The 112,294-nt window shown below is 43.1% G+C and overlaps 5 protein-coding genes and 1 long non-coding RNA gene across 10 annotated transcripts in view; 4 read left to right on the top strand and 2 right to left on the bottom strand.

Annotated features, from left to right (window-relative positions):
- Positions 1-5,939: 5,939 nt before the first annotated feature.
- Positions 5,940-32,506, top strand: LOC110501620 (probable G-protein coupled receptor 156). The gene is made up of 9 exons (XM_021579313.2): positions 5,940-6,286; positions 12,886-13,038; positions 26,478-26,605; positions 28,298-28,433; positions 28,517-28,627; positions 28,726-28,947; positions 29,080-29,316; positions 29,752-29,910; positions 30,231-32,506. Exons 2-9 carry the CDS (start codon positions 12,922-12,924, stop codon positions 31,647-31,649), a joined length of 2,529 nt encoding a protein of 842 aa, XP_021434988.2. The 5' UTR covers positions 5,940-6,286; positions 12,886-12,921; the 3' UTR covers positions 31,650-32,506.
- LOC118943581 lies at positions 14,539-20,801 on the bottom strand. Its single transcript, XR_005038801.1, has 2 exons — positions 20,438-20,801; positions 14,539-15,398 (listed from the first exon to the last, which is right to left on the bottom strand). It is a non-coding gene; the product is annotated as an uncharacterized LOC118943581 (long non-coding RNA).
- On the top strand, positions 21,304-26,230 carry LOC110501621 (zinc finger protein RFP). The gene is made up of 3 exons (XM_021579315.2): positions 21,304-21,466; positions 21,724-23,921; positions 24,404-26,230. Exon 3 carries the CDS (start codon positions 24,412-24,414, stop codon positions 26,080-26,082), a length of 1,671 nt encoding a protein of 556 aa, XP_021434990.1. The 5' UTR covers positions 21,304-21,466; positions 21,724-23,921; positions 24,404-24,411; the 3' UTR covers positions 26,083-26,230.
- Positions 32,507-34,801: 2,295 nt separating the features above from the next.
- Positions 34,802-77,604, top strand: gsk3ba (glycogen synthase kinase 3 beta, genome duplicate a). 4 transcript variants are annotated; one of them, XM_036958976.1, is made up of 11 exons: positions 34,802-35,723; positions 55,472-55,665; positions 62,051-62,146; positions 68,973-69,083; positions 69,220-69,350; positions 69,515-69,621; positions 69,734-69,831; positions 70,042-70,149; positions 73,940-74,126; positions 74,411-74,515; positions 74,643-77,604. In XM_036958976.1, exons 1-11 carry the CDS (start codon positions 35,636-35,638, stop codon positions 74,711-74,713), a joined length of 1,296 nt encoding a protein of 431 aa, XP_036814871.1. In that variant the 5' UTR covers positions 34,802-35,635; the 3' UTR covers positions 74,714-77,604. The 4 variants fall into 4 exon arrangements, with proteins under 4 accessions (XP_036814871.1, XP_036814872.1, XP_021434986.1 ...); XM_036958977.1 differs by having other exon boundaries at positions 34,805-35,723; positions 70,042-70,137; XM_021579311.2 differs by having other exon boundaries at positions 34,806-35,723; positions 62,051-62,134.
- Positions 77,605-88,422: 10,818 nt separating this feature from the next.
- cfap91 (cilia and flagella associated protein 91) lies at positions 88,423-97,049 on the bottom strand. The gene is made up of 17 exons (XM_036958975.1): positions 96,820-97,049; positions 96,632-96,708; positions 96,107-96,264; positions 94,699-94,782; positions 94,244-94,300; positions 93,962-94,146; positions 93,611-93,788; positions 93,309-93,466; positions 91,883-92,065; positions 91,533-91,666; positions 91,333-91,446; positions 91,139-91,210; positions 90,873-91,019; positions 90,562-90,783; positions 90,323-90,471; positions 88,994-89,085; positions 88,423-88,786 (listed from the first exon to the last, which is right to left on the bottom strand). The coding sequence occupies exons 1-17, from the start codon at positions 96,905-96,907 to the stop codon at positions 88,542-88,544; spliced, it is 2,343 nt and encodes a 780-aa protein (XP_036814870.1). The 5' UTR covers positions 96,908-97,049; the 3' UTR covers positions 88,423-88,541.
- Positions 97,050-110,512: 13,463 nt separating this feature from the next.
- LOC110501616 (cell surface glycoprotein CD200 receptor 1-A) overlaps positions 110,513-112,294 on the top strand; it is a 9,949-nt gene continuing 8,167 nt past the window's right edge. For both annotated transcript variants that reach the window (XM_021579309.2, XM_021579308.2), the window contains exon 1: positions 110,513-110,674. In XM_021579309.2, coding sequence (XP_021434984.2) covers positions 110,605-110,674 — 70 coding nt within the window. In that variant the 5' untranslated portion in view covers positions 110,513-110,604. The remainder of the gene's footprint in view (positions 110,675-112,294) is intronic.

The following is a 112,294-nucleotide window of genomic DNA, read 5'->3' as shown; positions in this document are numbered from 1 at the left end:
ACAGTTATCTGTTTTTTTCATGATGTATTTCGTAAAGTTTCATATCTCCAACCTTATCCTGAGGAATATGCGTCCCTCTCATCCTCGCCCTCCCCCTACCCACTCCCATCTCCCCTCTCCTCTCCTCTCCTTCCCTCCCTCCTACCCACTCCCATCCACCCTCTCCTCCTTAACTCAAGCTGTTCCAAATGCTCCGCTGTTATTTCTCGATCAAATATTTAAGCTCCTGGTAACCCAAGTTTGCGCCATCCACCTGTTTTTATGGCCAACCCACTTTGAACCTGATCTTGGGGGAATCCGTAAGTGATCTCCACACAGTGACTGAAACCGAGACAACAATTCCATGGCTTTAGAGCTTCAGTAGGGACTAACGTTGTGACAGTTGATCTGAGCGTTGAGGTCAAGACGTTCTGTTTGTGCTAGGATTCGTCTACCGCATGTCCACATTTCATCATTTTGTGTCCAAATGAGGAATTGTCCACCCTTAGAAATATGTTGGATAACTTGGCAATGCATTACAGTAATGCAGTGAGTTGTTGAGATCATGTTGCAGATTGTGTGTTAAGTGCATCATAACCTGCAACCATATGACCATCCATCACTAGCGGTGTTACTCTGAGACAGTACTGGTCCACTGGCATTAAAGGGGTCTAAACAGTCTATGGAAACGGAGCCGATGGAGGAACGTCGCTCTCTCTACTTAGTTATACGTACTTTTGTGCGGCTGAGATTTTGAAACGCGACGCATAGGGACCTTAGTCAGCTCCGTTTGTGTAGACTGTGTAGACCCCTTAAGAGTGCCATGTCATATGATCGATGGCTAGGTCAGCATGTACAGTATAAAGACATTTCCCTGAAAACAGAGGTGGCAGTAAGTAGTCATTGATGTCAGGGAACAGCGCCACCTGCTGTCCCTTCAGTGGAGAGACACAGGATGATAGGAACACAGGATGTTCTGACCAGATGTCACCGGTACCACCTCCTCTTAGAGCTGGCAGGGGCAGACATTGTGATTTGTAGGCCCCATGCAGAGGTTTTTATAGTAGTAAAGATGCAATTTAACTGTACAAATGTATTCCCTTCTAATGTGCCATGACAACAACCAGTCATTATGTTTTCAAACAAATCACTTGAAAAAGTAGGTTACCTTTGCACGCACGTTCATCCAAAATAATTCCAGAATACGAAAAGTACACTGTGCACCCGTCAACTTTCCTTCAATTCACAAGTGGCTGAAACTGTCTCACCAGAGAAAGCATTCAAGCTAGCAATATAGCTCCCCTCTATCTTACTATACGTAGCCCATGTATCTGATGCTGTCTGGCCAAAATCTTTGGTCTGATGAGGCCAAATGTGAGATTTTGGGTTCCAACCGCCGTGTCTTTGTGAGACACAGAGTAGGTGAACTGATGATCTCCTCATGTGTGGTTCCCACTGTGAAGCATGGAGGAGGTATGATGGTGTGGAGATGCTTTGCTAGTGACACTGTCAGTGATTTATTTAGAATTCAAGGCACCATTAACCAGCATGGCTACCACAGCATTCTACAGCAAAACACCATCCCACCTGGTTAGTGGGACTATCATTTGTTTTTCAACAGGACAATGACCCAGAGCACACCTCCAGGAATGAGACTGATGGTGCTGCTTCAGATGACCTGGCTTCCACAATCACCTGACCTCAACCCAATTGAATTGGTTTGAGATGATTTGGTCTGCAGAGTGAAGGAAAAGCAGCCAACAAGTGCTCAGCATATGTGGGAACTCCTTCAAGACTGTTGGAAAAGCATTCCTCATGAAGCTGGTTGAGAGAATGCCAAGAGGGTGCAAAGCTGTCATCAAGGCAAAGGGTGCCTACTTTCAAGAATCAAAAATATAAAATATAGTTAGATTTGTTTAACACTTTTTTGGTTACTACATGATATACTACATATACTACATGTGTTATTTCATAGTTTTGATAGTTCTACAATGTAGAAAATAGTAAAAAATAAGAAAACCCTGGAAGTAGTAGTAGGTGTGTCAACTTTTGACTGGTACTGTATATAAAATAAAACATTTAATTTGGTCTTACTTCTATTACCCCATAAAAACTGATTGAATAACAGATTCATACATGGAAAAACTCAAATGTAATCAAATTGAAGTATGTTTTGAAGTGTCTGTCCTATATCTGAGAGATATAAGAAAGCTCAGAAAAAAAGTATCATGTTTTCTTTCAGTGGAATTAATTACCTGTATACCTTTTTTCGGACTGGTACCTTCAGACGAGTCCCGTGACACTCGTAGAGCAATTTCCTCTTCTGCCTAATGCTAAGTCCACCAGTGAGAGCCGGGTTCACACACACACGCACACACATACTTTCAGTTTGAATAGGCCCGATGCTCCCTCTGATAGCTGGGATCAGCCCTAGGCTAGCAATAGTTTCCAGACCTCCTGATAACGACCACAACAGCCACTGGGAAAACAATCTATGCAATGACTCAATGTGGAAAATGGATTGGATTTACAAAAAGTCCTCAATTTAAGGGCATTTAGTATTTTTTTCACCCAACTTTTGAGAGAGAGAGCGAGAGTTCCTCTGTCCAGTGTCTGTGTTATTTTGCCCAGCTTAATCTTTTCTTTTTATTGGCCAGTCTGAGATATGTTATTTCTTTGCAACTGCCTAGAAGGCCAGCATTCCAGTCGCCTCTTCACTGTTGACGTTGAGACTGGTGTTTTGCGCGTACTATTTAATGAAGCTGCCAGTTGAGGACTTGTGAGGCGTCTGTTTCTCAAACTAGACACTGACCTCTTGCTCAGTTGTGCACCAGGGCCTCCCACTCTTCTTTCTATTCTGGTTAAAGCCAGTTTGTGCTGTTCTGTGAAGGGAGTAGTACACAGCGTTGTATGAGATCTTCAGTTTCTTGGCAATTTCTTGCATAGAATAGCCTTCATTTCTCAGAACAAGAAGAGACTGACGAGTTTCAGAAGAAAGTTATTTGTTTCTGGGCATTTTGAGCCTGTAATCGAACCCACAAACATTAACAATGTCTACACTTTATTCCTAATCAATTTGATGTTATTTTAATGGACAAAAAAAATGTTTCTAAGTGACCCCAAACTTTGGAACGGTAGTGTAAATGTCAACCCTGTGACACTCATCTTTTCACATTGGACCCAATGCATTTGTGACGCTCATCTTTTCCCATTGAATGCAATGTATTGACATAAACATCAACCTTGTGACACTCATCTTTCCCATTGTCTGCAATGTATTGAAAAAAATGTAAACCGTGCGACACTCATTTTTTCCCAATTGACTGCAATGTACTGAGAAACAACTTCAACTCTGAAAATCTCATATTTTCCCATTGATTGCAATGTATTGAGAAAAACGTCAACTCTGTGACACTCATCTTTCCCATTGACTGCAATATACTGAAGGAAAGGTCATTATTCTGACACTCATTTTTTCACATTGACTGCAATGTGTTGAGAAAAACATCAAGCCTGTGACACTCATCTTTTCCCATTGACTGGAATGTATCGGCTACTGTGACATTTGACCTTTTTTTGCAAAAATGTGCCTGCATGATGTTTTCAGGCTGATAATGGGCTGGCCACAAGTGTTGAAATGGGTGGAGATCTGGTGACTGAGAGGCCATGGCGTATATGGTTTACATTGTTTTCATGCTCATGAAACCATTCAGTGACCACTTGTGGCCTGTGGATGGGGGCATTTTCATTTTATGGGGGCATAGCCATGGTAGCCAAAATAGTGCTAATAGGGTTATGTGATAAATTAACTCATGAACCACACCTGTGTGGAAGTACCTGCTTTCAATATACTTTGTATCCCTCATTTACTCAAGTGTTTCCATTATTTAGGCAGTTACATGTACTTGTACACCTTATATGAAAAGTCACTCTCTCAACTCTGAATCTCCCCCTAAACATAGCTGTCACTAACTTACCTGTGACACTCCCTTGTCTGGAATGAACTCGCGTGCAGGCTCACACCGTAAATCCCCGTGACGTCATAATAACACCTTTACGCCTCGCGAGGCTGATGGAACAAGCACTGAAATATTTACATGGGGTCCGGCTGCAGAGCGAGCTGGAGAGGAGAGAAACGTTTTACTGGAGCTTTGTTCTCTATTTTTTAAATATGTTATAGTCATTTGCAAATGTGTCATCCCTTTACAGTAGGTCTAGGCCTACAAGCAAAATCGCCATCCCCCTCTTCATATATTTCAAGCTCCCGCGTAATGGAGTGATATTGTTGAAAACACTTCTGTTTCTTTCCACTGTACTATGGGGTATACCAATATTATTTATTTTCACAGTAAGAGGACGCGCCCGAGCCTCTCTCCTGTGCAACCCTGTCCCACGCGCCACCCAGTCCCCTGTGACTGTTCAATGTCACCTGCAGCCCAAAGCGCAACAATGGTGAGCTCATATGTTTAGGACAAATAGCGTGAGGCGCAGTGGTTATACCATGGAACTCCCAATCAGATGGCAGAGAAAATCATGTAATGTCATTTGACACATGAAAGCAAACTGTAAAGGCAACACAGCAATAATCATACATTTTCTTAAATAACCATTCATAACCACCCACTTTGATAATGTCAATAGGAGACTTTGGCAATTTCTAATCTGTTAATTGGTGTATTGACTGGGAATTTGTCTTCAAATATTGATATTTGTGTTGACAACCAAACACAATTCAATATCACTAAATATCATTACTTTTGAAATCAACCAGAGCTTGAAAACCTAGGCCTATTTTATGATTTCTTTTTTGTTTAAATTCTGTGTTGAATTGAAACAATAGCTGATGACTTTGCAAATGCTATATTTACATTTTAGTCATTTAGCAGACACTCTTATCCAGAGCAACTAGGCTTAAGAGCCTTACTGAAGGGCACGTATTCAACATATGTTATCCAAGGTTTGTCTATTTAGACATTTGGTTACCATGATGACATAATCCTGTGGTTGAAATTTCAAATCAAAATACCTTGACAAATTACGCTAAAACAACATTGATTCAACCAGTTGTGCCCACTGGGATGTTCTCTCTCTGCAAAACAATGTGCGCCCGGAAGTACAGGAAGGCCAGGAAAATTGTTAAAGACTCCAGCCACCCAAGCCATAGACTGTTTTCTCTGCTTCCGCAAGGCAAGCGGTACTGGAGCAAGTCTGACATCAACAGGCTCCTGAACAGCTTCTATCCCCAATCCTGAACAGCTTCTATCCCCTAGCCATAAGATTGCTAAATAGCTAATAAAATGGCTACACGGACTATCTGCATTGACCCTTCTGTTTGAATTTTTACACTGTCTCTATGAACACTTACACACTCACTCTATTCACACTCCCCTTACAGAAAAAACACATAATTTCACATGTGTAGTTTCATGTTATCACATGTTGCTTTACATGTTGTCACATGTTATCACATTAACCTCAAATAAGATCACATGTGATCACATGACAACATGTGTTTTTGGAACACTACATGTGATCACGTTAAATTCATGTGGTTTTTTCATAAGGGTCTACACACTCACTCAAACTTACACACACGCACGCACACAAACACACACAATGATTTTATAAACTGCTGCTGCTCCTTTTAACCTGATGCCAAGTCACTTTAGCCCTATACATATTTAATCCTATCATTCCAGTATCCCAGCATATTGTAAATGTGGTATTGGCACTGACCCTGTATATACTGTACTTTACTTACTGTACTTTTTCTTGTTCTTATTTCTATTTCTCGTGTATTTTTGTTCTTCCTTACTTTTTACATTTTTTTTTATAGTGGTACTGATATTGATTACTGCATTGTTAGGAAAGAGCAAGCAAGAAAGGCATTTCACTGTATTTGTGCACGTGACAACAAAAGCCTGAAACTTCCGCAGCGCGCTACCCGCTAATTAATTATAGCGAAACACACACACACACACACACACACATTTCCCTCAATCTCCCACTCTATCTACCCTGCTCATGAAAACTTGTTGCAGACTATACTTTTTCTCCCTGACACCAGGCAACATTTTGGGATAGGCATACTTTGGAGAGTTCTCAGTTGTCATAAAAAGGATTATTTTTCTTCTGGTTGGATTTTTGGAAGGGTTTTACTATAGGTCCCAGTCGTGGAGTTAACTTTCCGGGACAGTTTGTTTCACTTCGTGAGACTCCAGCGATGGTGCGAGGACAGCGGCTAGGCGGAGGGACTCTCCACGCACCCCTCTGACATCCCTCACCGGTTATTTAGGGACTCCGTCAGGTTGGTCTGCTGCTGTGTTTCGTCGCTTCTCAGATACCTCTGTTCATATGATTGATGCGGTATTATCGTGAGGAGGAATCATAGCCCTTTAACGCCGAAATTAGCTGCTATTCTGAGGATGCTATTTATGAGGATCGTGCTATTGCTATTTCAAATTACCGACACAGATGTGTTAATACAATAACGATTGATTAAGATGTGCGTTAAAATGACATATTTTGAAAATTAAAAGTGATTTTAAATGTTTTTTATGATAACCTATGATAAACCAGTGCATGTGAAATAAAATGGACACTGCCATTCATTGAGTTAGCAGGCCTTTGAGAGTGAAAGTTAGGACTTGAACCCTGTAGGTTAAGTTCAATTTGATCTTTTGATTCATTGTTTTTAGTTGAGCTTTAAATATGTTTTGGCAAGAAAGACAAAGCAGTCAGTTTGAAAACATGCTGATGTTCAAGCAGTTTAAACTACAACATATTTAGGCTTTTATTTAAAGTATAATAGGGGAGACAAGGGATGAATGTAACACAAGACAGCTGTAACACTTTCAATATCTCCAAGCAGAAACAAGCTCGAGTGAGGTAACTCACTCTGCACATGCATGTCAAGAAGGAAAGTTATAAACCAATGTAGGAAAATAACAATTGGCAAAAATCTCATAGAAGAGAAAGTTATAGGGATAGTTCTTAAGAGCCTCATATGGAGTGTGAACCATGTGGCTAGTATACTATGTCTAGCCACTGGCTTGAGGCAAGGGCAAGCTATGCCAATAACTGCATTCTTACACTTGATTTGAGCATCTTAGAATAAATTGCTAAACGGATTACAGTGTGAGGTGGAATGTTTCAATATTGCTCCTGCAGAACACTGGTCGTGCTTTGTCCAGCCTTGCTGACCGCTTGCAGTTCACCCGCTGCTCCCCACGCCACCCCTCTAATCTTAAAAGGGAAAGAGGGGATTGGGCCAGGCAAACTGACAGGGACAATGAATGGATTAAAAACAATTGAATGTGGTACTGGGTGGACAACAGGAGGGTAAAAGCCACAGGGTTACACCTATCCATGACAATCCTACTGGTAATTGGTCCCTGACTGATCTTGATACCACATAATCTCTCAGGTGAACAACGGAGTAGATAGTGAGGCCTAGTGAGGCCACAAGTGAAAGTTGTCAGAAAATAGGCTAACTATAAGCTTTTACAGTACAGTTGTCTTCTCCGCCTAAGGGCACAGGTAGCTCAGGAATTACTTGTGGTTAAGGCCACATGAGTTTAGAGGACACATGTAGAGACAAACACACATTATAACCATCATGCACTGTCAAAATATGTCCGTCAACATGCTGCCGGGGCCGGGAACACGCCTCATGCTCGGTGCTCACGCTGACCCCTGTGGCTAAGTGTTGACTGACCTTTGTTGGCACACGTTTCAATGTGGTTGAAACCGGTGGAAAAAACCGTTTGAAAAAACTGCGTAGAAGCCTTTCTAGTCCGGTTGTGCCTGCAGGAATCCATAAAGCTGTGATCTAAACTGGGACAATTACGAAACGATACGAGGAAGGAAACAGACATTTCCCAGACCCGCAGAAAAGAAACGGAAGAAGTCATTGTTCATTTTGACAAGACAATTACAACTTGTGTCATCCTAACAGGCCTACGTACGACTTAATTAAATAGCTATTACTGAAGATTTTCTCCAGAAAATATACATATGCTCTTTGATATAAGGTATGGGTGTTTGTAGGCCTGCAGGCTTCAGTAGCATTATAGTAACTTGTGTCTTAAACTGGTAGCTTCTCAGAGTTGTTGACTAGCGAGGAAGCATCTAAATGCTGATCATCCTTGTTCTACTCAATAACTTATTTAACCACTGAGATTGAAAAACAAAGACCTAGGATTAAGACCAATCAAAGGCACACCGTAGTGAAAGTGCTCTGTCATCAGCCTGCGACTACTGATACTGTGAGATGGTTACAGCCCTGGGCATATCTTAGTCAACCCACAGACAGTGACATGGTGTGACACACACACACACACACACACACACACACACACACACACACACACACACACACACACACACACACACACACACACAGTACTACTGAGCACACATAAACACATTCATTTAGACCCAGGTAAAGAAGGGCAGACAGACAGACAAGCGAACGGACAAACAGACTGAAACACACACACACACATGCACACGCACACACACACACACACACACACACACACACAGTACTACTGAGCACACATAAACACATTCATTTAGACCCAGGTAAAGAAGGGCAGACAGACAGACAAGCGAACGGACAAACAGACTGAAACACACACATGCACACGCACACACACACACACACACACACACACGCGCACACGCACACACACACACACACACACACACGTAAGCTCTCTATACACAAAATATGACAGACAGATGGATGTACATATACATGTAGCTCATGAGTCAGTGTGGTTGTTAAAATGGTAACGTAGAAGACAGATCGAAACATTGTATGATGTCATGGTCGATTGTACATAATTATATCAGCGACATGTCTGTGCAACTCATTGCCTAACGACTCAAACAGAACTCAAACAGAACGACTCGTTCGCTACATACTTCAGTCTGAGACTGCCATCATTGAAGTCATTTGTGGTGATGTCAAAATGAGGGGTGTTGTACAAAACAAAGTCATCAGCGATTGGATCATCTCTAACCAATCAGAGTATCAAAGCCAATGACACATTTTCAAAAAACACCGCTTTACCCACATGTGTTCTGGCTCGGCCTAGCCCACAGGTTTATGGGACCATCATGGATTTTCATTCTAGTAATCGTCAGGGAGGTACTCAGATCCAGACTCATTGTGGAGAAGAAACTAACGGACGTGTGTGTCTGTTGCGTAGCGTTTGGCCGGAGCAAGGAGTTTGGGTAGCCAGGCAATGCAACCCAGATGCAACATCTTAAAAATGCACAATATAAACCTATAGTGCTTCTAGGTGCTGTACATTGTGATTTATGAATGTATTTGTTGTTTATTTGTCAGGGACTAGACAGCACACCTATATGCAGAACCACTGACTTACCCTGTAATTACCTGTCAAGGTCATTAACATTTGTGGTTTCCAGGCAGGTCACAAAAGCTCTGATCAACTCAACATTCTATGCAATACCTATAATCTCACTCAGATTGTCAACAGTGTAACTATGTTGAATATAAAATATCCTCTGAAATCCTCTTTGATTGATTTGATCTTAACCAATACTCCTCATCATTTCAATGCTTCTGGTATTTTTGCAAATGACATAAGGGATCACTGTGCTATTGTCTGTGTGAGAGATGGTAAAAATCCTAAGAAATCTCACCGTGTCATTACGAAAAGAAACTGGAAGCGGTTTGATATTCAAGGTTTTTTACATGATGTATCTAGCATTGAATGGAATAGACTGGAATTAATCCCTGATGTTGAACTAGCCTTTTCTTACTTCCACAACGCATTCCAGGATGTATGCAATAGGCATGCCCCTTTTAAAAAAAATCAGGATTAAGGGCAGAGAGAGCCCTTGGTTTACTAAGGAACTTACAAAAATCATAAGGGAACGAAATGCTATGTGGGCTAAAGCAAGAGGGACTGGTTTGGCAGATGACTGGATGGCTGTTAAAACGTCTTCGAAATATGGGTGTGGCTATGATCCGGAAATTGAAAGCAGACCACTGCTTGAAATCTGCTTCACCTAATTTAAATAATCCACCCAAAATCTGGCAAGTAGTGAAAGGTTTGGAGTGCAAAAAAGATACACAGCTTCCCAAACAATTGTTGGTAGACACACAGATTGTAACTGAGAGAACCTTCATTCTGAAAGCCTTGAATCAGCATTTTTTTTTAGATGCAGGCAGTTTATTTGAAAAGGTCAAAGGTATAATTGACCCCCCATGAATTTACCTGACACCCATGTGCACTCCTTCACCAGGTTCTCCTTTTCATCCTTCTCTGTTTCAGAAGTGTGTAAAGCCCTGAAAGAAATTGATAGGAAAAAATCCTCTGGCCCTGATGAACTAGACCTCGCTTCCTACACCTAGCTGCAGACATTATTGCTCCCCCTTAACATGTATTTTTAACCTCATGCTTGATGTTAAGGAAATTCCCAAGTTATGGAAATCTGCTTTTGTACTGCCTCTCCTGAAAGGTGGAGATCCTTCGCTACTTGACAACTATTGGCCCATATCAAAATTATCTGTACTGTCTAAGGTACTGCAGTCCTTTAGTTAGTAGGCTGCTAAAGGCCTACTTCCAAAAAACAACATCTTAAATGGAATGCAATCAGGTTTTAGGTCTGTCCACAGTACTGTTTCAGCAACATTGAAGGTTTTAAATGACATCCACTGTGCTCTTGATAAGAAGTTACATTTTGTGTCTGTCTTTATTGATTTGTCGAAGGCTTTTGGCACTGTGGACCATGCTGTGTTAGTGCAAAGGTTAAAATGTTGTGGAATTACTGGTAGATTCTAGATTGGTTTATAAATTACCTATCAAATCGTTTACAATGTGTAATGGTGGATGGTTGTAAATCTGAGTCTATAGAGGTGTGCTCAGGTGTTCCGCAAGGTTCTATTTTGGGCCCACTGTTGTTCATTTTGTATATCAACAACATTGGGGATCTTATTGAAACAGTAGATGTTCATTTTTATGCAGATGATACTGTTCTTTATTCATGTGGTAGTAGTTTATCTTTAGCTTTTTCAAATGCCAGGCATGTTACTAATCATGTCATTGCTACATTGGCTGGACATATTATAGAGCAAGTTAAAGTGTACAAATATTTGGGTGTGTGGGTTGATGGTAAGCTGAGCTTCACTGTGCATGTAGAGAACTTGATAAGGAAGCTCAAGCTGAGAATAGGTTTTAATTACCGCGTAAGGCTTGTTTTTCTTTGGAGGCCGGGAAGGAGCTGGTACGATGTACATTACTGGTGCTTTTAGATTGTAGTGATGTTATATATATGCAGGCCTCAACCACTACCCTGAGAGCACTTGATTCAGTGTATCATGCAGCCCATTACAAATCAAAGTCATCTAACACATCATTGTGATCTCTACAGCGCTGTTGGCTGGTCGTCATTGACCTTGCGTAGGCTTAAACACTGGTATACACTGATTTATAAGGCCATATTGGGGAACATTCTTTTTTAGTCAGGTCGGTAAATAAATATAAGTTACGGTCCCATTCTCATTTGCTTCTAACAGTACCAGGAATGAGAACAGGTCATGGTAGAAATAGTTTTAGTTACTTAGCTCCTTGGTCCTGGAATTCTCTCCTGAACATTTTAAAATTTGATGATCTAGTTTCGTTGGTGGAGTTTAAACACTTGATCGATGTATATATCATAGAAGATTGTTATTGTCTTTAGGACAGCTGTTTTTAGTCAATACTTTAGTGTTTTTTACGTAAAATGTTTTTGTTGTACTGTATGTGTGTTTATAGTTTTGTTTAATGTTGTGTTAGTGTATGTAAGTTGTTTTGTCTGAAACGTTGTTCCCCCTGCTGCTATTGTACCAGGTCTCTCTTGGAAAAGAGATGTTATCTCAATGAGAAAAACCTGTATGAAAAAATTCAAATAAAAACAAAGAACATTATGATATTACCGTGAAACTAGTACACAATAAATACACTCAATATACTCCCTAACTTTAATAATAACCCTAACTGTAAACCTAACCTCTTACCCTAACCCTAATTATAACCCTAAACTTAAAATATTCTTTGTCCTCATGGAGATGCCAGAAATGTCCACATGAGGGAGACTGTTTCTTGTTTTACTACCTTTGTGGGGACTTGGGGGATTTTAGGTTCCCACAAGCATAGAAAAACCAACCAACCCCCCCCCCCCCCCCCCCCCCCCCACACACACACACTAAATCTAGATGATTTGGTCTAAAGTGTGGTCATGTATTGTGTTGTTCAGCTCTGTGATGTCTTGTGGAGACTGAGGACAAGCAGAAGCTTGCAAGCTTCCTCTCAAATTGGCCAGATCCTGCACACTTTTGGGTTTGGTCAGACCTCGCTGTAGCCTTCTAAGCATTGTCTTTCCCTGTAGCTTTCTTGCAGTTTCTGTGGGAATTGTTTGTCCAATCTGCCCTTATTAACCTTAGTCTGAGACTGAAATAGTTGTGTCATTTTTCTGTCACACTGATATATGAATCTTATGTTTTTATATTTTCCCCACTCCAAGTTCACTGTCTGTTTTTCATGAGCAGTGTCACAGGCCCCTGTTAAAATCACTTCTGTTCACTGGGAATATTCATAATGGCGCCACCCTGTGGTGAGTGCTGAGCAGTGATCCTGTGCTCTGTGGAGTGAATAGGAGAGACTTGGGTATAGTTGTTCTATCTAGACTTCTACGTTCCTGTATATTGAAACAATGTGGTGTTGGTGGGAGAATGGGAATGGAGAAAGAGAGTTTGTGTGTAATAATACACATGTAAGCGTGGTATTAAAGATATGTCTGTATTTCTCCCCTCAGTGTATGTATAAGTATCTGTAGGTAGTATTGTAGTGTGCTGAGAGTTCATGACAACTGTATCTTATTCTTCAGGATGTGTGTGTGAGGGCTGACGGTGTGGGTCCAGCCATGGAGCCAGAGTTGAACTGCAGCTCTCACTGTGACTACGGACTCTGCCTCATCCACCCTGGAGTCAATACACAGGAGGACCTGGAGATACTGCAGAGACTATGTACCCTCAGCACGGTAAAGTAAACATGCACACATGCACACACATGCACGCAGGTTCCGGGTTCCGGGTCAGGTTTTGCATCGTCCCGCAACGAGCCATTGTTTACAGACAGATGGCTCGTTGCAGAAGCTTCCGTAGCCTGGCATCCTTTATCAACTTGGGGGGACCGAGTAGCACAACGGTCTAAAGCCGTGACCGGGAGTCCGATAGGGCGGCGCACAATTGGCCCAGTGTCGTCCCGGTTACGAGAGGGTTTGGCCGGGGTAGGTCTTCATTGTAAATAATAATTTCTTCTTAACTGACTTGCCTATTAAATAAATGTTAAAAAAAAAAAAAAAAACTAAACTATTTGGTTTCAACAAAATAACATTTTGCTGCCACCAGAGGCATATCCCTTACCTCTAGGAACAATACTTACTATTCATCGGGTTGAACGTGTCCTTAAAACACGTTCTTATCCCGGACCTGCTATTTTCTACCTGCGGGCTGCAATTGTAGTCCATTCTAGTCCACGCAGTTACGCTAGAGTAAGCTACCACGTAATCTCTCGTATCAATCAGTAACTTTCCACACACCTAGTTCCTCTTTACCCTTCCTTGACCCCGAACATACACATTCCTTGTACATGTAAAGTAATCAATAACAGCCCCTCCTTTTTGAATAGTAGCTCCATACTGTTCAAAAGGATATAAACTTTGAAATGACTTATAAATGAACAGAAGAGAAAACAACATGATTAATATTCTCAATGGATTTGTATGTTTACACCTCCAAGACTTCTGACTATGTAATATTCTTCCATGGCTTAAGGCCCTGGTCTCAAACTTATAATCACACTATACACACTCTTACCCCCCACCCCCCTATCTGCCATTACACTTCCTGTTGTACAACTGATAATGAATTTCGGCTGGAGCTTGTGCCTTTCTCTCCCTTCGGGTTCCTAAGAGAGTGGAAGCAAAAGTCTTGAAATGAACAAGACAACACAAAATATGACAAGTATTAGTAATGCGTTAAGATATGCATAATAATTTATGGCAATAACCAAAGTTTGATAACATGACGATGTCCACTCTCCCTTAGCCTGACTCTAGACCTTTGGGATACTATTCTGCTTGGGTCCACAAAAATGAAGGCTCTATACTCCTCCTCATGCTTATAGGCAGACTTCCACCGTCAGGCTGCAGGTTTACAGGAGGTGTTCCCACGCCATGTCATCCTCACTTCGCCCTCTATTTGCGTGCTATGTGCAGTCGACTAATATAATACTAATACAAACTCTTCCCCCTCCTGAGTCTAGTATGTACAATGAATCTCTGTGGCTAGGCAGGTGGTGTTATCGTCCCATCCCGAGTCCTGAACTCCTCACACATCTCCCGGTCTTCTTATCAGTAGGGAGTATACATTCTTGCACCTAGCCTCAGTCCATTGTAAATTTTCCGGACATACACAAAGAGTTATTTGAGAATAAGCAACCCATTCATACTTAAGTGAATATCATGATGCAAAACATAGAGAGAATACAATAATTTAAAACAGGGAAGCTATAAGACCTGTTAAAAGGCAATAGTTCACAATCTATAGTATTAGCTCTATCATATGACTCCTATCTCACCCGTATGGAAACATTCTGTCTCAGAGACAGGCCCCCTTTGTACTTTGCCTCTGGCCACAAATACATTTGCACATAGATCAATCCATCTAACCCATAACACGTTGATCACTACTGCTAGGCCACTTATATAGTTATAAACATACTAAAACGTGCTCAAGTCAATTAGTCAGTTTCCAACAGTCCCTCATCTGGAACAGTGATCACTCCCCTCCATCCCGGCTCTCATTCGTCCGGCGTCTCTTCATTTTCTTCATTGGATAGCTTTACAGTTCATCCTCCCAATGGCACACATGTAACTCATGCCTGTCAAAGTGGATGGCCCTTGATAATGTCCCCGATTTCAATATCTGGGGAATAATCTGATTTTCCCAAGCAGACAAAGCACACAAATGTCTCACCACCAACCTTTACGGTCCATTCTGTATTGTCCATTTCTGTCTTGTCCATTTTCCAACCAGTACACCAGCAACATGAGATAAGTTTGGACATGATCTCTCTCCATGCTCACTCCACATGGACGGTCTCAGGACTCATGCTGCGCTCCTGAGAGAAAAGGCATTGATAGCTTCGACTGGATGCTGTACACCGTTTGCTGGCTCGGACTCATGTCTCAGGTAGAGGTGGTGGAGGACAGGGTCATAGTGAACATCATTGTCTCAATTTCTTCTGCCGGTTAGAGGGGGTAAGGCTCACACTGTTCTCGGTCGAATAATCCCTTCCATGCATCTAGATACGGTCTGGGGTCGCTATTGCCATAACCTTGAGAGAGGACAGACCAAAACAACAGTTTAGGGTATTTCTCATTCAGGAAATCCAGACAAACTATTCACTGCATGACTAATTATTACATTCCAAATATCCTTAATACAAATGTCTAAGACAAATGTCAATGAGAATAACAACACACTGTTGTTAACAACACACTGGCTTATACTCCCCTATCATCTTGGCGATCTCACCGCAGAGTTACAGGGTCAGAGAGTTAGAGGGGTAACCTTTAGAGAGAATTCCTGACCATACAGCAGACTCAATCGGTTGAGATTTGTGTTGAAACAAAGACAAAAACAAAACAAACAAAACAACAGCAATACACTTCTTCATATTTACCAGCATTTACATATTATACACTGCTCAAAAAAATAAAGGGAACACTAAAATAACACATCCTAGATCTGAATGAATGAAATATTCTTATTAAATACTTTTTTCTTTACATAGTTGAATGTGCTGACAACAAAATCACACAAAAATTATCAATGGAAATCAAATGTATCAATCCCATGGAGGTCTGGATTTGGAGTCACACTCAAAATTAAAGTGGAAAACCACACTACAGGCTGATCCAACTTTGATGTAATGTCCTTAAAACAAGTCAAAATGAGGCTCAGTAGGGTGTGTGGCCTCCACGTGCCTGTATGACCTCCCTACAACGCCTGGGCATGCTCCTGATGAGGTGGCGGATGGTCTCCTGAGGGATCTCCTCCCAGACCTGGACTGAAGCATCCGCCAACTCCTGGACAGTCTGTGGTGCAACGTGGCGTTGGTGGATGGAGCGAGACATGATGTCCCAGATGTGCTCAATTGGATTCAGGTCTGGGGAACGGGCAGGCCAGTCCATAGCATCAATGCCTTCCTCTTGCAGGAACTGCTGACACACTCCAGCCACATGAGGTGTAACATTGTCTTGCATTAGGAGGAACCCAGGGCCAACCGCACCAGCATATGGTCTCACAAGGGGTCTGAGGATCTCATCTCGGTATCTAATGGCAGTCAGGCTACCTCTGGCGAGCACATGGAGGGCTGTGCGGCCCCCCAATGCAATGCCACCTCACACCATGACTGACCCACCGCCAAACCGGGCATGCTGGAGGATGTTGCAGGCAGCAGAACGTTCTCCACGGCGTCTCCAGACTCTGTCACGTCTGTCACATGTGCTCAGTGTGAACCTGCTTTCATCTGTGAAGAGCACAGGGCGCCAGTGGCGAATTTGACAATCTTGGTGTTCTCTGGCAAATGGCAAGCGTCCTGCACGGTGTTGAGCTGTAAGCACAACCCCCACCTGTGGACGTCGGGCCCTCATACCACCTTCATGGAGTCTGTTTCTGACCATTTGAGCAGACACATGCACATTTGTGGCCTGCTGGAGGTCATTTTGCAGGGCTCTGGCAGGGCTCCTCCTGCTCCTCCTTGCACAAAGGCGGAGGTAGCGGTCCTGTTGTTGGGTTGTTGCCCTCCTACGGCCTCCTCCACGTCTCCTGATGTACTGGCCTGTCTCCTGGTAGCGCCTCCATGCTCTGGACACTACGCTGACAGACACAGCAAACCTTCTTGCCACAGCTCACATTGATGTGCCATCCTGGATGAGCTGCACTACCTGAGCCACTTGTGTGGGTGGTAGTCTCCGTCTCATTCTACCACTAGAGTGAAAAAGTGACCAAAACATCAGCCAGGAAGCATAGGAACTGAGAAGTGGTCTGTGGTCACCACCTGCAGAACCACTCCTTTATTGGGGGTGTCTTGCTAATTGCCTATAATTTCCACCTGTTGTCTATTCCATTTGCACAACAGCATGTGAAATGTATTGTCAATCAGTGTTGCTTCCTAAGTGGACAGTTTGATTTCACAGAAGTGTGATTGACTTGGAGTTACATTGTGTTGTTTAAGTGTTCCCTTTATTTTTTTGAGCAGTGTACTTAAATCTCAGGGTGATCACGCCTCACCAGAAAGTCAGAACAGAGGTCATTAAGTGAGTCTGTTCTTTCCCTGTATTTCAGACTAATTATATAATATATATAAAGTTCAAACATTCTGTGTACCGGGTTTGCATTGGGTTTTTCAGTAGGTTTCTAATGTACTCGCCAGCGAGTCTGTCACGACTTCCGCCGAAGTTGGCTCTCCTGCCTGTTCGGGCGGTGCTCGGCGGTCGTCGTCACCGTCCTACTAGCCACTACCGATCCCTTTTTCGTTTGTCTGTTGGTTTTGTCTTATTAGGTTCACCTGTGTGTATTTTAGTTTAATTAGCTTCCCAATATGTAGTAGTTTGTCCCGCCCTTGTTTTGTGCAGGATTGTTTTTTGTTACTCTGTTGGATGTGGTTTTCATGTGTGTATTCTCCGGACTGTTTGGTCCTGTGTTTGGGCTGGTCTGTTCTATGTTGGCGTGACCGTTTTGTTGGCAGGAGAATAAATCACGATATACTGAACCCTGCTTACTGCGCCTGATTCCAACCCACCACTCCTAGTATCCCGTGACAGAGTCTAACAATTAACTTCAGTACATGACTGGTCTCTCTTTTACCCCATGATTTTGCGTAACCACCTCACTGCAATGCCCTTCTTGCTCATGAACTAACATTTAAAAGGTAATTTTAGATTTGGTAACCCCAATGCTGGCGCTTGACACAATTGCTTTTTTTAAACTCTACAATTACAATTGTTTCCAATATTAACTACACTCTAATTTCTCGTGAGGACCCCTCCTCCCCTTTGTCAATTCTGTAAAGCTATTTCAGAATAAAATGGAATGAAGTGTATCACGAAATTAAAACCCCAATGTTTTTCTGAGCTTGCGAGGACTGTTTGGCCGTGCCAATTGTAATTTGTTATCTAGTCCATTGCCCTTGCATTTTTCAAAGATTATCCAAACCCAAAATCGGTTCTACCCCAGCTACCATAAAGACTGAGCCCGCTTTCAGGAGTGCTTGCTGTTGCTCACTAGTCAGTGAATAAAATGTCTGCGCAGTCTTACTTACCCTGCAATAGCCGTTTTGATGGTGGGTTTCAACCCTGCCAGCAAAGCGGAGGTACATATTCCCGCATCTTGATTTAAATGATCTGCTAGTGCCAGATTACTGCCCAATACATCTTCCATCCTATCAATGTACTCATGTACCCAGTCCTTTTTATGCTGAGTACATCTGCTAGTTTTGGTTCTATCGGTTTCGCTTTTCTGTTGATAGAACGCTAACATCAAAACGCCAGTTTATTGAGATTTTTATTTTGTATTTTATGTCATTATGCCAACTCACAATAGCATCTCAGAAATTCTTTATTAGATTTAAATTTTCCGTCAACGGGGAAGCTGACCAATTTGATCAATTTTTCAAAAAATGCCCCATATTCAAGCCGAATTGGTAGATTGCTCATGCGTCTCTTTCAGCTCTTCTATGGCTTTGTTAAACTTTTTTTCCTCTAGCCCCCCCTTTAAAGGGAGGATAGGGGCCGTCGGTCGCCATTTCAATAATTATTCTGACGCTGTTATGCGGAGTGGAACAGGGAAACCCAAGAGCAGACTCAGATGAGGAGACTAGGATCAAGTAACTAAGATATTTATTGAAACACAGGGGGAAGATGGAGTGCAGGCCAGGGGAAGCTCGGGCGGGTTGCAGGAAACCAGGTGCGGAGGCTGAGGCTGGAGCGAGAGGTGTTGGGACAGGGTAAGCAGGTCCTGAGGGGAATCCAAGGGAGCAGTAGAGTGGGTAATCCAGGGCAGAGTAGCAGGATGAGGAGACATGAGACTGGAGACAGGAACCTGAGTCAGAGCGAGCAGAACTGTAGCAGAGCGGAAAACCGTGTCAGGCAAGGAAAACAGGCACAACAGGATCTAAATAGTGACAAACGGCTACAAACGTAGACTGACTGAGCAGAGATTACGATCTGGCAGTGGAAGTGGCAGGATTGAGTATTTGTAGAGGTCTTGATTATGAAACAGGTTGCAGCTGGTGGGGATCTGCTCTGACTCCAGCACAACTGTCTCCGCCCACACAATCACACACACAGAGAGAGAAGGAGAGGGAGAGGGAGAGGGAGAGAGCACTGGGGGAGTGGCGGCAGGTCAAGGAGACACAGGATGAGCAGTAGAGGGCGTGGCAGGAGCAGATGTAACAGACGCTTCTCCCGACGGTGTCTAGGGTGTTTAGATTTCCTCACCCACGGCTCTAATCCACAACAATTTAAACTATTTTTCCAGGTAGTGATACCCACTTCCCGGAGAATACTTACAGTGTAGGTGCTTAATAATTTGGACACCGAACCTGATACCTTGTTTGAAAAACGATACTGAAGCATTTGACAATTTACTACTGGAGAATACAGGTGACCTAATGCCTTATACCAGTGTCACGCCTCAAATATCACTGTTGTTGACAACACACGTTACCAAATTTACTCAGTTGTCCTCCTATTTCAACATAATCTGTCACGGTTCCCCGCCCCAGTAAGACATTAAACCAACACCCCTCCTTATTGTTACTGCTAATACACACAAATCACTTTAAAACAACGTTCTAACATCCTTTTGCTTTTCTAACCATGTATGAGGCTACAGACAACCTTCTATCACCATCCACATTCCCACTCACTGACAATGTTTCATCTTGAAGCACAGATATCCTCGGATACCTCCTATTCTCCACCGAATGCACTTCCTGCCTTTGTTCTTCTACATGGACTACTTTTCTACAATCTATCGTAATAGTACACAAGCATGCCAATTTCTCCATACACTATGCAGGTAATAACGAATGATTAAACAGACATGTCATAGGTATGGCCACTTCCCCCAACCCTCCTAAGGGACTTCCACCCCCTAGTCTAATCTTCTGGTGGACAGAGTGCCTAGTCGAATCTTCTGGTGGCTAAACCCCCCATAGGGGCCCCAACCCTTAGGTCTATCAGTAGTAGATACAGTGGGTCTACTGAATAAACTCAGGCTTTCCAGATCTGTATCCTTTCATTTGTATTCAAATCTCGTCTCCTCAAGATGTCAGAATGAGTAGTAACAGGTAGGAACTTTGCCTACCTTGTTTTTATGTGCTGGCTCCTGTTCTACTGATTTGAACTCTCCAATTCAGCTATAAATATTGGTTAATCCTGTCAACATTGGCAACTGTTAGGTTCTGTAGAAAACTCACGGGCGACTAGAAAAAGCTCAAACCAAGTTTATTCAACCACTGAGTCATAAAGCTGCAAAGACAACATACAAGTCCCACAAGCACATCTTCATTTCTTCCAAATAGGCGGAGTCATCCCATATCATCTCCTATCTAAGATAGACACTCCTTCTCTGTATTTAGGCAGAAACAGAGGAGCTTCCTCTTACTGGTATTGTCATGGCCATGCCTAAGACTAAGGCCCTCATGGGCGTGAAAATGTGCATGTGTGTGAGATAGGACTATAATCAGATAGTCTTTGGGGTGGACACCTGTGGCCCCCCTCCCAGCAGTGTCTTCTCTCTTCATCTGTTGACCTTAACTTGAGTTGAGTTCCATATCCTTCATGGTCCTGTTTCCTCTGCCTGATCAATAACTGAAAGTAGACTGTTGCCCTTTGCCTCCCTCCTTAGGAACATTCATATTCAGCAGTAACATATACGAACAGAATATGAACTTTATGCACTTCCCCTTTTCTCACTCAGTAACTTTCCACGTCACTCAGTAACTTTCCACATACCTAGTTCCTGTTTACCCTTCCTTGACCCCTAACCTACACATTCCTTACACGTGTAAAGTAATCAATAAGTTCTAGTATGGTAACATGAATAAGTATATTTCAAGCTAGAATCCAACAGAATGTTCTTAATGTCTTGTACACTCGGTGTAGGAAGATCTGCTCCTTTAAGTGATGGAGAAGAAAGCTCAAAGTCTTTCAATATGGTGTTGGGAGGAGCCTGTTGATGAAATGAAACTAAACAGCAGAGCTGAATGTTGAGGACCTGAAGACACTTTCTCCTTATACATTTTTCTGAACACTTGCCAGTCCCCTGAACTCAGTCTTACTTTGGGATTCAAGAGGGGAAAAAAAGATAATTCAACAACACACATCATCTCAGGTAAGAAGAGATAGAGAACATCTTTGAATTTTTGTATTTTATTGTAGCTTCTCTTCTATGTAGTGTGTTTGACGTTTATTTTTGTTAAAGAGTAGTATGTTTAGAAACGATAGCATTCAAGAATTGAAAATAATTGAAAATACATAAGCATATATAAGCATAATAAATACATAAGCATAATTCTGGTGTGAATGCCAAGATAACACAGATTGTTGATTCATTCAGGAAAGTTGATTTCACTTTCTGTTTGTTCCCAGGCATGGCATCAGCTAACAATCCACAGTCTGAAATGCAGTTAATATGCAGTATCTGTGAGGAGGTGCTCAAGAAACCAGTCACAACCCCATGTGGGCACAACTTCTGCATGGATTGTATCAGAAAATACTGGAAAAACAATGTCCTGTGCCAGTGTCCACAGTGCAAGGAGAAATTCCCTAACATATCTGAGCTACAAGTCAATACTCAATTATCTAAAATGGTTGATGAGTTCTGGAATCCATTTGTGGTAAATAACACAAGCCCCCAGGACCAATGCCTGGACCATCCTAGAGAGGTGTCCCATGATATCTGTGTTGGGAGGGAGGTCAAGGCTGTGAATTCTTCTTTTGATGCCTCTTACTGTGAGACTCCCCTGGAGCCCAATCAGAGAGTCACAACCTTGAGGAGACAACAGCATGTAGAGAATCCTGAAGAACATATGTGTGAGAGGCATGGGAGATGTCTGGAGTTCAAGACCGACTACAATACCCACAACACTCTCCCTCTTAAAGTGGAAACCAGAAAGAATAATGTACAGTTAGGAAAGGCTGAAGTGCAGCAGATGATTCAGGGCAGACAGCAGAAGGTCATTGAGATCAGAAATAGTCTACAATCTAGCGGAATAAATGCAGAGCAAGAGGTAGAGAACAGTTGTCAGATCTTTAGAGCTTTAATGCGCTCCATTGAAAGAAGCCAGGCTGAACTCATTCAGGTGATTTCGGAAAAGCAAAAGGAAACTAAAAGGCTGGCTGAAGGGCTCATTAAAGAGCTGGAGCAGGAAATCACTGACCTAAAACTCCTCCAGAGCTCACCATCCCTGTGCACCTCTCCACCCACCAAGGACTGGTCTGAGATCAGGGTTCAGAGTATTGAGAATGTCGGCATGGTGAGGAAAGCTGTGAAGAGAGCTGGCTCTCAGTTTGAAGACACACTGAAGAGTGAATTGAAGAGGTTGTGTGAGGCTGAGCTCAAGGTTATTCAGCAGTGGTCAGTGGATGTAACTCTGGACCCTGATACAGCTCATCCCAATCTCACTCTCTCTGAAGATGTGAAACAACTTAGACATCCCGGTAGACGACAAAACTACCCTGGCAATCCAGAGAGATTCTTCTATATTGCCAGCATCCTGGGAAAGGAAGGCTACTCCTCAGGAAGATTCTACTACGAGGTGCAGGTGAAGGGAAATACTCTCTGGAGTGTAGGAGTGGCCAGAGAGTCCATTAAAAGAACGATTCATGTAGCAAAGCCTGAGAATGGACTCTGGACTATCCAGCAGGGGAAAGGGAACGTCTACAGGGCCTGCACCACTGACCCTACCCCCCTCTCCCTGAGTGAGAAGCCCCAGAAGGTGGGGATCTATGTGGACTATGAAGATGGTGAGGTCTCCTTTTACAATGCCCAGGCCAGGTCTCATATCTACTCATTTACCGATTGTTCCTTCACTGAGAAACTTTACCCGTACTTCAACCTTGGGGTTTGTGGCATTGACAAAATGTCAGCACCGTTGATCATCTCTCATGTGAGCCAATCAGATTAAGATTTAACTCGTATCGATTAAATTCTAAAGTAAACTGAACATTCCATGCATTGATTTATATTGAATATTTAGAGAGGTATATATTGTATCTTACCAGGAAATCTAGAATCACATTTGCTGGACTGTATTGTGATGTCCTTTACGATTGTATGATGACATACTGAAAATGCAGCTCATTACTAATCCTGCCCCAATATGTCTCTGTATCTAATTTATGTGGATACTTGTGGATACTTTATTTTTATTTTTATGTGGATACTCTGAAATGTGCATACTTTTTTCAATGGCTTTTGTTATTTGGGCAAGTCCTCAAATAATCTTCTGGGCTACAGCACAATAAAAGCTTTGTGAACTCCTACATAATATGAACAGGAAGTGTGAATGTATTAGATACATGTCAACCATAATACATGGTTCAGCTGAGAGAGTCCTGTCATGTGAAGGGTTAATTCAGCCATGTACTGTTCCTTTAAGAGCAGCTGCATTTCAGCTTAGCAGTAAGGGACCTGGACAAGCCATGGTAATGTCACCTTCTAAAATGAGACTCGACTAGAGAACTTTGTGCTTTAGCATGACAAAATCCCCTCACAAATCTCTCTACACAGCCTAATAGAGTACAAAAGAAATCGTCGTTGACTTGCTGTTCTTCTGAAGACAGAGGTGAGTGGAGGTTCTTTCATTTGTGCTGTGTTGTCTGTTGTGTTAGGTTGTTTATTCAAGTTGCAACACCTGTCCCTCCCAGCCCAGTTATAAATAGAATCAAGGGGAAGAATACAGTTCTATATATATTTTATTTTATTGTATTGTATTTACTGTGTTATACAGGAGGATTGATTTAGAGACAGATTGAATTTGACAGGTGAGGATGTCATCACTGTCAATTTTAATTTCTCTATCTGTTGGGCTGTACTAGACTTCTCATCATATGTTTATAAATGCATATTTCTGAATGAAATATAAAATCATATGATTGGTACCATTGGCTACATGTATTGAGAAAGCTATTTGGGTGTGCTGTAACTGCATAGAGCTCGGTGGTCTACTGTAAGCTAGAAAAAAACATTCCAGTAAAGAAATTCCAAGGTCGAGAGCCAACTGATTCCATGAAGTCCCATGTGGTTTATTTTTGGATCTCTTCCCAGACCCAGACATGGCTTCCGCCAGCAGCCTGCTGTCCGAGGATCAGTTCCTGTGCCCCATCTGTCTAGACGTGTTCACCAGCCCAATCACCACCCCGTGTGGACACAACTTCTGCAAGGACTGCATACATGGCTACTGGCATATCACCAGCCCGTGCCAGTGTCCCATGTGTAAGCAGAAATTCAGCAGAAGACCTGAGCTCAAAGTCAATACTTTCATAGCTGAGATGGCCGATCAGTTCAGAAGGTCAGTTGAAATTAGGGCTACTGCTACTAGTACACAGTACCAACCCCAAGCAGCCCAACCTGGAGAAGTGCCCTGTGACGTCTGCACTGGGAGGAAAGTCAAGGCCTTGAAGTCCTGCCTGGAGTGTCTGGCCTCTTACTGTGAGACTCACCTAGATCCTCACCATATACTGGCCACCTTCAAGAAACACAATCTGATTGAGCCTGTGATTAACATAGAGGACAGAGTGTGTAAGCGGCACCAGAAAATTCTGGAGCTGTTCTGTAGAAGTGACCAGACGTACATGTGTCAGGTTTGCACTGAGAAAAGACATAAGAAACACAATGTTGTCCCTTTGGAGGAAGAAAGCAGAGAGAGGAGGGCTCAGCTGGGGAATATGGAAGATGTAATGCAGCAGATGATTCAGGGTCGACTGCAGAAAGTGAAGGAGATCAAACACACAGTACAATCAGGCAAAATAAATGCAGAGAGAGAGATTAGGGAGAGCTTGCAGGTCTTCACTGCTCTGGTGCGCTCCATTCAGAGAAGCCAGGCTGAGCTCATTGAGGTGATTGAAGAGAAGCAGAAGGCAGCAGAGAGTCGGGCTGAAGGGCTCATTAAAGAGCTGGAGCAGGAAATCACAGAGCTAAAGAGGAGAAGCACTGGGGTGAAGCAGCTCTCACTCACTGAGGACCACCTCCACCTCATCCATAGCTTCCCATTCCTGTGCACCCCTCCACCCGCCAAGGACTGGTCTGACATCAGAGTTCAAAGTGTTGTGTACGTAGGAACAGTGAGGAGAGCTGTGAGGAGAGCTGGATCCCAGTTTGAGGAGACACTGAAGAATGAAGTGAAAAGATTATGTGAAACAGAACTTACAAGAACTCAGCAATGTGCCGTGGATGTGACGCTTGACCCTGATACAGCTCACCCTAAACTTATCCTCTCTGACAACGGTAAACAAGTGGCCCACGGCAATACAGCGCTGAACCTCCCTGACAACCCCGAGAGGTTTTACCCTGGTATCAGTGTCCTGGGGAGGGAGGGCTTCTCCTCAGGGAGGTTCTACTACGAGGTGCAGGTGAAGGGGAAGACAGAGTGGGACATAGGAGTGGGGAGAGAATCTGTCAACAAGAAAGGAGGGAATACCCTAAACCCTGAACATGGCTACTGGACAGTAGGCCTGAGGAACAGGACTGAATACTGGGCTCTGACGACCCCTCCTGTCCCCCTGCCACTGGTCGATAAGCCCCAGAGGGTGGGGGTGTACGTGGACTGGGAAGGGGGGCAGGTGTCCTTTTACGATGTGGATTCCAGATCTCATATCTACTCGTTCACCGGTTACATCTTCGCAGAGAGACTCTATGCATACTTCAACCCGCGAAAGAATAACGGTGGGGTCAACTCAGCGCCATTGGTGATCTCTCCTGTCAGTGACGTTACCTCCTCACCTTAACCGTTCACCTATCACCTCTTCTTAGAATAGGACACCGAGTTCTGTGCCAGTTTTATTTGTTAAAGAAGCTTGTGCCACAATATATTTTCTCTATCTCTTGTATTGTGTTGTTGATTTAATAAAGATATAATTCATATTAATAAAGGTTCATAAAAGTTGTCTGTTTCTGTGCCTTGGGCTTGCAAATTAGTATGCAATATATTTATGAGGCGATACAAAAAAAAAGTTTTGGGCATACTCCAATCATTCCAGAATGCAAATGATAGCAACTAAACCACATACAATACTCTTAACATGATCAACACATACACACAAACACAAAGTTACTGTATTTACTCAAGTGTTTCCCATTAGTGTCGATATTCTAATTGAAATGTGATTGACATCTACTGTAGATGGGAGTGGAGCTGCAGAGGCAGTCTCTCTCCCCGGTGCTCTGTGCAGTGGTCTGGACTATTCTCTCCTGTGGCATCCTGCTGGCATTCTGCTTCCTGCTCTTTACCCTGCGCTTCAAGAACAACAGGTATACACATAAACACACTAAAATGCCTTCAGAAAGTATTCAACTCCCTTGACTTTTTCCACATTTTGTTGCGTTACAAAGTGTGATTATAATGGATTTAATTGGATTTAACAACTAAAACTATATAAAAAAAAAGATATATACACACTTATTTTATATATACAGTGCCTTGCGAAAGTATTCGGCCCCCTTGAACATTGCGACCTTTTGCCACATTTCAGGCTTCAAACATAAAGATATAAAACTGTGTTTTTTTGTGAAGAATCAACAACAAGTGGGACACAATCATGAAGTGGAACGACATTTATTGGATATTTCAAACTTTTTTAACAAATCAAAAACTGAAAAATTGGGCGTGCAAAATTATTCAGCCCCTTTACTTTCAGTGCAGCAAACTCTCTCCAGAAGTTCAGTGAGGATCTCTGAATGATCCAATGTTGACCTAAATGACTAATGATGATAAATATGGAAGAGTGGCAAGAAGAAAGCCATTTCTTAAAGATATCCATAAAAAGTGCCGTTTAAAGTTTGCCACAAGCCACCTGGGAGACACACCAAACATGTGGAAGAAGGTGCTCTGGTCAGATGAAACCAAAATTGAACTTTTTGGCAACAATGCAAAACGTTATGTTTGGCGTAAAAGCAACACAGCTCATCACCCTGAACCCACCATCACCACTGTCAAACATGGTGGTGGCAGCATCATGGTTTGGGCCTGCTTTTCTTCAGCAGGGACAGGGAAGATGGTTAAAATTGATGGGAAGATGGATGGAGCCAAATACAGGACCATTCTGGAAGAAAACCTGATGGAGTCTGCAAAAGACCTGAGACTGGGACGGAGATTTGTCTTCCAACAAGACAATGATCCAAAACATAAAGCAAAATCTACAATGGAATGGTTCAAAAATAAACATATCCAGGTGTTAGAATGGCCAATTCAAAGTCCAGACCTGAATCCAATCGAGAATCTGTGGAAAGAACTGAAAACTGCTGTTCACAAATGCTCTCCATCCAACCTCACTGAGCTCGAGCTGTTTTGCAAGGAGGAATGGGAAAAAATGTCAGTCTCTCGATGTGCAAAACTGATAGAGACATACCCCAAGTGACTTACAGCTGTAATCGCAGCAAAAGGTGGCGCTACAAAGTATTAACTTAAGGGGGCTGAATAATTTTGCACGCCCAATTTTTCAGTTTTTGATTTGTTAAAAAAGTTTGAAATATCCAATAAATGTCGTTCCACTTCATGATTGTGTCCCACTTGTTGTTGATTCTTCACAAAAAAATACAGTTTTATATCTTTATGTTTGAAGCCTGAAATGTGGCAAAAGGTCGCAAAGTTCAAGGGGGCCGAATACTTTCGCAAGGCACTGTATATAGAAGTTTTTGCTCAAAACTTTGGGGGAAAATTAAATCACCTGAGGGCCGAATTTGGCTTTGGGCCGCCTATTGGGAACCCTGCTGTACAGGCTTCCTTCTTTTCACTCTGTCATTCAGCTTTGACACTTTGACATTATGGGATATTGTGTGAAGATTAGTGACCAAAATAAACCTGAATTTAATCAATTTTAAATGTGGAAAAAGTCAATACTTTGAATAGTTTCCGAAAGCACTATAAAAGCACATGTACATGCTCAAATCGATACACAGACGTGAACATTCTAACTTTTGTGTATGTTCCTCTCTCTGTCTCAGGATAGTGAAGATGTCTAGTCCTAACCTCAATGTGCTGACTCTGTGTGGGAGTGTCCTCACCTACAGCAGTGGATTCCTATTCGCTTTTGAGGAACGCACCCACCTACAAGGGGGAGGAGTGAGAGCTATACTACAGGTAAGAACCCACACACATTGGTCTAATGGTGCCGTGCCGTGTGATATTATGGGATGTCCTGATGTTATTGTGGTGTATCCTAGGCCAGGATCTGGATGTTTTGTATCGGCAGCACTCTGGTATTTGGGCCCATCCTGGGGAAAACTTGGCGGCTGTACAGAGTATTCACCCAACGCGTGCCTGACAAGAGAGTGGTAAGCAGGCTGCTGCTCTCACTGTCTCTCTGGTTGAAGTGAGTAGTAGAGTGGGTGTGTTGCACGGTGTATTACTGAACTCTGTGTGCATGTTTCAGATCATCAGAGACATCCAGTTGATGGGCTTGGTAGCTCTGTTGATTCTGCTGGACATGCTGGTTCTGACCGCCTGGAGTCTAACCGACCCGGTCAAATGTGCTCGGTCCATTGGGGCTATGGTCAAGGTGGTGGAGAGAGAATTGTCCTACTCTCTGTCTCAGCTGGACTCCTGTTCCTCTCTATATTCAGACCTGTGGGTTATCCTCCTCGCTATGATGAAGGTAGAGCATACAACTGGGAGAAAGGCTCAGATAAACATGAGAGCGCATTATAGCTGTTTTCTCTGAGTTTGTGTTGGTTTGTCATGGTAAACATGTCATGAACGTTATGTGGTTGTGTTGCGCTCTCTCCAGGGTGGCCTGCTCCTATATGGGACCTACCTGGCCGGTCTGACCAGCAACGTCAGCCTCCCTCCGGTCAACCAGTCCCCCACCATCATGACCGCGGTCAGCCTGGTCACCCTTTCCACGGTGGTTGCAGTCCCAGTGTCGCAGTTCCTGAAGGCCTGGCCTAACGTGGTCTATAGCGTGGTAGCTGGAGCCATCTTCATCTGTACCCTCGCCACCAACTGTATGCTGTTTGTACCTCAGGTGAGAGAGACAGTTGGCACACATCACAAAAAGACAGACAGAGCAGAAACCCCTGTCATTTATGACAGGCCCAATTCGAGTGACTACATGAGTGTTTCCCATACCTCACCGTAGTGTGCGTGTTAACAAGGCTGTGTGACTCATACAAACACACACATTCATCCATGAGTCAACACGCTACAGCCTCCGCCAACAAGTTAATGACTCCCCGTAAGTAACTGGTGGTGAGCTGATGCTATGATACAGGAATGCATCCTGGACGGAAAGAAAGGAAGTACTTGAACAATGAGCAACACACGCACCTGGAGATTCAAGGGTATGCTCAAAGACTGGCACATTTGTCTGACAGTTATCTGACTATCCATCACAATCCCCTTCTTCCTCTCTCCTCTCCCCTCTTTCCCCTTTCCACCCCTCTTGGTCCCCTCTTCCCAGTTAACCCAGTGGCGTCGGTTTGAGGAGGAGCAAAACAGCCTTAGCCAGATGGCAAAGTACTTCAGCAGCCCCAGTAAGAGTGTCCACTCTGTCTACAGCCAGGATGAAGTATACTATCTCCTGGGAGAGAACAACTCTATGAAGAGGCTCCTCAATGAGGTAGTCAGTGTGTAGGCTATGTATAACTTTAACCCTCACTCGCCCCCTAACGGTTATAAAAGGTAGTGAAATACTCTCCTTACTGACTAAAATGGTCCCTACATGGTCCTGTACTCAGAATAATCTCTGTGACCCCTCAACACTATAGTAAATACCTAAACGTGTTTACTTTGTATTCTGAATACCCTTCTACTCATCACCAACTTCACCTATTACCTTTAACCCGACACCAATCTTTAGGTTAGCCTTTAACCTGACTCTTGTTGTTGATGTTTTTTGTTTTGAAGGGGATTTAAAAGTTTGTTGTTGTCATTTGGCAGAAGAATGCTGTAATTGACAGTCTGCAGGAGCAGGTGAACAACGCCAAAGACAAGCTATTGCGCCTCATGTCCAATACCCACTCTCACGAGGATCAGGAAATGGACTCTTCCACCACCAACCTCCACTCCTCCTCCACCCAGACCACAGTGGTGCCGTCCGACTGCTTTCCAACTCCCCTGCCACCGAGAGACGTAGCAGAACCTACCCTCTCTTCTCCTCCTTTCTCTCTACCTCCTCTCTCTTCTCCTCCCCCTCCTGCCCTCTCTTTTCCCCCAGGGGATTGTGTGAGTGTTAAACCGTGCAGTGTAGAGTTTGGCCCATACATCCAGGGTTCAGAGATGGAGACAGAGGCAGGGGGTTGTAAGATTGAGGGGACTGTGTCCCAGCAGCAGTGTGGAGTGGAAAGGTCTCACCTCCCAGTCTCCCCTCAGCCCTCTGTTTCTTCCAAGACAGGAGTCAGAACACCAGGGGAGATGGGAGGGACACAAACCACACCCTCCTGTCAGTCAAACTATGTCACTTCCTCATCTACTCTCCCCCTGGTGGGTTCGGCCCCTGCTCAGTCGGAACCGTCAGGTTGCCATGGCGATACCACATCTCCGTGGATGGCAGGTGTCAGGCAGGCAGGGTTTGTGAGCAGTGAGCAGCTGCAGGAGATACTCCAGGAACTGAGCGTGGACACTGTTATGGAAACGGCCCTCCGCTCACCAAATCACAGCAGGGGGTTCAGGAGACCCTCTCAGCCCTCCTCGACCAATCCCTCTGTCCTCTCTCCTCTCTCCTTCTGCACTCCTCATTCCCCCAATCACCCTCTCCTCTTCCACTACCCCAGTATCTCCCCCTACGTAATGAGGAAACGCAGACCTCCGTTCCATTCCCCCAGAGGGGGGCCTCCGCCCTGTTACTACCCAGGCTCCAAGCCTCCTGGTTGGGGAAGGAGGAGGGACACGGGGCTCTCACAACCAGACAAGCACCCCTCAAAAACACAACCTCTGCTCAATCCTGTCGCCACAGAGACTAATCTTCTCCGCCCCGACGACAGTGATGGAGAAGAAGGCGTAGAGGCGTGGCATAGGATAAGAAACAGCTGCGGGAGGCGCGGCTCAAGGCGGGAGCACCGGCCACCACCCCTTCGAAAATGCCCTCCAGATGGTGATGGGGGAGGTGAGGGAGGGCCAGACAGAGACCATGGCAGGGACTCGTATGGTTACTGGGACTCAGACTCCAGCAGCTTGGCTGACTACTCCTACTACCATCGTCCCTACTGCGACGCCTGCCTGCAACACGGCTCATACCCCTCCAGCGACAGCTCCTCCTCAGACTCCTCGGACAGTGAGTATGGCGGCTTCACCAGCCTCTGCCGCTCCACACATCCGGTGGTCAACTTCAAGGAGGACCTCAAACCTACCTTCGTATGAGCCTGCCTGGAACCTAGACTGAACCGGTGCTGCGGAAGAATCATTCAAGTCAAACTGTGTTGTAATTTACTTTCAATGGCCAGTTCACGGCAGAACAATTGAGTTTACACACTGTTGTAACACTATTTAGAAGTGGTAAATTGAGCAGGAACTAATGCTAGAAAAGCTTGCCTGATTTTGAATTCAACAATTTATCTTCCTTATGTATGTGTGGAGTACGAGTACCCTAGCAACACATTACCTCACAGCAATCACATGAAAGGTTTTCTAATTGGTTGCAAGTGCTTTAGAAATGGGACCAAGATGGAGAAAGTCAATCAATGGGTTGAGTTTGCTGTATGATGATTGGGATCTGATTTTAATTTATTGACTTTGTCTTTAACTTATTGCACTGACTGCCATTGTCTCTAGGTCATGTTAAAGAAAATGTATATTTGTAGCTAAACAAGATACAATATTTAGATCATATAGATTGTTGCATGTTACAAAAAAAACCACTGGATTTTATTGATCTGTTACCACCTCTTTTAACCCCCCTACCTTGAATAGAGCCCACCAGGGATGTATGCAGTCACCGTAAAGAATACTATTATAACCATTTTGTCTGAGTTTTTATGATCTTTATGCTTTGGTTTACCTTTTTATACATCAAAACCCCTCAATAACATTGGTCATGTTATTGATTTGAGTGTTATGTGTGTGTGAGTGCGTGCGTGAGTGCGTACGTGTGTGTGGCATGCATGTGTGTGTGCACAATGTACTGTATTCATTGCATTTTATTTGGAGGCTCTGCCTCCAATTCTATCAATTGTAATTCTCTGTGAGCTGATTGATTATTAAATTACCTATTGACCTTTGCCTTCCGGTCTCCTCTGGTCCCAATTCACCCAGTCTGCCTGTAGATTACTTCTGTCTCCCTCTTCTGGCTCTCAATGCTTCTCATAAGAGGATGCAACTCTATTCATTTTCAGAATGAATGAGTTTACATAATTCGATTTTTTTCTCTGGTGTTAATGATACAGTATGTACCGAAGACACCGGGAGTCAGGAAGCAGGTGCAGTCGGTGAGTTTAATAGGAACGAACATAGAGTAAATACAAAAACAAGAGTAGCGTCTAAACATGAAAACAAACAATACTGCCTGATGGGTGATACAACGGGGGAGCGGGAGTAGACGTGACACAGTAACTGCATAGTATAAAAGCTGATTTGCTACTGTGTGCTGTACCTTATAGACTTTTGTAAGCGCTCTAAACTCATAAATCCAATGCTAAACAGTGAAAATGCCACCATAAAACCACCTGTTGGATTATTTGGCACTGAACTAGCTCATTAGAGCATTAAGAATTAATAAAAAACATTATTTATGTTGCATAATTCCCTTATAACACCAACCTGAGATAGACAAAAGAGCTAAACATTTTGAGTAGTGCTTTTTCTCTCCCATTCAATCATCTCTCTCCGTTCTTTCCTTAAGGCTCTTTCATTCCAGTTTGTCTTTAATACACTGATTTGTGTGTATGTGTGTGTGTGTGTATGTGTGTGTGTGTGTGTGTATGTGTGTGTGTGTGTATGTGTGTGTGTGTGTGTGTGCTCCCGCGCCCCGGGAAGTGTTTGCTTAAAGAGAAAGCAGCATCTCCCATTATTTCTGCACCACTGCCTCTGTTTCTGATGCTGGTCTTCTTTATCCTGCGTCATCACTGCTGAAAGATCACCCCGGGAAAAAAAATCTCCCTTTGATACAGCATCCTCAGATGAACATAAAATACATAAAAGAGTACAAATAAACAGCACATAAGCCCCTTTAACTTCTTAGACAGTAGATGACTTGGGTAGGGTTCTCCTGTGGAGCAACCATCAAGGATGACTCATTTCTATCCTTCAAGACAGTTTTATGTTCACGATCACATACTGTGTATAACAGTGTACCAATCACGGTGACCTGGGCTCTACAGCCTTAATGAGGATAAGCATAATGTGTGTGTGTGGCTTCACATACTGTAGGCCTACTAATGTAATGACATTGTAATGACATAATAATAGCCAATGATCCCTTACCCTCCGACTACACACACACACACACACACACACAAACAATGACAAACATTATGTGTGGAAATCAATACCCACAGCTGTAAAATCTGCACACCCAGTCAGAGAGAGATGCAGAGAGGGAGGGAGATACAGTGTGTGTGTGTGTGTGTGTGTGTGTGTGTGTGTGTGTGTGTGTGTGTGTGTGTGTGTGTGTTTCTGCAGGTGGCAGGTCTAATTGCTGTGTGTGAGTGTTGTCTTTAATTGGCATAATTACTGCTGTTTAATCTTTACTCTGGCTGGCATGCACACGCGCTCACGCACACACACACACACACATATTAGATTGCAATTTTCGCCTACCTCATGCCATTGGGTAGATTACAAGAGTTGACATAGCAACAGTGAGGGAGATATTTTACGTTGGCCCAACCCGTCACGTCATCGTGCAAAAACGGGGAGGAAGGAGCGCCCTTCTCAAATCCAACAGTAATCTGCACCTGCTCCGTCATTTTGTCAACAATGCAGCATGGTGCATCCTCCAGAAACATAAAACGTGTTTTCCATCAAATAATGTTAGCATTTTCTATCTAGTTTTCATTGGGAAGGAAGATAAAGCGCTTTTATCAAAAGCATGGGAAAACACAAAATCCTACTCATTACTTTGCTTGTGCTTCAGCACTTTTGTTTTGACCCGAATTCGCTGTTCGCTCACGCCCGGGAGGCAGCCCGGTTACAAATAAAATGCAATCAACTTTTAACGGTGCACATCTTCTCGGGCGTCTGGGTGAGATTAATCGAATCCCCGCATTGCAATTTTGCTACCGGTGCACTGTCGGTAGCAGCTGTTCAGCCATTGGTGCAAGTAGTGTGTCCCTGAGTTGGATTGGCTAAGACTGCTATCAATCCCTCTGATTACCCTGCCCATTTCCCCAGTGCCCATAACGCACGGACACGAGCCTCTGAACACCAGGGGCGGTGTCAGGGACATTATGCCATGTGTTTTACAAGAACAGCGTCCTTATTGGTCTACAGTACGGGCTATCTGCCCATCGCCAAGGGATACGCTTTGGATTGGCTGAATCGGCTACCCCAGATTCACCCTTGCGCGTGCACAACTCTCAGATTCTCTACAGTGGTTTATTTGCGTAACCCTGTCGCCACGCGCATCTACACATAAAACCAAGGCTCACAATTTACGCAAATAGCGTTACAAAGGTCCGTAGTGACAAAGACAGCGAGCTGAGGAGGAAGGAATAAAGAAGAATTTCAGGCTTGGACTGCCACTTCCCGAAGAACGAAACGCACAGAGTTTCCTCAAGACCCGATACTAGAAGACCCGTATTTGGACGTCGCGGTGTATGGAGTTGGGACACATTTGAAGGGCCGTAGAAATCGTTCACGTATTGATTGGGCAACTGGCAGATTTTTCCGTTTGAATCGTCCGTAGGGTAGGAGAGCGAGCAGCCATGGCGGTCGGGTCATTGAGTCTTCACATCGGAATATAAAGAGGAACTGCATGGCCCTGCATCTATAGGAATATACAGCAACCATTCCCCATGTCTGACCGTCTCACTTTTGTCATTTTGTGTTCAACTGTGACCACGTTAGAGAAATCAAACCAGCAGTGCAGTGGGTTTATTCGGAGGCCAGCTTCATGATTATTTTATTTGGAAGACGTGTCTCCAAGGCCTAGCAACTGAAGGAAAACGAGGGCTCAAAGGGAAATAGGATGCTTTGAATTACTGTTAGTGGACGAAAAAGGGTGACTGATAGACTAAATAACGTCTGTCAAGGCTCGTGGACAGAGGAGTTGATTTAAAAAATCATATTGTGAATAATCAAACATTCATATTAACGAACTGTTATTCTTTGGATGCAAAGGTTTAGAAAGATAAACCTACCAAGACATCTACACTCACGTAGTCTACAGTATTTGATTCGGGGATTGGATCATGTCTGGTCGGCCCAGAACCACCTCCTTCGCAGAGAGCTGCAAACCAGTGCCGCAGCCCTCGGCTTTTGGCTCTATGAAAGTCAGCAGTAAGTCTACCATTTTTAATCATCCAACTAACTTCCCAGCCTTTTGAATAAGACCAATTTTGAACTAACCTAGCAGTCTCATTGTTAAGCACATTGACTCGATGCTAGGTCTGAAAGGACAGGCAGGCTATTCCTTCTGTGTGTCCTTGCTGAGATTCTCAGGCATAGAGTGACACCCTGGTTTCTGTGGGGAGGGATCACTGTGATGTGGGGGAGAGGGGCAGGGCTGGCAGTCACCCAAACCAGCATTGTGGCAAGTGGGTCAATCTGATTTGCCTCATCATTTGCAGATTTTTCAAAGTGTCTAGTCCATCAGATCACCAGATTTATGCTAACCGATTACTGATCTCTCCAGATCGACCCAGCGCCAGGATAAAGTGACTGAGGGGGCAGTTGAAATTGCAAGGGCGTTTCTAGGATTTGAAGATATTTGGGGCTTAGCCCAAAGCCAGTAGGGGGGTCCGGGGGCAATCTCCCCCATCAAAAAATAAAAGGGAATTTCATCAGTAAAATGTATGAATGTGGTGCACTTTGAGATTAACATTGGGAAGAGAAATTACAACAACGAGAGAAGATATTTTTCAGGTAACTTGCACCTTCCCACCTGCCACAGCAGACACTGCCAGTACTCATTTATAATAGCTACTGTGGATCTCTCTTCTCTGGAACACAATACAGTGTATTGCCAAAAATCACTCAACTTCAAACAGACTCTGACCTGTCCCTCTGAGCCAAACTGATTAAATAATCCCACCATACCCAAACACCCTCTCTCACACACACGGTGCAGTAATTAGAATCCATAGAGCAGATTTAAGTAATGGTCTACTGTGTGCTCACCCCTCCTCTGTCTCTCTCATCACCTTCTCTGTGTTGTCTGTTGCTGTCTCTTGTCTACCCTCCTCTCTCGTCTTGACCTTGTAAAAGTAAATAATTGTTTTAATAGTAATTTCACAGGCCTTTTCACCTCAAATTCTTTGTAATCCATGTTTTATATTTTCACAGTCTGTATTTCACCTGTTATAAATTGTACAAATAAATACAACTAATTTAGAATATATAGAGCAGCTTGAAGTGATAGTCTGTGTTCCGTTCACTCTTCATCTGACCCCCCACTTTTTCTGTGTCTTGTCTGTTGCTGTTTCAGGTTCTTGTTTGCTACTGTCTCCTTTGTCTATCCTCTTGTTTGTTATGGCCTGTTCTGTTCTTCTGGAGTTCCTCCATCATCCTATTCATCTGTTGTGGTCTCTGTCTTGTCAGGTGTCTCTCCATCTACTCTTCTGTTGCTGTGTCTGTGTCTTGTATCTCTTTAGTTTTGCAATCCTAAACGTTCAAGGGGATACTGGGGTAGCTTAACTTGTTTTGGGCCTGTGTCTGGGTCACCTAAATCATCCTCTTCCCTACCATCCAGTTAACGGGATAATTCGGGCTGCCATCCCGTTAACGGGATAATTGTCATCAACAACCGCTGAAAGGCATAGCGCCACATTCAAATAACATTACTAAAAATATTTATATTCGTGAAATCACAAGTGCAATATAGCAAAACACAACTTAGCCTTTTGTTAATCTACCTGTCGTGTCAGATTTTGAAAATATGCTTTACAGCGAAAGCAATCCAAGCGTTTTGTAAGTTTATCGATCGCTTGACAAAACATTATGTACACCTAGCATCAAGTAGCTTGGTCACGAAAATCAGAAAAGCAATCAAATTAATCGTTTACCTTTGATCTTCGGATGTTTTCACTCATGAGACTCCCAGTTACACAATAAATATTCATTTTGTTCCATAAAGTTTATTTTTATATCCAAAATACCTCTGTTTGTTTGGCGTGTTATGTTCAGAAATCCACAGGAAAGAACGGTCACGACAACGCAGACAAATTCCAAATAGTATCCGTAATGTCCACAGAAACATGTCAAATGTTTTTTATTATCAATCCTCAGGTTGTTTTTAAAATATATACTCGATAATATATCAACCGCAACTGTCTTTTTCAGTAGGAGAGGGAAAGGCAATGGCTGCCCAAACTCTGTTACGCAAACAAAATGCTGCTGGCACCCGCCCATACAATGGCCCAATGTTATCTTTCTCACTCATTTTTCAAAATAAAAGCCTGAAACTATGTCTAAAGACTGACACCTTGAGGAAGCGATAGGAAAATGAATCTGGTTGATATCCCTTTAAATGGAGTAAAGGCAGGCTATGGAACATGGAGTTTTCAAAATAGAAGCCACTTCTAGGTTTGATTTTCCTCAGGGTTTTGCCTGCAATATCAGTTCTGTTATACTCACAGACAATATTTTGACAGTTTTGGAAACTTTAGAGTGTTTTCTATCCAATACTAATAATACTATGTATTTATTAGCAACTGAGACTGAGGAGCAGGCCGTTTTAGTTTGTACAACTTATTCATCCAAGCTACTCAATTCTGCCCCCCCCCCCCCCCCCCCCCCCAGCCATAAGAAGTTAACCTCTCTGATCTCCCAAACCCGGATCCGGTATCGTGACTACAGCCTCAAGCTCATTACCATAACGCAACGTTAACTATTCATGAAAATCGCAAATGAAATGAAATAAATATGCCATCTCTCAAGCTTAGCCTTTTGTAAACAACACTGTCATCTCAGATTTTCAAAATATGCTTCTCAACCATAGGAAAACAATAATTTGTGTAAAAGTAGCTAGCTAGCGTAGCATTTAGCGTTAGCATTAGCGTTAGCATCCAGCACGCAACATTTCAACAAAAACATAAAAGCCTTCAAATAAAATCATTTACCTTTGAAGAACTTCTGATGTTTTCAATGAGGATACTCTCAGTTAGATAGCAGATGCTCAGTTTTTCCAAAAAGATTCTTTGTGTATTAGAAATAGCTCCGTTTTATACATCACATTTGGCTACCAAAAAAACCCGAAAATTCAGTCCTCAAAACGCGAACTTTTTTCCAAATTAACTCCATAATATCGACTGAAAACATGGCAAACGTTGTTTAGAATCAATCCTCAAGGTGTTTTTCACATATCTCTTCAATGATATATCGTTCATGGAAGCATGGTTTCTCCCCTCAATCAAATGGAAAAGTACAAGCAGCTGGCAATTGCGCACCGAATTCCACGCAGGACACCAGGCGGACACTTGGAAAATGTAGTCTCTTATGGTCAATCTTCCAATGATATGCCTACAAATACGTCACAATGCTGCTAACACCTTGGGGGAACGACAGAAAGTGTAGGCTCATTCCTTGCGCAATCACAGCCATATAAGGAGACAATGGAAAACAGAGCTTCAGAAATTCTGCTCATTTCCTGGTTGACGGATCATCTTGGTTTCGCCTGTAGAATGAGTTCTGGGGCACTTACAGACAATATCTTTGCAGATTCTGAAACTTCAGAGTGTTTTCTTTCAAAAACTGTCAAGAATATGCATAGTCAAGCATCTTTTCGTGACAAAATATCGCGCTTAAAACGGGAACGTTTTTTATCCAAAAATGAAATAGCGCCCCTAGAGATCAAAGAGGTTAACCAGGTAGGCCAGTTGAGAACAAGTTCTCATTTACAACTGCGACCTGGCCAAGATGAAGCAAAGCAGTGCGACACAAACAACAACACATAGTTACACATGGAATAAACAAACGTACAGTCAATAACACAATATAAAAAGTCTATATACAGTGTGCGCAAATGCCGTGAGGAGGTAAGGCAATAAATAGGCTATAGTAGCGAAGTAATTACAATTTAGCAAATTAACACTGGAGTGATAGATGTGCAGATGATGATGTGCAAGTAGAAGTACTGGTGTGTAAAAGAGCAAAAAAGTACATTTAAAACAATATGGGGATGAGGTAAGTAGATTGGATAGGCTATTTACAGATGGGCTGTGTACAGCTGCAGCGATCGGTAAGCTGGTCAGATAGCTGATGCTTAAAGTTAGTGAGGGAGATATAAGGCTTCAGCGACTTTTGCAGTTTGTTTTTTGCAATCATTGGCAGCAGAGAACTGGAAGGAAAAGCGGCCAAAGTAGGTGTTGGGTTTGGGGATGACCAGTGAGATATACCTGCTGGAGTGTGTGTGACAGGTGGGTGTTGTTATGGTGACCAGTGAGCTGAGATAAGGCAGAGCTTCACCTACCAAAGACTTATAGATGACCTGGAGCCAGTGGGTCTGGCGACTAATATGTAGTGAGAGTCAGCCGACGAGAGCATACAGGTTGCAGTGGTGGGTGGTATATGGGGCTTTAGTGACAAAACAAATGGCACTGTGATCGACTGCATCCAGTTTGCTGAGTAGAGTGTTGGAGGCTATTTTGTAAATGACATTGCCGCAGTCGAGAATCGGTAGGATAGTAAGTTTTACGAGGGTATGTTTGGCAGCGTGAGTGAAGGAGGCTTTGTTGCAAAATAGGAAGCCGATTCTAGATTTAATTTTGGATTGGATAATGTTTAATTTGAGTCTGGAAGGAGAGTTTACAGTCTATCCAGACTAGAGGTCGACCGATTAATCGGAATGGCCGATTAATTAGGACCGGTTTCAAGTTTTCATAACAATCGGAAATCGGTATTTTTGGGCGCCGATTTGCCGATTTTAAAATAAAATATATATATATATTTTCCTTTATTTAATCTTTCTTTAACTTGGCAAGTCAGTTAAGAACACATTCTTATTTTTAATGACGGCCTAGAAACGGTGGGATAACTGCCTCGTCCATGGGCAGAACGACAGATTTTCACCTTGTCAGCTTACAGTTAACTAGTCCAACGCAATAACGACCTGCCTCTCTCTCGTTGCACTCCACAAGGAGACTGCCTGTTACGCAAATGCAGTAAGCCAAGGTAAGTTGCTAGCTAGCATTTAACTTATCTTATAAAAAACAATCAATCATAATCACTAGTTTACTACACATGGTTGATGATATTACTACATATTATCTAGTGTGTCCTGCGTTGCATATAATCTGACTGAGCATACAAGTATCTAAGTATCTGACTGAGCGGTGGTAGGCAGAAGCAGGCGCGTAAACATTCATTGAAACAGCACTCTTGTGCGTTTTGCCAGCAGCTCTTCGTTGTGCATCAAGCATTGCGCTGTTTATAACTTCAAGCCTATCAACTCCCGAGGTGGGGCTGGTGTAACCGAAGTGAAATGGCTGGCTAGGTAGCGCGCGCTACTCGCTCTGAGCCTTGGGGTGGTTGTTTCCCTTGCTATGCATGGGTAACGCTGCTTCAATGTGGTGGCTGTTGTCGTTGTGTTGCTGGTTCGAGCCCAGGGAGGAGCGAGGAGAGGGACGGAAGCTATACTGTTACACTGGCAATACTAAAGTGACCATAAGAATATCCAATAGTCAACGGTTAATTAAATACAAATGGTATAGAGGGAAATAGTCCTATAATTCCTATAATAACTACAACCTAAAACTTCCAATATTGAAAACTCATGTTAAAAGGAACCATCAGCTTTCTTATGTTCTCATGTTCTGAGCAAGGAACTGAAACGTTAGCTTTCTTACATAGCACATATTGCACTTTTACTTTCTTCTCCAACACTTTGTTTTTCATTATTTAAACCAAATTGAACATATTTTATTTTTTACTGAGGCTAAATTGATTTTATTGATGTATTATATTAAGTTAAAATAAGTGTTCATTCAGTATTGTTGTAATTGTCATTATTACAAATACATAAAAAAATAAAAATAATAATCGTCCGATTAATCGTTATTGGCTTTTTTGGTCCTCCAATAATCGGTATCGGCGTTGAAAAATCATATTAGGTCGACCTCTAATCCAGACACCTAGGTATTTGTAGTTGTCCATATATTCTATGTCAGAACCGTCCAGAGTTGTGATGCTAGTCCGGCGTGCGGGTGAGGGCAGCGATCGGTTGAAAAGCATGCATTTAGTTTTACTAGCGTTCAAGAACAGTTGGAGACCACGTAAGGAGTGTTGTATGGCATTGAAGCTCATTTGGAGGTTTAACACAGTGTCCAAAGAAGGGCCAGATGTATACAGAATGGTGTCGTCTGCGTAGAGGCGGCTCAGGGAATCAAACGCAGCAAGAGCGACATTGTTGATATAAAGGGAGAAAAGAGTCGGACCTGAGAATTGAACCCTGTGGCACCCCCATAGAGACTGCCAGAGGTCAGAGGCTGAGGTGCAAGGGCTATATCTGTTCTTAGTGCTACATTTTTTGAAAGAGGCATGCTTATTTAAGATGGTGAGGAAATTACTTTTAAAGAACGACAAGGCACCCTTTACTGACGGGATGTGGTCTATATCCTTCCAGGATACCCGGGCCAGGTCGATTAGAAAGGCCTGCTCGCATAAGTGTTTTAGGGAGCGTTAGACAATGATGAGGAATGTTTGTTTGACCGCGGACCCATAGCGGATGCAGGCAATGAGGCAGTGATCGCTGAGATCCTGATTGAAAACAGCAGAGGTATATTTGGAGGGCAAGTTGGTTAGGATAATATCTATGAGGGTGCCCATGTTTAAGGATTTAGGGTTGTACCTGGTGGGTTCCTTGATAATTTGTGTGAGATTGGGGGCATCTAGTTTAGATTGTTGGACTGCCGGGGTGTTAACCATATCCCAGTTTAGGTCACCTAACAGAACGAACTCTGAAGATAGATGGGGGGAAATCAATTCACATATGGTGTCCAGGGCACAGCTGGGAGCTGAGGGGGGGTCTATAACAGGTGCTAACAGTGAGAGACTTATTTCTGGAGAGATTCATTTTTTAAATTAGAAGCTCGAACTGTTTGGGCATAGAACTTTGCAGGCTATCTCTGCAGTATATTGCAACTCCTCCCCCTTTGGCAGTTCTATCTTGACGGAAAATGTATTTGGGGATGGAAATCTCAGAATTTTTGGTAGCCTTTCTAAACCAGGATTCAGACACGGCAAGGACTTCGGGGTTGGCGGAGTGTGGTAAAGCAGTGAGTAAAATAAACTTAGGGAGGAGGCTTCTGATGTTACATGCATGAAACCAAGGCTTTTACGGTTACAGAAGTCAACAAATGACAGCGCCTGGGGACATGCAGGGCCTGGGTTAACCTCCACTTCACCTGAGGAACAGAGGAGGAGTAGGATGAGGGTACGGCTAAAAGCTATCAAAACTGGTGATCTAAGGCATTGGGGACAGAGAATAAAAGGAGCAGATTTCTGGGCGTGGTAGGATAGATTCAAGGCATAATGTACAGACAGGGTAGGGTGCGGGTACAGTGGAGGTAAACGTAGGCATTGAGTGACGACGCACTAGTTATGCTGGGTGAGGTCACCGCATGTGTGGAAGGTGGGACAAAAGGGGTATCTGAGGCATGTTGAGTGGGACTAGGGGCTCCGCAGTGAACTAAAACAATAACTATCCTTAACAACAGTATACAAGGCATATTGACATTAGAGACATAAAGCAATCACAGGTGTTGATTGGGAGTGCTAGATAAGACAACGGGTAAGAGAACAACAGCTAATCAGCTAAGACAACAACAACAGGTAAAATGGCGATGAATGGGCAGAGAAGGTCAGTTAACTACACACAGGGCCTGCGTTCGAGGCTGGGGCTGACAGATAAACAAAATGGAGTACCGTGATTAATGAACAGTCCAGCGAACAGCAAGAGATGAAACAGGGAAGCCGCTAGCTGGTCGTTACTACGCTAGCAAGCGGGAGACACGGCGTTCAGAATTTGCTGTTCTAAGTGCTCCATTGGCCTGCCGTTCCATTGGCCTGCTGTGGCCTCCTCCTGGCTCATTTTAAAGGTAGCACGTTGGAGGTGCAACATGTCATTAGTTTGTCTTTAATGGGCAACTGCACTTCCTGATATGGCCTCATTTTAGATTTGGTTCATTACGAAATGCTAGCGGCCATGACTGACGTGAGTTGGTTTTGGAGTGTGGTTTGATGTGCGTGTCGCGTGTGTGTTCGCAGGTGGGAAGTGTTAGCCAAATGATTTTGCCAATTTCCTTCAGTCTGCTGGCGTGCAACCTGACATTGACTTTGGATAGCCTATCTCTGGGGCTAGTTAGGGACCGTCAATAAATTACACAATGTAAATGAGACAATATTTTCATGTTGCATGCTTTCAATATTCAAATAAAATTTTATTTGTCACATACACATGGTTAGCAGATGTTAATGCGAGTGTAGCGAAATGCTTGTGCTTCTAGTTCCGACAATGCAGTAATAACCAACAAGTAATCTAACTAACAATACCAAAACTACTGTCTTATACACAGTGTAAGGGGATAAAGAATATGTACATAAGGATATATGAATGAGTGATGGTACAGAGCAGCATAGGCAGGATACAGTAGATGGTATCGAGTACAGTATATACATGAGGTGAGTATGTAAACAAAGTGGCATAGTTAAAGTGGCTAGTGATACATGTATTACATAAGGATGCAGTCGATGATATAGAGTACAGTATATACGTATGCATATGAGATGAATAATGTAGGGTAAGTAACATTATATAAGGTAGCATTGTTTAAAGTGGCTAGTGATATATTTACATCATTTCCCATCAATTCCCATTATTAAAGTGGCTGGAGTTGAGTCAGTGTGTTGGCAGCAGCCACTCAATGTTAGTGGTGGCTGTTTAACAGTCTGATGGCCTTGAGATAGAAGCTGTTTTTCAGTCTCTCGGTCCCAGCTTTGATGCACCTGTACTGACCTCGCCTTGTGGATGATAGCGGGGTGAACAGGCAGTGGCTCGGGTGGTTGATGTCCTTGATGATCTTTATGGCCTTCCTGTAACATCGGGTGGTGTAGGTGTCCTGGAGGGCAGGTAGTTTGCCCCCGGTGATGTGTTGTGCAGACCTCACTACCCTCTGGAGAGCCTTACGGTTGAGGGCGGAGCAGTTGCCGTACCAGGCGGTGATACAGCCCGCCAGGATGCTCTCGATTGTGCATCTGTAGAAGTTTGTGAGTGCTTTTGGTGACAAACCAAATTTCTTCAGCCTCCTGAGGTTGAAGAGGCGCTGCTGCGCCTTCTTCACGATGCTGTCTGTGTGAGTGGACCAATTCAGTTTGTCTGTGATGTGTATGCCGAGGAACTTAAAACTTGCTACCCTCTCCACTACTGTTTCATCGATGTGGATAGGGGGGTGTTCCCTCTGCTGTTTCCTGAAGTCCACAATCATCTCCTTAGTTTTGTTGACGTTGAGTGTGAGGTTATTTTCCTGACACCACACTCCGAGGGCCCTCACCTCCCTGTAGGCCGTCTCGTCGTTGTTGGTAATCAAGCCTACCACTGTTGTGTCGTCCGCAAACTTGATGATTGAGTTGGAGGCGTGCGTGGCCACGTAGTCGTGGGTGAACAGGAAGTACAGGAGAGGGCTCAGAACGCACCCTTGTGGGGCCCCAGTGTTGAGGATCAGCGGGGTGGAGATGTTGTTGCCTACCCTCACCACCTGGGGGCGGCCCATCAGGAAGTCCAGTACCCAGTTGCACAGAACGGGGTCGAGACCCAGGGTCTCAAGCTTGATGACGAGCTTGGAGGGTACTATGGTGTTGAATGCCGAGCTGTAGTCGATGAACAGCATTCTCGCATAGGTATTCCTCTTGTCCAGATGGGTTAGGGCAGTGTGCAGTGTGGTTGAGATTGCATCGTCTGTGGACCTATTTGGGCGGTAAGCAAATTGGAGTGGGTCTAGGGTGTCGGGTGTGGAACAGGAACAATGGTGGCCCTCTTGAAGCATGTGGGAACAGCAGACTGGTATAGGGATTGATTGAATATGTCCGTAAACACACGGGCCAGCTGGTCTGCGCATGCTCTGAGGGCGCGGCTGGGGATGCCGTCTGGGCCTGCAGCCTTGCGAGGGTTAACACGTTTAAATGTCTTACTCACCTCGGCTGCAGTGAAGGAGAGTCCGCATGTTTTCGTTGCAGGCCGTGTCAGTGGCACTGTATTGTCCTCAAAGCGGGCAAAAAAGTTATTTATTCTGCCTGGGAGCAGGACATCCTGGTCCGTGACTGGGCTGGATTTCTTCTTGTAGTCCGTGATTGACTGTAGACCCTGCCACATGCCTCTTGTGTCTGAGCCGTTGAATTGAGATTCTACTTTGTCTCTGTACTGACGCTTAGCTTGTTTGATAGCCTTGCGGAGGGAATAGCTGCACTGTTTGTATTCGGTCATGTTACCAGTCACCTTGCCCTGATTAAAAGCAGTGGTTCGCGCTTTCAGTTTCACGCGAATGCTGCCATCAATCCACGGTTTCTGGTTAGGGAATGTTTTAATCGTTGCTATGGGAACGACATCTTCAACGCACGTTCTAATGAACTCGCACAACGAATCAGCTTATTCGTCAATATTGTTATCTGACGCAATACGAAACATGTCCCAGTCCACGTGGTGGAAGCAGTCTTGGAGTGTGGAGTCAGCTTGGTCGGACCAGCGTTGGACAGACCTCAGCGTGGGAGCCTCTTGTTTTAGTTTCTGTCTGTAGGCAGGGATCAACAAAATGGAGTCGTGGTCAGCTTTTCCGAAAGGAGGGCGGGGCAGGGCCTTATAAGCGTCGCGGAAGTTAGAGTAACAATGATCCAAGGTTTTTCCACCCCTGGTTGCGCAATCGATATGCTGATAAAATTTAGGGAGTCTTGTTTTCAGATTAGCTTTGTTAAAATCCCCAGCTACAATGAATGCAGCCTCCGGATAAATGGATTCCAGTTTGCAAAGAGTCAAATAAAGTTTGTTCAGAGCCATCGATGTGTCTGCTTGGGGGGGGATATATACGGCTGTGATTATAATCGAAGAGAATTCTCTTGGTTGATAATGCGGTCTACATTTGATTGTGAGAAATTCTAAATCAGGTGAACAGAAGGATTTGAGTTCCTGTATGTTTCTTTCATCACACCATGTCTCGTTAGCCATAAGGCATACGCCCCCGCCCCTCTTCTTACCAGAAAGATGTTTGTTTCTGTCGGCGCGATGCGTGGAGAAACCCGCTGGCTGCACCACCTCCGATAGCGTCTCTCCAGTGAGCCATGTTTCCGTGAAGCAAAGAACGTTACAGTCTCTGATGTCCCTCTGGAATGCTACCCTTGCTCGGATTTCATCAACCTTGTTGTCAAGAGACTGGACATTGGCGAGAAGAATGCTAGGGAGTGGTGCACGATGTGCCTGTCTCCGGAGTCTGACCAGAAGACCGCCTCGTTTCCCTCTTTTTCGGAGTCGTTTTTTTGGGTCGCTGCATGGGATCCATTCCGTTGTCCTGGGTGAAAGGCAGAACACAGGATCCGCGTCGCGAAAAACATATTCTTGGTCGTACTGATGGTGAGTTGACGCTGATCTTATATTCAGTAGTTCTTCTCGACTGTATGTAATGAAACTTAAGATGACCTGGGGTACTAATGTAAGAAATAACACGTAAAAAAACAAAACACTGCATAGTTTCCTAGGAACGCGAAGCGAGGCGGCCATCTCTGTCGGCGCCGGAAGTATCTACAATATTTGTATATTAATTTCTACAGATTATATTTGGTTTGGACCAGCTATAGTATTTTAACATTGTCCCATGTACATTGTGTAATTTACAGATGGTCCCTATCCACAGGGATATCCAAAGTCAACACAAATTTACGACACACATTACGATCAGGTCGTATGCAGCTGCGCTCCGAATTGATGGCTACTTGTGTTTTGTGGGCAGGATTGAAACAAACCCAGCCTTCATTTACGTTGTGATGCAGTCACCACCACCAGTCTTGGATGAGACTGACTTTATGACCAGAATTATTCTATTTACACTTTGTAGTCAATTTTGACAGTATAATAAATGTTTCTGACTCATATCAATGCCATGTAGTCTGTTTTTCTAAAGGAGTATTAGGTTTTTAGGGGCAAGACCAGGGCAACCCAACTGTAAAGAAAAATTCAAGTGTCCGTATAATAGCTCAAAACAACTCCAAACATGAGAGATAAGAAGCAACATAACCCTTAGGCTATATGAATATAAAGAGATATGAGAAATAAAATGTACCTGTATAATGGAAGTTATTAAACCTCTTCATTTAATCAGTTCTACCAGCTGTGAGATTTTTGGATTACGAAACATTTGAGGACAAGTAATTTCAGGGCCTATGTATTTTCAATGTTAGTTCACATACAATCTAACCACAAAGCGGGCCATATTTTCCCCCCATATTCCTGGCTGCCCTCCCCCTTCCCTTCTAAGTTCAAGTTTGTTTATTTGTCATATACATGTAGTAAACTGTTTTAATGAAACACATACTTGCAGGTTAAACTCTCGACAATTCAACAACAATAGAAAAAGTAAGTAGCTAAGTGAATAAAATGATAAAATAAGAGTGTGCAAAGCTGTCATCAAGGCCAAGGGTGGCTACTTGAAAGAATCTCAAATATAAAATAAATTTTGATTTGTTTAACACTTTTTTTGTTGGTTACTACATGTTTCCATATGTGTTATTTCCTAATTTTGATATCTTCTATTATTCTACAATGTAGAAAATAGTAAAAATAAAGAAAAACCCCTTGAATGAGTAGGTGTGTCCAAACTTTTGACTGGTACTATATATACACACACACACACACACACACAGTTCTGATTTCCAAATGTCAGCATTCAAAAGAAAAAGCCTCTCATTAAGCAAGACCTGTCTCAACCAATAAAGCACAGGTGGGCTCTACCATGCTCAGTTTTCTAACCACCCCCCTTACACGCACACACTACCCAAATTAATGGACGTGACAGCAAGGCAGAATGGCACATTCCAGACGAGCACTGGGTCATGATACATACAGTTGAAGTCGGAAGTTTACATACACTTAGGTTGAAGTCATTAAAACTCATTTTTCTACCACTCTACAAATTTCTTGTTAACAAACTATAGTTTTGGCAAGTCGGTTAGGACATCTACTTTGTGCATGACACAAGTGCATGACGCGTTCTGTCTTCTAGAGGTGAACGTACTTTGGTGCGAAAAGTGCAAATCAATCCCAGAACAACAGCAAAGGACTTTGTGAAGATGCTGGAGGAAACAGGTACAAAAGTATCTATATCCACAGTAAAATGAGTCCTATATCGACATAACCTGAAAGGCCGCTCAGCAAGGAAGAAGCCACTGCTCCAAAACCTCCATAAAAAAGCCAGACTACGGTTTGCAACTGCACATGGGGACAAAGATCGCACTTTTTGGAGAAATGTCCTCTGGTCTGATGAAACAAAAATAGAACTGTTTGGCCATAATAACCATCGTTATGTTTGGAGGAAAAAGAGGGAGGCTTGCAAGCCGAAGAACACCATCCCAACTGTGAAGCACGGGGGGTGGCAGCATCATGTTGTGGGGGTGCTTTGCTGCAGGAGGGACTGGTGCACTTCACAAAATAGATGGCATTATGAGGATGGAAAATGATGTGGATATTTTGAAGCAACATCCCAAGACATCAGTCAGGAAGTTAAAGCTTGGTTGCAAATGGGTCTTCCAAATGGACAGTGACCCCAAGCATACTTCCAAAGTTGTGGCAAAATGTCTTAAGGACACAAAGTCAAGGTATTGGAGTGGCCATCACAAAGCCTTGTGGGCAGAACTGAAAAAGCGTGTGTGGGCAAGGAGGCCTACAAACCTGACTCAGTTACACAAGCTCTGTCAGGAGGAATGGGCCAGAATTCACCCAACTTATTGTGGGAAGCTTGTGGAAGGCTACCCGAAACGTTTGACAGAAGTTAAACAATTTAAAGGCAATGCTACCAAATACTAATTGAGTGTATGTAAACTTCTGACCCACTTGGAATGTGATGAAAGAAATAAAAAACTGAAATAAATTATTCTCTCTACTATTATTCTGGCATTTCACATTCTTAAAATTAAGTGGTGATCCTAACTGACCTAACGATTAAATCAGGAGTTGTGAAAAACTGAGTTTAAATGTATTTGGCTAAGGTGTATGTAAACTTCCGACTTCAACTGTATTGACCAACATGGTATGTCCATTTTGGTGAATACAGTATATAGATTGGCGGAGAAAATAAAGGAATATCATAGCAGTTGCCCTGAGTCAGATGAACACTTTGCCCCTAAACACTGTCCACTAACCTTTTGGCGATGCGGAGGCACAAGCTTCCCCGCGTGGGCCTTTGTTGAAGCAGGTAAGGGAGCATTCTCTCCCCCGAACAATGCAGTGGACAGCAGTGACACAACTTCTGTGCTACATCCAGGAACATTTAGCTGTGCAGTCATTTTCTCTCCAAGTCCGGGGAAAGTGTCAGAGCACATCCTCCACAGGCTCCGGAGAGAGCTCGGTCATAATCAATTCAGTGTCAGTCAATGTAACTGTAGGAGGTTTGCACAGATGCGTACAGCCTTGAGCCTCCAGCCAACGAGCTACACTTCCACTACACTTCCTCCCCAGTTACACTAACACACAGGTGTTGGAGCATGCTAGATAGAGGCGACCACCTGTGCTAATTAGTTGTCTTCCATCGCAAACGATGTGTGTTACGAGCCTTGGGGCACTAAACAAAACTCCCACGGCCAGACGATACCTTCATGAATAGACACTAAAGGTAGTTTGCCTCTATGAATGGGCTCAGTTGGAGTAGGCCTATGTGTCACAATGTATAAGACTGAAGATGCTGCGATACATAGTTCAACCCCAGCCTTGCTCTACATACAGTACCATTAGGCCTGTCACCTTCTGCACTTCTGTCAGTCTGTGTGTGGGCTACTCAGAGAGAGGTGGGGGGTTCGTGCTGTTGCAGTGGTGACGGATCTCAGATACTGTTTCACGATGCAAGTTTCCCTTTCACTGGATGATTGGCCCTATTAGTGTATGGTTGAGTGTATGGTTGAGAGCGTGTGTGGGAGTTGGGATTAGAAAGCATTATTTAGCACTTACAGCGTTGCAGAATAATGCCTTTCCCTCCCCTCCCCCCATCTCTCTCCCCATCTCACGCTCCCTCTTTGTGCACCCACACCTGTGTTATAAATAGTGATGCGTGTTATTGGGGCGAGGCTGCAGGCTGAGACTCCTTTTAAGTCTCATCACAGAAAATCACCCACCAGACCATCAGGATTACACACAGCCAGACACCAGGCCTCTCTCGCTTCCCCCCCCGCCCCAAGCACGTGTGCCAGTGTGTGTGACTAACTTGGCCGATGTTCTGAAGCAGCTGTAGCCAGAGTGTATGGTCCTTGAGTGAACGTTGCCCCCCCCCCCCCCCCCCCAGCAGCTGGCCAAGAAAAATGAGCAGCTTGTTTAGCATTTCAAAGCTCTTTCTTTTTCTCTTTCTCATTCTCTCTTACTCTATTTCCTTCAGTCTCAATGAAGACCTGAACAAAATGAACAAATTGAACATGATGTTCGATTTAAATTGCCGGTTAACATGCAAAAAAGGACAGAGCGTGTTAAACCAACTGAAGAACAAACAGAAAGAAACCAACAGACTGAGCATCAGAGAGAACTGAGAAGAAAGAGTGAAAGGGAGAGAGGGATGTTAAATATTAGGTCTGAGTTATTACTCTAATGTAATAGTTATTACCTACACACTGACAACCCTTCTCCTCCTCCCATTAAGGCCTGTGGTAGGTGATGACTGAATAACATGGTGATATCTAGGGTTGGGCTGATTAATTAAAATGATTAAATCGAATATTGTGATATTTCACATTGATGAAATTTCGTGACGTTCAATATGATATATCGTGAAGACTATTTGAACTTTTACAAATCAAAACGACTCAGTTTTATCAGTTTGGCTGTATCAATATGTTGAAAATTAAGTCAAAATGTATTTACTAAACCATATTTTTTTCACCATACTAGGATTATTTAATGAGAATGTGACTATAATATCGTAAATAAGCACAAAAGTTGCACAGGCTGGATTTATCTAGTCAATAACAGCGCAAAATGATTATTTGGGATATCGCGATATTTGGAGTAGCATATCGTAGAAGAGACCCAAGTATTGCCCAACCCTAGTGATACCCAGATGTCAGATGTCTCTGCCTTAGGCCGCACCCGTTAGATAGTACTGCTCCACAGGTCTTCTTTAGGGGAGAGAGAGATTTGGATCTCTGCCTCTAAGTACCAAGTCTTAGTGTGAAAGAGCAAAATATAATGATCTGATGATCCCATATATCCAGTGGAAACATCATAAAATAACTAAACATTTTTCCTTTGTGCAAAAACAGCTGTCTGTCCCGAGCTCACTGATGCAGGAAACTCTGAGGGCCCAGAATAGGCTAGATACAATGTTACAAGTACACTAGTGACAGCTTCGGGCCGGATCCACACTGAAAATATATATATTGGATTTAATATTGTGTGTTTTAATTAACTACATTTTAATAATATTTATTGTGGGTAATTCAACACTTTCAGACTTTCTACTGCTTTTCTGCAAGTATATTTATATATTAGTATTAAGTAGTTTGTTGTGCTATGAGGTATAATGGATAATAATGAACAGATATCAAAATTGTCGTTCAACGATGAGACCACCCATTCCCACCATCAACAAGGTCACGTGCACAACTGCTCGCAACCCTTAATGCTAGAGGCACATGCAGCATCATACAATGCTTGCAGTTCTACCTCCACTGACTGCTAATGGAATGAGCACTGTGTTCAGCAATGCCTGCTAAAGTGGGTTAAAAGGGCAAAGAATAGAAGACATCATTTTTTGGGGAACATTAAGACATGATCACACAAAGTAACTGATCAAGGATATTATAATAACAGTTTTGAAATTGATACAATTCAGTTGGATCTAAGCCGTCTTTTAGATTTTGGACTTAATATGTTAGTGCAGTGCTTCAACCCTGTTCCTGGAGACCTCCCGTCCTGTAGGTTTTGGCTCCAACCCGAATCTAGCTCACCTGATTGAAATAATTAGCTGAATCAGGTTAGTTACAACGGGTTGGAGTGAAAACCTTCAGGAGGGTAGTTCTCCAGGATCAGGGGTGGAGAGCCCAGTATTACTGTATGTGAAACACAAGTTCCTCTTAAGGAGCCACCCTTTTTTTTTCAATTTTCACCTAAAATGACATACCCAAATCTAACTGCTTGTAGCTCAGGACCTGAAGCAAGGATATGCATATTATTGGTACCATTTGAAAGGAAACACTTTGAAGTTGGTGGAAATGTGAATGGAATGTAGGAGAATATAACACACCGCCTATGAAGTCTTTATGAAATAATTGCCTCCACGTTTCTATATTGCCTAGGCTACTTTGAAGCAAGGTAAGACATGCTTCATAATATGTTTTCAAACAATTAGGCCTAAGTATGTTTTCAAAATGCATAGCTCACATTGTAAAGTGGTGGGTGATGTGCTGATAGACTGCCTATCGTTGCCTTCACTTGAATGGGAGGCGTGCATCAATTACCAAATAAAAATAGCTATTTTTAAATGTGGCCATCAAAACCGTTTTTAACACTTGATTGCATTTAGAATTGTTGCGCGATGACTGGGCTTATAAAAGCACATGTTTCACCCAGCAGCAACCAGCTGAGGAGCTGCAGCAGAAACCCCCCTCAAAATAGTCTCTGTAGGCCTATGCTGTGTGCGTGGGACAGTTGTATTGGATAAATGATTCATGACGACTAACAAAAATACACATGCCAATTTAATGCCATAAAATTATGCAAATTAACCAGTAGACCGATAAGCATGATGGTCAAACGTATGTGTGATTTGTCTCGTCTGTCTGTTTGTCTGTGTGAAAGCCTTCTCTGTGTAGTATTCCTACTTGCCACTAACACTATCTGCATTGATGGAGGCAGTGTGCTGAGTCGTACATTGTCCAAGTGAACGTTGGGTCAACATGGCATCCCTCTTTAGTAGAAATAGGAGATGTGGGGAAAAGGGAGGATACCTAGTCAGTTGAACAATTGAATGCATTCAACTCAAATGTGTCTTCCGCATTTAACCCAACCCCTCTGAATCAGATAGGTGCGGGGGCTGCCTTAATCAACATCCATGTCATCGGTTACTGGCCCAACGCTCCTACCCGCCATTCTACCTACCCGCCTCTAAGGGCTAAGGTCATGTGTTTGTGTGGCTGATGTGTACGTTTCTCACGGTTTCAGGAAGTGAAGAGGCATGAAAAGATCCTGCTGGATTGTGTAGACAGTTCTATTCTCTCGCTCTCTGAGGGAGGGAGATACAGCGTGCATTAGTGTGTGTTTCTGCAGGTCTAGTTGCTAAGTGTGTGAGACTGCATCATGGCTGCTGGAATAATTACTACTGTTTAACCTTTTCTCTGACACACAAACAATTGACCAAGTGAGTGTACTCCATTTTCAGCATAGCATTCATCCACTGTCTCATTTTGACAGGTTCAGAACCAGCAGGCGTTTGGTATCGAGAGTCTGTCTGTTAGTGTTGGCTCAGCAGCATTAACACACCACAGACTCATCCAGCTGATCTTTTCATTGCCCGCCTGCCTTTCAGCACTGCAGCTACACTTACCACAGAAGCAGCTGACAGTAGTCAGCAGTAGAGTGAATTCTGCTGTGATAGTTAGAACAACTCTGTCATGTACTGTCTCCCAAGCAGGTTGGACAATGATCCAGACTATGATGGAAGAGTTCTTTTATTTTTTATTTTATTTAATCTTTATTTAACTAGGCAAGTCAGTTAATAACAAAAAACTATCCCAGCCAAACCCTAACCTGGACGACGCTGAGCCAATTGTGCACCGCCCTATGGGACTCCCAATCATGGCCATTTGTGATACAGCCTGGAATCAAACCAGGTTACACATTTAGCAAATGTATAACCTAGTTTCCCTGGGTCTTGTGTAAGGGATGGATCATGTTAATGACATGTGACTGTCTGTGAGGGAACTATAGGCTATAGGAACCAAGTGTTTAGGTGGCTAGGGAGAGTCAATCGGTTTATGGATATGAGTGGGATCGAGATTCAGTATCTGTCATTGTAAGTGTGAGTGAGAGTCAGGAAATAGGGACTGATTTTGGATTTTTTTACTTAAATGTATTATCTTGGCTTTGACACCCATGGATGATAAATGTGTGCTTGGTAGCAGGGGCTGAGGGTGGTGGTATGGCTACGACACCCACCACGGCACGCGACACCCACCACGGCACGCTAGGCAGGTCTGGTTATCCTTTAACAAGGAGTTAACACAGACTTTAACCCTGACACAGACATACACACACACACACACACACACACACACTCCAGCGCACTTCAGTTTAAACCCACTTAAACAGGAGTAGGCCTCCCAATAATCCCAAGCTGCTGTGCAATTTACTGTAGAGGAAGGAAAGGGAGGAGAGTTATATGTGAGTCTGTCTCTATTCCAGTTTATGTACCAATCGTCTTGAATAATCTAATTCATGGAAGTCAATGGCTGAGATTCAAACCCAGTCCCACTGATGTTTAGTCATGTATGACTGTTAAAATGTGTGTATCATATCTTAGTAATATGATCATGTAATAACGTGTGTGTCAGGCTTAGTACAATGACCCTAACAGTGTGATCATCTGAGTGTGTCCCCTACGGTCACTGCACTATCTTTTTATGTACCTATATTTAACTAGGCAAGTCAGTTAAGAACAAATTCTTATTTTCATTGATGGCCTAGGAACAGCGGATTAACTGCCTGTTCAGGGGCAGAACGACAGATTTGTACCTTGTCAGCTCTGTACCTTGAACTTGCAACTTTTCGGTTACTAGTCCAACGCTCTAACCACTAGGCTACCCTGCCGCCCCAATCTCACCCCTTCTCTCCCCTCCTCATCTCTCTGTCCTCCCTCCAGGGGACAAGGATGGCAGTAAGGTGACGACGGTGGTGGCCACCCCAGGCCAAGGGCCCGACAGGCCCCAAGAGGTCAGCTATACAGACACCAAGGTGATTGGGAATGGCTCCTTCGGAGTGGTCTACCAGGCCAAGCTGTGTGACTCTGGAGAACTGCTGGCGATCAAGAAGGTTCTGCAGGACAAGCGGTTTAAGGTGAGCGAAACTGCAGTCACAGACACACACACACAGTTTCTCTGATCTCTCATGAAACTGTAACATCCTTCAATCATCTTTCAATCTTTTTCTTCTACCTTTTCTTTGTAACGGATGACTTTCATTCAGAGAGTGTGTCAGTGTGTTCATCTGTGAAGCATGACTCCATCCGTTCACACTAGTTGTCTTGCCTTTTGTGAATGGATCACAGGCACCACGTTAGTAGAGCAGAGCGAGACAAACACACACACTAAGTGTCAGTCAGTTCACCACCACTCTCACTGACTACTACAGAAACAAACCCCTAAATCCAAAGCTGTTCATATCTGCTCAGTTGTATCAGTGAATGCAACGATGGCTGCTCTGTGTAGCATTGTGTGTGTGTGTGTGTGTGTGTCAAGTTCAGGATTGTCGCCATAGTAACCAAATTTCTCCTGGGCCTCAGGATACCATCACTATCCCCATGTAGGTCTGTGAATAGGATTGACTGATGTGTTGTTGTTGTCCCTTAGAGGAGGGAACATGTCCCAGCTCCTTGTTGTGTTGACAGCCAGGCCTGTTGGTGATGTCACCATTAGAATGGTGGCACTAGCCAGTGTCCTGCTGCTAGCTGAGCGACTGAGGACAAAGACACAGACAGACAGTCCTAGAGAGAGAGAGAGTCTTCTTTTCTCTATTTATATTAGCTACTAGCTTGGGATTTTCATTAATGTCACTAGCTTTGGAGTGTCATTTGTCAGGTCATTAGCTTTGGCTTTGGAGCAGTAGAGTAGAGTACTGAACAGTTGGACAGAAGTGATATGTTGGTTTGAGGTATTGTCTTTTTCAGAGTACAACACAGGCTAAGATTAGCAGCCTAGCTAGCAGTCTCTGCCAGACAGGCTAAGATTAGCAGCCTAGCTAGCAGTCTCTGCCAGACAGGCTCGTAAGGCAATAGCAGACTTAGCTTCTAACACATTGTTTCTTACTCTTTAGGTGTTCTGTTTTCCCTTTATAACAGCCAACCCTCATCTTTTTCTCTCTCGCCCTATGTAGGGGCTGTTAGGAAGAGTGAACTCGATGACTGTTGAGCGCTAAGTCTCCTCACATGACTGCTACACACACACACACACACACACACACAGAAAGTATTCAGACCACATTTTGTTATGTTACAGCCTTATTCGAAAATGGATTAAGAACATTTTTATTTTATCAATCTACACATAATACCCCATAATGAAAAAGCAAAAACAGTTTTTTTTGTTTGCTAACTTATTAAAAATTAAAAACAGGAATACCTTAATTACATAAGTATTCAGACCCTCGAAATTGAGCCCAGGTGCATCCTGTTTCCATTGATCATCCTTGATGTTTCTACAACTTGATATGAGTCCTGTGGTAAATTCAATTGATTGGACATGATTTGGAAAGGCGCACACTTGTCAATATACGTTCCCACAGTTGACAGACAGTGCATGTCAGAGCAAAACCCAAGCCATGAGGTCGAAGGAATTGTCCTTAGAGCTCCGAGACAGGATTGTGTTGAGGCCCAGATCTGGGGAGGTGACCAAGATCCCACTCTGACAGAGCTCCGGAATTCCTTTGTGGAGATGGACAAACCTTCCAGAAGAACAACCATCTCTGCAGCACTACCAATCATGCTTTTATGGTAGAGTGGCCACTCCTCAATAAAATGCACATGACAGCCCGCTTGAAGTTTGCAAAAAGGCTCCTAAAGGACTATCAAACCATGAGAAACAAGATTCTTTGGTCTGATGAAACCAAGATTGAACTCTTTGGCCTGAATGCCAAGTGTCACGTCTGGAGGAAACCAGGCACCGCTCATCACCTGGCCAATACCATCCCTACGGTGAAGCATGGTGATGGCAGCATCATGCTTTGGGGATGTTTTTCAGCAGCAGGGACTGGGAGATTAGTAAGGATCAAGGGAAAGATAAACGGAACAAAGTACAAAGGGATTCTTGATGAAAACCTGCTCCAGAGCGCTCAGGACCTCAGACTGGGGCAAAGGTTCACCTTCCAACAGGACAACGACCCAAAGCACACAGCCAAGACAATGTAGGAGTGGACCATAATTTTCACTTGTCTGACCGCTTGCATGATGACGAGTTTGTCACACGACTGGCCTATCTGGGTGATGTTTTTTTCTTGCCTGAATGATCTGAATCTTGGATTACAGGGACTCTCCGCAACTATATTCAATGTGCGGGACAAAATTGAGGCTATGATTAAGAAGTTGGAGCCCTTCTCTGTCTGAATTAACAGGGACAACCAAAACACAGGTCTTTCCATCATTGTATGATTTTTTTTGTGTGCAAATGAACTCAAGAATATGGACAATGTCAAATGTGATATAGCGAAGCACCTGAGTGAATTGGGTGTGCAATTACGCAGGTACTTTCCCAAAACGAACAAAACAAACAACTGGATTCGTTATCCCTTTCATGCCCTGTTTCCAGTCCACTTACCATCTGAACAAGAGAGCCTCATCGAAATTGCAACAAGCAGTTCTGTGAAATTTGAATTTAATCAGAAGCCACTGCCAGATTTCTGGATAGGGCTACGCTCAGAGTATCCTGCCTTGGCAAATCGCGCTGTTAAGACACTGGTGCCCTTTGCAACCACGTACCTATGTGAGAGTTGATTCTCTGCCCTCACTAGCATGAAAGCTAAATACAGGCACAGACTGTGTGTGAAAAATTATTTAACTCTGCAATGTTGGGTTTTATTGGAGAGTCTTATGTACATCCTTTCAAGCACACCCTTCTCATTAACCTGTGGTGAGTTATTCACAATTTTCGATGAACAAATAAGGTTTTTATATGTAAGATGGCTAAATAAAGAGCAAAATGATTGATTATTATTATTTGTACCCTGGTCCTATAAGAGTTTTTTGTCATTTCCCACGAGCTGAGTTGTGACAAAAACTTAAGAATGAGTGTATCGAATAGTGTGTGTGTGGCAGGCTTACAATGATGGCAAAAACCATTTGAGAGTACGCTGACCCTGGTGCTAGAGGGGGTACGCAGCTGGAGGTTGAATGTTTGTGGTGGTGCAGAACTATAAAACGTTTGGGAACCATTGATCTACACTGACTGAAGTGGATTTAACAAGTGACATCAATAAGGGCTCATAGCTTTCAACTGTGTTCACCTGGTCAGTCTGTCATGGAAAGAGCTTAATTTTTTGTTCACTCAGTGTATTCTGTCAATAAAAAAAACAAGTGCCATTTAAGATAAGAAAACACCTTGGAATACAATCTTCAAAAAGGCAGTAACCTCAGCAGTGATGCTTGTTTGTAGAAGCCTTAGGTTGTGCAATGGCATAGCCTTGTTATGTTAATTTAGCAGACAAGACACTCTAATTTTCCGAGCCCTTATCACAGTCAAGACACACCTATTTTATCTTTTTATATATAAAAAAAACATTACCTATTATAACAGAATAAAATGGAACAAAATATTTTTCAAAATGAAAAAAGTTATCACTGCGAAGTGATGCGCATCTAGCTTCTGGAACAGTTTTTCTCAAAAAGTGATCATTTAAAACGGGGCTCTGTTAGGTGAGTTGAAAGACAATTTCTTCAGGGTTACAAACCAAAATGTGTTTTCTTTTTGACACGCAATCGTGCAATTTTGTTTATTCTGCCTGTTCTTTGGAGTTTTAAACATAGATGAACAATTCCACATTGAAAAGTGTATGTTGATGAATTATTGCGACGGCATCTGTCTGGTGAGTAGGCTTAATGATTCTGATGAAAATACTCTCTTTGTCTTTACCAAACTAATGTTGTAGCCTTTTTTTCAGTGTGGCACCTGTCTACTGTATGTTTAGGGGGGGTTATAGCCTAGGCCAGGGGTCACCAAACTTTTCCTAAATGATGTCTGGGTTTAGATTATATATTGGTTACAATGGTTCATGGAGGTTATTTGGTCTGGGAGAACTGTATGAGTAATTCCCCTTTAATTGTGCTACTGGCCCTTTTAAATGCGCATTTAGCGAGTGAGGAATATGCCATCTAATGTGCTGATCTAGCAATGGTTCTGTACTGTTGCTGCTCATTTCATGGCAAAGTTAGCAAATAAAATATACTTACTCAAGATATACTTCTGCCAGGTAAGCCTACTTTGCAGTTAACATTTGATTGAGAAGGTTTTGGGGAAAGTATTTCTGTCAACCCACAAGACGGTTATCACATCAACTGGCTACACATGGAGCGATAGAGAAACGTGCGCACCACACACAGGGGCAATGTTACTAGAAATGAATTGACAGATATTGTTAGGTTTGGCTTAAGCCAATAGTGGCTAACCAGGGGTGGGATAATGTCAATGTTGCTTACATTAGATCATAGCCGGGAGCTTGCGGTGTCTGATACTGTGAGATGTGTTTATGACAGCTTGCGGTGGAACATGTGAAAAGTTTGGTGAGCCACTCATAGGTGGGCTGCGAGCTACTGGTAGATCACGATCGACCTGTTGGAGACCCCTGGCGCTAGCAGTTGGCAAAGTAGCTTAAAGGGATACTTTGAGATTTTGGCAGTGGGGCCCTTTATCTACTTCCCCAGAGTCAGGTGAACTCGTGGATACCATTTTTATGTCTGCATCCAGTATGAAGGAAGTTAGAGGTAGTTTCGCGAGCCATTGCTAACTAGCTTGCAGATACCCATAGACTTCCAGTCATTGCGCCAGTGCTAGTTAGCAATTGTGTTAGCGCTAGTTAGCAACTTCCTTAAAAATGCACGCAAAGACATAAAAATGTTATCCACGAGTTCATCTGATTCTGGGGAAGTAGATAAAGGGCCTCATTGCCAAAATCTCTAAGTATCCCTTTAAGCAGAAAATAGACAGGATGCAATTATTCCAAAACTGCAGCTCATTGTTGGAACACATTTTTTCCTACTCCAATCAACCAGTCCATTTAGAATGTGTGATAAAACTGTTTTTATTTGTAGCTTGTGTATCACATCAGTTAGATAGATAGGTTTTCTGAATAGGCATTTATTTCTGTAGGCCTATGGGAGCTTGCGTGCACACTCAGCAGCATGCGTGTATAGAGGGAGTGGTCGGAACACAAATAAGTGAGACATGAAAGGGAATTTAGGTCGAAGAACTGTGTGATGCTTGGCTTGGTTTCTTTTTTGTTGTGCCCTGCCAATGTACATGTACAAATGGAACATTCGAGTCAAAACAAATGAATGTTGTCTTCAAGACATTTCAGTTGCCCGTTCGGGCAGGCACAAAGCACATTCCACCAAATAGTTTTACATTATTTGAAAATGTTTTTATCTCTGGATAAAGATAGAGTTTTGACGTCCGTTCAAGTACTTGATTACTCATGCCCATCCCTAGTGCGTGTGTTTGTAGGATGTTCTGATGTGTGTGTACTCTGCTTTACCATCCTGTTAGTGTCACTGTCTGTATAACAACTTCCATGTTGGTTGTGTGTCATGATGTCACTGTGGTTTACCAGTCTCTGTCTCTATGCTCACCATGTCTCTGTCCCAGTGCAGTATATGACAGGTCAGCAGTAATGACTGCAGTGCCATCTTCTGCTCTGCTCTGCTCCATATGGCACTACCGTTCTTTCCTCTCCCTGGCGCTGGGAAAGAGGGCGTTGCCTGTTTGCAATGCATGCTTGTCTGCTGGCCTGTCTCTGTCTGTGAGAAACAGGAAACCACATTGGAGGATGGTGATGATGTCACTGGCTAGTTGAGGGGGTGTCTCAATGGTAGATGAGATTAAAGTAGTAGGCTAACATTGCTCATACGTGTCTATCCATACAGTACTCTATGTACCATATGCACATTATGTACCATATGTATCATATGCACCCCATGTTCCCTGTGCTCCCTATGCACTCTATGCAGGTAGTTTGTGTTTGTCAGAATATAAGATGGTTTTGTGTCTGTCAGTGTACTGCCCGCTCAGTGGACCTGTTCTTCCTTAGTTACAGGATTACATCCAAGTCATTCCCAACCTCCACTCCCAGTCACCCTCAAATGTCTGCGTATCCCAGGGACATTTCTGTAGTTCTGTTGAACACTTCCGTCTTTTCCGCTTTCTCTCTCTCTGCATTCCACTGTGGATCAGAGCTGTGAGCTGTGGCTACTCATCCTCTGTGGGTGGCTACTCATCCTCTGTGGGTGGCTACTCATCCTCTGTGGGTGGCTACTCCTTCTTTTGGCCTGTTTGACCTGGAGTTCTCCAGATTGAGGGCCAGTAATTATCGTATATTGATGGGAGTCAAATCTCTGCTGTGTTTCTGTAATCTAACCTGACTCTCTATCTGCTGTAGACCTCGGTGTTGTACTTCTCATGCTGTATCCTGTTGAAACAGTAAGTAGTATTGACTGACATCTGTCTGTCTCTCTCCCCGTCAGAACCGCGAGCTGCAGATCATGAGGAAGCTGGACCACTGCAACATCGTTCGCCTGCGCTACTTCTTCTACTCCAGCGGAGACAAGGTCCCTCTGCCTGTCTGTGTCCCTCTGCCTGTCTGTGTCCCTCTGCCTGTCTGTGTCCCTCTGCCTGTCTGTGTCCCTCTGCCTGTCTGTGTCCCTCTGCCTGTCTGTGTTCCTCTGTCTGTCTGTGTCCCTCTGCCTGTCTGTGTCCCTCTGTCTGTCTGTGTCCCTCTGTCTGTCTGTGTTCCTCTGTCTGTCTGTGTCCCTCTGCCTGTCTGTGTCCCTCTGCCTGTCTGTGTTCCTCTGTCTGTCTGTGTCCCTCTGCCTGTCTGTGTCCCTCTGCCTGTCTGTGTCCCTCTGCCTGTCTGTGTCCCTCTGCCTGTCTGTGTCCCTCTGCCTGTCTGTGTCCCTCTGCCTGTCTGTGTCCCTCTGCCTGTCTGTGTCCCTCTGCCTGTCTGTGTCCCTCTGCCTGTCTGTGTTCCTCTGCCTGTCTGTGTCCCTCTGCCTGTCTGTGTCCCTCTGCCTGTCTCTGTCCCTCTGCCTGTCTGTGTTCCTCTGCCTGTCTGTGTCCCTCTGCCTGTCTGTGTTCCTCTGCCTGTCTGTGTCCCTCTGCCTGTCTGTGTCCCTCTGCCTGTCTGTGTCCCTCTGCCTGTCTGTGTTCCTCTGTCTGTCTGTGTCCCTCTGCCTGTCTGTGTCCCTCTGTCTGTCTGTGTTCCTCTGCCTGTCTGTGTTCCTCTGCCTGTCTGTGTCCCTCTGCCTGTCTGTGTCCCTCTGCCTGTCTGTGTCCCTCTGCCTGTCTGTGTCCCTCTGCCTGTCTGTGTTCCTCTGTCTGTCTGTGTCCGTCTGTCTGTCTGTGTCCCTCTGTCTGTCTGTGTCCCTCTGTCTGTCTGTGTCCCTCTGTCTGTCTGTGTCCCTCTGTCTGTGTCCGTCTGTCTGTCTGTGTCCGTCTGTCTGTCTGTGTCCCTCTGTCTGTCTGTGTCCCTCTGTCTGTGTCCATCTGTCTGTCTGTGTCCGTCTGTCTGTCTGTGTCCGTCTGCCTGTCTGTGTCCCTCTGCCTGTCTGTGTCCCTCTGCCTGTCTGTGTCCCTCTGCCTGTCTGTGTCCCTCTGTCTGTCTGTGTCCCTCTGTCTGTGTCCGTCTGTCTGTCTGTGTCCGTCTGTCTGTCTGTGTCCGTCTGTCTGTCTGTGTCCCTCTGTCTGTCTGTGTCCCTCTGTCTGTCTGTGTCCCTCTGTGTGTGTCCGTCTGTCTGTCTGTGTCCGTCTGTCTGTCTGTGTCCCTCTGTCTGTCTGTGTCCCTCTGTCTGTCTGTGTCCCTCTGTCTGTCTGTGTCCCTCTGTCTGTCTGTGTCCCTCTGTCTGTCTGTGTCCCTCTCTGTCTGTCTGTGTCCCTCTGTGTCTGTGTGTCCCTCTGTGTCTGTCTGTATCACTGTCTGTTTATCCGTATGGCTGTTTGTCTGAATGTCCTGTTCCGTCTGAGTATTCCTTCTCTGAGTATTCATAACCCATGAATGGTTGAGTTCGTATAAACTGTAATTCGCATGGTGATAGGGAGAGCACTGACAAATGTAGACCACACTTGTGTGTCCAATCTGTCAGGGTGCACGTATGCAGCACTCACAGAATCAGGTCCATGACAATGGGGTAATGGATCCTCCCACATAGGAAACCTAGTCTGGACTGGAGTTGGGGTGCCCATGCGTGAGGATTAGGGAGAGATGCTGGGGGAGAGGGGAGAATGCACGGAGCAGGGGGGTTGCCTGACTAAAGGCCACCTGCTAATTTTAGGAAACACCAGCTGCTAGGGGCCCTCTTGTGAGCCTCACTCTTCTCGTCTCTCTTCTCCATCTCCTCTCATTTCCTCCTACCCCCTTATTCCTCTCTGTTCTAATTGTGGATATCTGGCATAGGGTGATTCGGTTGGGAATTACAGCTTTCTCTACATTAGATTTTATAGACGGGATACCCGATACAAATCTTACTTACTGTTAGGTTTACAGTTAAAATCCTCCCTCACATTTATGCTTTATAGGAATTTAATTCAGTCCATTCTAAGTTAATTTTTAATAAGTTTAGAATTCAACACCAAACTAATGAATAAAGATTACTGACCTTATCTTGCAGCTGAGAATTCAATGTAGGTTGGATCTTGTCACCGCCTTTGTCGTGTACCAGTTCGCCACCGGCCTGAAATGGACCCTCAATTTCAGAGGTCAGGTCTTTATCTTACGGATCTCTGATCTGCCCGTGCACTGTTTTCAGCAGTTCCTTGGGACGACAGAGGCAGGTATTGAGATCTGGCTCAAAGGACCAAGTTGTCATGAGAATTGTTATCCCAATGTTCTAACTGAACTATTTTATAGCTTTGACCAATTCCCCAGAGGTTGTAAGGCCCTGGTTAATAGAAGAATTTGACAAAGTCTCAGAATTCTGCAAAAGGTTAGTTCTTTATTCAGAGAGTACTCTGAAGTCAAAAATGCAAACAGTAATTTTATAACTCCCACCTACACACACACACACACACACACACACACAGTTTATCACTTTTCTACCAGCCTGGCAGTTTCTAGCCATTCCTCTCCTCCCTAGATTAGAGGGGTCTTGGAAGGGCCCTCTTTCCTGTTGTCACAAGTCGACAGTTCAGTTGGCCTTGAATGTCTCAACTCTACCCAGCTCATATTGCAAAATAGTAACACAATGGTCTAGTCACACACATTATTCAATTATGGCTCTAACTAATTTCATATAATTATATGATTTCAGGGTGGAATTCTTTAATCATTACTTTAAACATATACATTCCTTTATCAGTTAGCAGTAGCAGTAGCGTAGCGCAAGCAGTAGATATAGTGTTAGCAGTGGCAATAGTGTTGGTAACAGCAGTAGCGTTAGCTGTAGCAAAAGTATTAGTAGTAGCAGTAACTTTAGCTGTTAGCAGTAGTATTAGTTGCAGCAGTATTGTTTTATTTAACATTTATCTAGGAAAGTCAGTTTAAAAACAAATTCTTATTTACAATGACGGCCTACTGGGGAATAGTGGATTAACTGCCTTGTTCAGGTTGCAAAACAACATATTTTTAGCTCAGGGATTCAATCCAGCAACCTTTCGGTTACTGGCCCAACACTCTACCCACTAGGCTACCTGCCTCCCCAGCGGTAGTGTTAGTAGAAGCAGTAGTAGGAACAGTAGAGTTAGCTGTTAGCAGTAGTTTTAGTAGTAGCAGTAGCGCTAGCTTTAGCAATAGTAATTAGTAGCAGCAGTAGTGTTAGTAGCAGCAGTAGTGCTAGCTGTAGCAATAGTATTAGTAGCTGAACTGGTGTTAGGAGCAGTAGTATTAATAGCAGCAGTAGCACTATATGTAGCAGTAGTGTTAAAGCAGCCGTAGCATTTGCTGTTAGCAGTAGCACAGTTAGCAGTAGTGTTAGGATTATGTGGGGTTATGCAAGGTCTGGAATCTGGACTGATTGAACACTTCTCTGGTTCACTCTTAACTAACGTACACAACACACCTCAAACACAGTTCAAGGGCTCTATTTTTGGCTGCGTTAAGGTGGCGCTAGTGTCAAACGCACGTTAGTTTGCAATTTCGTCATGTAAAAACTGCCGCACTGGCATTTTCCAGCCATAACGCCAGGTTCCTCAATTTCACTGTTTAATATCAGCAAGCTTGTGCTCAGATGGGAGGGGTGGATATATTTGAAGTGTGTCCTTAAAAACATAAGCCAAAGTGCTAATTCAGGCAGCGCTGGCAAGGGTATTTAAACCAACCAAAGCAGATTTTAGCAGTAACGCAGTTGGTAATGGCATGAATTTTGACAGCGGAAATCTGTGATGCACACTGCCCATATGCGCATGGAACAAGATGTGGTTTCGGTGCCTGTATACTTCATGAAACATTTAATGTTTTTTTCCCCATTTTGCTTTATTTGATTAAAAACCAAGCATAGCCTTGTCTGCTTGGGGATTTGATCCAGAAACCTTTCGGTTACTGGCCCAACGCTCTAACCACTAGCGTGTTTGGCTTGTGAGACCGCTTGGAAATAATTGTTAATCACCAAAGTTGTATTAAAAGATCAAGTTTGAGAGGAGCAAAACAGTGAGCTGACGTTCTCCTTTTTATGTATTGTAGGCAGGCCTGCATTATTTTAGCCATGCTTTGTACATACAGAACTCCTCCATTATGTAGGTTACATCTCTCCATGCCCATCATGAGATGAGAGATGAGAACCTTGGTGAACCTCTCTTTTAGAAGTGATTTTCCTGTAATAAATGTTTGTTTTCCGTTTCATATTTTTAAAACCCAAGCCCCTTGTAGGCTACTCTTACACTAGGCCTACTATAACGAAGGTTGATTCAACAGCAATGCCTCATGTTTTTTTTTTATTCCTGGCGATTTTATATCATTACATTTTACATGTATTTATTGTTGTTGGAAATAAAACAGTGCTTGTTTTTCATTTAATTTTAATTAAACCAAACTTAGTAGAATAATTCACTGGTTATATGGTGAGAACGGCCGTGGCGCGCATGCAAAGCCAGTGTGGATGCGATCTGTAGATGGTTCCAATATGCCTATAAAACATTATATTTGGGAGCAGTATAAGGGTGAGTAGACATTCTCCCTTTCTCTTTATATTGGTTCTTTGTCCAGCTACTGTGAAAAGTTTGGATGTGTGTAAAACTCTCCATAGTCTGTGTTGTTTTAATGATGTACCCGCAGGGAGAAATAATGGTGCCTGGAAGTGTATTTACACATACAGCCTGATTAGAATTTCATTAGAATTATTCACTCTCTTTTTTTAGGCCTTATCAATAATGAATTGAATCTTGCTTATTGACAACATTTGGGATGTCCATGCTCAGCCATAATGCAATTTACAGTAGGTCTAGCCCCTACATCAGTGTTAATGCTATGTATATATTTCCACATTGAAGCCATGAAATGACTTAGAACAATGTGGACTGCAAACAGGTTCATGTTAACATATTTAGCAAAGATGGGATAGGTCTACATTTAGTTATTTTGTGTCTGTAAGCTGTTTAACAAACTATAATGGACTAACATTGGAGTTGATTCCAAGGCAGTACATAAAACACTGTAAATACACAACTTAAAGTAACCATATATTTAGCCATGGCGCACGTTCTGATTGGCCAGTGAGGGGCCAAGCCTTGACACACCCACAACTTATTTGTTCATCTACACTACCGGTCAAAAGTTTTAGAACACCTACTCATTCAAGGGCTTTTATTTATTTTTACTATTTTACTTGTAGATAATAGTGAAGACATCAAAACGATGAAATAACACATTGAATCATGTAGTAACCAAAAAAGTGTTACACACATCAAAATATACTTTATATTTGTCACGTCTGCTCCTCCCCTCCGGCGTACGATTATGCACACCTGGCACTCATCATTACGCGCACCTGTTAGTCATTATGATTCACACCGGGACTCCGTTAATCATTTCCTCCCCTTTATATGTCACTCTCCCAGGTTCACTCAGCAGTTGGTATTGTTCTTGTGTATCGGGGTACTGCCTTATGTCTTATGTCTTGGTTTTGTTGTTTTATTAAAACGTTTCCCCTGCACCTGCTTCCTACTCACTGCCCCATCATTACAATATTTGAGATTCATCATAGTAGCCACCTTTGCCTTGATGACAGCTTTGCACAACCTTGGCATTCTCTCAACCAGTATTCTCTAAACCAGGAGTTCCCACATATGCTGAGCACTTGTTGGCTGCTTTTCCCTCGCTCTGCAAACCCGATTCATCCCAAACCATCTCAATTTGGTTGAGATCAGGGGATTGTGGAGGCCAGGTCATCTGATGCAGCACTCCATCACTCGTGGTCAAATAGCCCTTACACAGCCTGGAGGTGTGTTGGTTCATTGTCCTGTTGAAAATTATAGTCCCACTAAGCCCAAACCAGATGGCAATGCTAATATCTTTATATGTCTTTGACAGGATGCCAGGCTCATGCTTTTTAACAGTGCTCTAGTCTTCCTAGTTGAATATGTACAGACTTGTAGTGTGAATTATTCTGAAATGAGTGCTAGTGCTCCCTCTCTCTCTGGGCTCTCTCTGTGCTATGTCTTTCACGCTCTCTCTTTCTCTCTGTAAATCATTTTCTCTCTGTAAATTATGTTGAGGTGTGAGCACCATCACCTTAGCCTGTCAGACTGGATGCCATGTTTTGGGGGGGTGTGGGTATGTGTGTGTGCGTGCGTGCGTGCGACTGTATGTGTGTCTACGGTATGTGTGAGAAAGAGAAAAGGGTCAGTCCAGACAGATCCATTCTAGTAGACATAATTGTGTCAGATTGGCAGTCTCTTCAGACTCCATGATAACACTAGCTCACATGAACAGCCAGCTAGCTTCTCACGCTACAATCTAACCAGTCTCCTCTGGTTATCTAACTAGTCTCCTCTAACCAGTCTCCTCTGGTTAGTTTGCTGACTGGCTCTGCTAACAGATGGAACAGGGAGAGGAGTCTAGTAGGTGAGAGAGAGAGGAAGTGGGAGAGAGTAGTAGAGGAGTGGAAGATGTGGAAAGTTGAGTTGGGTTACATGGTACTCATAGACCTGCCGCTTCGCTCCGTCCTTCTTTGGTCACCTTCAGGGGCAGTATGGGATGAAGTCTGAGCTCAGAGATGAGGAACAGCTGGCATGGGACCTCACGGCAGACTGTTGATCTCCACCAATCAGATCAGAGGAAGAGGGATTGAGTGGTAGGCTTGCTATAGGGGTGGGGTGCAGCGCCCATCCCCCTGGTGCCCTCGGCAGGAAATTACATCACTGTCTGCAGCAGTGAACGAGAGAGCGAGTCACTGATAGTCAAACAATAGTTACATTGTGCGTGTGTGTTGCTTAAACCCCCTCTCTGTTTCTGTGTTACAGAAGGATGAGGTGTATCTGAACCTGGTACTGGACTATGTTCCTGAGACGGTCTACAGAGTGGCCAGACACTACAGCCGAGCCAAACAGACCCTACCAATGGTCTATGTCAAGGTACCTGTGTGTGTGTGTGTGTGTGTGCGCGAGTGCACACTGTTTCCATCAAATGTGTCCTTGTCCTCTGCTCTCCATTTATAATGTGTGTGTGTGTGTGTGTGTGTGTGTGTGTGTGTGTGTGTGTGTGTTGTAGTTATATATGTACCAGTTGTTCAGGAGTCTGGCCTACATCCACTCGTTTGGGATCTGCCATCGGGACATCAAACCCCAGAACCTGCTGCTGGACCCCGAGACGGCCGTGCTCAAACTCTGTGACTTCGGCAGGTCAGTTTAAACTATGTGAAAGAATCTGCAGTTCTCATTAGCTTTGATTGGCTTTGATGATGATGATTATGACAGTGATGGTCATAACATGGTGATGATATTGATGAGTATGATGATGAAGAGTGTGTGACTGACAGTATGTTGTGCTGATGTTGTGTCTCCAGCGCTAAGCAGCTGGTACGCGGAGAGCCCAACGTGTCCTACATCTGCTCTCGCTATTACAGAGCCCCCGAGCTCATCTTTGGTGCCACTGACTACACCTCTAGCATAGGTAGGCTAACTGCTAAACCCCCATTTAAATTAATATAATTACACCTCTAGAGCCTCTAGAGCAAGTATGCAAATCACAACATCTTCCTGTTTATGCTCCGCCCCTTCTACAGATGTGTGGTCAGCTGGTTGTGTGCTAGCAGAGCTGTTGCTAGGGCAACCAATCTTCCCCGGCGACAGTGGAGTGGATCAGCTGGTGGAGATCATCAAGGTACTGAAACCTGCCTGTCAGTTCTGGTGTTTGCCACCAAATTCTCTTTCTTTCATCGAATGAAAGTTGTCTCTCTCGCTCTCTCCCTGTTGTTCGCAATTTACCCTCTCTTCACAGCTCACGCTCTCTGTCATCTTCTCTCCCTCCCTTGTCTCTTCCTCCCCCTGTCTCCACCTCACCCTCTTCTCCTCTGCTGTCTCTGTGCTGTAGGTTCTGGGGACCCCTACACGGGAGCAGATCCGAGAGATGAACCCCAACTACACTGAGTTCAAGTTCCCCCAGATTAAGGCACACGCATGGACTAAGGTGAGTCAACAGGTACAGGAACTATTTTACTACTCTACAATCCACCCCCTCCCCTAGCATCATTTCTCTGTGCTCGCCTCGTCAGCCTGCCAGGCATTCATCTCTGCCATCCCATTAAATCTGTATCCCCCAATTATGAAAATCAATTCACCTAGGAACTTCATGATGGGCCCAACCTAGATCTGTAAGGATTGGATAGGTGTAAGCAATTTGGTAACAACTCCACCTATCCAGTAGGCTAGCTGGGGTTTCTACCTAATTGCTTACAACCACCAGGTTCTTTCTAATCTGCAAGGGCACATGAAGAAGTCATCGGGGCCCGGTTTCCCAAAAGCATCTTAAGGCTAAGTTCATCTTTAGAACCTTCGTAGGAGCATCGTTAAATCTCAGAGCTGTTTACCAAAACCACTGTTATTAACGTTGCACTTGAAAACGCTCGTAATCTAACGCATGCCTCAGACCACTCGTAGAACAGCTAAGTGTGTTGTTAGATGCTTTTTGCCCTCCCGCATCACTTTACACACAGAAGATCTCTGCTAAACATAGAATCACATGGTTTATCGTCTCTCTGTGGCCACCGATAACTGCAGAACAAAGTTGATTACGAATACAAAGTTACCAATGTCTTTGCAATTGATACAAACTAAGCAACGTATAAAAAGATGCTTCAAATGAATGACTGCATTCAAATATAAACAGTAGGCTATAGGCCTATTTCAATCATATTGAAATAATGTACATTTCATGCTCAATTCATTGCTATTTGTAGGTTACTGTCTGTAATTTATCTTAATATATTTCATGATGTATAACCTAAGGTGTGCAATTTTTAATTGGGTAAGCATTAGAATAAGCTGTCTTCGATTTGCAGCCGTAGGTTTTAATATATCTCTATGAGCTGATTCGTTGTCAGTATTATGAAATATTGAATAATGTTAAAGAATGATTTAAATGTAAAACCTGATCCGAGCGCAGCGCCCCATTTCTTTCGATCCTACAGTATCAACACATGCTCCAACAACGTACTTAGCGATCGTTCTCTATGCGTGGTGTTTTGGGAAACACGTGTTCATCTGTTGTAGGAAAGATGCATCGTTAAAACACTTCAAATCAAATCAAATCAAATCAAATCAAATCAAATCAAATTTTATTTGTCACATACACATGGTTAGCAGATGTTAATGCGAGTGTAGCGAAATGCTTGTGCTTCTAGTTCCGACAATGCAGTAATAACAAGTAATCTAACTAACAATTCCAAAACTACTGTCTTGTACACAGTGTAAGGGGATAAAGAATATGTACATAAGGATATATGAATGAGTGATGGTACAGAGCAGCATAGGCAAGATACAGTAGATGGTATCGGGTACAGTATGTACAAATGAGATGAGTATGTAAACAAAGTGGCATAGTATAGTATAAAGTGGCTAGTGATACATGTATTACATAAGGATACCGTCGATGATATAGAGTACAGTATATACGTATGCATATGAGATGAATAATGTAGGGTAAGTAACATTTATATAAGGTAGCATTGTTTAAAGTGGCTAGTGATATATTTACATCATTTCCCATCAATTCCCATTATTAAAGTGGCTGGAGTTGAGTCAGTGTCAGTGTGTTGGCAGCAGCCACTCAGTGTTAGTGGTGGCTGTTTAACAGTCTGATGGCCTTGAGATAGAAGCTGTTTTTCAGTCTCTCGGTCCCAGCTTTGATGCACCTGTACTGACCTCGCCTTCTGGATGATAGCGGGGTGAACAGGCAGTGGCTCGGGTGGTTGATGTCCTTGATGATCTTTATGGCCTTCCTGTGACATCGGGTGGTGTAGGTGTCCTGGAGGGCAGGTAGTTTGCCCCCGGTGATGCGTTGTGCAGACCTCACTACCCTCTGGAGAGCCTTACGGTTGAGGGCGGTGCAGTTGCCATACCAGGCGGTGATACAGCCCGCCAGGATGCTCTCGATTGTGCATCTGTAGAAGTTTGTGAGTGCTTTTGGTGACAAGCCGAATTTCTTCAGCCTCCTGAGGTTGAAGAGGCGCTGCTGCGCCTTCTTCACGATGCTGTCTGTGTGAGTGGACCAATTCAGTTTGTCTGTGATGTGTATGCCGAGGAACTTAAAACTTGCTACCCTCTCCACTACTGTTCCATCGATGTGGATAGGGGGGTGTTCCCTCTGCTGTTTCCTGAAGTCCACAATCATCTCCTTAGTTTTGTTGACGTTGAGTGTGAGGTTGTTTTCCTGACACCACACTCCGAGGGCCCTCACCTCCTCCCTGTAGGCCGTCTCATCGTTGTTGGTAATCAAGCCTACCACTGTTGTGTCGTCCGCAAACTTGATGATTGAGTTGGAGGCGTGCGTGGCCACGCAGTCGTGGGTGAACAGGGAGTACAGGAGAGGGCTCAGAACGCAACCTTGTGGGGCCCCAGTGTTGAGGATCAGCGGGGAGGAGATGTTGTTGCCTACCCTCACCACCTGGGGGCGGCCCGTCAGGAAGTCCAGTACCCAGTTGCACAGGGCGGGGTCGAGACCCAGGGTCTCGAGCTTGATGACGAGCTTGGAGGGTACTATGGTGTTGAATGCCGAGCTGTAGTCGATGAACAGCATTCTCACATAGGTATTCCTCTTGTCCAGATGGGTTAGGGCAGTGTGCAGTGTGGTTGAGATTGCATCGTCTGTGGACCTATTTGGGCGGTAAGCAAATTGGAGTGGGTCTAGGGTGTCAGGTAGGGTGGAGGTGATATGGTCTTGTGAGCCTAAGTTCCATCACTATTGGGAAAACGGGCCCTGGTCAGGTCAGTGATAAATTCAACGAAGGGAGGACATTATACAGTATTTGAACAGGGCCCAGCCCTGCCCACTGCTCCAGCATTGGATAACCCCTTAGCCAATAAGCAGGCAGTGTTGTAGAGCAGGTCCTCATTGTGGTGTTCCAGACTCCACCTTGTGGTTGTTCTGTAGTACTGCAACCCCCCTAGCCACCCAGTATCAAATCAAATTGTATTAGTCACATGTGCCGAATACAACAGGTGTAGACCTTACAGTGAAATGCTTACTTACAAGCCCTTAACCAACAATGCAGTTTTAAGAAAATACCTAAAAAAAAGTCAGAGATAAAAATAACAAATAATTTAAGAGCAGCAGTAAAATAACAGTAGCTGGGCTATATACATGGGGTACAGAGTCAATGTGCGGGGGGCACTGATGTCGAGGTAATTGAGGTAATATGTACATGTAGGCAGAGTTATTAAAGTGACTATGCATAGATACTAACAGAGAGTAGCAGCAGCGTAGAAGAGGGGGGCAACGGAATTAGTCTGGGTAGCGATTTGATTAGACGTTCAGGAGTCTTATGGCTTCGGGGTAGAAGCTGTCTCTGTGCTGATCTAGAGTCTCCTACCCTGCCGCTGTAGGGCTGGGCCCTTTACACTTGAACTGGTAAAATATAAAGGACAATTTATGGACAAACTATTTCAATATAATTTATCCAAGCGTACTAACCCCAGTAGTTAAGTTTATACTATATTTATGTATACCGCCCTCACCTTTGTGATGACCTCAGTCAGTTAAGATAATATCTGTAAGATAGGAAGTAATAATGACATTCTCCATTTCATATCAATAAGCAGAAACAGATAAATTGATAACCGAAATCCATAGTCTTTACACCTCTCTCACATCTGCTATCATGACAACATACATCTTTGTGTGCATGATACTATCTTTCAATTGAGTGGTTAACTGATTCCAGTCTTTGTGATTGGCTCCTTGACTCTTGTCCTTGCGTGTGATTGGTTGCTAGGTGTTCCGGCCCCGTACGCCACCGGAGGCCATCGCCCTGTGTTCTCGGCTGCTGGAGTACACGCCCACCTCGCGCTTCACCCCCCTGGAGGCGTGTGCACACTCCTTCTTCGACGAGCTGAGGGATCCCAACGTCAAGCTGCCCAACGGGCGAGAAAAACCCTCCCTCTTCAACTTCACCACGCATGGTACTGCACTCTCTGTTTTTTTTACCTTTCTTTCCTCCCAGTTTCATTGGTAGTACAGAGAGACTTGTTTTAGTGTTTGAGTTGACTGAAAGACAGTTACTTCTCCTTTATGTATAATGATGAGGTCTCTGTACTAATGCTACCTGCTGTCATCTGTCTGTGTGTGTGTGTGTGTGTGTGTGTGTGTGTGTGTGTGTGTCACCTGTGCTTGAGGTGTGTTTTGATGTATTAACCTGTGGTGGGTGTAATCTGCTGTGATCTGGTGTATCCTGTCTCTCTCACAGAGCTGTCCAGTAATCCCTCGCTGGCCAACATCCTAATCCCCGCCCACGCCCGCACTCAGGCCGCCGCCTCCACCCCATCCAACGCCAACGCCACCGCCACCACAGGTCACTTCCCTTTATTTTTCTCTCTCAGGAACATTTCTTATTAAAACACCTGTTTTATTATTGATAAACATATGAATGGATGTGTAAATTAGTGAACAATCTTTGTCTCTCCTGTCCTCATCCCTAGATGGTAACAGCACAGATCGCAGCCCTAACACCATTACTGCCTCGGCCTCTGCCTCCAACTCCACCTCCTGAACCCCCCGCCCCAGCCAGGGGTGATGCCAGTGGAGGGATGATGACATGGCAGGGTTTAAAGCAGATGACAACTACAACAACAACTCCAAGTCACCCATCTAGGTGTTTGATTTCTGCAACCTACTCCACTGTGGACATCTTTATTGTCTGTTAGAAGGAAGGAGTGGTGGGGGACAGGGGAGGCTGATGAAATATAAGAGTATTCATATATAAACGTACCCTATATACACAATACTAGCCTGCTAATGTTTCCAAGAGGACAATCCTACGTATCAAAGTAGACCCCCCCCCCCCCACACACACACACACACACATTCACATGAGGGATCAGTCCCTTCCTCATGTCCTCTCCATAACCCACCCCTTCATGTTCTCATCACTTACCTCTGACCCCCTGCTTGGGATGTCTACCCTGGCTCCTCCTCCTGTAGTGCATGGCCTGAGTAAGGTTAGGAGTGACCTTTTACCGCTGCATTGACCTCCATACTTCTGCTAATTAGGCATAAGACACACACACTTAACATTCTTACAAACACACCCCATGCATGAAGGTCCTGATATATGTGGACACGGATGTCAGAGGTTTGCTCTGGGTTATTTTTAAACGGTTAGCGAACAGTTCTATTATGTTTTTATTTTTGTTTTATATTCTCTGGGCTCGGGTTGGGTGGGATCATTTAGATTGATATGCGTGACATGTCTGGTTCTGTGTGCTTGTGTTATATATATATATATATACACACAGTTTATATATTATGTTGCATTATGTACAAAAATATATATAGATATATGAAACTTCAATGGCTCAGAATCCATAACGGTAAGTTGTTGGCTCACAGAGCAGGGGCAATATTTGCTGCTGCCTAAAGAATGAAGAGGCAAGGTGGTGTGATCTCTATTGCTGGAAAAATACTTTTTTTTTCAGCAGTCCCTTTACTATTTCCCTGTGTGTCATCATTGGTATGTTAAGGCTGTAGACCGGACTACGTGTTGTTCTATTCCTTAACTTTCTCTCTCCATTGATCATGTCACTGTGTAGTAGTGCTGTCAGTTTCTAGGGGATGCCTCCCCCACACCTGCTCTGTCTTTACATGAAGACATTTTAAAGTCATGTATACTTTTCCTTCAACTCATGTGCCAAACTCCAAATCAACAGCTAGCGTCTACCCTCTAGGCACTTGATTTGGAATTTCAGACATGGTTTCTGGCTAAATTGCGAGAAGTCTTATCTCGGCCTCTGTCACTCCTGGCTCTCTCTTATTGTGACCACTGACTCAGTGTTTGTCTAATATTAATCTGTTGGTCCAACGTTAATTTAACGTTAGTCTAGCGTTCGTCTCCTTCTCTGCATCTCTCTCCACCTGGACCACACAACCACCTCACTGGTACAGGCTCTGAGTCGAGCGTCTTACTTACCCAGACATATTCACACAGGTTCAATATGACAACACAACTACACAATGTGTATATGTACAGTTCATATGCTCCTCACCAAATCCTGACTTATGTATGTTGTATTTTATGTTGTGATCGTGGTATGTGTATATATGCAGACCCATGTACTGTTTATGAGCAAAAACAAAGATATGGGGGAGAAAAGAAATGAAAATAAGAAAAAATCAGGGCAATATGTTGGAGATTGTAGATGATGATGATGCTATATCTAGCCGTATAGTTCAACCTTTACCTGTACAGTACAGTAGATAACAAGTGTATTATTGTAACAATAACTAGTCATGTATAGTGTATCTATAGTTTGGAGTGCCTTTGCTTTCATACACCTTCGCCTTGCCCCCTCACCTCCTACCCCCTTCCACAACATGACCTTGCCCCCTCACCTCGTACCCCCTTCCATCCCTCGTAGGTGCCGTTTAATGACTTGCTGCCCCCCTCTGAGCTCAGTTTCAGTCTAGCGTTGTACCAATGTTAGATCAACTTGAGCATTTTCTCTTTCTCGGTATGTACACATTCTCCTTGGTGTCAACATGTCTTATTCATCCTCTGTTTTCCCTATGTTAAGGTTATGACAAATCTGTAAAAACATACATATATTGTTCGAGATTATTGACCTGATTTGAAGCAAAGTTTGCTTGAGCTCAATGTTTTTTTATGATTTCACTAGGATGCACAAATATTTTACACACACGCACACTGTATCCAGGGTTTAAGTATGGATATGAGGATTGCCTTTTTAGGTCAACAGTGTCATTTACATTAGAGTACAGTATGTATTCAGTCAAAATGTTGCTTCTGGTATCAAAGCCATTAAGCCAATTGATGATATTGATTTTGTGACAAGCCATTCTCAGAGGAAATGCAGTACATTCTCTTTTCCTTACCTCCTTCCCTCCCTCCCTCCGTCTGAGAGATATTCAGTATCACCCAAGGGGTTTGTCATGCCTCACACCCGTCCCGTCCCGCTTGCTGTAATATTTGCTTTCATTGACGTGTTGCTATCTATCCCATCACCAGGTCTGTGACCACTCCCCCAACTCCAGTTCAACCAGAGTGGACCATGTCAAATCACATCAAAACATTTTCAAACAGTTACCAAAAAAAGAACAAGGATAGTGGACTATAAAATATACAGACTATGGCTTCGCACACACTCTCGTGGCAGAAGAATATGCTATCTGGATTTAAAGAAAAAATAAAAGATAAAATCCCTGTATAACAATACTACTACTACTACTACTACTACTACTACTACTAGTACTACTTGAATGCCTCTGTTTGTGACTGACATTTTTATTTCATTTTGAAATGTTTGTTTTTATTCTGTGAAGGTATGCTAAATGTTCACCCCTGTAAATACTTCCCCATGTGTGCCCTGAGGAATAGTTCCCTGGTACTGTCATTTGCATTAAATAAAGAGTAGGATAGCCTGGAAATGAACTAGTCTTTGCCTCTGTCCGTGTGTGTGTGTGTGTGTGTGTGTGTGTGTGTGTGTGTGTGTGTGTGTGTGTGTGTGTGTGTGTGTGTGTGTGTGTGTGTGTGTGTGTGTGTGTTGTTTGGTCCAGTGGCAATGCCCTGTTGTGATGTCTGGTATAGAAACAAGTATGTTCAGTAGAACAGCAGGCTATAATGACCAACAGCCCAGTACATGACTTCCCATCCATTTGATCCAGCCACACATTCTACACTTCTGAGATAGTCAAACTTGCTCTTTATTTGAGGGTTAGATACAATAGAGCACTTCAGGTTGATATGACAATTTAAATATAGAATTCATTTTTGGTCACATTTGTTTTACATATAACAGCTTTTCAACAAAAGAGCGTAAGGCTAAGGCCACACAGACATTCAAACGCAAATGCATTTTTGTCGGTCAAAAGTTCTACTCGTCTCAACTGTTTTTTGACAGATACTCATCTGGGTTGTCCATCATCTACTAACGGAAAATTGTCACAATCAGTACATTTCAGACAGAGTAAAATCTCTGTGTTACTATACCCTAATAGAAGGACAGCCTGAGGAACTGTAGACCAGAGGTTATTGGTAGGCCGTGCTGGTCACAAGGCGGAGTTCCAAGGTGGCGAGTGCTGGCCATGAGTGTGACTGCAGCCCTGTGTCTGCTAGTGTTACACCACACAGGAAGATAAACATTTATGACAGAAAACAACATTGACCCAACACTCACAAAGCCAAACACATGTCCATGTACTGTTCTTGTCAAGAAAACACAACCCAACCTTCACAGAATACATGTACTGTTCTTGTCAAGAAAACACAACCCAACCTTCACAGAATACATGTCCATGACTGTTCTTGTCAAGAAAACACAACCAACCTTCACAGAATACATGCACCTGCACTGTTCTTGTCAAGAAAACACAACCAAACCTTCACAGAATACATGTACTGTTCTTGTCAAGAAAACACAACCCAACCTTCACAGAATATATGTACCTGAACTGTTCTTGTCAAGAAAACACAACTCAACCTTCACAGAATACATGTACCTGTACTGTTCTTGTCAAGAAAACACAACCCAACCTTCACAGAATACATGTACTTGTACTGTTCTTGTCAAGAAAACACAACCCAACCTTCACAGAATACATGTACCTGCATTTGTAACATTCTTCATCACATAAGATTTTCTATCACACTTTGATTCTAATTGTTATTTTCACACACAGTTCTGCAATGAGGGTAAATTGATATGGACTAGATCAGGGGTAGACAACCCTGTTCCTGGGATGCCGCAGGTACTGCAGGACTTTGTCTACGCACCACACCAGACCAACTGGTGAAAGGGGGACGAGGGGAGGGAGGAAGAGAGCAAGGGAGGGAGGGAGGGAGGGAGAGAAGGGGGGAGGAGAGGAAGAGGGAGATTTGGGAAGGGGTGGGAGTGAGGAGGGGGAGACAGAGGGTGGGGGTGGAGAAAGAAAGCGAAAAAGTGTTCCGAGGGAAGCAGTACAGAGAATTGAGAGGATGGGGTGTGTAAGGTGATGGAGAAAATTGAAATAATAGACAAGAAAGAGAAAGTGTGGGAATAGGGTAAAAAAAGAGAGACATGCAAGAGACAGGGTATTAATGACCTACAGTCATGTGATGTGATAAAGAAGCTACGTCAATCAAATAACCCTCACTATGGCCTAAATTCAATCTGCGCTATAGCGTGATTGACATTTAAAGTCAATGCTTCTACGTTCGTGTAGACTGCAATCACATGAAAGGCTGCATGTTGGTTTAATCTGAAATTACTTTTACATTTCAACCACGTTACAATACAGATCTTCCAGGCTTTGGATTGAACCGAGGAAAAACAAAAAGGAACACATCCATGAAATCCTGAGTCAAGCACTTGGCTACATGGTACACCAGAAACATCCGGGAATAACAGGGACAACACGCTGAAACGACACTTGGCTACATGGTACACCAGAAACATCCGGGAATAACAGGGACAACACGCTGAAACGACACTTGGCTACATGGTACACCAGAAACATCCGGGAATAACAGGGACAACACGCTGAAACGACACTTGGCTACATGGTACACCAGAAACATCCGGGAATAACAGGGACAACACGCTGAAACGACACTTGGCTACATGGTACACCAGAAACATCCGGGAATAACAGGGACAACACGCTGAAACGACACTTGGCTCTACATCTACCTTGATTACATCTACCTTGACTCTACTTGTTTGTTTACCTGAGAAATCTTCATCATATTATCCTGATACTCTGACAGTTAAAAGGGGTCAGTGATTGGCCAATTATTTATTTTCAAGTGGTAACCACTTTTTCAGATTAAAAAACATCAGACAGCCTACAGCTGTCTCTTAGCTGACCTCTTAGATCAGGGGTGTCAAGCTAATTTTGCCCCGGGGGCCACATTCAGTCTTCAGCGAGGTCAGGAGGGCTGCACAGATTTTTAAAATATATTTCCTCGCACTTCCTCGCAATGCACTGTTTGATGGTCTCCCAGCCACATCACTATATAGGCTCCAACTTATCCAGAACAGTGCTGCCAGGTTCCTGGCCAGGACCAGGAAGTCAGACCACATCACCCCGATCCTGGCCCAACTCCACTGGCTACAAGATCGGCTACAAAATCCTCCTGCTTGTATTTAAAGCCTTGCATGGATTTAGCTCCACCTACATCAGCGACCTCATCTCAATCAGCAAGCAACCTAGCACTCTCTGCTCAAGCCACTCTTTACTGCTTCAAGACCCCAAAATAAGCCTTCCGAATATGGAGGACCGAGCCTTGTGCTCCTTGCCAATCACCTATTGAATGCTCTCCCTGACCATCTGAGAGCTCACTCTGAACTTTTAAAACGGGCCTTAAAACCCATTTCTACAGAATGTATTTTTTATCGTGCTAGTCCCAATATAAAATGTATTTAGCACCTAGCCCACTATTGCTATTTTATCTGCCTTGATTCTAAATGTGTTTTTTTTTGCCAACGGCAACAGTAACCAGGAGGCTGTTGTCCTCATCAGAGCCATCTATAACCTCATGATGAGCAGCCCAATTCTGATCGTTTGCCACTAATTGGTATTTGACTGATCAGATCAAATCTTATGCCAATAATTGGGCAAAATATCAGAATTGGGCTGCCTGTGTAAACGCAGTCATGGAGACGTAAACAAACCGATTGCCTGTTGGAAGGGGAGGGGATCATTAAAGTCACCCTAAGGCTTAGTTAAATGAAAACATATGGCTCTGTATCATGTCCTTATGATATTCTTATTACTAGCTTCTCCTATTAGTGACGGCAATATATTAGCAAGAGCAATGAGGCTGCTAGTCAGGTGAGTGAAGATCTGTCTCCATGTACCTTCGCCAGTCTTAGACCTCTGACTAGTCTGCATGGAACAATGACTACCTGTGCTGGTTAAGTGTGGTTTGGGTTGGCCGGTCAGGCTAATGATAAACACATACTGTACAGTGCATTCGGAAAGTATTCAGACGCCTTGACTTTTTCCACATTTTGTTACGTTACAGACTTATTTTAAAATGTATTAAATAAAATAAAAACTCAGCAATCTACACGCAATACCCCATAATGACAAAGCAAAAACAGGTTTTTAGAAATTCTTTCTAATTTATTACAATAAAAAGCAATCAGGCACTTTGCTATGAGACTCAAAATTGAGCTCAGGTGCATCCTGTTTCCATGCATCATCCTTGAGATGTTTCTACAACTTGATTAGAGTCTGTAGTAAACCCACCTGTGATAAATGAAATTGATTGGACATGATTTGGAAAGGCACACACCTGTCTATATAAGGTCTCACAGTTGACAGTGCACGTCAAAGCAAAAAGCAATCCATGAGGTAAATGGAATTGTCCATAGAGCTCCGAGACAGGATTGTGTTGAGGCACAGATCTGGGGAAAGTCACCAAAAAATGTCTGGCGCATTGAATGTTCCCAAGAACACAGTGGACTCCATCATTGTTAAATGGAAGAAGTTTGGAACCACCAAGCTCTTCCTAGAGCTGGCCGCCCGGCCAAACTGAGCAATCGGGGGAGAAAGGCCTTGGTCAGGGAGGGGACCAAGAACCCGATGGTCACTCTGACAGAGCTCTAAAGTTCCTCTGTGGAGATGGGAGAACCTTCCAGAAGGACATCTATCTCTGCAACACTCCACCAATTAGGCCTTTATGGTAGAGTGGCAAGACGGAAGCCACTCCTCAGTAAAATACACATGACAGCCCACTTGGAGTTTGCCAAGGCACCTAAAGACTCTCAGAACATGGGAAACAAGATTCTCTGGTCTGATGAAACCAACATCGAACTCTTTGGCCTGAATGCCAAGCGTCACATCTGAAGGAAACCTGGCACTACGGGATGGTGGCAGCATGGTGGTGGCAGCATCATGCTGTGGGGATGTTTTTCAGCAGCAGGGACTGGGAGACTAGTCAGGATCGAGTGAAAAATGAACAGAGCAAAGTACAGAGAGAACCTTGATGAAAACCTGCTCCATTATCGCTCAGAACCTTCCAACACTACAACGACCCTAAGCAAACAGCCAAGACAACACAGGAGTCACTTCGGGAAAAGATCCTGAATGTTCTTGAGTGGCCCAGCCAGAGCCTGGACTTGAACCCGATCGAACATCTCTGGAGAGATCTGAAAATAGTTGTGCATTGATGCTCCCCATCCAACCTAATAGAGTTTGAGAGGATCACTAGAGAAGATTGGGAAAATCTCCACGGATACAGGTGTGCCAAGCTTGTAGGGTCATACCCAAGAAGACTCAATGCTGTAATCGCTGCCAATTGTGCTTCAACAAAGTACTGAGTAAAGTGTCTGAATACTTATGTAAATTTGATATTTCAGTTTTTTATAACTTAGCAAAAACCTTCATAAACCTGTTTTTGCTGCATCATTATGGGGTATTGTTTTAAGATTGATGAGGGAAAGGGGGCAGATTTCTGTAAACTATATTCTTCCCTCCATCAGTCCTCCTCCTCTTCATCCTCCTGCTCCTCCTTCGCCCCTTCAAAAGAACAGGAGGAAGAGGAGGTAGTGGTAGAAATGGAGTGAGAGGACAACAAGTTATTTATTCTTCTAGTCAGAACTCTGATTCCACAAAGACATGGGGTTGAGGCCTCTGTCGATGGGCTGAAAACTGACACAAAAGATAAAATACACTACATGACCAATGTATGTCGACACCTGCTCGTCAAACATCTCATTCCAAAATCATGGGCAACAATATGGATTTGGTTCCCCTTTAGCTGCTTTAACAGACTCCACTCTTCTGGGAAGTCTTTCCACTAGATGTTGGAACATTGCTGCGTGGACTTGCGGTCACGGATGTTGGGCGATTAGGCCTGGCTCACAGTCGGTGTTCCAATTGATCCCAAAGGTGTACGATGGGATTGAGGTCAGGGCTCTGTGCAGGCCAGTCAAGATCTTCCACACCGATCTTGACAAACTATTTCTGTATGAACAGGGGTATTGTCATGCTGAAACAGGAAAGGGCCTTCCCCGAACTGTTGCCACAAAGTTGGAAGCAGAGAATCGTCTAGAATGTCATTGTATGCTGTAGTGTTAAGATTTCCCTTCACTGTAACTAAGGGGCCTAGCCCGCAACCATTATTCCTCCTCCACCAAACTTTGCAGTTGGCACTATGTATTGGAGCAGGTAGCATTCTCCTGGCATCTGCCAAATCCAGACTGCCAGATGGTGAAAAGTGATACATCACTTCAGAGAACCCGTTTCCACTGCTCCGGAGTCCAACGGTGGCAAGCTTTACACCACTCTAGCCAACTCTTGGCATTATGCATGGTGACCTTAGGCTTGTGCGCGGCTGCTCGGCTGTGGAATCCCATTTCATGAAGCTCCCGACTAACAGTTCTTGCGCTGACATTTTGTGTGGCCTACCACTTCGCAGTAAATATACTGTTGTGGAAATTCTTACACAGGGACACTCAAAGTCAGTCTTAAATGAATCATTGTTTATCGTCAGCGTGCTGGAGAGGTTCCAACCAACTCAATGCACCATAGTACACATGTCAATCAGGAGCTCTGCCTGGGCAGTCCCAGCCGTTGTCATATATATGGCTATACACAGACAAGTTATATTTGCACGATTTAGCATAATTCATTAATCATTAGCATTTTGTTTCATTCAAGTGACAGACCAATACTGGTTCTTAACATGTGACAGACCAATACCTCACGAGGCTTCTTCTCCCTCAGCTGAGACCTTGAAACGGACATATCTTTTGTTCTCTCTCAAAACAAGGTCTGGGCGTACTGCCAAATTGTAGCTAGTGATAGTGAGGACTTAGCCACTTGCATGAACACAGAAATTGGTTTATAGAACAGCACATGACTAGAACACAGAAATTAGTTATAAGAAAAGCACAAACATTACAATTCCATTACAGTACTATATGTGGAAGAGGTGACTTTCACAGCCACAGCTTATAAACATGATTATATTTAGTTATGTTAACCATGCTTTTTCAGAAAATACATGTGTGTGTGCGTGTGTTTTTTAACAAGGTAAATTGACACCAATGGATACCACTGATGGACATGCTCCTAACCTATTTACTACTAATGAGTACCTGGAGCATATAGACAATAGAGCTCAGGTAGCCTATAGAGCGCTATTCTCTGTCTTTAACCTGCAACACTGCCCATCAACATAGCGCGATCAAGTCGACCAGAAAAAAGAGAGATCATATGATTGTCACTAGAATACAGAGTAGTAGTATTTAGTGAAGAAATCCCTCTTTCTTCAACAATCTCTCTTTCTTACTGACTCCCCCATCTGGCTCATTAGGTAAAGTAACCAATCCAATATCGACAGTTTGTTGTCATGTTTCTCCTTAACACCCACAACACAGATGTCTACTGCTCTCACCTGTGAGCACCTACTGGCCACAAAGTATTAACTGCTTCATTTGTAAAACACAATCCGTCTCATACACTCAGTTCCTAGATCATGCTAACACTGTACTGAATGCTTCTGTGTGTGGGTTTATCTCACCTGAAGAAGCCCTTGCAGCCTTCCCGTCATGGCATGTAGCCCAATCTCCACACCTGATAAACCTTGGGCTCCCCATCATCTTCCTCCTCTTCCTCCTCCTCCTCCTCCCCTGCAGAGGTCTGGGAGGGCGTGCAGTCGCTGAGGTCCTTTTTACTCATTCTGACCTGATGGAGGTGCTATAACGGAGCCTGTAAAATGCTGAAATAAAAAGGATAAATTATGCAAATTAGTCATACATAATTACAGTAATTTAAGCACAATAATTTAAGGAAGGGGGGTCATATTATTAACAAATCATGCTTTATGCAAAGCAGAGTTTGTAACAGTTCATGAAATTAGAATACAACTTTTGTATACTTTATGCAAATGTATTACTGAATCCACACACAACACAAAGCAACCCCACCAAAACAATCAGACACAGCATCCCCACCAAAACACTCACACACAGCACCCCCACCAACATACACAGCACCCCCTACCAACACACACACTCACACACAGCACCCCCACCAACATACACAGCACCCCCTACCAACACACACACTCACACACAGCACCCCCACCAACATACATACTCACACAAAGCACCCCCACCAACATACACAGCACCCCCACCAACATACATACTCACACAAAGCACCCCCACCGACATACACAGCACCCCCACCAACACAATCACACAGAACACCTCCACCAACACACATACACACACACACACAAAGCACCCCCACCAACATACACAGCACCCCCTACCAACACACACACTCACACACAGCACCCCCACCAACATACATACTCACACAAAGCACCCCCACCAACATACACAGCACCCCCACCAACACAATCACACAGAGCACCTCCACCAACACACATACACACACACACACAAAGCACCCCCACCAACATACACAGCACCCCCACCAACACAATCACACAGAGCACCTCCACCAACACACATACACACACACACACAAAGCACCCCCACCAACATACACAGCACCCCCCACCAACACAATCACACAGAGCACCTCCACCAACACACACAGCAGCCTCACCAACACACACAGCCCCACCAACACATACACCACATCACAAATAGCCTAACACAGACACACACAGCCTAACACAAATACACACTTCTCACTAAGTCTGAACTGTAACACAGAAGGCTACTCTAATACAGCTTACTTCTAAGATAGGCCTACACCGGAGTTGGATGACATTGGAATGTTATTTTTGGTGTTCTTAAGTTACTCTGGCGATCAGAGGATAAACTGCAGCAAATAATTAGCCTAGGCACAGAAGAGACAGAGTGAGCTGCCTGCTAGTGTTGTGGAAAATGTTTAATCAAATACTTCTCAGATACCGGAGTTTGTAAATTCAATTAGACTTTTATTACAAAAGTAACAGAAGCCCGAGCAGTTCCATGGAAGAACTGCCTCCTCATTCTTAGTGCTTGGCTTTTATACAGTTTTACCCTTACATAACGTCATCACCCCATTTTATTAATCTAATTTTGTTACATAGTTTCCATTCTCTTATTGGCTCAGATATTGGGGCATAGATTCTATTGGTGGCATGACATGCATACCCCTTAGGTAATGTTCCTGTCCAAAGGTCTTTACAAGTTCAGGCTGAGGTTATCTATGTATGACTATTCACGTGTGTGTCCAGTAGCCTTCACAAGATCAGATATGGCCCAGACCAGTCACGTCTTATTAGTTTACCTTGCCTCATCTACACAGATTCTGCTTACATTCTGTTTTTTACATGTCCAATGATCAATTCGATGTTGATCTAGCTTTGTACAATCACATGGGCTTCAGACTTCATTCTGCTTACACATGTCTAATATTTAAACTTATATTGATTATTCTTTCTACTTCAAAGAGAACAGTATATTACATGCTACCACAGGTTTTTACTTGATAGAATAATACCATCAATCCCAAATTAAATTTGCCGCTGGTACAACACAGCCAATGCCGTGCAGCCTGCCTCTTGCCCGGCTCGTTGCCTCAGCGAACGGAGTCAGGCACCCCGACACAGCTAGCAAGCCAGCACTCATCATGGAAATGTGGATGGAAAAACGAGAATTTGTACCAATCCCCTGACAACCCATACATCAAAACGTAGCTATAGAGTACCACAGTATGAATCATAATACGCATAAAACCTAGCAGTCAAAATGGTTCCAATCAATAAAAGTCACCTTGTCCTACACAGTTATCAAAATGTCACGGAAACACAGCCCTTATTTTAAGAGTTTCTAAAATCCCCTATTGGAAAAATGAATGGTGGAAAAACAATTGGAACCATTTCGTTGCCAGCAGCAACACAAATGAGGAAAAAGTCAGTGGTTGTATTCAGTAAAAGTCTTTATTTCAACACCCTGCGGAAGGACCGCAGTTGTACAGGACAAACATACAGGTAAGCGTTTTCAGAATTTACATTTTTACAAGTAGGCTATGGACAATTTGTGGTGACTCACTAGGCAGCTTTAATCGTGGTTACTCACTAGGCAGCTTTCCGTTGACCTAGGTTTAGTCGGGGAAAAAATGTAGTATAAATATCATTGCCATGTGTAATGGAAACGACAGATACAGGAGAAACGTTCTAAAGATCGACAATATTTGTATGTTGTTAACGGGGTGGATTTTTCTTCAGTAAAAATGTCTTTATTACGATGATGGAAAAGGTGGGGTTTTTTTTTATAAATTATGATTGCAGAATCATTTTGAAGGTACAGCACTTGATTTTTGTGTGACGTCATTATGTCCAATGTTTTTATCGACACAAGATAGTTAAATGTGACACGTTTCAGGAAACTAGGCGCATGTCACACGTCACTACTTCACAGGAGAGGCATTTGAGCATAAACATTTATTTTTATTTTATCCAAATGTGTTTTTGGGCATAAAATGCCTTCTGGAACATGTGAACATTCTTGTGCCTTAATAACAAACTTGTATTCCATACTTAAATACAGATAAAATTGTTAAATTACAAGTCTAGTTGGTTTAGCCACAGAAAGACAGGAACCTTCCCACTAGCCATGATTGGCTGAGATAATGGATGGGCTGGACATGCCAGTAAATGAGTTTGGATTGGTCTCCCATATAGTATGCTTCTGTCTATAACGTGAGCTGTTCAGTATGTGTTAATAGTCCTTTCTACCTAACTTTAGCCATCAAGAACTACAACATTTTTTCTACTTTTCTCAACAACATTGATGCCCCGAATTTAGCAGGTGCTATCGACAGAATAGTTGGAAAAAGTGATGGGCTACTTTCTGCACACGCCATGGTCAGTGTGAACCAGTGACTTTACACAATGCTGTCAAAACAAGATGTGGCTACAAACAAAACTGAGTTAAACGGTTCCAGTTTTTTGGGCTTGATTTACGGTTAGGCATAAGCTTAAGGGTAAGGTTAAGTTTAGGTTTCCACATTTTAAGAAGATAAATTGTAGAAATAGGTGGAGTTTATGACTTTGTGGCTGTGGTAACTAGTGACAACCACAGCCTCCCCACACTACTCATGGGACGACATGTTTTGTAGATGGTAGCCTGTAGTAAGAGCCTTTAGTAACATGACCCATACAATACATTTATTTGATCTAGTCAACTTCTGAACCAATGACCCATGAAAAAACATCTTAGACTCAGCTTTTTCAAAATTCTTATTTACTCACTTTATCAAGCACAGCATGTAAGAACAAGCCAAACACAATGATAATTCAATAAAATCTCAGTTTTATTTGAGCAAAAGCATGACACTGAACTCTTTGGAGATGCATTGCTTGTAGAAACACTAAGTGTTTTCTCTACTGTTGAGAAATTAATCTATTCTCAGCTGGTTCTTTTCTGCTCTGCCTCTCCCACCTCCCTGCGCTCCTCCTCTCCCCTGCCTGCTCCCTCCAGCTTCTGTTCGACATGGGTTAGCATCTCCTCCAGGAGCTGGCTGGAGGCCCTGTCCGAGGGCGAGGGGGGGCGCTGGGCCCCAGGGGAGCCAGGAGGAGGGGCCACTGAGCTCTCTTCACCCCCGTGGATGATCTGGTGAGCCGCCTGGAGGTGCCTGCGCTGGCTCTGACGCACTGGAGGAAGGAAGGGGAGGGAGAGAGAGAGGGGAGGGAGAGAGAGAGAAAGAGAGGGGAAAAAGGTGAGAGAGAGAAAGGTGGATGAAGAGAGAGAGAAAGACAGAAGAGACTAAAGTATTATTATGTAATTATTATTGTGTTACTACGCTATCATGTATTATCAGCATGTGATGGTACTGGGTACTTTGGGAATAAACGGCCTACCTCTGTCTCTGACGTTGATCTTCTGTACCTCAGGGATCAGGAAGCTGTACACCAGCTCTGCTACGATCTCCTCTGACTGCAGGCTGCTCCGACTACACACACACACACACACAAGGGGACAGCTTTTACAATGTGCAATACAAAGATACAGAGATACTGTGTGTATGGATGCTAGATGGCGTGTGTGTCAGGGTTTCAGATAGGATAATGTGGCGCCGGACAATTGAGAAATCCGCCGGACCCATATGCAGTGGGTGCATCACCTGATTAGGGTGTCCACCCACAGCGCTCAGAATGACAGAAATCACATTTAGATTATAGTAATTCATATTAACAGAACATGCAAGTCGAGGATGCAACGATATGCAGTCCTTCTTACTGAATTCAGATGTGCACTTTGAAGACGTAAGAATAACTGTCCACATTTACTTTTCCTCAGCCAACAAGACCAGTAACCAACAGCAACATCACCAGCCTGTCAATCTACTATCCCCAGAGGAGAAAGGTTTACATATTCTATTGGTCAGCTTGTCGAGAAAGAAATAGCCTATTCAAACAGACTATGGGACAATAAAAAGCAATGAGCCTGTGCAACAGATCAGAATGTTTTGCTTAAAATGTTGATAAAGTATTATTTTTCACATCATAAGCGATGCGCACAAGGCAGTACTCTACATGCGAATGTTCAGTCCATAATGCAATTAGCTGGAAAACACTGTTGTCTAAAGAGCACCGCACATGCGAGTTGTTTCATGTGACAGAGATGAAAATATCCGTTAGAAATGTAGAATGAGAGGAGATCTAACAGGCTACTTTGAAGCAAGGTAAGACATGCCTCATAATATGTATTAAAATATTCAGGTTTCAAACAATTAAGTACGTTTCCAAAATGCATAGCTGACTGCAAGGTGGTGTGTCACGAACTGATGAAGCTTGCCTTCCGTTGCCATTTGAGATGCTGACACAGCAGCTCTCGCGCTGTCTGACAGATTTTCCGCTCAAAGGCTCTGTATCTGTACGCTGTATTCGTGTGATAAATAAGATACACAACAAATATACTGTAGCCTACACACACCAATTTAATTCCACTAAATCATGCAAATGAATCTATAGACCGATAAGTATGACCAGTCAAATGTATTTACATTGACTGGTATTTCCATCAATGAATAGACTAAAAAAAATTATATCACAATGGTATTTTTGATTATTCTTCTGGACAATTGGCTAGCGCCAATTTTAGTTATCAGCTTTTCTATGTTTTTATAGGCCAAAAGCCAGCTATTACCGGCTAACGGAAACCATGGTGTGTGTGTGTGTGTGTCGTACGTCTCCTCCATGGCGTATGCGATGTTGTTGACCTCCTCTGCCACTCTGCGTATCTCCTGTCTGGCCTGTTGGTCTGCTGTCTGGTCCAGAGTCCCCAGGATGATGTCCTCCAGGTACAGATCTACTGTCTCCTGATGAACCCTCATCACCTACAGGACAGTACAGGCATTACACACACGACACACACACAGGCATGCGCATGCAGGCAGACGCACGCACGCACACACACACACAAACACCTGTTTGAAGATCTCATCCTCCTCTCTACGTCTCCTCTCTTCCATCTGTCTCCGCCCACTCTCCTCGGCCTCTCGGAGGCGCCTGTCTCTCTCGGCCAATAAGGTGAAGGCATGGATCCTGCGTTCCTCCTGTAGGCGAATCAGCTCCTTCGATAGGAAGTCGAGCATGTCTACAAGCTCCGCCCCTGCCACAGCTGCCTGGTACCCCTCCACCAAGGATGCCTGGGACAGGAAGATGGGAGAGTGAGGGATGGGGGAGGAAAGAGGTGTCTGTACCTGTCTGTGTGTTTTGTGTGTGTTTTCTCTCTCACCTTGTGTGTGTGTTGCTCTCTCTGTCTCTGCAGAGCCAGCGTGAGCTGTGTGTCTGCTCTCTGCAGCTCCTGCTCCTCTCTCTGCAGGGCATGAGTGGTTCTCAGCTCCTGGATCAGCTCTAGACGCTTCTCCTTCCCCTCAAACATCTGACACACACACGTACAGATAGACAGCAGCGCACAGAGATGGTATCCCATAACATCAGACACACACAGAGAAACGTTGGTTTATCATAGAGCTTATCATTCTCTTCAGAAAAACACACCTGGTTCTGAATGCTTCTTCCCCTCAGCAGCTTCTGCAAGTAGATGACAGCCAACTCTCTCTCCTCGTCCCCCTGGAAAAACACCGGAATGACAGGGTGAAGAGAGAATGAAGAGATGTGCTACAGACCACATAGTGAGTGAGGGGGGATAGTGTACATCTCCAGACAGTGTGTTGAGACAAACTGTACTGTACCTCAGGGGGCTCGTCCACCACGGGGGTCTGTGGTCGAGGAACAGATTTCTCTGTCTTAAAGAGGAAGCGCAGGGTCTTCTTCTGCTCCACACGAGTCTTCTCCTCCTTCAGAGCCTGCAGATGGAGGGACAAAAAGAGTGTTATACATATTTTGAGTGTGTGTGTGTGTGTGTGTGTGTGTGTGTGTGTGTGTGTGTGACCTGGTGTGTCTTCATGAGCTCCATCTCTCTGCGTGCAGAGCGTTTAACGAAGCCCTTGCTGACTTTGGGTACGGGGGCTTTGATACATGGCTCTGTCACTGAGACCGGAAGTCCCGCCTCCAGCTCCAGCAGACCTGTGATTGACAGATAGGAAGAGAGCTCACTACCCTCTACCTTAGCAATTTTGATGATCTGGCATTATTAAAACACCATCACTTTGAGATTCAGGGCCTGTATTAATTTTTCTCAGAGTAGGAGTGCTGACCTAAGATCAGGTCCCCCATGTCCATGTAATCTTATTCATAATGATCTTGAAATATCAAACTGATCCTAGATCAGCACACTCAAACCTTCATAGGTATCAAGGTAGCGGCTCTTGACCATGTTGCGTTGGGAGTGGCGGTCAGGGAACAGGCCGATGCGGGACAGAGGGGCGTACGTCTGAGATGAGTAGTTGGAGTAGTCCTTGATGATGTCACGGCGTTTTAGCTTTCCCTCCACATTTTTTCTTTTCGCTGTCAGCTTCCTCATTGCTGAGAGAGGAGAGAGGGAGGGAAAAGAGAGAAAGGGGGAAGGAGAGAGGGAGAAAGAGTGGAATAGAAGGAGAACGATAGAGAGAGTTAATCTTTAAGCCCTACTGTTCTCATCGTATTAAATCAAAGTTAAAGGGAAGGTTAGAGGCTTTGAACACTTATCAACACTTATCACAGTGATTTATGAAATGCAAAATGTAAATACGCAGAATTTCTATGCATCATTGCCTTAGACAAAAGTCAAGACATTGGGTGTTCCTCAAAATGCATTCTACCGTCATCCGGGCACACAAATTGGACCAAGGGAGGGTTGGAGTATGAGTCCAAATCAAAGTTAAAGGGAAGGTTAGAGGCCCCAAGGGAGGGTTGGAGTATGAGTCCAAATCAAAGTTTGCTAAACTGAGCAGGGAGGGCACTTGTCGAATGCGTACTCCGTTTGTACATATTTTTAAGCATGCAACGATGCAGGAGTCAAAGGAAAGTATACAAAGAAATATGACACAACCACGTAAAAAATTACGCAAAATTGATTGAAATCACTGGTAGCCATTATTTGAACTGAAGCGAGAGAAAATACACTCCAACTTCAGAATGAAATGTTGCCTATTCACATCTCATATGTTGCCTGACTACAATATTTTATCTTGATATGTTAATAAATACATGCTGTATTAATTTTGGCATATTTACCTTCCTAGGTACTTATAGATCGCAAGTAAGTCAATAAGGCTAACTGGCTAGCTACTACTCTTTGAGTATATCTTGTTTTGTCTCCATTGCCATTGTCCTAGCTGGAAGACGGTTAAGTGAATGAGTAAGTCCCAAGTCCATATTAAGTCAATAGGGTTAACTGGATAGCTATCTAGCCACGAAGAATTGGTAGCTAACCACATAACATTAGTTTTAGGTTATTTTTGCCTGTTTAACTAGCTGGCTAGCTAGATTATTACGATGTACATATCTAGCTGATAATTATGAAGTAAAACGTTTGCTTTGTGTATATCTTGTTTTGTCTATTGTTGCCATTGTCGTGGCTGGAAGAAGGTTCAGTGAATGGGGAGGTGCAGTGTGAGTTAATACAGTAGGGGGAGTGCGTGTGCTCCTCAAATGTAATATTTTATACATTCTCCACACTCTCATCCTCACAAGAACGTACTCAAAAGAAAGTTGTCGGAGAATGCACTAGGAGCACGAGAGTGTGGAGCACGGTAGAATGCATATTGAGAAACACCCATTAACTTACAGATGATGTAGTCATTGCGTATCTTGCTCAGCTTGCTCTTCTCGTCTCTCTGGTGCTGGGAGTACTTGAGGTCCAGCCTGTCCACCGTGGCCTCTTGCTGAACCTCCTCCCTCTGCCTCAGTAGACCCATCAGCAAGGCCAGGCGAGCCTCCTGCAGCCTGGGGTAGAGGGGGGAGAATGACAGTGGGGCAAGGGGAGGGAGAGCAGGGATGGGTGGACAAGGGCAGGAGGGAAATAATTTTAAAAAGATGGTGAAGCTGCTTGTGTGGTGCATTCCTTCCTTTATTCTCTCGTTCCCTCACTTCTGGATCTCGTCCTCCCTGAAGGCCCACTCCTTCCTCTCCATCTCATCCATCATCCTCTTCCTCTTGTCTAGTTGACTCAGGTCGTCCATGGGGGGCAGGGTGGCCTCCCACGCCCGCTTCACCCTGGTTCGCTCAATCATTTCCACCTCCGCCAGACCCGCCGGAAGACCACGACCTGGGGGGGGGGTAGAGGGAGAGCGATCGGGTCAGATGAGTCAAGGTGATGAGGCTGGGGTGAAGGGAGTTGTGTAGTGTGAGGATGGGTCAGAATGGCCTGTCCTGCAGTATAAGTATTTTTAGAGGTGCAACAGGAGGTGAAGCGGTAGGGTCTCTGAAGCTCGTATGTACCCCATGTCAGTGTGGCCAGTGTCAACAGCTCTGGGCGGGCCGTCCCGGGCCGTACCACGTATTCGGGGGTGTAGGGGTCCGTCTGGGCCTCACTGTCCCTGTAGTCAGTCTGCACTCCCATGGTGCGCTGGAATGGAGTGGGCAGCTGCTCACTACCCCCCTCCACTGTAGAGTATGGGTTAGCTCTGAGTGGAGGGAGGAAGGGAGATAGAGTGATAGAGAAGAGAGGGGTTCCCAATATGTTTACAGCATTTTTCAGGGGACTTTGGCAGCATGACTTACTTGGGCAATGCAAAGACCACATCGGGGGGAACCTGCTGTGCAAAGGGGATCAGGGGGCTGAGGGAGGGAAAGGAATACAAAAAACATCATCAGAAACAATCAATGTTTTACTTTAATATGAGATAAGGCTTCAACACTACACACTCAAACAGAGTCAAATCCATCTGAACTGATACAAAAATCATAATTCTGGTTTTAATTGGTTCTATTTTTTTACAGAGAAAGATCTGCTGGTCTGCTGACATTCTATCCAGTGACCATGCCGCTGGTGCTACAGTGAGGATAATGACGGTTGTGTGATTTGACTCTCATGATACAAATGACCTCTGATGCTGTCATGACTTGATGCCTGAGTCTTCCTTCAGGCCCTGGTGTCCTCTCTGACACCATTCATTCTTTAACCCTTGATCCCACAATGTCCTGCTGCCGCATTACGGGTATGTGCTCTCTCTCACCACTTGAAAAACTTCCAACGATCAATGCCTGAAACACTGCTGTCTTTGCAGCCTCTGACCTGAAACAGAGGACCAGGAACGACCCTAACAAAGAAAAAAACAACAAGACAAACATGGGCCTTAATAATCAAGTAAATCAAGTATATGAAATACAGTACATTACCAAAAGTATGTGGACACCTGCTCTTAAACATCTCATTCAAAAATCATGGGCATTAATGGAGTTGATCCCTTCTTTGCTGCTATAACAGTTGTTGGAACATTGCTGCAGTGACTTGCTTTCATTCAGCCACAAGAGTATTAGTGAGGTTGGGTACTGATGTTGGGCGATTAGGCCTGGCTCGCAGTCGGCATTCCAATTCATCCCAAAGGTGTTCGATGGGGTTGAGGTCAGAGCTCTGTGCAGGCCAGTCAAGTTCTTCCACACCGATCTCGACAAACCTTTTCTGTATGGACCACGCTTTTTGTATGGGGGTATTGTCATGCTGAAACAGGAAAGGGCCTTCCCCAAACTGTTGCCACAAGGTTGGAAGCACAGAATTGTCTAGAATGTCATTGTATGCTGCAGTGTTAAGGTTTCCCTTCTCTGTAACTAAGGGGCCTAGCCCAAACCATAAAAAACAGCCCACAATCATTATTAGTCCTCCACCAAACTTTACAGTTGCCACTATGCATTGGGGCAGGTAGCGCTCTCCTGGCATCCGCCAAACCCAGATTCGTCTGTTGGACTGCCAGATGGTGAAGCGTGCTTCATCACTCCAGAGAATGAGTTTCTACTGCTCCATAGTCCAATGGCAGCAAGATTTACACCACTCCTGGTGAGCTCAGGCTTGTGTGCGGCTGCTCGGCCATGGAAACCTATTTCATGAAGCTCCCGAGTAAAAGTTATTGTGCTGACGTTGCTTCCAGAGGCAGTTTGGAACTCGGTAGTGAGTGTTGCAGCCGAGGCGATTTTTACGCGCTACGCGCTTCAGCACTCGGCCGTCCCGTCCTGTGAGTTTGTGTGACTTACCACTTCGTGGCTGAGCTGTTGTTGTTCCTACAAGTTTACAATTCACAATAACAAGACATACAGTTGGCCAGGGCAGCTCTAGCAGGGCAGAAATTTCACGAAGATACTTTTTGGAAAGGTGGCATCCTATGACGGTGCCACGTTAAAAGTCACTGAGCTCTTCAGTAAGGCTATTCTACTGCCAGTGTTTGTCTATGGAGATTGCATGGCTGTGTGTTCAATTTTATACACCTGTCAGCAACAGGTGTGGCGGAAATAGCCAAATCCACTAATATGAAGGGGTGTCCACATAAATTCATAAACTATATATACAAATGTAACTTGAATCTATCTACTTCAGTATCCAAAGATTTCTCCTCTGTAGGGATAGCACGTGTGTGTCTGTGTGTGTGTTACCTTGCCAGCTGCTGAACTGCCTCTCTGCGCTGCTCTGTGTACCCTCGCCAGCGGCGGTCAATAAAAGCGGGCACAGGGTCAGTGGTGTCCAGACGCAAGACGTAACGAGGGTGGTGAGGTAGGTGACTGAACATGGACCCATACTCTGGAACCTTCCTCTGAGCAGGGGGACATGGAGAGAGGTCTTTCACAGGGTTAGGGCTGTTACAGTGACCGTATTTGGGTTACAGGGTTACTGTCAAATTATTGGGTTAATAATATTAACATTATTTCACCAAGTGTGAATTGAATTTCTTCTCAAAATAAATCCTTGCAGTTATGCATGATATGAAAAACTGTCATGGGTAAGGGTGGTCTGGAAAAGTCCTAGGTATTGCATTAGAGTCATGGACACATGTGACATTACTGACGAATGAAGACAGCGATAAGCATTGATTGTGAATCTGTAATCATATGAAAGGTCATTTGAAAGTAAGTGTTTAGGTCGAGGTTGCTATGCTAGCTAGCTAACGTTGATTAATTTACCACCCGGTCCACTGATGCATGTGCCTTGAAGCTGGCCCTTGCATGGTCCATTTCCCCGGACACAGTATATACGGGGTCTGTAATGCAACATCCACAACAAAAACAGTTCATGTTCGCTTGCAAACTGTCTAGATAATTATTGCAAACAAGCTAACTTACCTAGCTAAAGTTAACGTTAGCTAACTCACCATATAGATAGTCGTGTACCCGCTGTTGTGTAAAACCTTTGTTGGTTTCATTTTGCTTATGAAATGTTCGAGTTACTGATATACTCATTTTTGCACCGGTTTAAAACCACTTCATCTAAAAAATAAATAGTAAGAGGATAGATAGAAAGCTATCATGCAAGGTAGCTAGCTACTGTAGGCAGCTGTCAAACTTCAAGAGCTGGGCCACATCGTAACCATGGAGATTGTAAACTGCCCTTCCTCGTGACGCTAATCATTTTTGCCAGCTTGGGGGCAGTATTACACATAATTGCAGGCTTGTGTTTTAGCCACCATTTCATCACTCTTGGTTAATCATCATTAATTTAAAATCAGATGCGGCTGAATTGTATATATTTTTTAAATTATATTATATTATTGAATAGGCTTCTCTTCAAACGTTTATTCCTTTACATCTGATGTCAGAAGAAGCATACATGATAGAAGAAAACCATACTTGAAGACATTTATATCATTACCAAAAAGAAACAAATGAAAACAAACTATCTTGATATTTTCCTTTCCATAAAGAAATAGTTCTGGACTGTTGTATTTGGGTCATGATGCCTTTGTCTTTCCCACAGTTTGGCTAAAGTAATCAGGAAAGAAAAGCTGTCAGTGCAAAGAAAAAGGAGGCGGAGTGGCAACCAAATGGAAAACATGACTAATTAGGGTTTATGCATCTCTGCAACACCACATATGGCCTTTGTGGCTCATGTGTTTGAAAAGAACAACACACACAACCACCTACTCACCCACCCGAACAAAGACACAGACACACCATATGTTCTACTATCCTTCTGGGGACCTAACATTGATTTCTACTTACAACTCTTCCCCTAATTCTAACCCTAGGCCTAAACCTAACCCCTAAGCTTAAAACAGTTTGTGGGGGAGTGGGAAATGTCCCCACGATGGAACATTTTCTATGTTTTACTGTCCTTGTGGGGACTTTTGGGAATTTCTGGTACGAGGATTGTAATACAAGCCGACACACATTTTTCCACTAACACTTTACCAACAAACGCTATGCAATTACTGTAAATGACAACACATAGTGGTGATCGCAATCAGGGACATCAGGGTAGAATTTGCATAGCCTGTCCACAAGGCCGCGGTCGGAAGTCATCGTTTTGACAGTTTGCTGCGTCTTATTTTATTTTTCAGACATTATAGGTGCTTGTGATAGCTGATTTCAGTCCACCGTATATGTTAGCTCCTTGGGGACTCTCCCCATGTCCATGCAGTTGTATTGTCACTATGGCTTTTGTGATTGTCATGGCAGACTCCACTCAAGGCACTGTGTCAGTTCTGGGAATGGACTGTGACTCTGCCTAACTGACAGGAAACTGCCAAGCTCTATCAGAGTAGAGCAGAGAGCATCCACACACACACAAGCATGCACAACGGTAACCCAAATTAATGCGAGCAGTGGTCATCGTGAATGAGAATGTGTTTACAGCACTGTTAGGTCCAGACTGATCTATAAAGGACCAGTCTCAACACAGACTTGAAACCCTAAAAGAGAACTGAGTGTCAATACATACGAAACATGATGTTTGAAACCTGCTGATTCTAAGACATTGGTTTGAAAAGTGGTCAGCAAGAACAAAAATGAAAGCCAAGTTTACTCTAATGAAATAATTATCTTCATCTGGTTCTGTTGGTCATTGCCTGTATGCATAGAGGATCAAACGATACCAAAAGTACAGCCAAGGAAAGGGCTTAGGACTATATAGTAATGGACTGACGTGTTGGTGGGTATGTGTGCGGTCTACTACAGAAACATTTCCACAGGCCAAATTCCATTGATCAGTTCAGCCACAACAACATTAACCCCACAAAATCAAACCACAAGGTCAGGAGAGTCATCTCTGTAATCACATGGACACACACCAACCGGACAAACAGTTTATGTGAGTGAATGACGTGTGTGTGTGTGTGTTGGTGTGTGTGCGCCATGAGTCAATCAGAGGAAGCTGGGGGAGGAGCTATAGGAGGACGGGCTCATTGTAATGGCTGGAATGGAATCTATGGAACGGAGTCCAACATGTGGTTTCCATGTGTTTGATCTGTTTGATACCATTCCATTAATTCCATTCCAGCTATTACAATGAGCCTGTCCTCCTATAGCTCCTCCCACCAGTCTCCTCTGGAGTCAATATACCATATAACACAATACATTACATGGAATTGAAGTCATATCAGTGTGAGGATAGTGCTTGTATTGTTTTGATTTGATATGCCTATCTAATTTATTTTCAAGCTACTGTACTGCAGATAATAGCCTTTAACATCACTGAGACTATGCACAGCAAATTCTTGTGTAAAAAAAAAAAAAAGTGTGTTAGACAGAGTGTTAAATCAACACTGAAAGTGTTGAGTCTGTGGACCCACACCGGAACAGTGTTAAACTAACACACTGCTTAGTCGCAGAGCTCTCCAACACTGTTCCTGGAGAGCTAACATCCTGTACATTTTCACTCCAACCCTAATCTAGCACACCTTATTCTAATACTTAGCTGGTTTATCAGCTAATGGGTTAGTGTAAAGCCTTAAAGTTGCCTATAAGACAGACTATAGAACAGCCGTCTTTGAAGATGTCAGAGGATTCACCAGCAATTTTAGTGGACACAGACTGTCCACTATCTGAAGCTCTTTTCCATCACACCTTGATCACACCGTTACTTTTTAAACCTGGTCATGAGACTTCTCAATTTCAGGGCAATGGCAACATACTATAATCAAACACAGGGAATCAATTATTATATCATTTATTTGATCCATTTGCAGGCTAGTTTAATATATACATGGTCTGTCTGTGTACCTTTTTATCATATGTTAATGTTTCCTATTTTTAACATTGTGTCAGTATAAAGTGTCGATAGTAAGGGGACTTTTTATTTACTTTTACCCCTCAGAACTACAGCTGTGGATCTCTAGGTCCGTATCCACAAAGCATATCCGAGTGGGAATGCTGATCTAGAATCAGTTTTGCCTTTTTTAAATCATAGTGAATAAGATTATGTGGACAGATCCTGGATCAGCACTCATACACTGATGTTTTGTGGATACGGGCCCTGATCTCCACAGGTTAGCATTGCATTGAAGAACTGATTGATTAGTTGGTCTAGTTGGTAAAAATAGAACAATATTTCACACAATACCATATCTACGTCATAAGGCATTATTTAACCTCTCTGCGCACCGAACCCGGTAGTGGGATGAAATTCGACAACATATGGTGATCGCTACATAAATAGTCATATTAAACATTCATAAAAATATAAGTGTCTCACATGTTTCGAAAGCCTAGAATCTTGCTAATCCAACTGCGTTGTCAGATTTAAAAAAGGATTTAATGCGAAAAAAAACTATGTTATTATCTGAGGATAGAGCCCCATAAAAAACAACTATTTCAACCAGCACAGGCTGAACAAAAACATAAACTGCAATAAAATAAATAGTTTACCTTTGACGATCTTCCTCTGTTTGCAATCCTAATGCTCATTGTTACACAAGGAATGGTCTTTTGTTTGATAAAATCAATTTTTATAGCCTAACACAAAACATTTTGTGAACCGCTTGTGTTGTGAATTCCGTCTCATTCCATTTTCGACGACACATTCGAGGTAAATACACACACAAAACATGACTTTTCCAGTCATGTTTGGTTTCATTGCAATCAACTGGTTTGTTTGTTACACAACCAAACATGATGGTTCATTTTGCGGGACGTATTGCCTGAAAGAAACCGATTTGAAGACAACAAGTAATGACATATGACCGCTGTTTCGTTGATTGACTGTATTTTAACCCAATGACCACTGATCGTCTTGAAATCAAGGTGGGTAGATAGCCAATGAGCTGATGTAAACGGCAATATGTAATGTTTATGTGTTGGAAGACCAACCCATGTAGTAAACTCCGGCGTAAAGAGGTTCATTCGCCATTGACGATTCATACCGGAAGGAGCCACGCATGTTGCGCACAGCATTGTTTTGGTAAAGCGCATATTCAGCTGTTTATATATCAATCAGTATGACGACTAAGTCAGGGAAAGCTAAATCTAAGTCTAGATATACAGATCTACACACAATTTTAGAAGAAATTGATCGAGGACGGTTCATTTAGCGATTCTCAAATGGAGGAATATTTTTTGAACGGAGAGGACATTGTTTTGGACTGGTAAATTCTTCTCATGCTAATGCCGTTGTTTGAAATTAATAATATAAAATATTATTTGTGAAATGAAATAGCCTATTTGAGGCTGTTGAGGGAAGGGCAGGCCCACAACAATGGTCAAAGTGAAATGGAGACTGTAGATACAGCTGGTCTGTTGTAATATAATAAAGACAGTAGATCCAGCTGGTCTGTCATAATATAATAGAGACAGTAGATCTAGCTGAAATGTCATAATATAAATGAGACATTAGATCTAGCAGGTCTATAATAATATATTCAACCTTTTGTTCCCTGTACTCTATATACAGGATATCTGTTTATTATACCTGTTAATACAGGGCTCATATGTGAAACTATTCTAACTGAACATTTTCTTTCACAGTGACACTGACTCCGAATGGGAGCCCCCAGTGCCAAGGTGTCCATCCCCCACTGAAGTTGGTTCATCCAGCTCCTGCCACAAGTGGTGTTCATCTGCCCAAATGTATTTCTGCAGGCATGGATGTGCCTCAGGGCCAAAAGGGCACAGCATGGAGGCGTCGCTGTGTTCTTTGCAAAATGAAGTCCCCCATCACCTGCACCACATGCTTGTTGACCCTCTGCTTTACAGCAGACAGAGACTGCTTTGGCACCTGGCATCAGCAGCACGATATTGTGTAGAGGACTGAGGGTCTTCCATATATTGAAAGTGTTATTTTGTAAATGTATATATATATTTTTTCATGTTTTTTCTCATTTTTTTTGGGGGGGGGGTGTGTTAGAATACCATTTTGGTATTTTGTATATAGTTATTCCATTCAAAATGTATAACTTCACCAATTTGGCCACTTGGGTACATTTGGGCTACTTGTGTGGGACACCTGGGTGACTTCATGATAAATGTCATGTAGCACACTCATTTTGGAAGTTATCATTCTGAAACTTTGCACAAGTACTGTTGCCCTCTTATGTTTTTCACTGAAATTGTCCCCATCATCCTATCTGAATGTTTGTTTTATCTTGTTCATTTTAAAGATGATGATACAACAATAAAAATAAAAAACGTATGTTTTTTTCATTGTATTATCTTAACCAGATCTATTGTGTTATATTCTCCTACATTCAATTCACATTTACACAAACTTCAGTGTTTTCTTTCAAATGGTACCAATAATATGCATATCCTTGGTTCTGTGCCTGAGCTACAGGCAGTTAGATTTGGGTATGTCTTCAGGTAGCTCTAAGATGTTAAGGGCCTAGTTTTACCCTAATACAGGGTCCTGAAACTGATACACATCACTTTGAACCAAAAATATTCCCATCATTACCATATTTTCCAGCATGCAACCCTTACTGAAATGTTTGTTACAGTTTAAATGACTTAGATAGTCTAAGTCTTCCCACAATGTTCCTAACCCTGTCACGCATTCTGAATGCAGGTTGCAGGTAAACTGTTGGATAGCCTAACTTCGGCTAGATTCTAATAGGAATTTCACATCACCAGAGAGGATCAGGCTAGGGATGCGAAGTTCGGCTCATTTTACTGACTCTGATGTTATCGATTCGTTCAGTCAAAATAATGAATCTTCACTCATTTTGTTAATTTGAGTCAGTAATGCACAAAGCAGGCAGGACCCCCTAACGGTGAAAAAGAAACTGAAAACTAAATATATGTATATATATGATTCTACAAGCCTTTCGTTCACGTCGTTCACCATAGGAGGCTTATTGGAGCTGTCATTTGAGATTGAGACTTGTAAATGTGTGCTTTAAACAGCGTAAGCCTATATGTATTGATTGCTATGCATACAAATATGATTATTTCTTGATACATTTGTAACTAGGCCTAGTTGTGGCCGCAACCTGACTAGATTGTTTTGGTAGAATACATTGCTTGACTGCCGTGAGGGTGATAAACACAATGTCGTTCGTGAACTGCAGCCCCCCCAAACGCTGCGTTTTCGAGTTTGAGTTTGTTGAGTAGAAGCAGTATATGTTTTGGTTCTACCAAGCTGTGTCCACCATAACATTCAATAATCAATTAATTCCATTTATTATTGCACCATGCAATCAATTATCAGTTCTAAACATATTTTCTTCTCTATGCTCATGATCTATTTCCCTGCCCGCACATAACCGCATATAACAGATGGTGGTCAGAGGCTGGGCGCATGTCTCTGGAGCCGCTGAGCCAGTAGTGGCATGTATTTGTGGATGCCAAGGGAAGCCAGGCTCCCCTCAAAAAATGACCAAGAAAAAAATATACTAAATAATTGTGTTTCTGAATGTAGCTCACCAGAGCAAGCATCCAAGCGAACGAAACAGCGCCCCTCTGTCTCTGTATGTCTATGCAGTCTGGTCTGAAACAGTATAACATTGTTGCCGCCAAACTGAACTGAGCTCAGCTGTGAATGGTTCTGGCAAACCAAAAAAAGTTTAAAGGGAAGCCAGTTTGGATTTGGCTTCACACCAATCCCGTCACATTAGAAACCAAACGTCACTGACAGAAAACATTAATTTTGTGTCTCAGTGTGTGTCCTCCGGTGGCTAGCTAGCTAGCTAGAAGTGTCCCTTCCCTAAATTAGCCATGGATGGAGATAGGGATTTGGACTTTTACTTAAATCTCTGTACTGCCAATGATTATAATGGCAATTCTGATCCAGCCATTTTGCCCCTGACCTGAGAGGATGGAAGTTCAACATGTAGCTAGATGTAGTTGGCTGGCTAATGTTAACTAGCTGGCCTGACACATCGTGGTCCATGAAAGCAAGTTAGGCTAGTGAACTACCATTTAAGCCATGTAGCCTAGGACAACAAAAATGTCAAGCGTATGACAGAGTCAGTATGACAGAGTCAGTAATTAAGCTAGTAAGTCCTATTGAAATCCTGCCAGTGTGGGGATATCCAACTTTGGATTTTGAATCAACTGCAACCTGTATTCAGAATGACTGCTAGGGTTGGGAAGACTGTTACTGCGTTTACACAGGCAGCCCAATTCTGATATTTTTCCCAATAATTGTTTTTTTGCCTAATCACTTCAGATCTTTTTCAGATGTGATCTGAATTGGGCTGCCAGTGTAAATGCAGCCTAAGCTATGTGACTTTAAACAGCGTGAGCCTATATGGTGAAAAACATCTAAACTGGAAAAAAAACATTTCAGTAACTGGTGCAATAAGTCCAAGTAACATATTGGATCAGTTTAGAAAATGTTTGTAATTTATATTTGAGTAGCATAAGATTAATTAATGAATCAATCAATGTACATGCACAAACATGCAGTTGAAGTCATAAGTTTACATACACCTTAGCCAAATACATTTAAACTACATTTTTCACAATTCATGACATTTAATCCTAGTTAACATTCCCTGTCTTAGGTCAGTTAGGATCACCACTTTATTTTAAGAATGTGAAATGTCAGAATAAGAGTAGAGAGAAAGATTTATTTCAGGTTTTATTTCATTCATCACATTCCCAGTGGGTCAGAAGTTTACATATACTCAATTAGTATTTGGTAGCATCGCCTTTAAATTGTTTAACTTGGGTCAAGCATTTCGTGTAGCCTTCCACACACTTTCCACAATAAGTCGGGTGAATTTTGCACTTTCCTCCTGACAGAGCTGGTGTAACTCAGTCAGGTTTGTAGGCCTCCTTGCTCACACACGCTTTTTCAAGTTCTGCCCACAACCTTTCTATGGGATTGAGGTCAGGGCTTTGTGATGGCCACTCCAATACCTTGACTTTGTTGTCCTTAAGCTATTTTGCCACAACTTTGGAAGTATGCATTTGGAAGACCCATTTGCGACCAAGCTTTAACTTCCTGACTGATGTCTTGAGATGTTGCTTCAATATTTCCACATAATTTTCCATCCTCATGATGCCATCTATTTTGGGAATAGGCCCTGAAAATATATATTTTGACAACATATTTGTTTAGGATCTCACTTGGTGAAGTCCATAGGACCAACAATTGATAAATGCAACAACCATGTCCCTGTCACTTACAATTACAGTCTTAGGTGGTAACTACAATTTAGTCAAAAGGCATTCTGGGAAATATTTGAATAAGGCTTTACACTAAGCAGTTTGTTAATTTTCCTTCCAGTGTCTATATTGGTCCATAAACTGAACACTCTCAGTGTTCTGTTTATTTTTAATACTGGAGGATTTGCTGTGTGGGCAAAAAATGACTTCCTCTAGGTTGCCAACTCACCCTCGTGTGATCTACAGCTATGACCAAATCTTGTCATAGCAAGACTCATTTTAATCCACTGAAACAAATCAGGAAGATAAAAACAGACAATAGTTGGAATATTAGTTGCAGTAGCTCTTCACAATGTGGCTGTCATGTAGTAAAAAAGCAGGCAGGTGACATTTTGTGAAGTGCTTAAAACAAAATTCAGGGCTGCCAACTTTTCAAGAAAGCTTGGAGTGAGATTTGCTATGTGATATTCATTGCTACCTGGCAAAACCCCTAGAGGGGGTTCTGGGGGTCCTCCCCCAGGAAAATGTGACTGTTTTAGAGCTATTTTCCTGCAATTCGACATATTGTGACATGGCTTAGACCTATGACCAAAGTGGAATGTAAATGTAAACCACAGGTCAGGGCCCGGTTTCCCCAAAGCATCTTAATGCTACGTTTATCATTAAAATCATATATTTAAAATCTCAGAGCTGTTCCCAAAACCATCTTTACTATAGTTGCTCTTTAAATGTTTGTTTTTTTAACAACTGTCTCAGACCACTCATAGAACAGCTAAGTACGTCATTAGATGCTTTTTTGCCCTTCCTCATCACTTTATACACAGAAGCTCTCCGCTAAAAACGAAATAAAGATGTTTATCTGTCTGTGACTGGTGATAACTTCAGAACAAATGTGACAGTGACTACAAATACAAAGTTTTCCATTTCTTTGCATAACAAGCAAAGGGTATAAAGACTCTTCAAATGGAAACCAAGATTACTGTATTAAAAAATAAATAGTTTAGGCTACATAGACCTATATATGAATGATATTGAAATATAGTTAATGTTAATTCAATTGAGTTTTATTTAGCTATTTGTACGCCACTGTCTGTACATTTTTCTTCTATATATTTCAAGAGGTGTAACGTGCAAAATTATGTGCCAAATCTTTATTTAGTGCATTATTATAATGTAAGATGGAAAGGGATAACGCTGATCCGAGAGAATTGTTTCCTTTCTTTCCATCCTATCAGTTTCGACACATGCCTGAATGACGCACTTAACAAATATTTTCTCTGCATGGTGTTTTGGGAAACACATGTTGTATCTTCGGCCGTTGTAAGAAAGATGCATCGTTAACACTCGAAAGCCCTAAGTTCCATCGCTGTCGGGAAGCTAGGCCCAACTGTATTCAGCATGCTTTGAACATTAAATGAACACTCAAAATTGAATGACTTTGTTACTTTTAGATGTTTTTTTTTGGGGGGGGGGGGGGATTACATTTGAAGTATGCTAATATTTTGTAGGTGGTTTGACACTTTATTCAGACAGCAATGAAATGGGGAGACAGGCAAATGGGAGAAACAGTGGGAAGGTTGGAAGCAGAGATTGATCCCTGTTATCAGGTGGAAAGTTGTATGTGACACATGTTACCACTACACCAAGGCTCCGCACAGGAAATACTAATATTATTGGTGTATGGCAGTGGGTAGCCAAATCATAGATTGCAGTCCATAGACAGCTTACAAGGTAAGGACACAAACATTTTGTATTTTGTAATTTGGGTAAATTATCTCTTTAAAATATGTCTGGAAGAAAATCCTGTTTCCTCTCCAGGAGTGTTGTGCCCCTGATCTATGTTTCCCAAGTGCTGGGTGTTTGAAAATGTTTTTGTTTTAACAATTCATTTCTCAACCATCAAGAAACATCTAATGAATATCAACATTCAGGTGGTTTATGCCTACAAGTCCTTACCATCAACGTACTCTACATAGACAAAATAGGATGCATTTATGTGATGTGAGTCCACTTACCATCTCTGCCTAGCTTGTGCACAATACTAAACTGTCAAAACTTGTATTTGAGGGCTGGAGCATTTCCTATCCAATGCATTACTGTCAATGAATGGCTGCAAAAATACATAACCTCATATATTTCATTTTCAAAGACCCAAGTAGGCATATCAGACTTCAAATATGTGATTACACTGGAAAAATAATCAAGAAGTGGAATACTAAAATAAGTGTGGGTAATAACAGTGGTGTTCTTGCTGACAAGCATAGTAATTACCCTGTATTTTCACACTCATTGTTAATCATGAGAATTGTTCCACTGATCAAACTAATTAAAGTAAATAGATAATAAAAAATATCCTGAAGACAAGATTACATAAATCTGCCACTACACACGACCCAAATTAATTTTCGATTTATTGTCCCCCCTCTAGAATCAAGTTTGCACTTTTTGGTTTGCAATCTGTTTGTCAAAAATTATTTTCATTGTTAAAAATCCGTTTACCCTACCAAACATCCCTGCTTAAACATACAGTATGTCTGCCTTTGAGTTGTCACAGACTAAATGCCAATCACCAAACGAGGAAACTAATGCATTTGTGGATTACATCGAACTTTATTCTGTCAAAGGCTGCATTCTGCAATACGGACGGGAGTTACAGCAACCTACATTTGTTGACATCCTTGTACATACAGCCCAGCCTCACATTCAATTCGCGCATATATGTACAAAATGTATTTCAGCAGATTTCGTGAGTTTTTGTGCATTTTTGTGTAAAACAGCGCTACGGTGCTGCTGTTTTTACGGTTTAATAAACTCAGCAGATAATGTTCTCTCTCCATTTAGCTCCACTCTTCTCGAGGAGCGTTTATTTAAAACGCGCATTCAATCCCCTTGATCTCTTACACAACTAGCCCAATCATATGCTTCAATGTGCCGCGATTCACAGTGCTTTGGCAGGACATGACAATGACAGATGTTCCGCTCGTGATGTTAAATTGCAGGCGCAGATGCTCCGATTTCAAAACGATTTGGAGCACAGTTGAAAAGTTAACACATACAATGGACTAATTAGACAAATAAAAACAGTAATTTTCAATGTTTGAGGTATACACGGTGTGGCGTGTGAGCGTGAGAAGATGGTCAAATGCGTGTCTCACCGCCAAAGCTCTGCTGCTTTGACATCTGTGCCATCTGATCGATATGCACTATATTACTGTAATGTACTGAATCTTAAATCCTGTACGTGTATTTATTTATAAAACATTTGTACATTAAGTATCCGTTTTGAACACAGTGCCACAAGGCATATTATTGATATCCAACTTTAATCCTACCTATACCCATCCTTAGTTAGAACACAAGGCATTGTTGAACATTAGTTCACATACAATATGGTATTCGAATTGAGTGGCCATAGTATTCAGCTTTTGATCAACTTTAGATTCATTCATTATCATCAGCTCTTTTTTCTGGTCCTTTTTTGCTAGCTTGCACATAATTAAGTTTCCAAAGAACATACAGATATGGGGCACAGACAAAACCAATGCCCCCTCCTCCCCACATCCTACTCATCTCTCCCCTCTGTGGTTCAGAAAAAAGTAACTGATGTCAACAGGATTGCAAGGGGTAAAAGGTAATGGGTTGTTGTTCTGCTAGACTACATCACATCTTTTTGGGGGTATTTGTTCAACCACACCCTGAATGTGCTAAATGTTTGTTCATGTCAGTTGATCTCCCATTTGAAAAGCTCAATGTGATGAAGGAGTCATCAACATCTTCCCCCCTCTTATGTTGAGTGTGATGGCAGCTCTGCAGAGCGAGATCATTACAGTCATATGGAGAGTGTTTGTTCAACACAAACACGTATAGCACATAATACAGACCATCTAAACATCTATTAGCTGGTAATGAGTGCTCACTCTGAGACGATTAGTAATTATAAAGCCGTACCAATAATTATGTTTCAACATGAAACTAGGAACATTTTGACTTAAAGTAATGTAAGGACCTCAAAGACCTGTTGGCTGTTCTGCCACCCGCACAGCACATTATCCAGTGTTAAATCAACACTGAACGCTTGTCCAGTGTCCATACTGATCCACACTTTTCAATGTTACATTAACACACTGCTTATTTCCCACAGTGCCTTACCTTTTGAGTAAATTGTAGAGTTACCACCCATGACTGTATTTCTTAGTGGCAGAGACATGGTTGTTACATTCACCCATTTTTAGTCCTGTGGCCTTCATCATGTGAGTCCCTCAGCAAATAGGCTATCATTCAAATTCAATTCTTAAACACAATACAGGTTTTAAAAAGGTATTACTTTGAGGGCCTAGTTTTATCCTAATACAGTAGCATGAAACGGATGGTTTTCAGGCCGGCAAGTCACATTATGATGGCTTGCAAAGTGATGTGTAATTACTATTTGAATCCAACCAGCGTGGGAATGTGCAACATTTGGAATTTTTACTCACCTGCATTCAGAATGACTGCCAGGTTTGGAAGAATAAGAAATGAGACTAAACTGGAACAACCATTTCAGTAATTAGTCCAAGTAACAGATTGGATTAGTTTAGACAAATCTATGTTATTTATATTTGAGTAGCATACAATGAATTAGTCAATTAATATACTGTACATGCAAAAACATAGATATTGAAACAAACACAAATCAACCTGTAATAGAGCATACGGGGAAAATGATGATGGTCATGGTTTTGGTTTAACACTGGTTTTTAATGCCAGCACTGGGGTTCTTTTAAATCAATGAGTGTTAATTTAACACGTACAGAGTTCATTTAACACATGAATGTTACACTGAAAAATCAACAATAGGTAACACTAGACAATTTGCTGTATGTGGTTTTTGAGTTTACAATCTGATATTTTCTATTACATAATATTAATATTTAATTACGAATATAATTATTGTGGGGGTGATAGCAATTTAAATAAATAATAACTTAAAAGAAAGAAGAGCTACCTGTTAGGGTCCATTGGACAAATTAAAATCAGTGACTTGAAACAGAATGACAGTAAGAAGTATGATAACCAGTGTTTTTTAGAGTTTTGGCAGGGCACCTGCAGTTATTGCTGTTTCAGAGACTTTAAAGGCTGTGTGGAACTCTGTGGTCATGTGACAGGCGGGAGAGGAAACAGGCGTCTGAGTCAACAACCGTCACCGTGTGTGGGAGAATGAGAGCGAGAGAGCTGTACAGAGGAAGTAGGGGAAGAGAGAGGGAGGGATTATTTAGTTTATTTAGGGGCTTGTTACAGTAACATCAGGAGTCAAATATGTAGATCAGGACGGAGACAGAGAGCAGATATCAACTCAGATTTAGAGTTTGTAGGAAAGAGAAGAGAGCATTGAGACAGTTTAAACAGTACAATTATAACACATCGAGACAAGAGGAGACAGAATGGAACAATAATACAGCCAGTTTTAGGGATCCGGGATAACGGTATTGTGTTCAAGGGGGAGTTTAGGATTTTTTTATTTATTTATTTATTTTTTTAGATTTTTTTTTTTTTTTGGGGGGGGGGGGCAGGTGGAACGAGCAGCAGTGTCTTGAGGAGTACATGAGTATTGTCAGGAGCCATATAGAACAACCAGAGAGATGGGGAAGACATGGATTATAGGAGTCATCTCTCTCCTGGCTGTTTCTGCAACCTGGAGCTTAGAAACAGGTTTGAGAATCTCATCACTTCATTTTGTTTACCCGGCTGGTTTTGGTTCATTTTGAGTACCGTGTAAAGCAGTGGTCACCAACCTTTTCTGAGTTAAATCACTTTCTGAATCAAAATGCAAACCGCTCTGTTTAAAAAAAAATCATGACTTAATAAACGTAAGCCTATTCAACATTAACCAAATAAATACACTTCTGTAGCAACAAGGTTTGTGCAGTAGGCTATAGGCCCAATATATTACCACTGCATATTGGCTATGCTTGAATTGCCCTGCCAATGTTATTCTTCTCAGACCGTTTTGAAATTATATAAAAAAATGTTAGGCATATGATCACTCTGGTAATATATAATTTGTTGTATTATTATAATTATATATATTTTTTTTTTACTGAACTAATGGCCTTGCTCTAATGGTCAGTCTGAGGGGAGGGAGGGAGCAGCAGTGTGGCTGCCTGTCACCTGACCCACCGTCCCTCTGCTCTTCCTCCGCTGAGAAAAAGGGACACAGTCTTCAAACTGATGGCAAAACTGAAGTTACACTGCATTATGTCTGCGTCACGCACCAATTCATGTTGTTACTCCTATGACCAAAGAAAGTGAAATATTCCTCGATATTAAACAGACACAAGTTGCTAATAATAACAATGCAAGCTTATTAGAAAATGTTTGTATACTCCTTCATTGTAGCTGCAGTGCTGATTGTAGCGTGAGTTATGGCTTAAATTGTTGACATGGTCATGGTTTTAGTATTTTAAAAAAAATCTCATAGTATCAACTTTGCTGTGCATCCAATGCTTCTTTTTACAGTCTATGACTCAAGGAAACTGTGCAGACACAGTGATCTGAGCTATCTAATTGGCCAGTGGTAGGCCTGTAGGTGCACTTAATATACTCTCCACCTACCGCCAACAGTGCAATTTTTTATTCATTTTTTAAATCGGAAGTAAATTATTTGCTCTGGGTTTTTTACAAAAATGTTTGGTGATCGACTAGGAATGCTTTGGAGATCAGTTAGTGACCACTGGTGTAAAGGGTTCAATTATTCATAAAACATTCAAAGCATTTATCTATAGATACCCTAAATAGATATGATTATATCATACAGTCAAAGTGTTTATTTTATGACCAAAAAATACTGATCAAAAATAGATGTTTTATATTTTCCTACTGCTCTGACTAAGGAGTCCCCCGTTCTAAATTGTATACTCTGTTGGCTGCTGATAGAATCCCCAAGGGCTCTAGATTTCTATGACATGTGTATCGAGAGTTCTGTTCTGACTACTCTGTTGTGGTCAAACTGAAGACAAAGTCAGTGGAACAGATTTGGGTGATTATATAAAGATGTTTTAAACGAAAGGTTCCATTGTTTTCTACCACGGGAAGGAACATGCAGCGTATCACACGCTAGAGACTAGTGTGTGTTGGTGTGGCATGGTTTACTGATTAACTAACATATTTTCCCCTGCATTTGAGAGGAAATTGATTTGAGGCATATACGGGGGAAAGTGACATTACTAATCAGGCAGTGTATGGGGGTCCTGTGGGCTTCTGGAAACACCACAGAAGTTATATACTTGTCTAAAGTAAACATCAACAAGCATGAAAGAGCAGTGTGGGACC

Source organism: Oncorhynchus mykiss, chromosome 22, assembly GCF_013265735.2.
Source record: "Oncorhynchus mykiss isolate Arlee chromosome 22, USDA_OmykA_1.1, whole genome shotgun sequence".
NCBI classification, from domain to species: Eukaryota; Metazoa; Chordata; class Actinopteri; order Salmoniformes; family Salmonidae; genus Oncorhynchus; species Oncorhynchus mykiss.
The sequence above is the reverse complement of the archived record's forward strand: the minus strand, read 5'-3'. Positions and strand labels throughout refer to the sequence as shown.

Excerpts from the sequence above, each read along its gene's own strand:
- LOC110501620 (XM_021579313.2), top strand. The coding sequence starts at position 12,922 with ATGGAGCCAGAGTTGAACTGCAGCTCTCACTGTGACTACGGACTCTGC. Across the intron at positions 26,606-28,297 it reads CTGCGCTTCAAGAACAACAG|GATAGTGAAGATGTCTAGTC; the intron begins GTATACACATAA and ends TCTCTGTCTCAG. Across the intron at positions 29,911-30,230 it reads TGAAGAGGCTCCTCAATGAG|AAGAATGCTGTAATTGACAG; the intron begins GTAGTCAGTGTG and ends GTCATTTGGCAG.
- LOC110501621 (XM_021579315.2), top strand. The coding sequence starts at position 24,412 with ATGGCTTCCGCCAGCAGCCTGCTGTCCGAGGATCAGTTCCTGTGCCCC.
- gsk3ba (XM_036958976.1), top strand. The coding sequence starts at position 35,636 with ATGTCTGGTCGGCCCAGAACCACCTCCTTCGCAGAGAGCTGCAAACCA. Across the intron at positions 69,351-69,514 it reads AAACTCTGTGACTTCGGCAG|CGCTAAGCAGCTGGTACGCG; the intron begins GTCAGTTTAAAC and ends TTGTGTCTCCAG. Across the intron at positions 69,832-70,041 it reads AGCTGGTGGAGATCATCAAG|GTTCTGGGGACCCCTACACG; the intron begins GTACTGAAACCT and ends TCTGTGCTGTAG.
- cfap91 (XM_036958975.1), bottom strand. The coding sequence starts at position 96,907 with ATGAGTATATCAGTAACTCGAACATTTCATAAGCAAAATGAAACCAAC. Across the intron at positions 94,147-94,243 it reads GTGGTCTTTGCATTGCCCAA|AGCTAACCCATACTCTACAG; the intron begins GTAAGTCATGCT and ends CCCTCCACTCAG. Across the intron at positions 91,211-91,332 it reads TGGTGGACGAGCCCCCTGAG|GGGGACGAGGAGAGAGAGTT; the intron begins GTACAGTACAGT and ends GTGTTTTTCCAG.